The following is a 144,179-nucleotide window of genomic DNA, read 5'->3' on the forward strand; positions in this document are numbered from 1 at the left end:
TCTTCAGAACACACAAATTATCTGAAAATGCTTTTGAAGCAATAGACACAAAAACAGCTATAAATCCAAAACCTAATATGATAGACTCAAACTTTAAACTATATATTGTGTAGATTTACAGGTCCTACTTGCCCAGCAAAAAGGGTTCGAATAGCTCTTGCGCTTTTTTCGAAACTCACAAACAACTGTTCATGGGCTGAAAAGGCTTTTGGAGCAAAAAAAACGTAAAAACTGCTATAACTCAAAAATGCAATAAGATAGGTTCAAACTTTAAAAGACATGTTGTGCAGATGTACAAGCCCCTCTTGCTCAGAAAGTATGGCTTAGATATCTCTTGTAGTTTCTTCAGAACACACAAATTATCTGAAAATGCTTTTGAAGCAATAGACACAAAAACAGCTATAAATCCAAAACCTAATATGATAGACTCAAACTTTAAACTATATATTGTGTAGATTTACAAGTCCTACTTGCCCAGCAAAAAGGGTTCGAATAGCTCTTGCGCTTTTTTCGAAACTCACAAACAACTGTCCCTGGGCTGAAAAGGCTTTTGGAGCAATAAAAACTTAAAAACTGCTATAACTCAAAAATGCAATAAGATAGGTTCAAACTTTAAAAGACATGTTGTGCAGATGTACAAGCCCCTCTTGCACAGAAAGTATGGCTTAGATATCTCTTGTAGTTTCTTCAGAACACAAAAATTATCTGAAAATGCTTTTGAAGCAATAGACACAAAAACAGCTATAAATCCAAAACCTAATATGATAGACTCAAACTTTAAACTATATATTGTGTAGATTTACAGGTCCTACTTGCCCAGCAAAAGGGGTTCGAATTTCTCTTGCACTTTTTCGAAACTCACAAACAACTGTTCATGGGCTGAAAAGGCTTTTGGAGCAATAAAAACTTAAAAACTGCTATAACTCAAAAATGCAATAAGATAGGTTCAAACTTTAAAAGACATGTTGTGCAGATGTACAAGCCCCTCTTGCACAGAAAGTATGGCTTAGATATCTCTTGTAGTTTCTTCAGAACACACAAATTATCTGAAAATGCTTTTGAAGCAATAGACACAAAAACAGCTATAAATCCAAAACCTAATATGATAGACTCAAACTTTAAACTATATATTGTGTAGATTTACAGGTCCTACTTGCCCAGCAAAAGGGGTTCGAATCGCTCTTGCACTTTTTTCGAAACTCACAAACAACTGTTCATGGGCTGAAAAGGCTTTTGGAGCAATAAAAACTTAAAAACTGCTATAACTCAAAAATGCAATAAGATAGGTTCAAACTTTAAAAGACATGTTGTGCAGATGTACAAGCCCCTCTTGCACAGAAAATATGGCTTAGATATCTCTTGTAGTTTCTTCAGAACACACAAATTATCTGAAAATGCTTTTGAAGCAATAGACACAAAAACAGCTATAAATCCAAAACCTAATATGATAGACACAAACTTTAAACTATATATTGTGTAGATTTACAGGTCCTACTTGCCCAGCAAAAGGGGTTCGAATCGCTCTTGCACTTTTTTCGAAACTCACAAACAACTGTTCATGGGCTGAAAAGGCTTTTGGAGCAATAAAAACTTAAAAACTTCTATAACTCAAAAATGCAATAAGATAGGTTCAAACTTTAAAAGACATGTTGTGCAGATGTACAAGCCCCTCTTGCACAGAAAATATGGCTCTTGTAGTTTCTTCAGAACACACAAATTATCTGAAAATGCTTTTGAAGCAATAGACACAAAAACAGCTATAAATCCAAAACCTAATATGATAGACTGAAACTTTAAACTATATATTGTGTAGATTTACAGGTCCTACTTGCCCAGCAAAAAGGGTTCGAATAGCTCTTGCGCTTTTTTAGAAACTCACAAACAACTGTTCATGGGCTGAAAAGGCTTTTGGAGCAATAAAAACTTAAAAACTGCTATAACTCAAAAATGCAATAAGATAGGTTCAAACTTTAAAAGACATGTTGTGCAGATGTACAAGCCCCTCTTGCACAGAAAGTATGGCTTAGATATCTCTTGTAGTTTCTTCAGAACACACAAATTATCTGAAAATGCTTTTGAAGCAATAGACACAAAAACAGCTATAAATCCAAAACCTAATATGATAGACGCAAACTTTAAACTATATATTGTATAGATTTACAGGTCCTACTTGCCCAGCAAAAAGGGTTCGAATAGCTCTTGCACTTTTTAAAAACTCACAAACAACTGTTCATGGGCTGAAAAGGCTTTTGGAGCAATAAAACAGTAAAAACTGCTATAACTCAAAAATGCAATAAGATAGGTTCAAACTTTAAAAGACATGTTGTGCAGATGTACAAGCCCCTTTTGCACAGAAAGTATGGGTTAGATATCTCTTGCAGTTTCTTCAGAAAATACAAATTATGTGAAAATGCTTTTGAAGCAATAGACACAAAAACAGCTATAAATCCAAAACCTAATATGATAGACTCAAACTTTAAACTATATATTGTGTAGATTTACAGGTCCTACTTTCCCAGCAAAAAGTGTTTGAATAGCTCATGCACCTTTTTCAAAACTCACAAACAACTAACTGTTCATGGGCTGAAAAGGCTTTTGGAGCAATAAAACAGTAAAAACTGCTATAACTCTAAAATGCAATAAGATAGGTTCAAACTTTAAAATACATGTTGTGCAGATTTACAAGCCCCTCTTGCACAGAAAGTATGGCTTAGATATCTCTTGTAGTTTCTTCAGAACACAAAAATTATCTGAAAATGCTTTTGAAGCAATAGACACAAAAACAGCTATAAATCCAAAACCTAATATGATAGACTCAAACTTTAAACTCTATATTGTGTAGATTTACAGGTCCTACTTGCCCAGCAAAAAGGGTTCGAATCGCTCTTGCGCTTTTTTCGAAACTCACAAACAACTGTTCATGGGCTGAAAAGGCTTTTGGAGCAATAAAAATGTAAAAACTGCTATAACTCAAAAATGCAATAAGATAGGTTCAAACTTTAAAAGACATGTTGTGCAGATGTACAAGCCCCTCTTGCACAGAAAGTATGGCTTAGATATCTCTTGTAGTTTCTTCAGAACACACAAATTATCTGAAAATGCTTTTGAAGCAATAGACACAAAAACAGCTATAAATCCAAAACCTAATATGATAGACTCAAACTTTAAACTATATATTGTGTAGATTTACAGGTCCTACTTGCCCAGCAAAAGGGGTTCGAATCGCTCTTGCACTTTTTTCAAAACTCACAAACAACTGTTCATAGGCTGAAAAGGCTTTTGGAGCAATAAAACAGTAAAAACTGCTATAACTCAAAAATGCAATAAGATAGGTTCAAACTTTAAAAGACATGTTGTGCAGAAGTAAAAGCCCCTCTTGCACAGAAAGTATGGCTTAGATATCTCTTGCAGTTTCTTCAGAAAACACAAATTATGTGAAAATGCTTTTGAAGCAATAGACACAAAAACAGCTATAAATCCAAAACCTAATATGATAGACGCAAACTTAAACTATATATTGTATAGATTTACAGGTCCTACTTGCCCAGCAAAAAGGGTTCGAATAGCTCTTGCACTTTTTTAAAAACTCACAAACAACTGTTCATGGGCTGAAAAGGCTTTTGGAGCAATAAAACAGTAAAAACTGCTATAACTCAAAAATGCAATAAGATAGGTTCAAACTTTAAAAGACATGTTGTGCAGATGTACAAGCCCCTTTTGCACAGAAAGTATGGGTTAGATATCTCTTGCAGTTTCTTCAGAAAACACAAATTATGTGAAAATGCTTTTGAAGCAATAGACACAAAAACAGCTATAAATCCAAAACCTAATATGATAGACTCAAACTTTAAACTATATATTGTGTAGATTTACAGGTCCTACTTGCCCAGCAAAAAGGGTTCGAATAGCTCTTGCACCTTTTTCAAAACACACAAACAACTAACTGTTCATGGGCTGAAAAGGCTTTTGGAGCAATAAAAACAGTAAAAACTGCTATAACTCAAAAATGAAAAAAGATAAGTTCAAACTTTAAAAGACATCTTGTGCAGATGTACAAGCTCCTCTTTCACAGAAAGTATGGCTTAGATATCTCTTGTAGTTTCTTCAGAACACACAAATTATCTGAAAATGCTTTTGAAGCAATAGACACAAAAACAGCTATAAATCCAAAACCTAATATGATAGACTCAAACTTTAAACTATATATTGTGTAGATTTACAGGTCCTACTTTCCCAGCAAAAAGGGTTTGAATAGCTCATGCACCTTTTTCAAAACTCACAAACAACTAACTGTTCATGGGCTGAAAAGGCTTTTGGAGCAATAAAACAGTAAAAACTGCTATAACTCTAAAATGCAATAAGATAGGTTCAAACTTTAAAATACATGTTGTGCAGATTTACAAGCCCCTCTTGCACAGAAAGTATGGCTTAGATATCTCTTGTAGTTTCTTCAGAACACACAAATTATCTGAAAATGCTTTTGAAGCAATAGACACAAAAACAGCTATAAATCCAAAACCTAATATGATAGAGTCAAACTTTAAACTATATATTGTGTAGATTTACAGGTCCTACTTGCCCAGCAAAAAGGGTTTGAATAGCTCTTGCACCTTTTTCAAAACTCACAAACAACTGTTCATGGGCTGAAAAGGCTTTTGGAGCAATAAAACAGTAAAAACTGCTATACCTTAAAAATGCAATAAGATAGGTTCAAACTTTAAAAGACATGTTATGCAGATGTACAAGCCCCTCTTGCACAGACAGTATGGGTTAGATATATCTTGCAGTTTCTTCAGAACACACAAATTATGTGAAAATGCTTTTGAAGCAATAGACACAAAAACAGCTATAAATCCAAAAGCTAATATGATAGACTCAAACTTTAAACTATATATTGTGTAGATTTACAGGTCCTACTTGCCCAGCAAAAAGGGTTCGAATAGCTCTTGCACTTTTTTCGAAACTCACAAACAACTGTTCATTGGCTGAAAAGGCTTTTGGAGCAATAAAAACGTAAAAACTGCTATAACTCAAAAATGCAATAAGATAGGTTCAAACTTTAAAAGACATGTTGTGCAGATGTACAAGCCCCTCTTGCACAGAAAGTATGGCTTAGATATCTCTTGTAGTTTCTTCAGAACACACAAATTATCTGAAAATGCTTTTGAAGCAATAGACACAAAAACAGCTATAAATCCAAAACCTAATATGATAGACTCAAACTTTAAACTATATATTGTGTAGATTTACAGGTCCTTCTTGCCCAGCAAAAAGGGTTCGAATCGCTCTTGCACTTTTTTCGAAACTCACAAACAACTGTTCATGGGCTGAAAAGGCTTTTGGAGCAATAAAAACGTAAAAACTGCTATAACTCAAAAATGCAATAAGATAGGTTCAAACTTTAAAAGATATATTCTGAAGATGTACAAGCCCCTCTTGCTCAGAAAGTATGGGTTGGATAACTCTTGTATTTTCTTCAGAACTCAAAAACTGTATGAAAATGCTTTAAAAGCAATACAAACTAAAACAGCTATAACTCCAAAACCTAAGATGATAGACTCAAACTTAAACTATATATTGTGTAGATTAACAGGTCCTACTTGCCCAGCAAAAAGGGTTTGAATAGCTCTTGCACTTTTTTCGAAACTCACAAACAACTGTTCATGGGCTGAAAAGGCTTTTGGAGCAATAAAACAGTAAAAACTGCTATAACTCAAAAATGCAATAAGATAGGTTCAAACTTTAAAAGACATGTTGTGCATATGTACAAGCCCCTTTTGCACAGAAAGTATGGCTTAGATATCTCTTGCAGTTTCTTCAGAAAACACAAATTATGTGAAAATGCTTTTAAAGCAACAGACACAAAAACAGCTATAAATCCAAAACCTAATATGATAGACTCAAACTTTAAACTATATATTTTGTAGATTTACAGGTCCTACTTGCCCAGCAAAAAGGGTTTGAATAGCTCTTGCACTTTTTCCAAAACTCACAAACAACTGTTCATGGGCTGAAAAGGCTTTTGGAGCAATAAAACAGTAAAAACTGCTATAACTCAAAAATGCAATAAGATAGGTTCAAACTTTAAAAGACATGTTGTGCAGATGTACAAGCCCCTTTTGCACAGAAAGTATGGGTTAGATATCTCTTGCAGTTTCTTCAGAAAACACAAATTATGTGAAAATGCTTTTGAAGCAATAGACACAAAAACAGCTATAAATCCAAAACCTAATATGATAGACTCAAACTTTAAACTATATATTGTGTAGATTTACAGGTCCTACTTGCCCAGCAAAAAGGGTTCGAATAGCTCTTGCACCTTTTTCAAAACACACAAACAACTAACTGTTCATGGGCTGAAAAGGCTTTTGGAGCAATAAAAACTTAAAAACTGCTATAACTCAAAAATGCAATAAGATAGGTTCAAACTTTAAAAGACATGTTGTGCAGATGTACAAGCCCCTCTTGCACAGAAAGTATGGCTTAGATATATATTGTAGTTTCTTCAGAACACACAAATTATCTGAAAATGCTTTTGAAGCAATAGACACAAAAACAGCTATAAATCCAAAACCTAATATGATAGAGTCAAACTTTAAACTATATATTGTGTAGATTTACAGGTCCTACTTGCCCAGCAAAAAGGGTTCGAATAGCTCTTGCACCTTTTTCAAAACACACAAACAACTGTTCATGGGCTGAAAAGGCTTTTGGAGCAATAAAACAGTAAAAACTGCTATAACTCAAAAATGCAATAAGATAGGTTCAAACTTTAAAAGACATGTTGTGCAGATGTACAAGCCCCTCTTGCACAGAAAGTATGGCTTAGATATATCTTGTAGTTTCTTCAGAACACACAAATTATCTGAAAATGCTTTTGAAGCAATAGACACAAAAACAGCTATAAATCCAAAACCTAATATGATAGAGTCAAACTTTAAACTATATATTGTGTAGATTTACAGGTCCTACTTGCCCAGCAAAAAGGGTTTGAATAGCTCTTGCACCTTTTTCAAAACTCACAAACAACTGTTGATGGGCTGAAAAGGCTTTTGGAGTAATAAAACAGTAAAAACTGCTATAACTCAAAAATGAAAAAAGATAAGTTCAAACTTTAAAAGACATCTTGTGCAGATGTACAAGCTCCTCTTTCACAGAAAGTATGGCTTAGATATCTCTTGTAGTTTCTTCAGAACACACAAATTATCTGAAAATGCTTTTGAAGCAATAGACACAAAAACAGCTATAAATCCAAAACCTAATATGATAGACTCAAACTTTAAACTATATATTGTGTAGATTTACAGGTCCTACTTTCCCAGCAAAAAGGGTTTGAATAGCTCATGCACCTTTTTCAAAACTCACAAACAACTAACTGTTCATGGGCTGAAAAGGCATTTGGAGCAATAAAACAGTAAAAACTGCTATAACTCTAAAATGCAATAAGATAGGTTCAAACTTTAAAATACATGTTGTGCAGATTTACAAGCCCCTCTTGCACAGAAAGTATGGCTTAGATATCTCTTGTAGTTTCTTCAGAACACACAAATTATCTGAAAATGCTTTTGAAGCAATAGACACAAAAACAGCTATAAATCCAAAACCTAATATGATAGACTCAAACTTTAAACTATATATTGTGTAGATTTACAGGTCCTACTTGCCCAGCAAAAGGGGTTCGAATCGCTCATGCACCTTTTTCAAAACTCACAAACAACTAACTGTTCATGGGCTCAAAAGGCTTTTGGAGCAATAAAACAGTAAAAACTGCTATAACTCTAAAATGCAATAAGATAGGTTCAAACTTTAAAATACATGTTGTGCAGATTTACAAGCCCCTCTTGCACAGAAAGTATGGCTTAGATATCTCTTGTAGTTTCTTCAGAACACAAAAATTATCTGAAAATGCTTTTGAAGCAATAGACACAAAAACAGCTATAAATCCAAAACCTAATATGGTAAACTCAAACTTTAAACTATATATTGTGTAGATTTACAGGTCCTACTTGCCCAGCAAAAAGGGTTCGAATAGCTCTTGCGCTTTTTTCGAAACTCACAAACAACTGTTCATGGGCTGAAAAGGCTTTTGGAGCAATAAAAACTTAAAAACTGCTATAACTCAAAAATGCAATAAGATAGGTTCAAACTTTAAAAGACATGTTGTGCAGATGTACAAGCCCCTCTTGCACAGAAAGTATGGCTTAGATATCTCTTGTAGTTTCTTCAGAACACACAAATTATCTGAAAATGCTTTTGAAGCAATAGACACAAAAACAGCTATAAATCCAAAACCTAATATGATAGACTCACACTTTAAACTATATATTATGTAGATTTAAAGGTCCTACTTGCCCAGCAAAAGGGGTTCGAATCGCTCTTGCACTTTTTTCGAAACTCACAAACAACTGTTCATGGGCTGAAAAGGCTTTTGGAGCAATAAAAACTTAAAAACTGCTATAACTCAAAAATGCAATAAGATAGGTTCAAACTTTAAAAGACATGTTGTGCAGATGTACAAGCCCCTCTTGCACAGAAAATATGGCTTAGATATCTCTTGTAGTTTCTTCAGAACACACAAATTATCTGAAAATGCTTTTGAAGCAATAGACACAAAGACAGCTATAAATCCAAAACCTAATATGATAGACTCAAACTTTAAACTATATATTGTGTAGATTTACAGGTCCTACTTGCCCAGCAAAAAGGGTTCGAATAGCTCTTGCGCTTTTTTCGAAACTCACAAACAACTGTTCATGGGCTGAAAAGGCTTTTGGAGCAATAAAAATGTAAAAACTGCTATAACTCAAAAATGCAATAAGATAGGTTCAAACTTTAAAAGACATGTTGTGCAGATGTACAAGCCCCTCTTGCACAGAAAGTATGGCTTAGATATCTCTTGTAGTTTCTTCAGAACACAAAAATTATCTGAAAATGCTTTTGAAGCAATAGACACAAAAACAGCTATAAATCCAAAACCTAATATGATAGACTCAAACTTTAAACTATATATTGTGTAGATTTACAGGTCCTACTTGCCCAGCAAAAGGGGTTCGAATCGCTCTTGCACTTTTTTCGAAACTCACAAACAACTGTTCATGGGCTGAAAAGGCTTTTGGAGCAATAAAAACTTAAAAACTGCTATAACTCAAAAATGCAATAAGATAGGTTCAAACTTTAAAAGACATGTTGTGCAGATGACAAGCCCCTCTTGCACAGAAAATATGGCTTAGATATCTCTTGTAGTTTCTTCAGAACACACAAATTATCTGAAAATGCTTTTGAAGCAATAGACACAAAAACAGCTATAAATCCAAAACCTAATATGATAGACTCAAACTTTAAACTATATATTGTGTAGATTTACAGGTCCTACTTGCCCAGCAAAAGGGGTTCGAATCGCTCTTGCACTTTTTTCGAAACTCACAAACAACTGTTCATAGGCTGAAAAGGCTTTTGGAGCAATAAAACAGTAAAAACTGCTATAACTCAAAAATGCAATAAGATAGGTTCAAACTTTAAAAGACATGTTGTGCAGATGTACAAGCCCCTCTTGCACAGAAAGTATGGCTTAGATATCTCTTGTAGTTTCTTCAGAACACACAAATTATCTGAAAATGCTTTTGAAGCAATAGACACAAAAACAGCTATAAATCCAAAACCTAATATGATAGACTCAAACTTTAAACTATATATTGTGTAGATTTACAGGTCCTTCTTGCCCAGCAAAAAGGGTTCGAATCGCTCTTGCACTTTTTTCGAAACTCACAAACAACTGTTCATGGGCTGAAAAGGCTTTTGGAGCAATAAAAACGTAAAAACTGCTATAACTCAAAAATGCAATAAGATAGGTTCAAACTTTAAAATACATGTTGTGCATATGTACAAGCCCCTCTTGCACAGAAAGTATGGCTTAGATATCTCTTGTAGTTTCTTCAGAACACACACATTATCTGAAAATGCTTTTGAAGCAATAGACAAAAATACAGCTATAAATCCAAAACCTAATATGATAGACTCAAACTTTAAACTATATATTGTGTAGATTTACAGGTCCTACTTGCCCAGCAAAAAGGGTTCGAATAGCTCTTGCACTTTTTTCGAAACTCACAAACAACTGTTCATGGGCTGAAAAGGCTTTTGGAGCAATAAAACAGTAAAAACTGCTATAACTCAAAAATGCAATAAGATAGGTTCAAACTTTAAAAGACATGTTGTGCAGAAGTACAAGCCCCTCTTGCACAGAAAGTATGGCTTAGATATCTCTTGCAGTTTCTTCAGAAAACACAAATTATGTGAAAATGCTTTTGAAGCAATAGACACAAAAACAGCTATAAATCCAAAACCTAATATGATAGACGCAAACTTTAAACTACATATTGTATAAATTTACAGGTCCTACTTGCCCAGCAAAAAGGGTTCGAATAGCTCTTGCACTTTTTTAAAAACTCACAAACAACTGTTCATGGGCTGAAAAGGCTTTTGGAGCAATAAAACAGTAAAAACTGCTATAACTCAAAAATGCAATAAGATAGGTTCAAACTTTAAAAGACATGTTGTGCAGATGTACAAGCCCCTCTTGCACAGAAAGTATGGCTTAGATATCTCTTGTAGTTTCTTCAGAACACACAAATTATCTGAAAATGCTTTTGAAGCAATAGACACAAAAACAGCTATAAATCCAAAACCTAATATGATAGACTCAAACTTTAAACTATATATTGTGTAGATTTACAGGTCCTTCTTGCCCAGCAAAAAGGGTTCGAATCGCTCTTGCACTTTTTTCGAAACTCACAAACAACTGTTCATGGGCTGAAAAGGCTTTTGGAGCAATAAAAACGTAAAAACTGCTATAACTCAAAAATGCAATAAGATAGGTTCAAACTTTAAAATACATGTTGTGCATATGTACAAGCCCCTCTTGCACAGAAAGTATGGCTTAGATATCTCTTGTAGTTTCTTCAGAACACACACATTATCTGAAAATGCTTTTGAAGCAATAGACAAAAATACAGCTATAAATCCAAAACCTAATATGATAGACTCAAACTTTAAACTATATATTGTGTAGATTTACAGGTCCTACTTGCCCAGCAAAAAGGGTTCGAATAGCTCTTGCACTTTTTTCGAAACTCACAAACAACTGTTCATGGGCTGAAAAGGCTTTTGGAGCAATAAAACAGTAAAAACTGCTATAACTCAAAAATGCAATAAGATAGGTTCAAACTTTAAAAGACATGTTGTGCAGAAGTACAAGCCCCTCTTGCACAGAAAGTATGGCTTAGATATCTCTTGCAGTTTCTTCAGAAAACACAAATTATGTGAAAATGCTTTTGAAGCAATAGACACAAAAACAGCTATAAATCCAAAACCTAATATGATAGACGCAAACTTTAAACTATATATTGTATAGATTTACAGGTCCTACTTGCCCAGCAAAAAGGGTTCGAATAGCTCTTGCACTTTTTTAAAAACTCACAAACAACTGTTCGTGGGCTGAAAAGGCTTTTGGAGCAATAAAACAGTAAAAACTGCTATAACTCAAAAATGCAATAAGATAGGTTCAAACTTTAAAAGACATGTTGTGCAGATGTACAAGCCCCTTTTGCACAGAAAGTATGGGTTAGATATCTCTTGCAGTTTCTTCATAAAACACAAATTATGTGAAAATGCGTTTGAAGCAATAGACACAAAAACAGCTATAAATCCAAAACCTAATATGATAGACTCAAACTTTAAACTATATATTGTGTAGATTTACAGGTCCTACTTGCCCAGCAAAAGGGGTTCGAATCGCTCTTGCACTTTTTTCGAAACTCACAAACAACTGTTCATGGGCTGAAAAGGCTTTTGGAGCAATAAAAACGTAAAAACTGCTATAACTCAAAAATGCAATAAGATAGGTTCAAACTTTAAAATACATGTTGTGCATATGTACAAGCCCCTCTTGCACAGAAAGTATGGCTTAGATATCTCTTGTAGTTTCTTCAGAACACACACATTATCTGAAAATGCTTTTGAAGCAATAGACAAAAATACAGCTATAAATCCAAAACCTAATATGATAGACTCAAACTTTAAACTATATATTGTGTAGATTTACAGGTCCTACTTGCCCAGCAAAAAGGGTTCGAATAGCTCTTGCACTTTTTTCGAAACTCACAAACAACTGTTCATGGGCTGAAAAGGCTTTTGGAGCAATAAAACAGTAAAAACTGCTATAACTCAAAAATGCAATAAGATAGGTTCAAACTTTAAAAGACATGTTGTGCAGAAGTACAAGCCCCTCTTGCACAGAAAGTATGGCTTAGATATCTCTTGCAGTTTCTTCAGAAAACACAAATTATGTGAAAATGCTTTTGAAGCAATAGACACAAAAACAGCTATAAATCCAAAACCTAATATGATAGACGCAAACTTTAAACTATATATTGTATAGATTTACAGGTCCTACTTGCCCAGCAAAAAGGGTTCGAATAGCTCTTGCACTTTTTTAAAAACTCACAAACAACTGTTCGTGGGCTGAAAAGGCTTTTGGAGCAATAAAACAGTAAAAACTGCTATAACTCAAAAATGCAATAAGATAGGTTCAAACTTTAAAAGACATGTTGTGCAGATGTACAAGCCCCTTTTGCACAGAAAGTATGGGTTAGATATCTCTTGCAGTTTCTTCATAAAACACAAATTATGTGAAAATGCGTTTGAAGCAATAGACACAAAAACAGCTATAAATCCAAAACCTAATATGATAGACTCAAACTTTAAACTATATATTGTGTAGATTTACAGGTCCTACTTGCCCAGCAAAAAGGGTTCGAATAGCTCTTGCACCTTTTTCAAAACACACAAACAACTAACTGTTCATGGGCTGAAAAGGCTTTTGGAGCAATAAAACAGTAAAAACTGCTATAACTCAAAAATGCAATAAGATAGGTTCAAACTTTAAAAGACATGTTGTGCAGATGTACAAGCCCCTCTTGCACAGAAAGTATGGCTTAGATATATCTTGTAGTTTCTTCAGAACACACAAATTATCTGAAAATGCTTTTGAAGCAATAGACACAAAAACAGCTATAAATCCAAAACCTAATATGATAGAGTCAAACTTTAAACTATATATTGTGTAGATTTACAGGTCCTACTTGCCCAGCAAAAAGGGTTTGAATAGCTCTTGCACTTTTTTCAAAACTCACAAACAACTGTTCATGGACTGAAAAGGCTTTTGGAGCAGTAAAACAGTAAAAACTGCTATAACTCAAAAATGCAATAAGATAGGTTCAAACTTTAAAAGACATGTTGTGCAGATGTACAAGCTCCTCGTACACAGAAAGTATGGCTTAGATATCTCTTGTAGTTTCTTCAGAACACACAAATTATCTGAAAATGCTTTTGAAGCAATAGACACAAAAACAGCTATAAATCCAAAAGCTAATATGATAGACTCAAACTTTAAACTATATATTGTGTAGATTTACAGGTCCTACTTGCCCAGCAAAAAGGGTTCGAATAGCTCTTGCACTTTTTTCGAAACTCACAAACAACTGTTCATTGGCTGAAAAGGCTTTTGGAGCAATAAAAACGTAAAAACTGCTATAACTCAAAAATGCAATTAGATAGGTTCAAACTTTAAAAGACATGTTGTGCAGATGTACAAGCCCCTCTTGCACAGAAAGTATGGCTTAGATATCTCTTGTAGTTTCTTCAGAACACACAAATTATCTGAAAATGCTTTTGAAGCAATAGACACAAAAACAGCTATAAATCCAAAACCTAATATGATAGACTCAAACTTTAAACTATATATTGTGTAGATTTACAGGTCCTACTTGCCCAGCAAAAAGGGTTCGAATAGCTCTTACACTTTTTTCGAAACTCACAAACAACTGTTCATGGGCTGAAAAGGCTTTTGGAGCAATAAAAACTTAAAAACTGCTATAACTCAAAAATGCAATAAGATATGTTCAAACTTTAAAAGACATGTTGTGCAGATATACAAGCCCCTCTTGCACAGAAAGTAGGGCTTAGATATCTCTTGTAGTTTCTTCAGAACACACAAATTATCTGAAAATGCTTTTGAAGCAATAGACACAAAAACAGCTATAAATCCAAAACCTAATATGATAGACTCAAATTTTAAACTATATATTGTGTAGATTTACAGGTCCTACTTGCCCAGCAAAAAGGGTTCGAATAGCTCTTGCACTTTTTTCGAAACTCACAAACAACTGTTCATGGGCTGAAAAGGCTTTTGGAGCAATAAAACAGTAAAAACTGCTATAACTCAAAAATGCAATAAGATAGGTTCAAACTTTAAAAGACATGTTGTGCAGATGTGCAAGACCCTCTTACTCAGAAAGTATGGCTTAGATATGTATGGGTTAGATAACTTGTATTTTCTTCAGAACTCACAAACGGTATGAAAATGCTTTTGAAGCAATACAAACTAAAACAGCTATAACTCCAAAACCTAAGAGTATAGACTCAAACTTAAACTATATATTGTGTAGATTTACAGGTCCTACTTGTCCAGCAAATAGGGTTTGAATAGCTCTTGTACTTTTTTCAGAACTCACAAACAACTGTTCATTGGCTGAAAAGGCTTTTGGAGCAATAAAAACAGTAAAAACTGCTATAACTCAAAAATGCAATATGATAAGTTCAAACTTTCAAATATATATTGTGCTGATGTACAAACTCTTCTTGCTCAGACAGTATGGGTTAGAAATCTCTTGTATTTTCTTCAGAACTCACAAATTGTCTGAAAATGCTTTTGAAGCAATAAGAACAAAAACAGCTATAACTCCAAAACTTAAAAAGATGGACTCTAACTTTAAACTATATATTGTGTAGATTTACAGGTCCTACTTGCCCAGCAAATTGGGTTTGAATAGCTCTTGTACTTTTTCAGAACTCACAAACAACTGTTCATGGGCTGAAAAAGCTTTTGGAGCAATAAAAAAAGTAAAAACTGCTATAACTCAAAAATGCAATAAGATAGGTTCAAACTTTAAAAGACATGTTGTGCAGATGTACAAGCCCCTCTTGCACAGAAAGTATGGGTTAGATATCTCTTGCAGTTTCTTCAGAACACACAAATTATCTGAAAATACTTTTGCAGCAATAGACACATAAACAGCTATAAATCCAAAACCTAAGATCATAGACTCAAACTTAAACTATATATTGTGTAGATTTACAGGTCCTACTTGTCCAGCAAATAGGGTTTGAATAGCTCTTGGACTTTTTTCAGAACTCACAAACAACTGTTCATGGGCTGAAAAGGTTTTTGGAGCAATAAAAACAGTAAAACTGCTATAACTCAAAAATGCAATATGATAAGTTCAAACTTTAAAAGATATGTTGTGCAGATGTACAAGCCCTTCTTGCTCAGAAAGTATGGGTTAGAAATCTCTTGCATTTTCTTCAGAACTCACAAATTGTCTGAAATGCTTTTGAAGCAATAAAAATAAAAACAGCTATAACTCCAAAACCTGAGATGTTAGACTCAAACTTTAAACTATATATTGTGTAGATTTACAGGTCCTACTTGCCCAGCAAATAGGGTTTGAATAGCTCTTGCACTTTTTTCAGAACTCACAAACAACTGTTCATGGTCTGAAAAGGCTTTTGGAGCAATAAAAACAGTAAAAACTGCTATAACTCAAAAATGCAATATGATAAGTTAAAACTTTATAAGATATGTTGTGCAAACATACAAGCTCTTCTTGCTTAGAAAGTATGGGTTAGAAATCTCTTGTATTTTCTTTAGAACTCACAAATTGTCTGAAAATGCTTTTGAAGCAATGATAACAAAAACAGCTATAACTCCAAAACGTAAGATGATAGACTCAAACTTTAAACTATATAATGTGTAGATTTACAGGTCCTACTTGCCCAGCAAATAGGGTTTGTACTTTTTTCAGAACTCACAAACAACTGTTCATGGGCTGAAAAGGCTTTTATAGGCTTTTATACAAAAACTAAACCTCCCTTTTCCCAACAATGGGTGGAGGGGAAAAAATGATAAAGATAAAAATAAATAAATGAATACATAAATACATAAATACATAAATACATAAATACCATTGCATGTGATCACAACACTAATTGCACATGAATAAGATAAGATAAGATAAGATAACGACAGTAATTGCACATGGATTGCACATGAATTTCAGGGTAGGAACCCTATTTAACTTAGGTATGACCACAGCCAACACCATTAGCATTTCGTCCATCAAGCGTTACATCAGTGAACTACAGGCCGGAATACCAGGCATTAGGACCCAACTCGACCGACAGAAAGAGGACCTGGTAACCTTGGGTGAAACCGTCCGGGGTACAGTGTTGGTTGTAAACAGCCATAGCGCGGCGTTAAACAAAACTATGCAGGCATTAAGCAGACTACAACTTGTCCTTAAGTTGGATATCTCACACACGCTACTAGTTTCTATGCTCATGAACAACGTCCTCCGTGATGTTAGTTCCTCGGTCGATAGCCTAGCAATGGGCCGCATTCCCCCTTGTGCCACTGTTCTTAGTACAGAGTGTGCTTGCTTCAGCTACACACGACCAGGTGACGCCCCTGCAGGCCCACCTTGCCTAGACGCTCGGGAGTGCAATCCCCCATTTTTATTAACGCCCAAGAGCGTGAAGTAGCCTTCCTGATTAACCTACCGATTGTGTCCACGGACAACGTCTACAGACTTAAGGATGTAGTCAACATAGGATCGTGGCAGGGTGATGTGCATGTCAAAGTACAAACCCCAGATGTCATTGCATATCATGATAGCAATCCGGACCTGTACCTGACACCAAACTTAGGAATGTTCTCCCTCATGAAGGACATCCACTACCTCTGCCCAAGCAAATCGTTCATCCGTGACAGTACCGGCGGCGTTTGCGGTTTAAAACCCATGACAGCAGGTAGCAAGTGCCCATCCATTGTGACGGCGCGAGACCAGGTCACAGAGACCCGGGCTGAAATAGTTGGGGGTCGCTGGCTCGTGAACACTCCCCTCCGAGAGGCGACCCTCCACTATGACAAGCACGACACAGCATCACGAGACCGTTTGGGTGGACGTCCCGGCTGATGCCATCCTCCATGTCGGGGACGTCGCCCTCTTTCACCTTAACCCGGACCAATACGAGTCTACCGTTGAAGTTCCTGAGTTCTTCACTAAGAAAGCTTTGGAACTTCAAACAGTGACCATCGCGCATATGGCTTACGAGGGCGCTCAAATTGTAGATATTGCACCCGTCGATCAGCTCCTTAAGGAGCTAGCTAGCCGTCCCAAGACACCTATCCAACCTGTAACCTTCTCCTGGTTAGGCCTCGACACCCTACTCGCCGTAGTCATAGGTCTCGGATACGCTGCAGCAGTGGCATCCACTCTGTTCTTGTACAAGAGAATCCAGAGACTTAGAAACCGTTGGAGACCCCAGACAACTGGAAAACCTTGGTGGGGTAGGAAAAGGGCCCAAAACAAGAAAGACCTGACCTGTGGTAACGCCAGATATCAGGCAGGAGAAGGAAAGGGCGGGTCCCAAACCCCTCGCCAGGCTGTCGTCTTGCAGATCCCCGACGACATCTAACACAGGCACCACCTACTGGAGCTTGGTAAATTCTAGCCAAATTCCCGACTTACAGCTGGTCTTAAACCCGCAAAGTCCCTACCCCTAGCCTCGTATGTTAATCTCCCCTGCATGCAAACCTTAGAGTAGAATATCCTGTCACCTGTCTCAAACGGAGCTGTCCAACCTAGAAGTTGCCCATTCGCTAGGGTGAAACATATATCAGGAACTTTGTTAACCACTTGCGTCTTTTATTGTCACCATATGTTTCCACTGTGATCTAATTTTGTGCCTTAATACTACGTTAAGCTACCTTGGTGCCTTATAACCTCGTCTCTACACCCAAATTCTTGCACTAGTAAATCAGAGCTCTTGCGCGGTTTACCACTCCCTCTCAGGATGATGTGCTGAGAACTAGTAGCCTAGGGATAGTATAAAGCCCACTAGCACCTGCCCCTCAGCCCAAATAGGACAAAAGTGACCAGTCCAGGTTCAGAGGGTTACCCAAATCATGCCACTCTGTGCCACTCGCTGACTCGGTAAGGACATTCCCTTGACATTTGCCCGATGCTTCTTCATCGGAGAACTAACGGCCAATCGGGGGGTTGTAGGGGAATGAAGATTGACATTCCTCAGATTTCAAGATAACAGGAAAACTTCTCTGAACAATGGGGTCTTTTCTCACCACAGGAGGACCTTTGGTCCTTTGAAATAAGACCCTCTCCCCTCACGAACATTTGTTACAGGAAAACTGCCATCAGTGAAAGTTATGGAGAATGTAATGAATGTTTGTCTGTTTTTGCACCACACACTGCTGTTTAAACTTATGTTATGCATTTTCCTTTTGTTTAAGGTTTTATGTTTTTCGGCGGTAAGTCGAGTATGAAAGAAGATGTAAAATGTATCTACCTCAAGTAATAACGTGCACCAGCTGCTAAAAGTGTTTTTAACGTGTTAGGTTAAAACAAGGTTTTATTTTGCCAGAACTACGTTAAACAGGAAGTAGTCGCAGTAGCTCCCGCCCCTTCCTCTTTCAGCCGCTCCGGGGCGCGTTGGACAAAAGGACATGCCCGAGGGAAATACGGTCTCTATTGTTCTCCTCTCTTCTTCTCTGAATCACGTCCCTGAGAACGTGAGCCTTTTGACCTCGCTTTTCTTCTCAACAAAGGTCCAACACGTGGGTTAAACAAAGCTTTGGCCAAGCTTCGTTTGCCCTCTGAACTCTGGATACACCTGGAATCAGCCTAAGCGCTAACCGGACCGAGATTCTTTTCTTCTTTTCTACCTCGTTTATTTTATTTTCGAAGCAACCTAAGTCGCTTTTGTAGATCAGCGCCTACGTTCTCATCTGAGTAAAGTTGCTGCGTGAGGAGCTAAACGCCGCTAACGCTGAGGAAACGTTCCAACGTTTGAAAGAGACTGAGCCATCCCAAGCCACTGGAAGCTACCGCCTTCGACGCGGACTACCGCCTCCACCCGACAAGGACCCTGCTGCCGGTACACGCCTGAGACGCGCCTGAGACGGATCGCCGGTCCCGCCACCTCTTTTCCACAGATCCAGTCCGGAGGACAAGAACCAGGCCTGGACCATCTCCTACGCGAACCGTTAGCGAATTTGCAGTGTTGGCGCGGTTTTGGTAAACCTGGGCTTGTCTCCCTACTCCCTCAGCTCATTTTTCCCCTTTCTGATATAGATTAGCATAGACACGTTTGATTATTCAAGGCAAAAACCCTGGTTTAACCTATTACTTGCAAGAATCTGCTGTTAAAATCTGATATGAGTCATCACCTGCAGGAATCTGCTGTAGCAGATTTGGCATCTGTCTTACCCTTAAAGGTCCAAAAGGACCAAGGAACAGGCCCCAGAATATATTCTGTATCAAAGCCCTACTTTCTGGTCTTAGTCTTGGAACCAGCTTGGAACCAGCTTGGAACCAGCTTGGAACCAGCTTGGAACCAGCTTGGAACCAGCTTGGACCCAAAAGGTCCAAAAGTACCAAGTAACAGGCCCCAGAATCTATTCTGTATTAAAGCCCTCCTTTCTGAGCTAAGTCTTGGCACCAGCCAAGCCCCAAAAGGGCCAAAAGGACCGGGCCAGAGCCTCAGCAGTTCAGCCTAATTAAAAGCCATCCGTTCTGGGTTGGCAACAGCCTGGCCCTAAAAGGGTCAAAAGGACCAACCCGAGTCCCAAGAGTCAAGCTTTTTATAGCCTGTATAAAAGGCTTCTTTTATGGGCAAAGAATTGGCCCAAACCTGAGCCCAAAAGGGCCAAAAGGACCGGGCCAAAAGGGCCGGGCCAAAAGGACCGGGCCAGAGCCAGGTTCAGCCTAAATCAAAGCCCTCCATTCTGGGTTAGGTTGGCAACAACCTGGCCCCAAAAGGGTAAAAAAAAAACAAGCCAGAGTCCCTAGAGTTGAACCAGTTCTAGCCTCGATCAAACCCCTCCTTTCTGGGCAAAGACTTGGCACCTGCCCTTCCCCAAAATTGCCAAAAAAAAACAGGCCAAAGCTCCCAGAGGCTATCCTGAATCAAATCCCTCCTTTCTGGGCTAAGTCCTGGAACCATTATTCCGCCAAAAAGGGCCAAAGCAACAAGGCCAGAGCCTTTTTGTCTAGCCTGTATCAAACCGCTCCTTTCTGGGCTAAGAATTGGCCCCAGCTTGGCCCCAAAAGGGCTGAAAGGACCGGGAGAGTTCCCCCACATTCAAGCCTAAATCAAAGCCTTCCATTCTGGGCTATGTTGGCAGCAGCCTGAACCTAAAAGGGTCAAAAGGACCAAGCCAGAACCCGAAGAGTCGAGCCAGTTCCAGACTGTATCAAAGCCCTCTTTTCTGGGCTAAGACTTTGCACCTGCCTTTCCCAAAAAAGGGCCAAAAAGACCAGGCCAGAGCATTTTTGGTCCAGCCTGTATCAAAGCGCTCCTTTCTGGAATAAGATTTGGCATCTGTCTTTCCCCAATAGGACCTGAATCAAGCCCTCTTTTCTGTTCTAGGTCTTGGAACGAGTCTTGATCCAAAAGGCCCAACAAACAGGCCCCAGAATCTAGTCCGTATCAAAGCCCTTCTTTCTGGGCTAAATCTTGGAACCAGCCTGGACCCAAAAGGGCCAAAAGGACCAAGGAACAGGCCCAAGCATCTAGCCGTTATCAAAGCCCTCCTTTCTGGGTAAAGCTGGCAACTGCCTGGCCCCAAAAGGGCCAAAAAGACCAGGCAGGAGCTCCAAGAGTCTACCCTGAATCAATTCCCTCCTTTCAGGGCTAAGTGCTGGAACCAGCATTCTGCCAAAAAGGGCCAAAAGGACCAGGCCAGTTCCCATGCAGTCCAGCCTAAATCAAAGCCCTCCGTTCTGGGCTAGGTTGGCAACAGCCTGAACCTAAAAGTGTCAAAAGGACAGGGCCGGGGCTCCCCAAGACTAATCTGAATCAAGCCCTCCTTTCCGGGCTAAGACTTGGCATCAGTCTTTCCCCTAAAGGGCAAAAAGGACAAGGCCAGAGTTCCCTGAGACTAGCCTGACTGAATCAAGCCCTCTTTTCTGGTCTAAGTTTTTGCACCAGCCCGGTCCCAAAAGGGCCAAAAAGAAAAGACCAGATCTTTCAGAGTTAACCCTGTCTCAAATCCCTGTAAGTCCTGGAACCAGCATTCCGCCAAAAAGGGCCAAAAGGACAAAGGAACAGGCCCCCAAGACTAGCCTCTATTAGAGCCCCCTTTCTGGGCTAAGTCTTAACATAAGCCTGGCCCCAAAAGGGCCAAAAGGACCAAGCCAGATCTCCCCGAGACTAGCCTGAATCAAGCCCTCTTTTCTGGTCTAAGTCACCAGCCTTGCCCCAAAAGGGGAAAAGGACTGCGCCAGAGCCCCCGCAGTCCAGCTTAAATCAAAGTCCTCCGTTCTGGGCTAGGTGGGTAACAGCCTGGCCCCAAAAGGGCCAAAAGGACCAGACCAGAGCCCATAAAGGAGGGCTTTGATACAGGCTAAACCAAAAAGGTTTAGCCTGTATCAAAGCCCTCCTTCCTGGGGTAAGACTTGATGTCTGTCTACCCCCAAAAGGGCCAATAGGACAGAGCTAGCCTAAATCAAAGCCCTTTGTTCTAGGCTAGGTTGAAAACGGCCTGGCCCCAGTAGGCCAGTTTCCCCGCAGTCCAGCCTAAATCAAAGCCCTCCTTTCTGCGCTAAGTCCTGGAACCAGCATTCTGCCAAAAAGGGCCAAAAGGACAAAGGAACAGGCATCCGAGTCTAGTCTTTATTAAAGCCCCCCTTTCTGGACTTGTCTTGTCACCAACCTGGCCACAAAAGATCCAAACGGACCCTGCCAGAAACTTTTTGGTCCAGCCTGTATCAAATCCCTCCCTTCTGGGCTAAGACTTGGCACCTGCCTTTCCCCAAGAGGGCCAGAAAGACCAAGCCAGAGCTCCCAGAGTCTACCCTGAATAAAACCCGTCCTTTCCAGAGACCAGCATTGTGGCAAAAAGGGCCAAAAGGATTAAAGAACAAGCCCCCGAGTTTAGCCTGTATTAAAGCCACCATTTCTGGGCCTGACACCAACCTGGCCCCAAAATGGCCAAAGGGACCAGGACAGAGTTCCTTGAGACTAGCCGCCTGAATCAAGCCCTCTTTTCTGCTCTAAGTCTTGGCACCAGCCTGGCCCCAAAAAGGCCAATATGACTAGGCCAGAGCCTTTTTGGTCTAGCCTATGTCAAAGCCCTCCTCTCTGGGTTAAGATTTGGCATCTGTCTTTCCCCAAAAGGACCAAACGGGCCAGGCCAGAGCTCCCTGACACTAGCCTGAATAAAGCCCTCTTTTCTGGTTTAAGTCTTGGAACCAGCCTGGACCCAAAATGGCCAAAAGCACAAAGGAACAGGCCCCAGAATCTAGCCTGTATCAAAGGCCTCCTTTCTGGGCAAATAGTTGGCACTTGCCTTTCCCCAAAAGGGCCAAAAAGACCAGACCAGAGCTCCCAAAGTCTACCCTGAATCAAATCCTTCCTTTCTGGGCTAAGTCCTGGAACAAGCAGCCCGCCAAAAAGGGCCTAAAGGACCAAGAAATAGGCCCCAGAATCTAGTCTAGTATAAAAGGCCTCCTTTCTGGGAAAAGAATTGGCCACAGCCCGACCCAAAAAGGGCCAAAAGGACCGGGCCAGAGCCCCCGCAGTCCAGCCTAAATCAAAGGCCTCCTTTCTGCGCTAAGTCCTGGAACCAGCATCCCGCCAAAAAGGGCCATAAGGACGAAGGAACAGGCCCCTGAGTCTAGCCTGTATTAAATCCCCCCTTTCTGGGCTAAGTTTTCACATCAACCTGGCCCCAAAAGGGCCAAAAGGACCGGGCCAGAGGCTTTTCTGTCTAGTCCGTATCAAATCCTTCCTTTCTGGGCTAAGACTTGGCATCTGTCTTTCCCCAAACGGGCCAAAAGGACCGGGCCAGCCTAAATCAAAGCCCTCCGTTCTAGGCTAGGTTGGCAACGGCATGGCCCCAAAAGGGCCAAAAGGACAAAGGAACAGGCCCCAGAATATAGCCTGTATCAAAGCTCTCCTTTCTGGGCTAAGCCTTGGCACCAGCCTGGCCCCAAAAGGGCCAAAAGGACCAAGGAACAGGCCCTCAAGTCTTGCCTGAATCAAGCCCTCTTTTCTGGTCTAAGTCTGGGAACCAGCCTGGCCCCAAAAGGGCCAAAAGGACCAGGCCAGAGACTTTTTTGTCTAGCCTGTATCAAAGCCCTCCTTTCAGGGCTAAGACTTGGCATCTGTCTTTTCCCAAAAGGGCCAAAAGGACCAGGCCAGAGCCCCCGCAGTCCAGCCTTAATCAAAGCCCTTCGCCCACCCTCCCTCTGGCACTTTTACCTGTGTGTGTGTGTGTGTGTGTGTGTGTGTGTTTGTGTGTGTGTGTGGTCTAAAATACCCCACATAGGCGCGGGGGAGTCTACGATACCCCCAGCCGAGCGTCAGATTGAGAGAGACTGCGCGCGCGGGGGGGTCTACGATACCCCCAGTCGAGCGTCAGATAGAGAGAGACTGCGCGCGGGGGGGGTCTATGATACCCCCATCCGAGCGTCAGATAGAGAGAGACTGCGTGCCAGGGGTCTACGATACCCCCAGCCGAGCATAAGATAGAGAGAGACTGCGAGCGCGGGGGGTCTAAGATACCCCCCCAATGCATCAGAGAGAGGGTCGAGGGTGGGTTGGGGCAGAGTGTCAGATATATATATATATATATATATATATATATACATACAGGGGCCCACGGTGGCGCGCGCGCCGCGTGTCGAGGGACTGGCTATCCCTGTTCCTCGCGTACTTCCACCCAGAGCTAGAAGACAAAGCGATTGAGATGACCAATTTGGAAGGGGCCAGGAGACAGCAGTAGCAGCAGCGGCGGAAGCTGTGGCAGCGGCGGACGCGGACGAGCTGGAAGCCCCTCGATCGGACCAAATTGCGCGCCCACGTGGAACCGCTGATCCGGGCCGGGGTCTACAGGTCAAGAGGCGAGGCATACGAGAGCCTCTGGAACCCAAAGACCAGACGCTCAATATTCTGCGCCACCATGCCCCTAAAGACGTTTCGCGCCTACTCCAGCGCTCTCCGCTTCGACGATCGCGAGACCAGAGAGGCGAGGCGCTCCTCGTCTTCCGGAGGAGGAGGAGACAAGTTGGCGCCCATCAGGACTTGTGGTGCGAGCGACTTGCCGCTCATGTACGACCCCGGACCCGAGGTCACCGTGGACGAGAGGCTGGTTTCGTTTAGAGGTTAACAAAAAAAATAAAAAAATTGAAAATATTCAATTAAATAATATTTGTTCTTCTTCTTCATCATTCTAATTTATTTTTTATTTTTCTTCTTCTTCATCATCATTCTCATTTAATCATCCCTTGCCAAAAAACGAGAAACAAGGAGTGAAAACAATGCAATTAATCTGGATGTGCAGGGATACTTTTCCCTCTCTTAATGCAAAGTGTAGCAGCAGTGAACTTGAGGGAGAATGATATGGGTTTGAGGGCTCTTCTTGTGGGCTTTTTTTTCCTAGTAAATGTTTTTCATAGACATAAGGATTTCCTTGTTTACTTACATAAATACAAACAGTGGTTACTTCTGGGATTGTTCTTTTTGCTTGCTCTTACAAGGTGAAGGTTAACCAACCTTTTGGTTAACAGCCGAACGCACTAGCCGATTGCGCCACAGTGTCCATGAAACACTTGCCACTCAAAAGCCTCAACACCCACTATAGAAGAGTACCGGCAAATTGCGTTTCATGCACTTTCTTGCAGTGTCACCTGAACAGGAACTTGAACTGATGCTCTTCTGAATGATATTTGTTACACTCCTAAGCATGTATAACCATTGTAAACAACCATTAAAACCACATTAAACAGGATAGAACTTAGCTGACTAGCATGTGGTCTTGCACCCTTACAGTGTCGTTAACTTTGTTCTCCTTTAAGGTTTATCAAAGGTAATTGCAATAAGAACTGAAGAAAAACTCTGGATTCAGAGTGCTAACCGCTATACCATATACATATTGAACCACACCTTTCTACAGGATGTCCTGTTTTCAAAATAGATATGACATTTGATCAATGGGATATATCAAAGAGAGCAGCAATGAAGTAGGCAAAGTTCTGCTTCATGGTTTCATTGCGTGGTGGTCATCACATCTGCGCCACACGCAGAAGGTCTTGGGTACAACATTCAGCGAAACCAAACATGTGCTTCATGCTAACAATGGTCCTACGTTAGCTTGTTGTTTATGTTTTATAGATCCTTTCAAGGCCATTTATATCTTGCAAAATATTCAATAGACCCAGCAGTCCCTCTCCTTGAACCGACACCTTAACGTGGTGGAGGGGTTTGAGTGCCCGAATGATCCCGGGAGCTATGTTGTCGGGGGCTTCATGCCCCTGGTAGGGTCTCCCAAGGCAAACAGGTCCTAGGTGACGGGTCAGACAAAGATTGGTTCAGAAGCCTCTTATGATGACTACAAGAACAAGGCAGTTTACGTCGCCCGGATCGGCGTCACCGGGGCCCCATCCTGAAGCCAGGCCTGGGATGGGTGCTCCATGGCGAGTGCCTGGTGGCCAGGTCTTACCCCACGGGGCCCGGCCGGGCACAGCCCGAAAGAGCGACGTGGGGCCGCCCTCCCGTGGGCCCACCACCCGCAGGAGGATCCATAAGGGGCCGGTGCAGAGAGATCTGGGCGGCAGTTGACGGCAGGGGCCTCGGCGACCAGATCTCCAGACACAGAGACTAACTCTGGGACATGGAATGTCACCTCGCTGGGGGGGAAAGAGCCTGAGCTTGTGCGGGAGGTTGAGCGATACCGACTAGATATAGTCGGCCTCACCTCCACGCACAGTTTGGGCTCTGGAACCCATCTCCTCGAGAGGGGCTGGGTGGAGCCACTTCTCTGGTGTTGCCCGCGAGGAGAGGCGGCGGGCTGGTGTGGGCTTGCTTATAGCCCCTCAGCTCAGCCGCCACGTGTTGGAGTTTACCCCAGTGAACGAGAGGGTCGCGTCCCTCCGCCTTCGGGTGGGGGACAGGTCTCTCACTGTTGTGGAGGCCTACGGGCCGAACAGCAGTGCAGAGTACCCGGCCTTCTTGGAGTCCTTGGGAGGGGTACTGGACAGTGCACCGACCGGGGACTCCGTTGTTCTACTGGGGGACTTCAACGCCCACGTGGGGGTTCAAGCACAAGGGTGTCCATCAGTGCACATGGCACCAGGACACCCTAGGCCGGAGGTCAATGATCGACTTTGTTGTCGTGTCATCTGACCTCCGGCCGCGTGTCTTGGACACTCGGGTGAAGAGAGGGGCAGAGTTGTCAACCGATCACCACCTGGTGGTGAGTTAGATCCGCTGGCGGAGGAGGAAGCCGGACAGACTTGGCAGACCCAAGCGCATTGTGAGGGTCTGTTGGGAACGTCTAGTGGAGCCCTCTGTCAGTAGGGTATTCAACTCGCACCTCCGGGAGAGCTTCTCCCATGTCCCGGGGGAGGTTGGGGACATTGAGTCCGAGTGGACCATGTTCTCCGCCTCCATAGTTGATGCGGCTGCTCGGAGTTGTGGTCGCAAGGTCTCCGGTGCCTGTCGTGGCGGCAACCCCCGAACCCGGTGGTGGACACCGGAAGTAAGGGATGCCGTCAGACTGAAGAAGGAGGCCTATCAGGCCACTCTGGCTTGTAGGTCTCCGGAGGTCATCGACGGGTATCGGCAGGCCAAGCGAGCCGCGGCTCGTGCTGTCGCAGAGGCAAAAACCCGGGCCTGGGAGGAGTTTGGGGAGGCCATGGAGGAGGACTATCGGTCGGCACCAAAGAAATTCTGGCAAACCGTCCGGCGCCTCAGGAGGGGGAAGCAGTGCCTCACCATCACCGTTTATGGTGCGGGTGGAGGCCTGCTGACCTCGACTGGGGATGTCGTCGGACGGTGGAAGGAATACTTTGAGGATCGCCTTAATCCCTCAGTCACGTCTTCCGAAGAGGAAGTAGAGACCGGGGACTCGGAGGCTGGCTCATCCATCACCCAAACTGAAGTCACTGAGGTTGTTCGCAAACTCCTGAGTGGCAGGGCTCCGGGGGTGGATGAGATCCGCCCTGAGTACCTAAAGTATCTGGATGTTGTAGGGTGTGTTCCAACTTCAGAGGGATCACACTCCTCAGCCTCCCGGGTAAGGTCTATTCCAAGGTACTGGAGAGGAGAATCCGACCGATAGTCGAACCTCGGATTCAGGAGGAGCAGAGTGGTTTTCGTCCCGGTTGTGGAACACTGGACCAGCTCTATGCCCTTCATCAGGAGCTGTGTTCGCATTGCCGGCAGTAAGTCAGACCTATTCCCAGTGCATGTTGGACTCCGCCAGGGCTGCCCTTTGTCACCGGTTCTGTTCATAATTTTTATGGACAGAATTTCTAGGCGCAGTCAGGGGTCGGAGGGTGTCCGGTTTGGGGACCACAGGATTCCATCTCTGCTGTTTGCAGACGATGTTGTCCTGATGGCTCCATCAAGCCCGGACCTGCAACATGCACTGGGACGGTTTGCAGCCGAGTGTGAAGCAGCTGGGATGAGAATCAGCACCTCCAAATCCGGGGCCATGGTTCTCGACCGGAAAAAGGTGGCTTTGCCCTCTCCAGGTGGGTGGGGTGTCCTTGCCCCAAGTGGAGGAGTTCAAGTATCTCGGGGTCTTGTTCACGAGTGAGGGAAGGATGGAGCGTGAGATCGACAGGCGGATCGGTGCAGCGGCTGCAGTGATGCAGTCGCTCCATCGGACCGTTGTGGTAAAGAGGGAGCTGAGCCGAAAGGCAAAGCTCTCTATTTACCGGTCGGTCTACGTTCCTACCCTCACCTATGGTCATGAGCTTTGGGTAGTGACCGAAAGAACAAGATCGCGGATACAAGCGGTCGAAATGAGTTTCCTCCGCCGTGTGGCTGGGCGCTCCCTTAGAGATAAGGTGAGGAGCTCAGCCACACGGGGGGAGCTCGGAGTAGAGCCGCTGCTCCTCCACGTCGAGAGGAGCCAGCTGAGGTGGCTCGGGCATCTGTTCCGGACGCCTCCTGGGTGCCTCCCTCGGGAGGTGTTTCAGGCCCCGGGGAAGACCCAGGACACGCTGGAGAGACTATGTCTCTAGGCTGGCCTGGGAACGCCTCGGGATCCCCCCGGAGGAGTTAGAGGAAGTGTCTGGGGAGGAGGAAGTCTGGGAGTCCCTGCTCAGACTGCTGCCCCCGCGACCCGGCCCCGGATAAAGCGGCAGAAGATGGATGGATGGATGGATGGATGGAGACCCAGCAGTCCTATTCATTTGTTTTTGTTATACTTTTGAGCAAATGGTTAACCTTTCATAGACATGCCGAAATCCGGGAATGAATCAGGGACCTTTCGATCGTCAGTCTAACGCTCTCCCAACTGAGCTATTTCGGCTTCTTTTTCTTTGCCAGGAAATTAGGCAAAGAAGCGATACGTGTGGAATACTGTAAAGAGAAGATGAACTAGTTCTGTGTTTCCTTTTTTCTTTTCTTTTGATTAAACATAAAACAACACGATCTCTCCAAGACAAACGCTAAAACGCTGAAAGACTATGCGGTTTTAGTGGTTTTAACAGACAATCATCAGATTGCAAAAATGTGTCCACCAGATGACTTCACATGTACATATTGTGATATCATGTTTAACATGTATTTTTAACTGTTTCATAACTTGTTTTGTGTACAATTTTACCTTTTGTGTAACTCTTGTGGCCTAAATCCAGATCTTGTCTCCTTATCAGCTCTGACCCCAGCGTGCATGCTGATTGGCTGAAGCAACGGTGCCAAAACCCCCGCGGGGAAAGACAAAAGGAAAGAGCAGGGAGTTACAGACCAGTACCATTCGAGCTCCAGAGCGAGTTCCATCCGAGTTTCTTTCGAAGATCGACCCTCCATCCAGGGTCCCACCAGCAAGGTCCATGAGGCCTTGGGAGCAGGCCTCGGGCCTAGTTAGCGTGAGCGATGCTACGCTACGGGACAAAGACTTTTCCAAGAGAAGCTAATGTTCCCTCCCGGAACTAAGAAACCTGTGCCCGTTTTTAAAAACGTGATTGATGCTGCATCACGCAGAATCAAGCAAGGACCTTTTGCAACTTTTTCAAGTCCACAGCTTTTTAGACCAGCCACATCGGTGGAGCAGCACAACGGCCTTTTCATTCAGGAACGCCTCAGAGCCAAGGAGAACGCCTCAGAGCCAAGGAGAACGCAGATCGCAGAACCGATCCAGTCCTTCTTTGGCCAGACAACGTCAGAGCCGAGCTCCAGAGCAGGCCCTTGGACCACACGCAGTCCCTTGGACCCCACGCAGGCCCTTGGACCCGAAGCAGGCCCTTGGACCCCACGCAGGCCCGTCTCCTCAGGATCACAGCTTCTGGTTCCGTTCGTATGAATGCACTTCACAGGCTGGCTGAATTTCGTCTTAGAATTAACTCTAACACACACCTAGATAGATCTAGAACCATCATGTCTAGTGTTTTCCATCTGTTATCGACTCATTTGCATATTCCTGATTCATATTTATCTGTTTAATTTTTTGGTCATTAAATCGGTTAAGTGTTCCTTCATTTCCAGAAAAGGGGTCAATGCCACGGTTACGTTCTCAAACCTTTAGATCAACGAGCAAATTAATTTCTAATTAATTAATTAATCTAGATATCTGATTATAGAGTTGTTAAATTGCCGATTATCCGGCTGGTGCCCCATTCTTCTCTTAAAAATACGATTCAAACTTACCCACACTTAGGCAGTGTGTCATGTTTGAATTCTTGAACAATTCTTTAATCAATATCAAACCTGAACCCTTCACAAGTGGGTGGACATTCATAACCTTACAGTTTTTGTACTAGTATGTTACCCTACACAAACATCACTTTATTTCCCAATTATTTCTCTAGTTTTCCTTGGTCTGTGTTAAACTTAACCTTTTGTCTCTAATAACATTTTGTAGGGAGAAATAATGAGTAATTTATTTCCAGTAGCATGAGCCGTGAAATCACAGTGGATAGCTCCAAATGCACATTTTTGTGTAGCTAAACGTTAGCTTGTGTTAGCTTGTGTTAACTGTGTGATCGTTGATTTTCACTTCATATTGAATGATGTGTGGAATTGTGAGGAATGACATAAAACACTTTGTCTCCTCCTCCTCCTTTGTCTCATTGTGTCACTTTCTTCTGCTTGTGTTTAGTTGTCGTCATATGTTCTTCTGAGGCTCGAACACGAGGATTGTGTGCGCGCACACCGCTCACCGTGAAGTCAAAAAATTTATTTTTAAGTATTTTAGAAACTGTCAAAGTGTGAAATTATTTCTATTTTATTTTTAGACAAAAATAATTTGTAATAGCATTTTCGGTCATTTTAGAGGCCGAACTGAAATGGTCCGACCAAAAGGCTGCATTCTGCGAAGTGGCCACTACTCAATTTGGCTCGCGGGCAGAGTACCCTATCCAGATAATATAATACATCCATGGGAACAATCCAGACAAAGCCATAATAACAGGCTTTATTGAAATCTAAACTGGATGTCAAACCTGTTCACCTGTGATAAACCTGTTCAGAGATAATGCTGACGCAGTGAGTATTTTTTATGATTAACAGATAAAATAATGGAACAGCAGCTATCTCTCTGTTTGTGGAACAAAAAACAGACTATTTAAATGAAATGTGAATTCAAAGCACTGGTTAAAGATTACCTACAATGTCAGATGATTTTGTCCCATATTACTTGTGTAAGTGTGTCTTTATGTATTTGTTCATTTATTTGATTGTTTAATTAAATAATTTATTGCCATTTCATTTTGTGTTTATTTAATCTGTATTTTGTACTTGATGGGGTCCTCACAAAAAAAAGAGTTTCTCTTTTTGAGTTTCCCCTGTTTAAATAAATTATAAATAAATGTTTGTCACATCTGTCCAACCAGGAAGTCAAATTATAACCTCCAAAATCACAAAATCACAAAACATGAAAAACTATTGTGGGCTCAACATTTCCAGTAAAACTTCAAATAATTAAATATCCATCCATCCATTTTCTATCGCTTGTTCCCTTTTGGGGTCGCGGGTGACTGGAGCCTATCCCAGTGACTTCGGGCCTTAGGCGGGGTACACCCTGGACAGTGGCCAACTTGTCGCAGGGCAAATAATTAAATAAAAATATTTAATTGTATAAAATCCAGTGTAACATGCATTTAAAGCAGGTCTGATGTCACTCACGTGGTTCTGAGGCTTTTACTTTGACAAAACTAACTGGATTTGTCATATTTTCGATTTTCTAAGGTTAATCCCAGTTTCTCCAGTGGAATATTATGCTTTTGCTCTATTCAGGAATTTTGATTGTATTTGTTTACAGACTTTTAAATGGCCTTTATATTATAGTCTAATCATTTATAATACACTATTAAGGAGGTAGAATATTTGACAAAATATATGTCGTGTGACCTCTGCTTCACACGACAAAGTCTCAGACCTCTGGGTGCAGAGTATAGAAACAGTTCACGGTAACTCCACATCTGGAGAACAGAGCTTAGAAACAGAAGACATCTGTAGGGTAACATACTAAGTAAGTAAGTAAGTAAGTAAGTAAGTCAATTTTATTTATAGAGCACCTTTCACAGACAGAGGTCACAAAGTGCTTCACAAAACACAGAATAAAACAATAAAAACACAAAAAACTTACAGTGAACAATACATATACAACAATATACAGTAAAAATCAGTCCGTAAAACAAGTGCATTTAAAAGGCTTGACTAAATAAAAAGGTTTTAAGCTGACCCTTAAAAGCAGTAACTGAGTCCAGTGACCGTAGGGAGAACGGAAGATCGTTCCAGAGTTTGGGGGCAACAGCCTGGAAGGATCTGTCTCCTCTAGTCCGAAAACGGGTGCGAGGAACCAGCAACAGTTTCTGATCCAAGGACCTTAGTGAGCGAGAGGGAGTGTACGGTTTAATCAGATCGCTGATGTACAGAGGGACCTGACCATTTAAAGCTCTAAAAGTTAAAACAAGAATTTTAAACTGTATCCGGTACGAGACCGGCAGCCAGTGAAGTGCTTTTAGAATGGGTGAAATGTGGGCCCTTCTATTTGTGCGGGTCAAGATCCTCGCTGCAGAGTTCTGGACCAGCTGCAAACGAGAGAGTTCCTTCTTGTTAAGACAGGAAAACAAACTGTTACAATAGTCTAAACGTGAAGACACAAAGGCATGAATTATAACTTCCAGGTCATTTTGAGACACCATTTTCCTGAACTTAGAGATTTTCCTCAACTGAAAGAAACAGTTCCTTGTCAACAGCTTAGAGTGGTGCTCTAAAGACATGTCTTTGTCAAAGACAACACCCAAGTTTCTAGTACAAGTACTGCAAGGTTATGAATGTCCACCCACTTGTGAAGGAGGGGGGGGCATTCAAGGTTGATATTGATTAAAGAATTGTTCAAAAATTCAAACATGACACACTGCATAAGTGTGGGTAAGTCTGAATCATATTTTTAAGAGAAGAATGGGGCACCAGACGGATAATCAGCCATTTTAATAACTCTATAATGAGATATCTGAATTAATTAATTAATTAGAAATGAATTTGCTCGTTGATCTAAAGGTTTGAGAACGTAACCGTGACATTGACCCCTTTTCTGGAAATGAAGGAACACTTAACCAAATGTGGGTTATGAAGATTTAATGACAAAAGAATTAAACAGATGAATTAGGAATATGCAAATGAGTCGATAACAGATGGAAAACACTAGAAATGATGGTTCTAGATCTATCTAGGTGTGTGCAAGAGTTAACGCTAAGATGAAATTCAGCCTGTGAAGTGCATTCATACGAACGGAACCAGAAGCTGTGATCCTGAGATGGGCCTGCGTGGGGTCCAAGGGCCTGCGTGGGGTGCAAGGGCCTGTGTGGGGTCCAAGGGCCTGCATGGGGTCCAAGGGCCTGCGTGGGGTCCAAGGGCCTGCGGCTCAGTCCACACGCTGGCCAGAGCAGGGCTGCTCTGGAGCTCGGCTCTGACGTTGTCTGGCCAAAGAAGGACTGGGTCAGGTTCTGCGATCTGCGTTCTCCTTGGCTCTGAGGCGTTCCAAACGAAAAGGCCGTCGTCCTGCTCCACCGATGTGGCTGGTCTAAAAGGCTGTGGACTTGAAAAAGTTGCAAAAGGTCCTTGCTTGATTTTGCGTGATGCAGCATCAATCACGTTTTTAATAACGGGCACAGGTTTCTTAGTTCCGGGAGGGAACATTAGCTTCTCTTGGAAAAGTCTTTGTCCCGTAGCGTAGTGTTGTGGAAAAATAGGTCATGACATTAATATCTGTGTTGTTGTCCTGTGTACAGATGATATAAGAATATGAGTTACTGATAAATGTGGTCCGGCGCCTCTTAATCAGCCAGGTTAAGGCCAATTAATGCGTCAGGACCTGATTCTGTGTGGAAAACATCTCCGATTAAACTCTGAAGAGATAGCTGGAACCGTCACAGCCGTCTCGTTTGGAGCCAATTCTGATTGTGATTTTGTACATACGTGTCAAATGTTTGTTACCGCCTATAAAAGGCTTACTCTGTAATTGTAATGGCAGCTAGGGACAGAACGAAATTGTCTTAGGGACAGTGAGGGCGTTTATTTACTGTGCACGAGTAAATAAAGATCCACCTTTTGAGAGACACAGACTCTGTCTGCTTCATCCTTTTATTGGTCATTGTTTGCAGATATTTCCCCTAACAGTAGCATCGCTCACGCTAAGTAGGCCCGAGGCCTGCTCCCAAGGCCTCCTGGACCTTGCTGGTGGGACCCTGGATGGAGGTCGAGCTTCGAAAGAAACTCTGATGGAACTCTCTCTGGAGCTCGGATGGAACTTGGATGGAACGTGGATGGATCTGGGGCTGTAACTCCCTGCTCTTTCCTTTTTGTCTTTCCCCGCGGGGGTTTTGGCGCCGTGGCTTCAGCCAATCAGCATGCACGCTGGGGTCAGAGCTGATAAGGAAACGAGATCTGGCGTTAGGTCACAAGAGTTACACAAAAGGTAAAATTGTCCACAAAACAAGTTATGAAACAGTTAAAACGACATGTAAAACACAATAACACAATATGTACATGTAAACACACATTTTTGCAATCTGATGATGGTCTGTTAAAACCACTAAAACCGCATAGTCTGTTTAGCGTTTTAGCTTTCTTGGAGGGAGGATTCTCTCTGAAATCCAAAAGGAGTAATTTGAAGAAAAGTTATTTTCAAAGTTCAGAGCGTCTCTGTTGTCGCTATTACGTCCTCTTTCTTGAAGGTCGTAAAACTCCACACGGGCTGATAACACCTTAGCCCGCATTCCTGTCACCATGGCAACAGGGGGAGGACATCTGCATATCCTACAACCCCCCCTTTTGTGGCAATCTCCGCCCATGATACGAGGTTGGCACAACTTGGCGCCAATGAAAATGTCCATGGTCCGTTGTCACAGAGGTGGCTTGGTTCTACGCTAACTGTGTGGCAAGTTAGGCTAGGATGTGCCTCACTAAAGCTAAGGTGTACATAGACTGATGTTGGTTGAAGTCTTTAACTGCTAAAATACATGTACAAAATCAAAGTTTTGCTTGCAATGTATTTGGAGAAATTTAAGCAAAACTACCTGTCTTTGGAAGTGGTAGCTAATGCTAAGCTATTAGCTGAAAGCTGATAAAGGCTGTGTTCTTAGCTGGGAGCTAAGTTAACTGCTAATAGCAGAGAAGTTGTGGCTATTTACCGAGGCAGTCTTATCAAAACAAAAATGAGGTTGAAAACTAAGCCTATGAAAGCTAAGGTTTACATCAATACAGGAATATTTTGCAAAAATGTATAAGAAAAAGACTTTTGTGCAAAATCTGAGAATTGTTTGTTTGCTGACTGTATTGGACTCTGTTGTTCAGAGTTTGGTTGCAGTCATATTGAAAACATTAACCTCAGTAAAAGAAAGGTGCATAGACATTAGTTAGAGGGTTGAAAAGAGGTTAGTAGAAGTTAGAACAGCTCCCCCCGTGGTTCAAGAAGGGATTGTTGTTTAAGCAGCTCAGCGTTGCTTGTGTTGACGCTGAAAGGTTTGTGGGTTTAGATTCACAAGGACGGGCATTACCCTATTTTGTGTCTATTTACAAAACAGAAACTGTACGTTTCATGTTTATGTACAAGAGCGCAACTTGAGCTCTAATAAAGTCCGTTGTTCTGAACTTTCATTGGTCTGTTTCAGGTTTTGGGGCAGTTATGAACTAACCATTGTACCTGGCAAAATACTATGCAGTGCTGGTATTGTTAAAGCAAGTATTTTGTTTTTCTGCGTTTGCAGGATTGGCTACAGGTGCACCTGTTTCTCGTGTCTTTTATCACATGCTCTTAAGCATGTAGACAGCAGGGTTCCTCCTAATGCCAATGTCTTTGTCTTGTTTCGTGCCTTTGGGACTTGACAGAGGACTTACTGACTGGTTAGCTACCCCCCTGTGGTTTTGACATATCACGAGGCCAGGCGAAGTGAATGCGTCTTGGAGCACAAAGAGCAGACACTGTAGGGCCTGTGGGCGGGACCAAAGGCCGAACATGTGCATGAAGGAAATATCACAAGCAGTGTTTGTATCAGTGATGACAAGGAAGGAAGAGCAGGGCTGATGCGGGTGTGACATTGGCCGACAGAGAAGATAAGGAGTGGGTGGAGGAGGGGCCAGAGGTGGTCATAGAGGCTGCAGCAGAAGAAGGGATGGGATGGGTGGGTCTGGGTTGAGCAGAACCATGAGTTGTGAGCTTCGGTTCTGAATCAGCCAGAAAAGAGAGTGTCATAAGTGATAACTGCTGTGCTAAGATGATTCATTTTGAGATTAGTCTTGTTTATCAGGTCAGTCTTGTCTAAGTCTGTCTGTGGGCGTTTCTGCTCCAGTGGAGTAGTGTCCTGGCACAAGACGTTGATTTGGGCTCTTAAAGACATGTTTTGTGTCAATTTGAGGCCTGTTTTTCTATCTTTCTGATCCCTGTGGTTTGGGAAAGATCTGTGTGCCGTTGAGGCGTTCTTATAAGTCTGACTCTTGCTCTTTCCGTTCACAAAAGGCAAAGGTTTTTGCACTTGTGCTGAAAGTGTCAGTTGTTTAAAATTGATTAGGGGTTCAAACCGATTAAGTAGATCTTGACCTACAAGGAGAGGAATTGAGTTGAGTGAAGACAAAAAGAAGGGATGGACTACAGTCATAGGTCCGATTGTTAAGCAGATTCGAGCCATTTTCGTGAGGACAATGTTAGTGTCCGCGTACGGCTGGATTTCAGGGGAGCATGAACTGCAGTTCAGTTTTCTTCCGTTCACGTTAATTGCTCTCTGCAATTTGTTGAAACGCACGTGTGACATCACACTGATGTCAGCAGCTGTGTCAAGTATTGCTTCTTGTTGGAGTTCGTTGTCAAGAATAGTGGGCAGACAAAGTTTTTGATCTGGGCCCTTTTTAATAAGATTGCATGAAAATTGTCTGAAAGGATGTTTGGTTTGGCCGTCAAGTGCATAATAGTTTTGAAGTTCGTTTTCTAAACTCACTATTTGTGATGCACTGTTTTGACTAAAAGCATGTTTTGTTTTGATGCTGGGTCCAGTTTCTGCTATGTTAAGCTCAAATTGGCTAATTGGGCTTAGCGTGGGCTCTGGGATGCCCGGGCAAAGTTCACCATCCTTTCTCAGCTGTTCAGGCTGCTGTAAGGAGGTTTCCACTTTGGTCTGATGGTTTAAAGTGGCTATCGTGACTAGCTCAGTTTTACCATCACTGTAAGACAGGTCTTCACCTTTAGAATCTTTGCTTCGTTGCTCGTGTTCTTCTGGTGAGATTGTTTCAAAGTTTTTGTTATACTTTGATTTTCTGTTCTTATCATGGATGGTGAATTTCCCTTTTGGAAATTATGTTTAGTTTTGCAACTCTTTGCATATGAGGGTCTCGTTCACGCTCATTGATATGAACTGTCTCAAGGTTGTACAGTGTGCTCACACACTTTCTATGCTCTTGTTGGCTAGGGACCTGATTTGGATCATTTCTTCGCTTCTTTGTTGGGCGAGAAGTTGTTTTTGAGCTGCAGGTGTTACAGTCTAGAGTCTTAAACTGTTTCTGGCAGTTTGACTCGAGAGTAGAGTCCTCAGTCTGCTCTCTGCGGTTTAGCACTGATTGTTTGTGTTTAATAAACGCTCGGTTAGCTAATTCACGCAGCTGGCGACTTGTCTGTGTACAATGACACAGGACATGCAGCAATACCAAGGTGATAGTTGGTGGTGGGATGAAGATTTTCAATGAAGAGCGATTTGAAGTCCAAACTCATTTTTGGACCCAAAATACGTGTCACGCAGCCTGCAATAGAAAGCCAGTGGAGACTCCTGTCGAGATTGCTTTACTGTGAAAGCTGCAAGGAGGACTGTGTTCTGCCCGTCTGAAAACTTTGGTCAGAAGACTAGCGTCTTGACATGAGAAGACTGTCTGTCAATGAATTTACCAACATTCCGACTGGAAGTTAATTTTATCAAAGCAATTTTGTCTTTTACTGTGGCATGTGGGAATATGTCCCAGAAAAATTGAACTTCCTTCAGATAGGAATCAATTTCAGGAAGCGACCTGTCAAATTTGGGTTCAAAGCGTGAAATTCTCTGCGCAATGCGATCTTTGCAATCTGCAATCTTTGAATGAGACGCTGTAAATAGTGTAATTTCTGCCACCATTTTCTGGAGTTGACGTTGCTGATTTAAAACGTCTCAGCTCTAAATTGGTTTGATCAAACTCCTTTGGAGCTGTCTTGTTTAGCTCAGCGCGTGTCGCGGCTAAATCCTATTGTTGTTTGGAGATGATTTATCCTGCTTTGTCAAGATCTGAATATGCAGAATTCAGTTCTTGTTTGACCTTTTCATGTTTTGATTTCATGAGCTTCAGGTCATCTGAAAGAATGTTCTTTTCCTCTTTGAGAGATGCAACTTGTGTGGCAAGTTCATCCTTTTGTTGCTCTGCATAAATCAAAGCTTCTTCTTTCTCCTGAAGTTGCTGATTCAATTTTTGTAGTTGTAAGTTCCTTACAACTGCCATTTGTCCTAACAGCTGTGTTAGGTTATGGTCTTGTTGACTTTCTCTTACAGCCCCATTTACCAAAGACGATGCTTGGTATTTTAATTCAGTGCGATCAGGTGTTTGCAATTTGCCCAAAAAGAGTTAAAATCTCTAAAAATCGGTCAAGGACGTCTCCCTGACCAACAATAGAGGGCGCTAGGACTTCCATCTTTGTATGGAGACTCTAGTCTGTTGCTTTGTTAAAACTCATTTAGCAAGAACATTTGAAATCCGCTTAATTAGGACTACGGTTGAAATTTAGCAGTTTATAACTGTCCAGCAGTCATGCAGCTAAAGGGTCCCAGGAAGTGGATGAAGTTTCACAAGTTGCCTAATTGTCAATAAGTTGGAATTAACTATTTAGGTTTTGTTTGTGAATTATCAAATTGGTTAGAATTGCTCGGATGGGAATTTATCACAACTGAGGCTTGAATAAGCTTGTAACGTGGAGTAGTAGACAAGCTAAAATAAATCGAATCAGATGAACTGATAAGATTAGAAAGGGTTAGAGAAAAGTCAGAGATAGCAAGAAACACTGAGGAGAGGTGTAAGTTTGTTTTCAATAAACATTAACCACTCACAGAACATCTGGTTTTCCTGCTGTCTCCCCTTTTTCCTTGGTGGGAGGAGCAGCAGTGTTCACATCCGGAAGCGGCGCCGGTAGGCAGGCTTAGGGAAGTGACGTCATTGAGACGTCCCACTCTCCGAATTTGAATCTTAGACCCCCTCTGGGTCTCTGGTTCTGCTGGATACATCTAGCTCAGAGCACAGACAAAGGGTCATAAAAATTCAGCAAGGGTCTGTGACGTGTCACAGAGGAGAGGGATTTTGCAGTTAGTTAATGATGATTGTCTGTTAAAACCACTAAAACCGCATAGTCTGTTTAGCGTTTTAGCTTTCTTGGAGGGAGGATTCTCTCTGAAATCCAAAGGAGTAATTTGATGAAAAGTTATTTTCAAAGTTCAGAGCGTCTCTGTTGTTGCTATTACGTCCTCTTTCTTGAAGGTCGTAAAACTCCACATGGGCAGCTGATAACACCTTAGCCCGCATTCCTGTCACCATGGCAACAGGGGGAGGACATCTGCATATCCTACACATCTCTGTATGTTCTGTTCAAATGGGCTTTCCTTCTGATTCCAGCTCCTACAACATGGAGCCACCTGGACCTAGCCCCAGGTCTAAACCCAGACCTTAACCCAGATCTAGACCTGCTCCCAGCTCTTTGTCTCTGAAAAGTGACCACTCCAAAGGCTTTGCTCCTGAAGACCAGAAGTGAGACTGTCATTTAAACTGTACTTTTTTAACATTGATTAACCAAACTGAGTCATGAGACTTGTGATATTTTAATTGTGCAAATATGTGTCTGACCGTGGATAAAGCAGGTACATGTCTACCCGGAGACATTTTGAGTTATTCACAGATTCTGAAAGTGTGAATTCAAAGCTTTCCAATGATGTCTCACTCATGTAGATCTGATAATATTTGAGTAAGTTGTGGTCATTTGAATGTATACAACTCTCAAAACCTTTCACTGAGAAAACGGCCTCAAAAGTTTCTCACCTGAGAGAGCCCAGAGTCACAGGGGGGCTCATTTGCATCTCATTGAGATAAGCCCTCCCCCCTGTCACACTGACACGACCTCCCCCTACAGCTGTCACTGAAGACTCAAGAGGAGTGTTGTTATTGATGTGAACTGGACTTGAATCAGAATTAGAAGTTACTGTATTAAAATGGAAATACTTGGATTACAAAAGGCCCTGAATAGAATCAAAGAATCAGAATAGGGTTCATTGCATTTGTCGATAAACATAATTCACAGGTGATTCAGTGCACCAACAATGATGCACTGAATGATTCAACACAAACAACAAAAGATAAGATAAGATAAAATAGCCTTTAATGTTACAACGCAGTAGATACAGGGGGAAAGGACAGATAACTTATAGGAAGTTTAAAAAACACTCTTCATAGTAGAACTCTTATAAACAGATGCCAGGGCCAGGTATCCACCTGGGTCCATGGCTTTGAATATATGAGATACATATATAAAAGTCCTCTCATTTTGCACAAGGGCAGATGATGCACTTGCTTCTGGACCACTTCAGATTTTCTTTCATCTGGGACATTTGCACTTCGTATCAGCTGCTCGTTGTTGCTCTGACACTGCCAACAGAGATCTGTGCGTGGCCTGCAGCTTCTGATGTGTGGGAGAAGCTGTTTCCACAGTGATCTGAATCTTGATTTACAAACTGCAGGCTCACCTAAAAAACAGATGTTGCTTATGGTTAATTATACTTTAATCATTAAAACATGAAAATCACCAAAATAATGTTTTACACTTACCAAGCTCCTTAGCTGACTTCACGTAGAGACGCCAAACTGAGGCCTTAGTCACATGGGTTGGGAGCAACTTCACATGCCAGTCCCTATGGCCAGGATGTCGACCAGGTAGCATTATGGAATGGACTTCTGCATAGTTTTGGATAAACTCTACAACGGTGTGGATGACTTCATGGCTGATGAACCTGCGTGAATGTGGCAGTGGCTGTGCACGCTTCTTCCTCAATCGTGGTGTTGCTCCATTTTCGTCATAGTGTTTGATTATGTCAGTCAGGTTGTCTCCGCCAATTCTGGAAAGGGGAAAAAAGGGATTAGGAAATATAGGAATAACACGCTTCACAGAGAACAGTTCACATTGTTCACATTTAAGACGCAAAACGCGGATACGAGGCAACTTTAGCCCTCTGCTAGCGGGGCTAAAGGGGACTAGCTCTCTTGAGATAAACACGGCTCGTAAAAGCAAACACTTGTAGAACAGCAAACATAAAAACGCTCTCTCGAGCGTGTCTGTGATGGGAACTAAACCAGCTTATTCTCATAGAGATATTTCCCTTGTATTTAAGACGCAAAACAACTTTAGCCCTCTGCTAGCAAACACTAGCAGGCACTTTCAACATAACATGGATCGAATGTTACACAAACAGTACTTACGCCATGAGGAATAGAAAAGTATTTCTGCAGACTTCCATTCCTCCTATGAAATAGCTGGTCCGAGCAGATTTTCGCTTTGTCTTCGGCTTTTTGGTCGACGTGGTTAACTCCGAAGTGACGACAGAACGTCTGTTTGCTTCCATATGTCCGATAATCCTCATATCTTGCCACTCTCTTTCTGCTGCTAGAGAATCGCTCCGCAGCTTGTACATGACTTCTGGGGTTAGTTTATTGCTACACGATTCTCTTGAGAGCTGAGAATTTTCTTTTCTTCTTGCGTAACATTTGCAGTCAAAGTTACGGATCTTTTCCATCTCTTCTTCCTCGCCTGTAAATGTTACCGTGCCTATAGCGTTCCTTATTTCACGCTCCAGCTCTTCGGTGTGTCCGGCCGCTTCTTCCTCGTCTTCGTCCTCGTCTAAGGTCAGCTGTAGACTAGGGATATTTTCCAGCTGGATGAAATCGCACTCTTCATCTGTGACCTCATCTTCAGATTCAGAACTTAGATAGTCATCTGGATAAGCGGACTTTTCGCAGAAATAATCCAAAAGCGTGGAACTGTAACAGCTGCGGTTAAGCTCCAAAGCAATAGCAGAAGGATCCATTTTTCAACTGATTTTACACAGCGTGTGTTGCGTGTCCCTGTGTTGCTGCTTATCAAGTAGCCATGCGGCTGGCGGCTCAGCCCATTGGCTGACTGCAATAGCGCAGCTGTTCATATGGAAATGCGGTCACACCCACTCTGCACGTACAGAGAGCGCCCGAAAACACCAAATTTTAAACGGCTTTATTTATGATTTTAAAGCTGCAAATACTGTTATCTGATACATCGAATGGCTGGTCCATATCTTCAACTTTCACATAATGCAAAAAAACAAAAATCACAAATTTGGGGAAAAAAAGAGAAAATGCTGTTTATCTCAGTTTCCCCGAGGCCGACATGTTCCGGAAATTTGCCCGTTCTGCCACATATTACAGAAGTACTAAGTGGATTAGGAGGAAGTTGGTTGGTTTTGGGTGGCACTCACAGGAGGAATAATGACCTTTGTCACATTTAGCTTGGATAAACTACAAGGATATAGTTTTTGACTGTTTTTTGGTCGATCTATGCTTGTCTTTGGACTGCTGTGGAAGATCTACACTTTGACCTAAACTGGGACTAACCAAGTTGAAACACACACATACACACAATCTGAACAGTCTAGACATATGTTAGTTTGTGTTGTACAATAATATGATGAGCCAAAACGACAGACTGATGAGGATCGTTTCGCTCTCTAGCCACAGCCTCTGCTCCACTGGACTATGGGATCCAGAATGAGAGAAAAGAGAAGCATATATGAGGGGGAAAAAGTAGATAATGGGCTTTTTTAAAGGCCAGACACATCTACAGGTACCACTCTCACCTGGACATAGACTATTTACTGCCCTTCCTTCAGGCAAACCATTCAGTCCATGTAAGACAAGGACCGAAAGACAGAAAACCGGTTTCATCCACAAGCTATTTGACAATGACTCCCATTCTCTGATATACACCATTTGCTGCGAGACTTGAGCTTCCAAACTGTATTTGATTATTTTTAATCTGAAAATGACAAAGAAAAGAAGAGCCACTCTCATTTGTGATTCAGTGGAACAGGAGGCCTTGTGCTGTTATTAAACTACTGTAGAATGTATGTGTTTGACTATTTTTACCTTTGGAACTTTGGTTTGTTTATTATGTCATGGACCCCACAAGATCACTAATATGTTTTTCTCCTCAGACATTCCAGAGCTCTAGTATAAGGAGTGTAAGTAGTTTTGGCCTGTAATCATCCTGACCATCAGAGCTTGTCCCTGGGGCTGTGAAACGCCATATCTGGAGCCATTTGGAGGAGACATCTCTCATAAGTTCTGTTCAAATGGTCTCTTCTTCCAGTACCAACAACATGGACCCACCTTGATCTGGCCCTGGGTCTAAACCCATACCTAAACCCAGACCTGAACCTGCTCCCAGCTCTCTGTCTCTGAAAAGTGACCACTCCAATGACCATCCTTCAGCCTTTAAAGAAGCTTCTCCTAAAGACCGGCTTAATCGAGAGCTCTGGACATTTTCTCAAGACAGCACCAACTGCTGCTCATCCTTCATCAGTGCAAACAGTGATCCTGTGTTTTAATGAAGCTTCTCTCAGTGTGAGACAGAGTTCAGTTGGGAAAGGATCACAGGGTCTTTTGCAGATTGAGTCTTAGAGAATCAGCTGTTCTGATCCAGGACTGCCCTGAACACATCAGTGTCAAACAACTGGACCACTGTATATTATGGATTTGGATTTATTATTCACATTGTTTTCCAGCGGCCGTTTGTTTGTTGTTGGTTCCTTTTAAGAAAAAGTAGTGTTACATACCGAAAAGAGTAGAATGCAGAATGCTGTAATGCTGTAAAATAAAGATTTTTATTGGATTTCTACTGGTAAAGGCTGTGCTTTTCAAAATAAAACTCCCTCATCCTCAGTAGCTTATAAACAAAATATTTCATTCAAAATGCAATTACATGCAACGATTGTTCAATACATATCACAACAATCAAACTATTTTATTGCTAGAAGATTGTTAACGTTTTAAAATACACACATTAAACAATTATCTGATTTCAAACTTTGTACACAAGATGAATTTACCGTACATGATGTGAATGTTGTTCTGCATGTTAGTTTAACCATTGTATGACTCATCTTTTTAACCCGTGTAACTATGTGGGGTAGTTAATGTTCAAACAATGTGGCAGAATTGCGCTGGGGTCCGATGTTTCGTAGCCGGCTATGATGCGCTCAGGTGTGTAAGAATGACTATATGTGTGTGAGCTAATCCAACCTTCTTGTATTCAGGCTTCGGGGTTGAGCCACCGGTCCGTCGCTGCCTTGCCTTTTTCTGCTGTTAGGTTCGAGAATAACAAGACAAGATATGGTCGTTTAAATAAAAATAATTTATTACCTAAGATTACAAAACTAACAGATTAAAACACGCATGTCCTGTCCCTCACAAGTTCCCACCAGACGTCTGGCCAAGCGCGCTGAGGGCTTCTCACACACAGGACAAAGAATATGAATATTTATAAAAAGATGGATCTTCTGGGACCACCTATTGGAGACATCGCAGACATGCTCCTTCCTAATATGGTCGTGAGGTACGACCCTTGACCCAGACAGAGAAGTTGGTTGGGGGGAGAAGCAGAGACGGACACAAGCAGACAGAGCAAGAATGTGCAGTGTGTGTGTGTGCGAGTGTGTCCAATATAGATAACCATGAAAGGTTTATTAATGCATTACAATATTAAATGTTTATTAATTACAACACCGCCTTGCCTTTTCTCGGTTGCCCCTGCTTGTCTCTTCTGTGTACTCCCTGCCCTGTGCCGCGGGCCGGTTTCAGGTGTGGACATGTGATTTGTTCAAGCGGATGTGCATCGATACTGAGCAATATTGAATCTAACTAACTCAAAGGACTCGTACATTTTATATATGTAACAAAGAAAGCATTTAATATATAATAAATTATGGTAACTTAACTGAATGGCCTCCTCTTTTTAATTAATGTGAATGAACCTGTGCGCCTTTTAATGTGTTTAATATGGTCCTGGGCCCATTAATGTCCAGGTGGCATTGTTGGTCTTGTATAAAATGTGTATCTGATAAGCGTCTTTAGCAGGCGCCTCACCGCTAGTATGCCACACAAAGGCCACAGTCAGAAGCTGAAAAGAGCCCTAGAAATAGGAATTCGTTCCCACAATCTGGGCACTACTTTTTTAAACGTTTTTCTGGGGCCCAAATATATGAAGAATCTTCGACAAAAAGTTCTCTGCGAACAACCTTGCAGTATTTGAGAAAATCGTTCCGAAAGTTGACGGTTTCCTCTAAATTTGGACATACAGTGAACCCTCGTTTATCGCGGGGGTTACCCGCGATAGGCGAAATCCGTGAAGTAGAAACCTTTATTTTCCATAAAACATTGAAGCTCACGCGCGCCGCTCTCACCGGCGTATCCCGCAGCTCACGCGCGCCGCTCTCACCGGCCTCGCAAACTTCAATTTGGCAAGCTGTTTTACGTACGTGTACATATTAATCCATAACATTATTGACACACAGGTAGAGAAGATGCGGAGAGACTGTTTATCAGAATGCAGAACACAATGCATGATGATCCGTGAAGCAGCGAGAAAAGTGAACTGCGTTATAGTGAGGGTTCACTGTATTGAGGTGTATACCACTTTTTGGCAGCCCGTCATCTTGTAACCATTAGGCATGGGACAATGATTTTTTTCCCAAGTCATCTGCAATCTTAATTGACTTAGAAATACAGACATAGTAAAAACACTCCCCACTTCACATTCCCAAAGTTTCAGTTATTAATCTTAATCTTGACTTTTTGGTCAAAATTCTGAAATTCTAGGTCTGGTGGCACAACTCTATTGACGATCTGCTAGTGCTCAATTACTTATAATTAGACTTATAACTTTTCTTTTAAATGAATGTATACAACTCATCAGTCAATCTGTATCTTCATATCCATGTTTTATTCATTTTTCACAATTAAATTTACAAGAGCCTAATACAATATTTCTAAATTTAAAACCATTCAGTGTTGAACTTAGACAAACAAACATTCCTTCAAATCACAGATCAAAGTCAAAGTCCTCTGCATCATTGTCTTCCATCATGATGACTTCTTCCTTTGAGGTGTCAGTGTTTTCACAGTTCTCACCATTGGAACATGACAACTGAGCCTTGTGGCAAGAGCACCATTCACCAGTGCAGCCACTGGATTTACAAGAACAGTGAAGACATTCAAGAACAGATTTAGGGGCAGAGTCCTTCGTCATCCAAACTATTTCTAGCTCACCATCTTTTACCTTCAAACCATTTCCATTGGGGCTAGGAGTGCCAATAATTGGCTGCAGAGCTCTCTTATGCAGTGCAGCCTGATAGTTTGCACGCTTAGCATGCTCCATTGAGTTGGTGGTAAAGCCTGCTCGGACGATGAATTGAGGCAAAACCTGTTGTATCGGGCTTCGTTTACATCACTAACACTTTCCACATAGAGTGCACATAGAGTGCACAGACAAACTTCTCCAGTGTCACAAATGTATTGGTATCTATCATGAAGTCTTCACCAACATTTGAGAAGGTAAGAAATCCTCTTGGCTGGTCACCAATTTGACTGCTCTCTCTTTTCCTTTTCCGAAGAAAGCACTGGTTGAATCACACGCAGTAAATGAGTGCAATCTGATTAGAGCAGAAGTTAGTTGAGGTTCTATTGCATTTCCAAACTCCTGGAGGTCAATCATGCGGCATGTGTTTTTAGTACCTGTGAGAAAGTAGAGATTTGCTGAAGGCATCTTCTCCATGAGACCTAGGGCTATGATGGCTACATCTGTGTCTGGGCTATTAATTATGATTTTATCATACAGTTTATCATAGGCATTTTGAGCATGCAGCAGCAGTCTTGTATCTGCCTCTTCATGGTCACATGTGAGATGATCCATTTTGTCTACAGAGACAACACCTCCACTCAGTTTTGTCAAGTGGCACATATCCTGGTGAGTCACAAAGATCTCAATGTTGCTCCCAGCCACCTCAATGTGGGCATCCTTCCATGTCACACCTGACGACAAGTACTTTTTCCACATGTTGGGTGTTTTTTGGTTGGCACTATATATCTGCAGCAACTGGAAGCCACCACCAGCACGTCGTGACCGTTCAGCATTTTTGATGCTGATCTGAGGATATCTATCAGTAACAAAATCAACCCTCAAGCAGTTATGCTTTCTAGCAAGGCTTATTACTTGCCCAAGTATGTGATCAGCAAGCTCTCCAAAGGTTTCTGGTAACTGTTTCATGCCCTGGATCATAGCCACAGCATCTATCAGAAGGGCACCTCTATCACCATCAGCAGACTCCAGGTATAAACGGTCCTTGTCAACCTTAGATTCAAGAGTAGCCAAGAGAACGGCCTTTCGGGTTTTCGCTAGTGATCCATCTGTACTTGCCAATGGATATGAGATGCTACCAAGAGAGTATGTCAACATCTCCTTTAGATTTATGGCACGACTCTGACTGATGACCAACAGTCTGGCGAACAGTTGACGGTCATTTTTCAAGACTACTTTCTTTCCATCTTTCCTGAATGTATTGAGCTTTAGAGATTTTATAGGTGAGAAATAGTCTGTGTTTGATGATAGTATTATGTCCTGAACAAACGCCTCAAGAGCACTCTCCTTTTTCACCAGCTGTAAGGATGTCGTTTTTGACAGTCTCGTTGGCTACTACACCCAAGCTTATACAGACAAGGTCTTCATTGTTTTGGAATGGATTGACCATGCTCTCCACTGTCTTGAGGATTGACTCCACGGCTTCTCTGTCCTTGTTCATCCGGGTCTTGTCCAACTCCTTATGACCTTGTTCCTTGGGAAGAATGCCAGCCATCATCTCGCATTGTCTAGTTATAGCTGCCCTTTCAGGATGGGAGAGTATTAATCGCTGAACAGCACCACGATTCAGAGTTATCCCAGTTATTCCACCCTTGGTCTTAGAATCTCGATGCATGTTTGTTCAATGGCTTGGTCACAGGCAATAGATGAGAAGGTGTTGCTTTCCCTCCGTTGTACAATCCAGATTCCCTTTGCTGTTATATCTCTGTGATGATTGGGGTGTGTTTTTGGGAGATTGAACATCTCGATCCAATATGCTGGGAGGTATCTAGCATAATTTTGACGATTATTAGCAAAGTACCAGGCCATCATGTGCCTTATAGCAGCTAGGTGCAGATCCCAATCTGACTCTCTTGTAAAAGACGGTGAGCTAGAAATAGTTTGGATGACGAAGGATTCTGCCCCTAAATCTGTTCTTGAATGTCTTCACTGTTCTTGTAAATCCAGTGGCTGCACTGGTGGCCGGTGCTCTTGCCACAAGGCTCAGTTGTCATGTTCCAATTGTGAGAACTGTGAAAACACTGACAACTCAAAGGAAGAAGTCATCATGATGGAAGACTTTGACTTTGATCTGTGATTTGAAGGAATGTTTGTTTGTCTAAGTTCAACACTGAATGGTTTTAAATTTAGAAATATTGTATTAGGCTCTTGTAAATTTAATTGTGAAAAATGAATAAAACATGGATATGAAGATACAGATTGACTGATGAGTTGTATACATTCATTTAAAAGAAAAGTTATAAGTCTAAATATAAGTAAATGAGCACTAGCAGATCGTCGATAGAGTTGTGCCACCAGACCTAGAATTTCAGAATTTTGACCAAAAAGTCAAGATTAATAACTGAAACTTTGGGAATGTGAAGTGGGGAGTGGTACTGAATTAAGATTATTGTCCAAGCCTCAATGAATATGGAATGACGGGTTTCTAAAGTGTTTTTACTATGTCTGTATTTCTAAGTCAATTAAGATAATCGACTGGGACTTCAGGAATGTGTAGAAAGTAGTAATGCAGATGACTTTAGAATCATTGTCGCATTCCTAATGGTTACAAGATGACGGGCTACCAAAAAGTGGTATACACCTCAATATGTCCAAATTTAGAGGAAACTGGCAACTTTCGGAACAATTTTCTCAAATACTGCAAGTTTGTTCGCAGAGAACTTTTTTTCGAAGATTCTTCATATATTTGGGTCCTAGAAAAACGTTTTAAAAAGTAGTGCCCAGATTGTGGGAACGGAACTGAAAGATACAGCCTAACAAGCTGCCATATAATAAAGTGTGGCAGTGGCAGATAAAAGCACTACACACCAGAAATAAAAGCATGCTCTTCAAAATAAATCCATGATCCCCTGCCTTATTACACTACGCCGACACGGGAAGAAGATGCAAACCAGAAAGGCCCACACCATCCGAGAATCGATCCCAGGACATTCTTGCTGTGAAGCGGGAGTGTTAACCCTGCCAACTATTGGTCAGTTATTGTTCATATCTTGCTTTATGTAGTGGCACGCACATCCCCTGGCTGGCCAATCACGTTGACGCAAAGCTAATTTAGGGAAGTCTCCTCACTTGCGTCTCTCTCTTGGCTTTCACCTCAGACGTTGGCACACAAGTGGGAACTTCGAAGCAGAGCCGCCAGTTCAAAAACGTGTTAAAACGGTTTCAAACACTGCAAGTTGCTGCCCAAAAGGCCTAACGCCCAGCAACATAATGCTCCGCTATTTGCGCCTAGGTGAGTACTGCGGGTCCTCTCCTGTCCATTCATACTTTGCCATGAGAGTTAAACATGCGTTGTCGTAGATCACTGGCATCCTCGACTCTGCATGCACATCTGCATTACTCCTGGCGCGTATAATCGTTCGGTTAATTATCCTGGTAAGCAATCTAATCATATTTCATTCATAAGTCAATCATAAACGGATTGTGTGGTGTGTTCGCTATTTGTTTACTGCTAGATGCCGTACTTATTAACAGTGCGTATGCTCCACCTTACGGCACGCACTTAGGAAGTAATTCTGCTCTGGTAATGCAGTCACGTTGTAATGCTAATAACACAATGTGTGATTAAACTAAACACCAGCTAAACACCAGCTGGATTTCGCAGACCCGACCCGCTTGTTTTTGAAGGCAATCTAGCCGAAAACTGGCGTGTTTTTGGAACGGAAATATGACATTTTCATCAAGGCGGCACACTCAGACAAAGCTGCGAAGACAAAGGCATACTACATTCTCCTAAATTTTGCAGGAGCAGAAGCCATTGAACGGGAGCGTTCATTTGTCTACGCCGCAGAAGTTAGAGCACCAGGTGATGATGGAGCAGTCCTCGCCCCGGCCGAGTCCAGAGAAGACCTGGAGTGTCTCAAAAGGAAATTTAAGGAAATGTGCAACCTGCAACAAAACAATGGAAAGGCACTAGTTTCACACACAAAATCAAAAACAAGGTGAGACAATCGAGTCCTTCATCAGTGATTTGAAGATAAAAGCCAAAAGTTGTCACTTTAGAGAGCTAACAGATGAACTTGTTTGTGATAAAATCGTGTGTGGCATCAACAATGACAGTATCAGAAAAGGCCTGTTACGTGATAGTGATTTAACACTTGCAAAAGCCATTTCCATCTGCCGCTTTTATGAAGTGACTGAGGAGAGCAGGAAAGCCTTGGATAAACAGGTTGTCACCTCTGTGGATGCACTACAATAAAGCTCCACTCGGGGGAACCAAAGAGCAAGGTTTAAACATGGAAACAAACAAGACACAAAGTTTACCTCAAACTGTAACAATTGTGGAGGTAGTCACCCAGCACGAAGAGACAAATACAAAAGGCTACAACAGGAAACATGTGCACAACTTGGATCTAGAACAGCCAGAATACACTGTCACTGATGACACTTTCTACGTGGATGGTGTGTCTGTGGACACTGTGAATACACAAATGGACAATCGTGATGAAGGTTTTGTGACTCTAAAGGTCAATAACAAATCCATCAAAATGAAAATGAACACAGGTGCTAAATGCAACGTAATGGCACCCTCTCCAAATGCTTTCTGGACGCAAAATTATAAAATGTGGCACAAACACCAACCTTGTCGCGTATGGAGGCAGCAAAATAGAAACTGCCGGTTTTGTCACACTGCCATGTCATTTTGATGGACAGCTACACACACAGTGGCGGCTCGCCCATAGGAGGCGCCGCCCCACCTGACCTGACTGCCAGTTTTTATTCTTTAAATAATCTCTCATTTTGAAAAAATAACCTGTGTTAAATTAGATGCTATTGATGATTTTGCTTTATGGGTTTAGAAATTATATTTACATTCACTTTCAAGTTCCACGTTTAAAACGTGAACGTTTATCATTTTTGGTGTAGTAGCCAATACGCTGTCTTGCCGGGGCTCCTGTTCGATCAGCCCCATTGTGCTGTATTTAAGCCAATGGCTCCCCTGCTGCTAGGCAAAAAAGAATACACATCCGCCAATCATCGTCGAGGAATTTTATGGGTTTGGGGCGCTGAAGATTAGTGCCCCAAAGTACCAAGATGCACCACTGCAGCTGCTTGTTAACAGGTGTTTTCATTCCAGCAGCGAAGTGTGTAAAATGGCGACGTCGGATGAATTTGCCCCAAATTCAGTCAAATCCTTACATCTGCATCCCTTTGGAAGAATAACTTTTGAGGAAAAGCTCATTGTAAAACAACTCGGACATCCACACCATGAGAGTGAACAACATGAAAGATAGTGGCGTCTCAGATGACTTACGAACTTGTCAATTCAAGTATCGGCTCAATTCTGCACGGTCTGTTAAGTTCAGAAACATACCGTTGAGCGTAAAGTGGGACAGATATGCAACTAGGTTGAGAAGTATGCCCTAAAATGCACCAGAATGCAGCAAATCACATCTACGAAATTCAAAATTTAAATTCACCAGCCGCCACTGTACACACACTACCTTTCTTCCTAGTAGAGCGTGATGTACTACCACTGCTTGGATTTCGCTCATGTATGCGCCTCGGACTACTAGTCACACTGAGTCCTCATGTTCAGCACAGAGACTAAAATGGACTTTGTCAAAACTATCAAAGAACAATACAAGGATGTGCTCAGCAACGAACTACGGGAACTTCCAATAACGTACTCTATGACCCTGGATCCAGATGTTCAACCAGTCATCCGCCCAGCTCATCGCATTCCACTGGCAATGCAGACGAGGGTAAAAGCGGAGCTTGACAACATGACGAACAAAGGGGTCATTACTCCTGTCTCGGAGCCCACAGACTGGGTCTCGTCAAACCCTAACCCTGCAGCACACAAAAAAGACAAAGAGGAGAAAAGGCTGTGCATTAATCCTAAAGTCTTGAACACTGCTCTAAAGAGACCCCACTACCCGATGCGAAGTGTGGAAGAGGTTGCCACTCAAATGTCAGGTGCAACTCTATTTTCAGTGCTGGATGCTAAAAACTCTAGATCAAAAGTCATCCATGCTTACAACATTCAGTACACCTTTTGGAAGCTACAGGTTTCTCCGCATGCCATTTGGCATAAACTCAGCAAGTGAAGTCTTTCAACGCTCAATGGAACAGCTATTTGCCGGCTACCCATGTGCTATTATAGTCGACGATATAATCGTGGGAGGCCGGGATGCTGCTGAACATGACTCTAACCTAAAGAAAGTGCGTGACTGCGCATGCGAGGTCAAACTCAAACTAAACCCACAAAAGTGCAAGTTTCGCCTTGACCAAGTATGCTATGTGGGACACATGTTCACAAAATAGGGTTTAAAGGCTAATCCAACAAAGACTGAAGCGATCTCAAATATGCCTATCCCAGAAGATTCTCTTGCCGTGCAACGTTTCCTCGGCATGGTAAATTGTCTCGGGAAGTTCATCCCAAACCTCAGCAGTATTGCTGCACCACTGCACCACCAGTGACAACTCACTCATAAGGACACTGAATGGTGTTGGTTCTTTTTCTAACGTCATTCGGTGTTTCACTATGGGAATCGCCTTGGGCGTGACCAACCACGGAAGCTCCAATGGCACCACGTCTGTTCCAGGCGAAATATTGGAGTCATACCTCCAATATTTTCTCATTCTCGCTTTCTTCCCCGTGAAGATCACAACTTGAAACTCCTTCAGCGTTTGAGCCTTACTGCCAGCTTCTGTTTAACCGTTCATAGACGAGCCGTCAAGGATATCGTTGACGAGCGCAGTTGCCGGTTTTCTGGTTCTCACGCTGGGTAAGTTCTCACGAACTTACTTTACTGATTTAGGACAACCACCGCGTCATGGCGAGTTGTTCTTTTTGCAGTAGTCTTTGCTTTAAGCAGGGTTTATCGACTTTAGTGCCGATCTTCCCTGCGAGTAGCATAAGTTACTCAAACTAGCGTTTGTGTTTTAGCATTAATTTGCTAATCAGTATTATATCGGTGTTATCGCGTCAAGGCGGCCCTTGACGCTATAACGCGGAGGACGCGGACGGCGATGACGCCGGTTCCGACTTCCTCGAGGCTGTGGATATGGACGATGCGGAAGAAGATTCCACATTTCCATCGGCCCAGTCCAGATCCCCCAGTGCGTCCGGGGCTACATCCCCTGTGGCAAACGCGCTGCCGCCAGGCTCAACATAACCTGGCCAGCAGCAGCGGACACGGACGGGGGGGAGAGGGACATTTATGACGGCAAACGGCTCCCACCTGCTCAACCACCTCCCAAGCAGCTCCTTCTCTCAAGCGTTCTATTCTTGCGTGCATGAAGGAGATGAGGCGGTTCTGGGCTCAGGAGCAAACTCCCAGTTCAGGGCTACTCTAAACTGGAGGTACATGGGATGAAAGAGCTGGGACTGGCTGAACCCCCAGCGGTGGAACCCTCTGTGGCATATCACCTCCACCCCAACCGCCGTGCAGCAACAACGGTCAGGTAATCCCAAACCATGGGGCAAGCACTCCTATGCTGCAGCAGCGGCAAAAAAATCGCTCCTCACACCCCGGAGAGGGGAAGAAGAAGCGCACGACCTAACAGTCCTGCCTTTTTACTCTCCTCCGCCACTAAAAAAGAGGAAAGTGGAGTTAAGCCCTGGACCCAGTTCAGAGGCCCTGGTCAGTTTGACAGGCGTTCTCTCTCATTCTCTCTCCCCTCGCATGGTGCAGGGGATGAGCCATGGGTCACAGAGTCACAAAGCACTTTGTTCGGAAATAAAGTTTACACACTCGCACCCAGGCCACGGGCTTAGGGCGAGTTTTCACAAAATAGAAAAAAATCAATTAAATTTGAATCCTCTTGCCACAAGAGGGAGCTCATGCTCCATCTTTGGCAAAGGCGCCGACTCCTCTCAGGGGAGCGACGTCACCGGGATTCTCTCCGTTACCTGCGGGCCCGCTCGCTGTCCAGGCAGAGCAGTGGCGCGCATGCGCAGTAGATCCGTGGATCCTCTTAGTAGTTCTACACGGATACAGGCTGCAGTTTGCAATAAAACCACCTTCCTTCAACGGAGTGTTGATCTCTGTGCCCAAAAGAGATACAGCTCACGTCCTAGAGGACGAGATTACATCTCTGCTGAACAAACAAGCTATACGCATTGTTCCAGAGAGCGATCATCAGCGGGGTTTTTATTCCCGTTATTTCCTGGTCCTGAAAAAGAGCGCAGCGGCACTGCGCCCTATTCTGGACTTGCGTGTTTTAAACAAACACTTGAGGAAACACAAATTCAGAATGTTGACACACAAAGTACTCTGTCACTCAATACGCAAAGAGGATTGGTTTACCACAATCGATCTTTCGGATGCATATTTTCACATTTCCGTGCATCCAGCACACAGGAAATTCCTCCGTTTTGCATACGGGTATCCGAGTACCAAGTGATGCCCTTCGGGCTGTCCCTCGCACCAAGAGTTTTCAGCAAATATGCGGAGGCGGCGTTGGCACCGCTGCGTGCCAGGGGGATCAGAATATTGTCCTACATAGACGATTACCTGGTGTGTTCCGACTCACGGGAACGCGCAGTGAGAGACTCTTTGACAGTTCTCAAACATCTCACTGCTCTGGGCTTCAAAATAAACCGTACAAAAAGCCGGTTAGAACCCAGACAACACACAGAGTATCTGGGAGTGTGCATAAACTCCATCACACATCAAGTTACTCTGACAACAGAGAGGTTACGCTCTCTCACGCAATGCCTTGCTCTATTTTTTCAGGGGGCGAGTGTGACGTTCAGAACATGCCTTTGCCTAGCTGGTCTAACGGCGTCAGTAATCTCTGTAGTTCATCTGGGTTTACCGATGATGAGAGATTTTCAACGCTGGATTGTAGCATTGATAGTCTTAGTCGTGTTAAGTGACCATCTAGGGATGAGCCCCGGGCGCAGAGCAGCAGTTTAAGACGCTCCTCTGTCGCTGAACTCTCGCCCGTTCTGTTACATGTGAAGTGTTCAGATTCAAGACAGATAGAGACTGTGTGTGTCCCTCGTGTTCCTCGTACAAATAATGCCAAAAAATCACGTCTCAGAAAAAATATTTCAGGCGTCAAACCAAATAACTTAAGGAAAATAACAATCACAAATGACACAAATATAGAAATGAATAAACACGTAAAATGTGGATTGCTAAACATTAGAGCAATTTCCTCCAAATCGCTCTTAGTTAATGAATTAATTAGTGACTATAACATAGATTTTCTAGCTCTAACTGAAACGTGGCTTCAACAAGATGACTACGTCAGACTAAATGAGTCCACCACACCCACCCATGTTAACTTTCAGACTGCCAGGAGCACAGGCCGAGGTGGTGGTGTGGCAGTGATCTCACACTCAAGCCTACTTATGAGCCCTAAAATTAACAATGCATTTCACTCATTTGAAAGCCTTATGCTGTCGATCACATGTCCAAATATGAAAAACCAAAAAGGAGTTTTGTTCATAGTTATCTACCGACCTCCTGGTCCTACTCAGAGTTTTTAACAGAGTTTTCTGACTTTATATCAAACTTAGTGTTAGCCTGGGATAAAATAGTTATAGCTGGAGACTTTAATATCCACGTGAACATGAGTGATGACGCTCTCAGTAATGCCTTCAGCGCCTTGTTAGACAGCATTGATTTCACTCAGAATGTAAATAAACTCACACTCACAAGAACACTCTGGATCTTGTCCTAACGTATGGAACAGAGATTAGTGACCTCATTGTCCTCCCTCAAAACCCTATATTGTCAGATCATTTCCTAATTACCTTTCAGTTTATTCTTAAAGATCATCCAGTCCCACAAAATAAAGTTATAATGAAAAGGACAATATCTGAAAAATCTATCTCAAAATTCAAAGAAATAATAGAGCCAATATTCAGTGACATGTCATGTGATCCTGCTGAGAACAGCTTTAGTCCCAGTTTAAGTGATCAATTTGTCGACTTGACCATGAATTCTCTGAAGTCTGCTCTTGACGTTGTCGCGCCGTTAAAACAGAAGGTCATTAGGCCAAAGCGCGCCTCCCCATGGTACAACCAAGAACTGCGTTCACATAAACAAAGAGTTAGAAAGTTAGAGGGATTATTTCGTCGCTCTCACACCGAAGAATCCCTAAAAGCATGGAAAAGTTGCCTGCTGTCCTATAAGCAGGCTCTGCGTAAGGCCCAAACCAGATATTATTCAAATCTAATAGAAGTCAACAAAAGTAACACTAAATTCCTTTTCAGCACTGTAGCTAGGCTAACAAACTGTCACAGTGCAGTAGAGCCCTTAATCCCAGCTACACTCAGCTCTGATGATTTCCTCCTATTTTTTAACAATAAAATAAAAACAATCAGAGATAAATTAGATGAAATTACCCCCGTTATTAGCCCTGAACTAGCCCAAGCTGTAAATCTAACATCCCATATAAATCCACCTGTAAACTTAGAAAGGTTCACAGCTGTTGATCAAGAAGAGATAACTTCAGCCATTATGTCCTCTAAAAGCTCAACTTGTGTCCTAGACCCGATTCCAAGCAGACTCCTCAAAGACATTCTCCCCCTAATTATAGACCCTATTCTTAATATAATAAATACTTCACTCGAAAGTGGCTATGTTCCACAGTCCTTCAAACATGCAGTCATTAAACCTCTTCTGAAAAAGCCTAATCTAGATCCCGACCTATTGGTAAACTACAGACCTATTTCAAATCTTCCCTTTGTCTCTAAAATCCTGGAAAAAGTTGTAGTAAAACAGCTTTGTCGCCACCTGCAGGACAATAACTTATTTGAAGTTTTCCAGTCAGGGTTCAGAGCCCACCACAGCACTGAAACTGCACTAGTTAAAGTCACAAATGATTTGTTATTAGCCGCTGACGATGGACTGGTCTCAATCCTGGTTCTGTTGGACCTCAGCGCAGCGTTTGACACCATTGACCACAACATTCTACTGCAGAGGTTAGAATGTGATGTAGGTGTCAGAGGAACAGCCCTCAGCTGGTTTAAATCCTATCTATCTGATAGGTTCCAATTTGTTAATGTAAACCAGAGCTCCTCACCATGCTCTAAAGTAATTTACGGTGTGCCACAGGGTTCGGTACTCGGTCCAATTCTGTTTACTCTTTATATGCTACCATTAGGCAACATTATCAGAAAGCATGGCATTAACTTCCACTGCTATGCAGACGACACTCAGCTGTATTTATCAATGAAACGTGATCAGAGCGATCAAGTAGACAGACTTAGTACTTGTGTGAAGGAGATAAAAACCTGGATGACACTTAACTATCTGCTTCTTAACCCTGAAAAAACCGAGGTCATTGTGCTTGGCCCTAAGCGTCTACGAGACGCTCTATCTGAGCAGATAGTCAAATCAAACTCAAAATTCAGGCTACTGCTCATCCTCATTTTCTTGTCCTGAACCTTCGGACTGACATTGTCCAGTGGGACAATGTCAGTGTAGGCTCCAGTTCTACTGTAAGAAGCCTTGGAGTCTTATTTGACCAGGAGCTCTCATTTAAAGCTCATATAAATCAAGCTTGTAAAACAGCCTATTTCCATTTGCGCAACATAGCCAAAATCAGAAGAATCCTGCCTAAAAGTGATGCCGAAAAACTTATCCATGCATTTGTAACGACTAGATTAGACTACTGTAACTCCCTGCTTGCAGCGTGTCCTAAAAGCTCCATAAAAAGCTTTCAACTGGTTCAAAATGCAGCAGCAAGATTACTAACAGGAACAAAAAGAAGAGAGCACATTACGCCAGTGCTGAAGTCTCTTCACTGGCTCCCTGTCGAGTTTAGAATCAAATTCAAAATTCTACTCTTGACCTACAAAGCCATAAATGACATGGCCCCATCCTACCTCAAAGATGCTAAAATAAGATAAGATATTCCTTTATTGTCCCACATGGGGAAATTTCATTGGTGCAACGCAGGTAGATACAAAGGTAGATACAGAAGAACAGATCACTTATAGGAAGTATGAAAAACACTTTCAGTAGAAGATCTCCTATAAATAAATAAAAACTCCCATAGACAAATAAATAAATAAATACCATTGCATGTGATCCCGACAGTAATTGCACATGAATATGTGTCACGACAACACATAGATTGCACATGAATTTCACAGTAATTGCACATGAATTCCAACAGCAATTGCACATATGACAGAATTGCACATCAGTATTAGGTTAGGTCAGTATTGCGAGTGTTCAGTACTAACAGTTTTTGTTATAAAGTCTGACAGCAGCAGGAAGGAAAGACCTACGGAACCTTTCCTTCACCCATCGAGGGTGGATCAGTCTCTCACTGAAGCTGCTCTCCAGAGCGGAGAGAGTGTCCTGCAGGGGGTGACACTCATGGTCCAGCATAGATGTGAATCTAGCCAGGACCCTTCTGTCCCCCACCTCCTGCACCGAGTCCAGAGCACAGCCCAGGACGGAGCTGGACTTCTTGATGACTCTGTCCAGCCTCTTCCTCTCCCTCTCTGTGATGCTGCTGCTCCAGCAGGCCACACCATACAGGAGGGCCGATGCCACCACAGAGTCGTGGAAGGTCTCCAGGAGTGGCCCTGTCACTCCAAAAGACCTGAGTCTCCTCAGGAGGTAGAGCCGACTCTGGCTCTTCCTGTACAGTGCGTCTGTGTTATGAGTCCAGTCCAGTTTGTGGTTCAGATGAACACCCAGGTACTTGTATGAGTCCACTCTCTCAATGTCCCGTCCCTGGATGTTCACTGGTGAGGGGGCAGTGGGGTGGCGTCTGCGGAAATCCACCACCATCTCCTTGGTCTTCCCCGCGTTGATGAGGAGGTGGTTCCGCTGACACCAGTCCACAAAGTCCTGCGCCAGTCCTCTGTACTCCGCGTCATCGTCGTCCGTGATGAGTCCGATGATGGCAGAGTCATCAGAGAACTTCTGCAGGACACAGCTGTCCGTGTCATGTCTGAAGTCTGCAGTGTAAAGGGTGAAGAGAAAGGGCGCGAGGACAGTGCCCTGGGGCGCCCCCACACTGCAGGTCCGAGTGTCAGACACACAGTTCCGGGCTCTCACAAACTGGGGTCGGTCTGTGAGCTAGTCCAGGATCCACTCTGCCAGGTCATACTCCACACCAGCCGTCTCCAGCTTGTCCCTCAGGAGCAGCGGCTGGATGGTGTTGAAGGCGCTGGAAAGATCGAAGAACAGAATCCTCACAGAGCTGCCAGGCTTTTCCAGGTGAGAGAGAGAGCGGTGCAGCAGGGAGATGACGGCGTCCTCCACTCCGATGCCAGACCGATATGCAAACTGCAGCGGGTCCATGGCTGAGCTCACGGTGGAGCGGAGGTGGTCCAGGACTAGCCGCTCCAGTGTCTTCATCAGGTGGGACGTGAGAGCCACTGGCCTGAAGCTGTTGAGGTCTTAGGCACAGGTACCAGACAGGAGGTCTTCCAGACCTGTGGTACCACCCTCAGCTTCAGGCTCATGTTGAAGACATGCTCCATAACTCCACACAGTTCATCTGCGCAGGACTTAAGGAGCCTGGGGCTGATGCCATCAGGTCCTGCTGCCTTCCTCACTTTAATCCTCTTCAGCTCACTCCTCACCTGTGCTGCTGTGACAGTCAGTGGTTGGCAGGGGGACCGTGTGCTGGGGGGATGGGTGAGTCCAGGCGAAGTGGGGAGCTGATGGTCCGGGGCGGAGAAATGAAGAGGAACAGATGCAGGGCATTGTCCAGCTGTGGAAGAGGGAGCATGCAGCTGTGCAGGGGGAGGGGCGGGTGACTGATCAAACCTCAAGAAGTGAGCATTTAAATCATTCACCCACTGTAGATCCCCCTCTGTCTTGGCAGGGGGGATTTTGAAGCCCGAGATAGTTTTCAGGCTCCTCCACACTCCCTGAATGTTCTTTTGCTGCAGCTGCTCCTCCATCCTCCTCTTGTAGCCGGCCTCAGCCTGCCTGATCTTCCTCCTCAGCTCCTTCTGCACAGTCCTCAGCTCCTCCTTGTTCCCTGACCTGAAGGCTCTTCTTCTCCTTCAGCAGAGCCTTCAGTTCACGGTTAATCCATGGCTTGTTGTTTGGAAAACACCGCACCGTCCGGGAGGGAACAATGTTCTCAAAACAGAAGTTGATGTAGTCCGTGATGCACTCTGTGATGGTGTTGATGTCCTCCCCATGTGGGTCATAAAGCTCAGTCCAGACAGTGGTGCTGAAGCAGTCCCTCAGAGCCTCCTCGCTCTCAGCAGACCACATCCTCACCTCACGGGACACCACAGGCTGCCTGCGCACGATGGGTTCATACACAGGCCTCAGATGTACAAGGTTGTGGTCCGAGCTGCCCAGGGGAGGGAGGGGGTAAGAAGAATAAGCCTCCTTGGTGTTGGCAAAAAACAAGTCCAATGTTCTATTCTCTCTGGTGGGGCAGGTAACATACTGGGTGTATGTTGGAAGAACAGAAGAGGGAGAAAACCATATTATCATCCAAACAGAGCTCTTCGCTCTCAGAATGCCGGCCTTCTGGTGGTGCCAAGAGTCTCTAAAAGTACTGTAGGAGGTAGAGCGTTTAGCTACCAAGCGCCTGTGTTATGGAATCAGCTCCCGACCCATGTTAAATATGCTGACACAGTCTCTTCATTTAAGTCCAGGCTTAAAACGTTCCTCTTCGAAATCGCTTATGGTCAGACTAGTTAGGAACAGAAACATAAACCCACAGCTTTAGCTACGCTGCCCTAGGAGTAACTGTGCTGGGGGAAGTATGACAGCTTGAGCACTATCCTCTTCTTCTTCTGACTACTTATGCTATCAAACAATATTTATTTTTTGATTCCACTTGCAAACTGTTCACCGCCTTCTTTTTCTTTCTCTCACTCCTGAGGACCTGTGGACCCAGATGCCCCTCCCCTGGTGAAGTGGTCCCTGCCCTGTGTGGACGGTCCCTCATCTGCCTGAGGAGTGGGTCCAGCTCGCCTCCGACGGTCCCTCATCTGCCTGAAGAGTGGGTCTAGCTCGTCTCCGACGGTCCCTCATCTGCCTGAAGAGTGGGTCCAGTTCGCCTCCGACGGTCCCTCATCTGCCTGAAGAGTGGGTCCAGCTCGACTCAGACGGTCCCTCATCTGCCTGAAGAGTGGGTCCAGTTCGCCTCAGTCGGTCCCTCATCTGCCTGAAGAGTGGGTCCAGTTCGCCTCAGTCGGTCCCTCATCTGCCTGAAGAGTGGGTCCAGCTCCAGTCTCCCTCGTGTCCGTCTGTCCGTCTGTGAGAGTCGGATCTCTCCTTCACTGGAACTCCTCCAGGTTTCTACGCTTTTTTCCCAAAGAGTTTTTTTTGTAGTTTTTCCTGGCCGAGAAGGAGAGTCTAAGGACAGAGGACCCTGGGACATCGTCCCTCGCCACCACAGACATTGTCTGACTCCCTCGCCACCACAGACATAGTTGATTCATTTCTCCCTGTGGCCCTCAGAGGCAACTGTTGTTGTGATTTTGGGCCTTACAAAAATAAATTGATTTGATTTGATTTGATTTAGCATTGCACCTGTGCCCCAAACGACACCTTCACCGCAGGGTGAAAGTGTGTCTCGGCGCTCCACCAGTGGCGCAATACCCGCGCTCTTGCAGCGAGAGTCCCGTTGGGCGCGGTGTCAAGGAGACTGACACTGATAACGGACGCCTCATTGTCGGGGTGGGGGGCCACCATTTTCGGCATGACGGTGAACGGCACATGGGGTCCACAGTTAGCCCTATTGCACATCAACGTGCTGGAACTTTGGGCAGTGTTTCTGGCCCTGAAACACTTTGTGCAGTTCATCCAGGGCCAACATGTTCTTGTGAAAACGGACAATATGAGAGTTGTTGCATACATCAATCGTCAGGGGGGCACACGCTCACTGAAACTACACAAATTGGCTCAGAGGCTAATTTTGTGGTGCAGTACCAGACTTCTGTCCCTTCGGGCAACTCATGTTCCAGGGGTCCTCAACAGAGGAGTCGATCTGTTGTCTCGGGGAACCTTCTGTATGGAGAGTGGGTTCTCCACCCACAGGTGGTGGAGCAGCTGTGGCAGAGATACGGTCAAGCGACCATAGATCTCTTTGCCTCGCAGGAAAACGCAAAGTGTCCGCTGTTCTTCTCCTTGGCGGATGTGAACGCACCCCTCGGGGTGGACGCTCTGGCTCATCCATGGCCAGACGTCCTGCTCTATGCGTTCCCACCAATAAGTCTAATCTCACCCACCCTAGCGCGGGTGAGGGAGCAGGGACTAACACTCCTCTTGATCGCCCCACGCTGGTTGTCCAAGCTGTGGCTGGCAGAGATAATACACTTATACAATATACTTGGCCTCTTCCCCTGAGGAGGGACTTATTATCTCAGGTGGGCGGAGAGATTTACCACCCCCACCCGGACCGAGTGACACTTTGGGCCTGGCCCGTGAGAGGTGGAACTTGAATGCTGCCGGTCTCCCTGCACATGTTATTGATACTATTCAATGTGCTAGGGCTACTTCCACTCGCTCTTTATACAATTGTAAGTGGCGTGTGTTTGAGGAGTGGTGTGAGACCAAACAGATCATTTCTTTTCAATGTTCTGTGGCTGACGTTTTGTGCTTCCTGCAACAATTAGTGGACAAGCGTAAAGCTTTCTCTACTATCAAGGTTTATTTGGCCGCTATATCGGCCTGTCATGTGGGTTTTGGAGACAAAACAGTGGGGCAGCACCCCCTGATCTGTCGTTTTATGAAGGGCGCACGTCGTAAACTTCCAGTGGTCAAACCCATGATTCCCCTGTGGGATTCGTCGATTGTGCTGGATGCTCTTTGCCATCACCCTTTTGAGCCTTTGGAGGCTGTAACCTTGAAATATTGTTTCTTTGAAAACAGTTTTGCTCCTTGCTTTGGCATCTGCAAAGCGTGTGAGTGAATTACAGGCCTTATCTGTGAACCCGACATGTATGCAGTTTGCTCCCGGGTTGTCTAAGGTGCATTTGTGCCCCAATCCAGCCTTTATGCCAAAGGTGGATTCGGCCTATAACTGCGCCGCTTTAGAGCTTACGGCTTTTCATCCTCCTCCTTTCACCTCTTCGGAGGATCAACAGCCTCACTATGTTGACAAAACAGCCAGCCTTAGGAAAGCTGACCAGTTGTTTGTGTCCTGGGCTTCTTCTCATATGGGTAAGCCAGTATCCAGTCAGAGACTTTCTCACTGGATTGTTGAAGCCATAAATCTGTCTTATGCCTGCAGGGGCAAGGCACCCCCGCAGGGATTAAGGGCACACTCCACCAGGGGTGTAGCTACTTCCTGGGCCCTTTTTAGGGGCATCTCTGTACAGGACATATGTGCTGCGGCCAGTTGGGCTTCACCGCATACCTTTGTACGGTTCTATAGACTGGATGTCTCTGGCTCGTCGTTGGCTCACGTGGTTCTTGAACCAAAAGCATCTGGCCCTGTTTGAGGCCACGGTTTGGCACGACTGTGACCTTCTGCTTCAGGAGATTGATTTGCAATCCGGGAGTGGGCCATATCTCCCATAGTGAAACACTGAACGGCGTTAGAAAAAGAACTCAAGGTTACTTGACGTAACCCCGGTTCTTTGATAACAGAGTGAGGTGTTAACCCGGTTCACCTTCATTGCCCTCCTTGCAACGCGGTGAACAAATCGCTTTAGAATGAGGAAATATTGGAGGTATGACTGTATGATGAGAGTGGGCGGAGCACGGTATACAGTCATCCTGTCTGTTAGAAACAGACGTGGTGCCATTGGAGCTTCCGTGGTTGGTCACGCCCAAGGCGATTCCCATAGTGAAACACCTGACTCTGTTATCAAAGAACCGGGGTTACGTCAAGTAACCTTGAGTTTCCACAACATCAACAAGCTTTTGACAACCTCAAGTCATGTCTATCTAGTGCACCAGTCCTGTCATACTATGATGTCAAAAAGCCAGTGACATTAACCTGCGATGCATCACTTAGGGACTGGGTGCAGCCTGTTTGCAAAATGAAAAACCTGTTGCATATGTGTGGCATGCGAGGGCTAATGCTAGGACAATTGTACTCGTAAACTATAATTAAAAACCAACAACACCACCTGAGAGAAGGCTCAGTACCTAAAATGGATAGGCTAAAATAAGGCGCACAGGTAAGCAAAATCGATACAGAGGCATAGATTTACTATATAATGTATTTATAATTGCGATGGATCAGATGTGTTTCTCAACCTGCAAAACAAACATGTTCTGCATTTCCTCTTAACACCAGACTACTGGCACCTGCGCCAATGAGCTCAGCACAAGTCTCTACACAACTCCAAGAGAAAAGACTCATTAAAAAAAATACTATGATGCAACCAGTCGCCCACTGATGCCACTCACAGAAGGACAAGTCATCAGGCTGCGGTCTACAAAAGGACACGACCACCTTGGCACGGTGAAGGAGGTGTGTAAAGAGCCACGTTCATACATCATTGAATCAAATGGAGGTCTCTACCGCAGAAATCGCCGCCACATCCTCCTTGTTGCCGAGCCACCACCACATCAATACGTCGACCCCACTGACTCTTGCCCACAATCGCCGGATGCGGTTAAGCCGGACACTCTTCCGCCCTCACTGCAGACCCAGCAGGCGTCACGCCCTTCTCAACCGGCTACTCGACAGTCCAACAATGAGCACTTGAGAGCTCGCTCTCCCACCAAAGTGTCGCAAAGCATTACTTCTTATGTGACACGCTCAGGTCGACTTTGTAAGCCAACTCCAAAATGCAAGGACTAAATGTTTACTATGTATACTTTCATGCCTGACAATGTATGCCTAGAATTAATATTTTTGTACTAATTCAAAATTAATATATGGCACTTGAATGTATTTTTTTTGTTTTGTCTTGAAGCCCAATGACATGATAAATTTACTTTCTAACTAGTACAACAATGTATTTTACAAATGTCACTTCTTTATAAAGTTATGACAAGCTGTTTATATTTTCACCAAGCTGTTTGATACTGTTTGTTATGTCAGACTAAGTTTAATTTTTCTACATAAGGCACTAAACACAGGCAATTGACAATTACAGGTTTTGACAAGAAACATTAGTTTCTCACTAGAGCATCCTCTTGAGACTATCTCAATGTGGTCATCTCACTATTTCATGCCACCCCCTTGTCCGTCCAGAGTTGCGTTCCTTTGCACTGATAGAGCGTGGAAAGTGATCTCAAACGTAAATTATGGAGGCCCCAGTGCTTTCAGAGTCCAAAAACTCCTTGGATGGGCTACACAGAGGTCGATATTTAGATCAATCTACTCAGATTCAAATTTGATGCCTAAATCACAGAGTCTTTCGGATATCTCGTACCCCGGACTTTATACAAGCCCACTGGTCCTATGGTTCACAAGTCCCAATTTTGAACTAAGGGTCTACGCCTAAATAAAACTGATGTTAATTCTACAGCGTTAATTCTCCGGAGCTCCAGCGCAGACAGCCTATAAGCGAACTAAGCAGCCGCGTAGGGCCCCGAGGCGTTAATAGGGCCCCCAATCTGGCAACCCGTTTTATGCGAAGTGCAAGCGCAGCGTGCGCCACTGGTGTAGTAGCGCTGCTGGCGCGGCAGCGCACACAGCGGTAACATAAAACGCACAAACCGCATTTATTTGTAATGACAATCTGGCAACCGAGACACCAAACCTGCGCTGATTGGGCAACTTCATTGTGCGCGAGCAGAACGAGAGCAAAACATAAACACAACGGAACGTGGTCCTCATGTCCAGAGGAATATATCACCTGGTGCCGAAAAACGAAAGAAGAAACTTCTTGACGATGTAAAGAAACTGCAAACTCAACAACACTCACCAGGTATTGAACTTATCTTACAAAGAGACGGTTAATGCTGCTGTTTGAAACAACACGAGTCTGTCACGTTAGTTTGCTCAGGCTGGAGGCGAGGAGAGCTCTGCCCCGCGCATAATATGTCTGAATGAAAGATAATAAGCTTAACATTTACACCAGCCCGGCAGTGTTAGCTGCAGGTGAGGCCGGTGAGGGGCGTCTGTGCCCCGGGTCACTAAGAGGCGGAGATCCGGTCCGGACGAGCGCCGTCTCGTCCAGAACCTCTGACGTGAGACTTTGGAGTGAACAGTGTGCGGCCCCTGTCCCGGGCCCCTCTCCCGGGCCCCTGTGCAGCCTCAGTCAGAGATAAGCGGTTTGAGTTTGCGTCCCTCTCTCTCACATCACCATGTGTGAGATCAATCGTGACTCGTGATGTATGTTTAACTTTGACTTCTTAAAGTGCAATGAGTGGAACGTAAAGGTGCAGGAGTCCAGTGTGTGGTGTTCTGATCAGAACAAACATTTATATTGTAATTAACTTTTAATAGAGCAATAAAACATTTCAATTTATTTAAAAAGCATCATTAGACTATTTGTTATAAATTATAATAAATTGATAGTGAAAAATAACCAGACATATTATAATTACGTCTGTTATAGAATAATACTATATATTTTTATACAAAAGTGGCAAAGTTGCAGAAACGCAGTCACTTTACTATAGCTAGGTTTCACGTTCTGTTCATTCTCTGGGAATAACATGTTTGCACTGTTTTATCAGTGTTAATTGTTAATCAAGCAATGCTTATGCCATTTTTTTAATTTAATATAACTTGTTTTGTCACTTTGGCAAGAAGGAACAGTTGGGAGCTGTAAAAGATAAATTAGTAAGGATAACTATTACTTTTACATTTTCAGTTAAAATGAATCAATTTGACCATGATTATTTTTCATAGCCAATATTGTATTGAGTAATTAAGTACACTAATGTATTAATAACTGGCTTTAGTCATTTTCTCCTGGCACAGTTTCATCACATCATCATTTTATAGCATTACAACCTCAACATTTTACTCTTACTTTAGCCGGCTGGACCACATTAAAATGCACCAGAAGACCCAAAAAAGGTCTGAAAATCTCTGGGGGAAAGCCCCCAGACCCCCCCTGTTCATTAATTTAAACTAATGTGCTAATGTGGCTGTCGACCCTTAACGCCCACAAATACGCCCAAAAACATATCTGGGATGTGTGTTATTTGTACAGGGAGTAGAGGTGATGTCAGCGGAATACCAAGTTGCATTGTGGGATTTAAGTTAGCAATATTTGAGCTTGTGAGGTGCTGAGAATAAACTAACTGGCAAACAGATGCCCTGGAGTTTGGGTGCGCTTTGTTTGCGTTGAAGAAAGTTCCCATATGTGAATTGTTTACTGACAATGGCAATAAAACTGATTCTGATGACGTGGTGAGGGGCCCCCAAAAATGTTTTCGCTTAGGGCCCCCTGAAGGCTTGGGCCGGCCCTGGTGGTGAGTCTGCATGCCCGGTTTGGTCACCTGCACCGGGCTGAACAGCTGTCAGCTCCCTGCGCCGCGCGAGTGAGTGACAACCGATAGAACTTGAGATCAACAAAGGTTCTGCCTAAATAAAACAGATGTTAATTCTACAGCGTGCGCAGAACATGATAGACTTATATATCCGGAGCTCCAGCGCAGACAGCGGTGCGTGAGGCTGCATGCCCTGGGTTCAGCGCACCTGCACGGGGCTGACAGCTGTTCAGCGAGTGAGTGACAGCTGATAGAACTTCAACCCTTCAAATAAAATTGATGTTAATTCTACAGTGTGCGCAGAACACAATAGACTTAAATATATATATATGTCCATCTCGCTCTTCTTTCCGGGTTTCTCGGTATCCGGTAGAACTTCTCTCCGTTTATCTTCCCGGTTGCTGCACTGAAGTGCCACATATACCTTCACCATTTTGATTATAGTAAAGCGTGCGATATCATTAATGAGGTTTTGGGCCTCTTCGAATCGTGTTTCATCTTACATCGAAGCAGACAGACTGCGGTATAGAATGTGCTTGTATAGGTAGACACGCACTGGACAACATGACGTCACGTGAATGACCTCTATTGGACTGGCCTTTCACCTGTGCAGCAATTGCTAGTTTTTTAAGTATTTTTCTATCAACGGCCAGGTTTTATGTGTGAATGAGAGTGCATGGTTTATGGTCTGCTTTTAGAATATTGGTAATTAAAATGTGTTTAAACTCATATCTGTCAAAAATAAAGATTGTCATTTTCATACTTCCTGTCTCTGACCAGTCAGCCCTTTTACTTTGGTGCCCAGTTAGAGTGGCTACATTTTAGTGGGGTTTCCTGGACCCTTAATCAGGTGGCGATGCATAGAATTTGGGATTGTGGGTAAATTATTGGGGTGTTAGTGGGGAAATTAGTAGCCCAAGCTATAACCCTACCTCTTGGTTGCGACATTTATAAAGACAAACGCAAAACAAAAAACACCAGGATCATGAAGAGCTTTTAATATGTATTTAAGTTCAGAATGTAGCTGCTGACAGCAGCTGTTAGAGAAAGTCGACGTTAGAAATGTGAATGGAAGACACACCCGAAGGAGCAGAATCGCAGTCACTTCCTATTTGGGCTAGCAGAGTCTAATGATTTTACAGTCTATGGTTATATTATAGTCAGCGTTGAAGAAAGTCAAGAAAAGCACTGGAGAAATTCTGATACAGGCCAGAAGTCACAGTTAAAGGAGACCACTTTAATAAGCTTTGAGTAATTCTGTATTTGCAATATACCCGAGGATTAATCGCCAACTTCTCTGCATTTACTTGCAATTACAAAGATTCAACAATTTCCTGAAGCCATTTTTTAAACTGAAATCTGCTGCTTGTCTGGTGAAACGCCACTTCTTTGCAGTTTCTTCCATCAGTAGACTAGACATTTTGAATGTTGCCATTTACAATGAACAAAATGTGAAATTAGCATGTAACATCCATCCCTTCTTCCGCTTATCCAGGGCAGGGTCGCGGGGGCAGCAGTCTAAGCAGGGACTCCCAAACTTCCCTCTACCCAGACACTTCCTCGAACTCCTCCGGGGGGACCCGAGGAGTTCCCAGGCCAGACGAGGCACATAGTCCCTCCGGCATGTCCCTCTGGCCTCTTCCCGGTGGGACATGTCCAAAACACCTCCCCAGGTAGATGCCCAGGTGCAGGCTGAATGTAATAGTTCAATTCTAAATATCACAAAAAAGCATAAGGTTTTCTTTAGAGCTTAATGTTCAAGACCGAATGAAGAAAATAGTCACATCTAACACTAATGGTTTGGACACTGGTTCTTTGGTCCTTTCATTCACTGACATTGCTGGGTTTATACCGAATTTTGCCAATGTCCAATTTTTCCATATTAAGATCTAAATATTACAGAAATATTTTTTCTGTTAAGTAAATTCTAAATGTTAAAAGTATACAGAAACATAAAAAATAAACAGATACTGAAGATTTTAATATTTCGTGAAATACGAGGCATTTTGAAACATTTCATATTATTTGAGAGACATGACTATACCGGTCTACCATAATAAAGTAAATGCAAAATTTACTTTTAGTAGTTGCGTATCACTTGTACAAATAAAAGCACATATTTTCAAAAATATGTGCTTTTAATTTGTACTGTAAGTGTAAGTGATACATCCAACTACTACAACAAATTGACATCCAACTACTACAACAAATTGCTGTAGGAGCTTACATAATTACCATTATTGCTCATTATAACTGCTGAAATGCTAATTCTACTAGCATTTGGTTCAATGTGTGATGACAGCCCATATAGACCTCTTTGTTATCTTTGTGCACAGACAGTTCAAAGATTTGTCTTCAGATTTATCTGCGGTCCGTGGTGCCGGACTTCCTCTTGCCAGCTAACAGATGTTTGGGTTTCAGGTCGAAAACATGACGGTCAGCCTCGCCCTTCTTGCCGTCGCGGTTCATGCCCCTCTGAGAGTTCTTCATCATGGTCTTGGCTTTCTTCATCATCTTAGACGGAAAGGGAAAAAGTCATTAGTTGTCTAGTACAGGAAATACTGTTTTGTAGAGAGTAACTGAAAGCTATAAAACTGAAGTTATTTTGAAAATAACTGGTGCCATAAAGACAGATGGCACATTTTGTAAATGCTGGTTATAATGCATTGTCAGCAAAAATATAATCAAAACAGCAGGCAGTGATAAGGGCTCTCCAATAACTTGAGACCACAGCAAGGCGCTTCAGTGGGAGAGCGGCATTAAATTCCTTCTATTATAACTCTGCCGGGGACGCTGGTGGGCAATATTTGAAGATAAAATATAATGAATTAACAAACAAATATGTCCACTTAATCAAAAATACACACATTTCTTATCTGGTCATTCTAAATTCGACGATGTTTGCAAATTTCGGTGTGTTTTTTTCAAAATTGCTGCTTTGTTAGGAGCCCGTTATGACTTTTGATCAAACATGTGTTGATGATGTGTTAGTTTGGTGACCGTCAGATAAAAAATCTAGGGCAAAATATTACTTTTTTGTTCACTATCACATACAGAGCGTGTACCAAATTTCACAATTCTATGACAAAAAAATATATAATTTTCCTCCCATTATAACATTGCAGCAAAGATAAATGTATAATTTACATATCAATAGGTCCAGCTTATCCAAATTTACAAATGTGACATTGGGCCTATTTAAAGCGGACTTTTAAAAAACAAAATTCAAAATTGGTTCACTTCCCATAGACTTTTTTATGAGGCAAATGTGGGTGGAGATAGCGCGTGGTCTACATTGGAGTACAATACATTTTTGGTCCCATTTTTCAAATTATATTTTTTTTTTATTGAGAAAAATAGCAAAAACCCCAGACCAATCAAAACTTGTGTGTAAATAAAGATACAATAAACAACAATGGCAGGGAACATGAATAAATTAAAACAGTACAGACAGGGCACCACCAGCTACAAAAACTAAGTGTATTATTTGACATTACTGTTTTAAGAATAATGCATCCAGATGAAAATAAAGTGGTTAAAGCATACCATGTCCAAAATTTGAGTCCCATTTAGTCCAGCGTATGTCAAATTTGTCCATTTCCAAGTTCAGTCCATATGTCCATTATGATGTTGGTCAAGTCCTTTATTGTTGGTGCAGTTAGTCATCCGTTTTCTGTGATAGCCTTTTTCCCGGCCGCCTAAAGTATCCTCCAGAGATATCCTTTCTCATAGTCTATGACAGGGGTTCTGATACCCAAATACATGGTTCTAAAGTCAAATGGGATGGTAGTGTAAAAATTGTCTGCATTGCCTTATTCATTTCTATCTAATAGTTCTGTGCAATAGGACAGTCCCAAAATGCATAATGATGTGCCTTCTGGCAACCACACTTTCTCCCTTTGAGTAATGAGCCCTTTGACATGGTGTTAAAGAAACGGGTCACATTCTTCCAACAGTACTTCTTCCAGACATGAGATCTTGTGGTTCTCGATTGTGAAATACATACACTTTCCCACTCCTCGTCCGTCAGATAAAAATTACCCCTTTTTCCCCCCCCATTTAATTTTGATATATTTGGTAGATAGGTTGTTAATGCATTTATATACTTTAGATATTATTCCTCACGAGAGTTCTGATTTGTATGCCTTGATGAAGAGTTCAGTCAATGGATTATAATTATTGTTGCTTTGTTTTATTTCTTGATTGTAATAACTTCTGTAAATATCTATAAAAGTCCTGTTTCTCCAGGCCAAAGGAGTTTTTCAGTATATCAAAGCTTTTCATCTGATTACATATTTTTTTTAAGGATTTTCAATTTCGAGGGCGGTCGCGCGGGAGGGCGGTCGCGCGGTCGCGCGGGAGGGCGGTCGCGCGGGAGGGCGGTCGCGCGGGAGGGCGGTCGCGCGGGAGGGCGGTCGCGCGGGAGGGCGGTCGCGCGGGAGGGGGTGCTTATTTACTGCGTGTTTAGTTTCCATACATTTTAATTGGTTCTGTAAATCGTTTTGTTTTTCTTGCTTTAGTTTCTTTTTAACTGAGGCAAAAGCAATTACTTTGACCCTCAAAACTGCGTTAGCTGCGTCCCAAATAATTGGTGGGGAAACTTTGCCATTATCGTTGTCGTCTACAGAAGTCTCAACGTCGTTAGAATTTTTATTTTTTTTAAACTGAGTAGACTAGTATGGAGTACAACTCCAGTGTGTTTTTCTGCTTCTGTTCCAACTCTATAGTGATGTAGATAGGGGCATGATCACTTACATCTATTGAACCAATGTCCACCGCTGTGATTTTTTTTTTCTTTGTTAAAAAAGTTTATTCTAGTATATTTCTTATGTGGGTTGGAGAAGTGTGTATATTGGCACACGTAAGGATTAATCTATCTCCAGATATCAAATAACCCCATGTTATTTATTAGTTTATGAAATCTATTATTTAGTCATTTAGCAGCACTTTGTGAGTTTGAAACATCCAACGTCGGCTGAGCATGCATGTTCCAGTCTCAGCCGCAGATAAGGGTTTCAATTAAGGTCCATTACTTTGGTATAGAAAATGAGATCGCTTCCTGGTGGTGCATGAACATTTATCAATGTAAACAGCTCCATTTATTGTTCCTTTAACCAACACAAATCAACCTTTATGTTCAACTGTCTGTTCAAAGGCTATTTTGCTTGATATAATTATAGCCACGCCCCGTTTATGTTTGCCCCTATATGAGGAGTAGTAAAAGCTCATTATAACCTGCTCTAGTTAATTTCTGTTCTTGGTCATTTAGATGGGTTTCTTGTAGATAAATATAATAGCTTCTGTACAAAATATTAACACTGATTTTCCCAGGTGTTCAAATAGTTATTTTACTTGACTTGTGTTGAAGATTTTGTGGGTTACCTTAGGGTCCCTGAGACCAGACTTGTCCCGGGGAGGCCTGGACGCACTCTGACTTCGGGTCCTAGATGTGGGTGGAGCAGACGATTCACGTTTGCGTTTCTTTACCAGACTGCGGGACCGCCGGGCCTGCTGTGCATAGTGGCTCTGAAAACAATAAGAACGGCATGAGTGAGTTTTTCTTATGGCCATGTTGAACTCATGTCTGTGTAACACGTACGTCATCCTTGTTGTCCATGTCCAGACCAAGGGAGCCCATTTCCTTCTCCAGTTGCTTCTTCTCCACCTAAAAACACACCACACAGGTTGGACTGGGTCAAAGTACAGTAATTTAGACCTCAGACTGAGAAGAAAATAGCATTAAATGAAATATAAAAAGCGGTATCAAGTCAAAAGATAAGAGAGCGTGAAGCGTGACGGAGAGGCGCTGTCCCTGCGCGGTCCCGGCGAGAGTGCGCGCGCCTGTTTCCCTGTCTGCTGCGTGCCTTTATATCGCAAATACACATTTTAAACCTGTTTACCACATTTTCTCCAGCGTGTTTTGCCGTGACTAAGGGTGGACACTTAAAAGCGTCAGTTCTACCGATGCAAAATACGCTAAATCTACTGTTACACTCACCTGCTCGCTGCGTCTCCCCTCTCCTCTCCCTGGTGCGTTTTAGGAAAACTCAGAAGAAAAAATCTTTTGAAATTTAAATTATATTTATATTTCGTCTGCCTGTTCAATATATTTCATTTAAAAATCCATAAACCAAGTAATAAAATAACTGCGGCCTAAGCAGCCATGATTGCTTTGATACGAACAGACCATACGTGTCCCTAATTGGCTAATCCAACTGTCAATCACACCCATCTTGTGGAGAAGAAACCGTCCAGACTGATACCATTTAAAAAAAATAGAGAAACTTCATCCTCAACTTTCCAGGCAAGTTTCTCACCTTGGTAGCAGTGCGGGGCATACGGGACCCGTGCTTGTCCTTCTCCTTGGACTCCAGGACCAGTAGCTGTCTCTTGTCTTTGATCTGCTTGGCGAGGACGCGGATCTCCTGCATGTCCTCGTCCTCACTGTCCTCGTCAGAGTCATACTCTCCGGCTCGCTCCCGCAGCTCCTCCTCCCGCTCAAGGTCTTCCAGTTTCTGAACAGAACAGCAGCAATTACAACTTACTGTCAAATTTTGTTACACTTTTTACATTTTATTTGAATATTGTAAACCAGGGGTGTGGCTTGAGGGCTAAATGTGGCCCTCAGATCAATTTGTCTATCATAACCTAAAAAACAAATATATCAATGTTAGACAGATCCAAAATGAATGTTACAAGCGTTATTATAAGATGTTGTGGGGCATCAAAATCACGTTCAATTTATGATTTTACGATTCACTTCATTGTAATGTAGTCTGTGGCCCTCTGCTCCGAATACGTTTCGGAGTGACCCTTTCTGAACTAAGTCAAATAATGTACTAAAACTAACCAAGTTCTATTTTTTGTTGCCTGAAATAACAAAATCCGAGAAAACTAAAGCCTCCGAAAAACCTACTGAAAGTACAAGGCAAAATTTCTAGATGAAAAAGGTGCCGCAAAAAACTGACGCAAGAGAGTGAACATGTGAGAAACGCACACAAGCTGTAATTGAAGCCGTACCTTCATGATGTCTGGGTCGATATAGTCTGCGATGTTGTGTCCCTCCCACACCTCCGGGATCTTGTCCTGCTTCTCCTCCTCGTTCATCAGGTCCCAGTACTCTGCACACGCATAAAAGGGATGTTAAGAGAAACGCGGAACCAAGCCAGTGTGATTGGTTATTATTTTACATCTCAATAAAACTTATAAAGTCATCACATGAGAATCAAGCAAGGCTGGGATCACCACTGTTTGCGCATTCGTGTTTAAGTGTTGGGTGGGTCGTATAGTTTTATATCAAGCCTATAAATTATGAAAACAAAATCACCTACTTTACTACAGCGGGAACTTCACTACTAATACAAGACTAATAAGCCTACTAATACAAAAGGACTAATAAGCCTACTAATACAATAAGACTTTGAATAGAGCCCAAACTTTTACTTTTATCTTATATTTATTTAAACTTTTTACTAGAGTGTGATATATATATATAGTGAGGAAATTAAGTATTTGAAAAACCTGTGATTATGCAAGTTCCCCCACATGGAGGGGTCTGAAATTTTCATCGTAGGTGCAGTTCCACTGTGAAAGACTAATAAAAATAAAAAAACATTGTATGATTTTCAAATTTTTTGTATGTTATTACGGCACATAAGTATTTGAACACCTGCCAATCAGCAAGAATTCTGGCTCTCAAAGACCTGTTTCCATCTCTGCTCCACTTCACCTAAATTAGTAGCACCTGTTTGAGCTTATTAGCTGCATAAAGACACCTGTCCAGCCCATAAATCCGTCAGACTCCAACTGGGCAAGCATCAGCACTGGTCGGGGAACTTAAGTTTCAACTTCTTGCTGTAATCAGAGAAGCTGTCTGACAAAGGGGGTCCTAGCAGGGCAACTCGGGCCTCAATACACCCCCACCTAGGGATGCTTACCGTTCCGCAGGACCGGATCCGGACTTGTAAAAACGTTTCGGTTCAGGTCCAAAAAAAACGAAACCCCGGTGATTCGGTTCTGGACTCAATCTACCACTCACATTCTAAATGCTTTACGTTCTAGAATCTAAACCATCGTAAAACTTCCATAGATCGCGAAATTTGCGCTGGAAAAGACGTAAACACTGACATCGCTGTCAATGGCGCCCGGAGCATCAGCGACGCACGAGTCTTCAGGGCAGAAGTTGAAGCCGGCGCAATGAGTTTAAAGACGCGAGACTGAACACTGAGGCGGCTGTAAGATCATGACTTTATTTGAAGCGTTTGAAGCCGCCGCGTGCGTCGCCGCTTGTGCCGCTCCGTGAGTTAGTTTAACGCTCGTTAAAAAGCGGGTTGTGCTTTGGTTTGGGTGTAAATATTGTAACTTCTCGCTCAGGTCAGTAATGCTGGTTTAGTGCTCACAAGTTGTCACTTTATGTATTGAACAGAGTTGGTTACTGTTGGCCGTAACCATGGCGATGGAACAGGAACATCAAAACCTACCTCGTCTCCGCTCTTAGCTCCGCCCCAGAGACCGCACGCGCACCACAACTTGTTACTAATATGCATGAATCTATTATATTATCAGTATGTAATGACCTGGACTCCACACAACAATGCATTGACAACAGTGTGAAAGGAACATTTAACCAGATAATGCTTAACATTAGGGTCGCTACAATATGAATGAAATAACTTATGTTGTGATGTATTTGGCATTTATTTCAGTGGGTTAATGTACAATATACATATTTATACATCTAAGTAAATACTAAGTCAAAGTAATATTGTTTAATTGCTGGATTCATTAATTGGAGCTTATATTTTGTAATAGTATTTGTATTCTACAGTTGTAACTTCTGTTAATAAACAGTGAATAGGTCCGGACTCATTAGGTCCGGACCTGAACCTAAACCTCTGGATTTGAATCCGGACTTGAACCTGAACATGGGTTTAGGTATGCATCCCTACCCCCACCCCTAAGTGATTTTATTGCAAATCTACGTAATTCATGTGAAGGACCTATTTCAAGAACAAAATTGTGAATTCAGCTGAAAAGTTTTTAGCATTGTAAATTACACCGTAAAAATGGGCCACAGTCCCTCAAGCCCTGCAGTTTGAGTGATCATTGCAATATTGCGGTTACCTGCTGCCCTGTGTTTCTTCAATTTTTGACATTTTCTCATTATGGCAATACAAACCAACTCAAAATCCTCAGAGGGTAAATCTTACTTTGAAGATCCAGGATGTAGTCGTCGCCCATTTCCACCTCCAGGTCCCTCTCCTAAAAAAACAGAAATGTGCCTTTATATGAAAAGATACAGAGATCATCAATACTTTATTAAAACAGAGCAGAGACGTGGGCTAAACTAATGCAGTCAACATAAAAATATGTTGCACATATAAAACTGCACACCAACTCGGGTCATGAGGTTCTACGTGTGCATACCGTTTTGCGTTTGGGCTGGTCCACCTCCATGGCCTTCTTTTTCTGGAGGACCCCCTCTGGGATGAACGGTGGCCTTTCCTGAAACATAATACCGTGGGTTTAAGTTGCACCTCATGCTTCTTAAAGTACTTACAATTTACAATTGCTACACTTGGAGGGTGTAAGTAGGTGCAACACAATACAATGTGTGAGTAGATTCTTGGCTCGAGCCTGACCAGACTATTTGTGTTGGCACATGCATCACATCCGTAGCTTCAACACGCCGAGTACAGGGTCTGCTGTGTGTTCTTATCTCAAGACAAAATGTGAACTCCCAAGTTAATAAAGTGGCCGAATATGCGATGAGAGAGGGTGTGTGTCTGATACACTAAGCGATGAGCAGAGGAGAGAACGAGAGCTGCGTTTGCGCTTCCTGAAAAAGAGTTGAAGAAAGGGAGAGGGATGCTCTGTCAGGTCAGCCGCAGGGGAGCATTTCTGGTAACGGGAATATAGGCTATACAAGGTAGAACACACAACGTCATGTCAGGTGCACTTATTCTGCGATTTGGGCCTGATCTAAACACTGTTGGCAAAGGTATCTTGGGTTAGGGTTAAGTACAACTTATGTCATGACTGTGTAGAAAAGTCACCCTTCAAAGACTTCCGTTTATGGTGAGCTAAACAGACACTTGCTCCGCCGCTGCAGAAACTACCTTTAAAATCATCGTTTGACCCACATAATACCAGAAAAGACTAAAGAAATGAGGAAAACACAACGCTATGGGACCAGGACAAACAAATCCATTTATAAAACAGCCTGCTTCACAAGCTAACAAGGCTAACACGGCTAGCGGGTCCGACACGGCGAGCTCTTCCCCTACAGACGGACTGGGTTCCGCCGGCCTAGATAAAATTACTGTACAACAGTTGGATCTCATGCGATTTGAAGTCCAAATCACGAAGGAACAATCTCAGACTTGTGGGGATACCGTAAGGAGAGGAGGGTGACACGGCGCCACTAAAAGTTTCCTGTAGAAGGTCTTTCCAGACCTCTGGAGAAAGAGCACATCGCCTGGGCAAAACAAGACCAACACTGATGAACCACGAGGCATGATAATGAGCCCCCAGATATTCCATACGAGGTTCATCAACAACGAGCAAAGTTTCACCACATCTGGAAGGAACTCCGGTTTAGAAAACTGAGACATGGGTTTTCTTTCCAATCGACTCCTGATGACTGATGTCAGAGGTGTGGAGACCAAAAGTCTCTTAGAAGCAACAGAAATGTATTACCATGTGACCACAACCTGAAATGACGTACTCCACGCTGGTGGCTCTCCTGGTGTTCTGACCAAGTGCTTTCTACCTTCAAACGTCACCGGAAGAGTTGCTGGGCTCTTCCTGAGCTCAACATAGATGTGATGGATCTTTTGTCATCTTTGACAAACCTCGTATGTAATATCTGGGGCAAAGAAGACTTGCTTGATTTTGTACTGGGGTCCTTTAAATTTTGCAGCCTACATGCATACATGTTCCTTCTCACAATCGTTAAAAAACCTCATTATCAGGTTTCGTGGTTTATCAGTTGCTGGTCTTTGTTTGCCCAGGCAATGTGCTCTTTTGTGATGGGTGAGGCTCTCAACTCCAGAGCCTACAAGGAGCTCTGGGAGGATCTTTTCCCAAACTATTTTCAGTGTATTCTCCTTCCACTGCTTCTGGGAGCCCCACAAGACTGGGGTTGGGCCGACGTGATCTGGACTCTTAATCCAGGATTTTATTTCGTTTTCATATTATTGTTCTCTTCTGCAGCGCCTCCATCTTGGCCCTCATTGTCTGCAGATCATCCGCTGTTCAGCTTCATCCAATGCATGATCCACTTCCTCTGCCTGTGGCGATCACTTCTGCTCCAACCATATCACAGTGCATTTTGTGTTTTATTTCACACATCATTGTCATCACCGTTCCTCCTTTCGATGGTAGGAAGCCGTAACATTCTTTATCTGGGCCGGCGGGATCCCGTCTCCCCACGGGGTAAGAACTGTGGTCCGTTGCGTCAGACCCGTTAGCCGTGTTAGACTATTTAGCTTGTGAGGCGGGCTGTTTTCTAGGTTTGCAGCTTTGTTTGTCCTGGTCCCGTAGCATTACCCATCTCGTGTTTTCCTCATCTCTTTTTAGTCTTTTCTGGTATTAAATGGGTATAGGGCTAAGGTGATTTTAAAGGTAGTTTCTGCAGCAGCGGTCCGGATGTGTCTTAGCACACCAACATACTAGAGGTCCAACTTATTTCTATTTCTCTGAAAGTAAAGTATCACAATATTACAAGACAAAAGTACTAAAACATGCTTTTTAGCCTATCAGGCCTAGTCTAGAATAGATCAAGGCCAACGTCAGACTTAAACCACACAGAACTAGTCTAAATCAGGTCTAAAAAAGCACTAGGAAACCAGGAATATCATAAAAATGTCATTACATTTGGTTCAAATTATGTTAAAAAGCACAGTAGCCTACAGTAGGGTGCCGCAAACAGACAACAACTTTGCCATTTAGTGCATAAGATCAAACGCAGCTTGGTCACTAAACCACATGCAAAGTATCATTCATGTTTTTGGAGCTATCTGACAAGCAGCAGCCGCCAGGCCCCACACGATAATTTTTTTCAACCCGCTTCACATCTATTAAAAATAGCCCATACTGAGCATTGAAATATATGCAACGCAATGAAATGGACAATGGGGAAAAAGTTCCTGAAAGCACTAAACTGGTGGTGACAACGGAATCATCAATTAAAGGAATAGAGGATTTATGGCGCGCAATCCGAGTCTCATTTCCTCGGCGTGGACAGGCTAGTAGTTCTCCCACATGTCAATCATCCCTTACGTCCTATTGCACACCTGCAGCCTCGTTCCGGCTCGTTCCCAGCATAGCAGCACGCTTCCCTGGCTGCGCATGCGTGGTTGATCTGCCGGTGTGTGTTAAGAGAGTTCCTTCAGTGTACTGAACAAAAATTTGTATTTGAAGGTGAGCTGCTATTTTATTCAATTCAAATTTTGCACTATTATTTCTTATTCAAGCTACCTCAAAGAAAAGTGCACTGTTAAAGTGTTAAATAAATAAATAAAAACTGGGACAACCTGTTTATGTTGCATTTGTGCATTTTTTAAAATGTGTTCTGAAAGTATCGGATCGGGACTCGGTATCGGCAGATAATCAAAATCAGATGACTCGGAATCAGATCGAGGCCAAAAAAACCTGATCGGGACATCCCTACTTTTAATGGTCAGGTGTACTGGAGCCTGACCTTGTTGTCCCTCTTGCTGGGCATGGCCAGGTGCAGGCGGTTCAGCACATCATGGACTTTCTTCCCCTTCATCTTTGTGTCAACGCGATGAGCCAGTAGCCGGTCACATGCCTGGAAATGGGTCAGCAGAAAAACACAAATTATTTATCATTCGAGCTGATTTTCCGTAACAATCTCCCAATTCAAAATGAAGCTGTCCCTAAACCCTTTGGAGTATAAACTGACCCAGATTCTGCCCAGAATGATTGATGTGACTGAAAATAAAATGGTATTTAACAGGGGTTGGCAAACCTAGGCAAATGGTCACATTTATATAGTGCTTTTCCACCCATTCACACGCAGTCACATTCACACGCAGACACTGTGATGGGTTCAGTGTCTTGGACAAAACGGGAGTATTCACCCAAGGCAGCTGCGATCGCACCGCCAACCTGTGGGCCAGTGGATCTGACTGAACTACAAAGGATGTTCATGTCACGGTTTGCGTGCACCCTGGCCGTGTGTGTGAAAATACGCCATCCTAACGACAATGCCGAATCTGCAGAGAGTCGGCATAACATGTGACACCTGGACATCACGGTCAACGCAGTCGTACCTGACAGTGACCTGACAAGCCACACCGCTAATAATATGGGCGTGTCTACAGAGCCGCGGCGCGCGGCCGAAACTGCCATGTTATTTTGTGCCGGCCGCGCACCGCGGCTCCTGACCCAAAGACCCAGCAGTCGTGACGGACAATGCTGCAAATTATGGTTGGTGCAGTGGATATAATGCAGCTGATGCACGTTGAACACACTTAACTGAGCCTCACAAGCAGGTCTAAAAACGACTTTATGTTTCAAAATTGCACTTGAGACAGTTTTGTTTACAGCTGAAGTTTAAACTGTCCAATTTATAAGTCTGCACTTAAAACCTGTTTATGGTGAAAAGAAAAAATAAAGTACATTTGTATTTTGTAACACAATTGAGCCATTTTCATTATTTAAGAGCAGATTGAATTGAATCGAATCGTGATTAATCGATTCAGGACGTTATGAATCGAAATCGAATCTATTTAGGAAATTGGCCATGATACCCAGCCCTAGGCCCTAGTCTTCGATTGCTGCTTTTTCTGCCCTATTGTACCATCTTTATTTTTGCCCACTAATTATGAATCGCGCGCAGACTTTTGTGCCGCGAATGTCTTCAACAGATCTAAAGCCGCAGAGAAATAGTTGCCTGACCAGCCAGTCCCAACACGTTTTGACAGACTACTTTACAAACCGTGAGAGTCTGGGATCCAACCCAGTCGCTCCAGGGGTTGCACCACAGATTTTACAGCAACGGAAACCACGGCTGTGCCGGCCAACACGGGGCTAACAGCAATACAAGCCTCGAAATAACGGGCCGGACACGGTCAATGACCGGCGCAAAAATCAGTTTTGACCGACTCCAAAATCATTGCTCCGGACACAATGACCGACGAAAATTTTCCCCCGTAATATATATTTAATAGGCAAAAACAGCGCGGTGAACATGCCCAAAGCGATTCTTATGCACAAACTCGGGCCCGCTATACTACAGACCACGATTATTGCTGTAGTTATACAGCGGCGGAAGGCAGCGGAGCGCATGTGCGCGGGCATTTCCATCGCTTAAGTTTCGTTTTGACAGACATGCCACTTCGCAGTCTTCTCGCTTCTTATTGGCTGAGCGGTGTCCGTGATCTAATGTCGATGAAAGCGTGCATCTGATTGGCCGCTGCGTTTGGTCTTGTTCGGTTGTACTCGGAAATGCCCGGTCTAATTTTGCGCCACAAGTGATATCGAGGTTGGCGGGCGTCAATCTCTACTCAGTCCACAATTCAGTCTTTTTAAAGTTGTTTGCAACAAAAGCTGTCATTTTGCACATTAGGGTCAATGTGGAAGTATCCAAAGGCCCCGCCCCCTTTGGAGTTGTTAGCATCGGGGCAATGTATGTTGGTAGTTTATTTTGTAGGCTGTGATTTTATATATTCCACAAGATCTCCTTGTGTCAACTGCTGTAAACAGTATTTATTTTGTATCTAAGAAACATTATTATATTGAATTAAACAGTATTAAAGATCATGATCTCTGGTTTACAGGAATTCAGTATTTGTGCTCTTCATATCAAATAACAGATAAAAGTACTTTAAATTGTTTTACATGCTAATAACCAGGTTTAAAACAACACATTTATCTTGTTCTTATGACGCCGCAATGCCGCGCGCGCTTGCGGGCCCCTGAAATTGCTTGGGGGGCCGCTAACTTTTTTTTTAGATAGGGGGCCCCCCTGGCCCCTAACTTTGAAAATCCATTTCTCAGCCTGTAAATGATAAGACATGTTAATAAAAGTTTGTTTTTCATTAATTATGTTATTCTGTTTTCCTTTCCTTGTGACCGATTCAGAATTAGCCATGACAGGTACCAAATGATCGGTACCTGTCATGTTGACAGGGACGTAAAAATAATTATTTCAAGGCTTGCAATAGCTTGTGACCCTCCTTGAGAACCCTCTGTAGAGTGGTCGGCCAAATCAGTGGAAGAGGACCTTCTATACGCATAGAAGGTCCCGAGGCCACGCGTGTGCCCGTGCCCTAAAGAGACTGGCGTCCTTGCGAGGGAGAACCGTAGCTGGCAGTGGGTTAACTCTTCTGAGGCAAACAAGTTCACTTGCGCCTGCCCAAAAAGGCCCCAAATCGTGTGCATCATCTCAGGGTGGAGGGACCACTCTCCCGGAAGGGGTTGCTGCCGTGAAAGAAAGTCTGCAAAGGAATTGCGGTCTCCCGGCAGAAACAGCTCTTTGTGTGGACAGACGAGGCGCAGCCCATCTCAACAGATTGCAAGACACCTCGAGGAGCCGAGCCGATCTGACATCTCCCAGATGGTTGATGTGATAAACCGTGGAGGTGTTGTCCGACCGAACCAGAATGTTTCCCTCTCAGGTGTGGCAGAAAATGCTTGAGAGCCGCCTTCACCAACAATCCACAGCAAACGTCAACACAGTTAGCAGAGTTGTATCGGAAATACCTTAATCTCCCAGCGAAATGTAAACTGTCACAGTCCTTGGAGGGCGAACTCTGCAGCTCCAACCAATAAGGTAGTAGGACCTCAAGCGACTGAAAAGTCAAGCTCTTTGCTATGCAATACGAATCGCACGCGAGAAGATAAAGAGAACGGATCGATGGCTGACGGGGGAATACATTACTTCCGGGGAGCTAGGGTTGTGTTCAATATGTCAATAAATCGTCACGGACTACGGAGCCAGTAACCGTATCGATATGTTTGTTTTTGTATTACTACTCGAACTGCGCATGTGCAAAGGGAAGCGCACTGGCGGTCAGTCGGGGATGAAATAGAACTTCAGGCATTTGCTGCAAAGGGCCTCCTGATGGATATTGCAGTGCAGAACAATGGCCTCTTCCACACCCTCCTCTTCCTGTTTTCTTTGAACGCCACCAGTCCATTTCGCCTCCAGTCCATTTCGCCTCCCTGTCATTGATGGTACTCAGTCTGTTGTTATTCCAGCAAAACTCTTCTATAGAAGAATCCAAAATGGAATTGCACAGCTTGAGTAATATCTCCTGACCGGTGGTCTGGCCATGCATTGAAATCGTTGTGAGCAACTCTTCCATCACATCAAAATTGTCATCCACACCATGGACATGTATAGCGAGCTGCACAGCATCAGTGACATCTGTGTTCTCATCAAGAGCGACTGAGTATGAATATAAATGTTTAGATTTTTCACGTAAATGTTGGTCGTAAATGTTACCCGACATGTCAGAAATGCCACTGTGTTGGCTGAAAGGCTGATGTTGCAAAACTGACCCTTCTTTTCCGGACAGACTATACGTGCAGCCTGTAACATGCACAGTTTGATGAACTCGCAGTCTTTGAATGGTTTTCCTTCTTTGGCAATCATGTCACTCACCATGTAGCTACCTTCAACTGCCGCATCACTCTTTGTTGAAAAAATCTTGTTGCCTCAGTAGACATGTTTTAAGTTTGGCGACCCACTCATCTCCATGGTATTTTGCATACTCCTAAACATGTCTAGTTGAGTAATGACGTCTGATGTTATACTCCTTGTGTAACGTGCACGTCGGGATGCCTGTGCTCAACAAAAAAATATTCCGTCTTCCACTTCCCCTGAAATGGAAACTTTTCACGGCAGGTTTTGAAAAAGACATAACTGGGGCTGGGTGACAAAAAAACACTTGCACTGGGTGATTTATTTTCTCTCCACTCCCGGACAGCCCCGAAACACATTACAAGTGACAAACGTTGCTAATTTCGTGTTGTTGTCACGAGTGTGAGCCATGGTAGCCCACAAGTGTTCAAAAATATAAAATGCCCTTGGCAATGACTCACGGGGGCATCTGAGAAAAAACGTGCGGGCCGCACTAACACCAAAACTTTGATTTCAGTAAGGGGGCCACAAAATATAGTTCCGGGGGCCAATTGCCACCAATCTGAGACCCTTGACCTACAGGGATTCTAGAATTGTTGTGATGTCATATGAAACCAATATTTTGATACAATGAACAATGCTGGATTCAAAAGGAGTTTTATAATAAAGTAAAAAATGTGTTACCTCAGTTTTGACGTGCATGACACCCTCCTCAGTCAGGGTGCTGCTTTCGATTACAGGAATCCCATCTGACACCAAGTCGGTAAAGATTTTCTGTTCAAAAAATAAATAATTAGACATATTTGATTATTTATGAAAAGCTCTACATGACAAAACTTTGTCTCTTTAAAAGCTAAATGGCTGACCTGGTTTTCCTCCGTCAGCTCACTGATCTTTTTCACGTCACATTTGTTGGCCACGACAATGAAAGGCTTAAAAAAGACAAAAATAATTAAAAAATGGATACACCCTACAGTGTTTCAAAGGTTTCATCTGGACACAATTTTAGAAATCTAGAAGTTGGTTTAAGCAGAAGAATTTATACTCTCCTGAGCTCCGATTGGTCCTCCCCAAGAGTGAACTGAAATCCCTGGAATCCCTGTCAGACAGTTTCACTCTCACAGCTTAAAGGCGTAACGGACGATTTTTTTGGCCCAAATCGGAGTCATTTCCTCGTGGCGTGATCGATTAGTCCTGCCACGTATCAATCATAGAACGCACCTACTGCTCACCTGCAGCCTCGTTGGCTCGTCCCCAGGAGAAAAGCACGTTTCCCTGTCTCTAAGCGCATTGATCTATCATAATGTAGTTCCCTCAGTGTACGGGACAAAATGAAGACCGAGAAAGACAGTTCGCGCTGGCTCAGAAGAGACGGAAATCTACTGGAGACGAGAGAAGCGTTCCATTGCGCTAATAAACAAACGCATGTGTTTTTTGTGCATCTGCACAGGGGAGTGCGCATACGCACTTCCGCTTGAGTTCTCAAATCGACAATTTCTGGCATATTCGTCCCCGTTTACTACTCGATTTGAGTTTTTCTCGTCCTTCGGCAAGGGCATAATAATGCATAATATCTGCACTTTAACCTAACTGGGCTTGACTCTCTTCAAACTAAACCTTCCATATTGATTTCAGTCGCTATGATTAGGGTTATCAAAAGTATAGAAAAACATACTACGGTGATCCCTCGCTATAACGCGGTTCACTTTTCACAGTCTCGCTGCTTCGCGGATTTTCATCATGCATTGTGTTCTGCATTCTGATTAGCTAAACAGTCTCTCCGCGTCTTCTCTACCCGTGTGTCAATAACGTTATGGATTAATATGTACACGTACGTAAAACCGCTTGCCAAATTAAAGTTTGCGAGGCCGGTGAGAGCGCGCGTGTGAGCTGCGGGACACGCCGGTGAGAGCGGCGCGCGTGAGCTGCGAAAGAGGCCGGTGAGAGCGGCGCCGCGCGTGAGAGGCCGGTGAGAGCGGCGCGCGTGAGCGTCAATGTTTTATGGAGTATTTCATTGTATAATAACTGAAAAAAAATAAAGGTTTCTACTTTGCGGATTTCGCCTATCGCGGGTTCGTTTTGGAACGTAACCTCCGCGATAAACGAGGGTTCACTGTATTCTACAACTAGTATTGAAACAATTTACATTTTAAAAATCTGTATTGAAATAAATTTGTATCATGACGACACCAGTAGTGATGTTAGTAGTTTGACATCTCTACTACTATGGAATACTGATGGACAAATGGATACAGTCTTCTAGCACACAATTCCATTCGACATATTGATTGGACTATTTTCTTTTTGATGGATAAGGTGTTTACCATAACTAACCGTAGTGTGTCAAAGTAAAGACATGGTGATAAAACCTTGTTGGCGAAGAGCGGACGGATGTTGTCAAAGAGCTCCAGCTGCTGGCTGATTGTGTGTCCGCACTGCTCGGAGAGGTCCATGACATACAGCACAGCGGCTCGCAGATGGGCCAGGGCCGTGATGGCTTGCATCTCAATGGTGTTCCTATCCTCCAGAGGGTGGTCCAGGATCCCTGGGGTGTCCACCACCTGGGCAAAATAGACTTCTGCTCACACATGAGCCATATTACAGGGAACATAGCAGAGTTGAGGGCTGGGATCATGGTTTGTTTGAGATAGTGTGGATGTTTTTATTCTTAATAGGGCTGGGTAAAAAAATCAAATTTGGATCGATGTAACATTTTGCAATATCGATTCATACGGCATGAGATCGATTTTTCCCCATGAAGTCTTGTGCGTGGAGCAGCAGTGGCGCGTTTACGTCCGCTTGTCAAGCGTGCAAGACGCAGGTAAAACTCGGCTCAGCGAGCCATCCCAACTCAAGTCTGACGTCTGGAACCATTTCGGATTTAAAACAAAGAGCCGGATAAAACCCAAGTGGTTTGCAAAATCTGCGAAGCGGAGGCCAGTTATTGTGGAAATACTACAAACCTCGGAAACCACTTGACCAGGTATCACACTACGCTAACATTAGCTTCCGACAACAAGCCGTCCGGGGCAAAACAAAATGAAACTGAGGGAATCACTAACATTACCAGCCGATTCTCCGCGGGTCATAAAGATAACAGTTTTACAGACAGATAGCCGTCGCAACTTTTGCCTGCAAAGATTTACGCACCTGTACTCCTGACGAGCCACACCGCTAATAATATAGCCGTGGCTGCAGAGCCGCGGCACGGTCAAATGGCCCAGCAGTTTCAGGAACCGCGCGGCACTGCCATATAGCCTCATGGCTAACCCATGTCGAACACACTGAACTGAGCATCACAAGCAGAGTTAGTCTAAAAACTACTTTGTTTCAAAATTGTACTTTAGAGACTTGACAGTTTTGTTTACAGCTGAAGTTTAAACTGTCCAATTTACAAGTTTGCACTTAAAACCAGTTTATGGTGAAAAGAAAAAATAAAGTATATTTGTATTTTGTAACATAGTTGAGCCATTTTTATTATTTAAGAGCAGATTGAATTGAGTCGAATCGTGATTAATCGATTCAGGACGTTATGAATTGAAATGGAATCGATTTAGGAAATTGGCCATTATACCCAGCCCTAATTCTTAAAATAATTATTAGTTAAATTATTAAAAATAATGACTAAAAACAATCAACTATTAAAAATTCATTACTAGATAATGTGCAATGGCTGAAGCCACTGCGAGTGTCAGCATTCTTGTGTAAAAGTATTACATGTGTGTAGTAAAGATTGAGCATTCCATGGAATGCTCGAGTCTATTGTTCTTCCCCTGGTTTCGTATTCCAATTATTCATGTTTATACTCGGGCATTTTGACCCCCTGAACATGGATGAAAGTCACACATGGGGACATAGACGCGATCGGCTCGGCCCGAACTTGAATAAAATGGGAGCTTGCCATGTGGATCCACACGGCCTGGCGCCGCGCCCCCAGGGGAAGAATAAGACTTGAACATTCCATGGAATGAACATTCCATTCCATGGCTCGAGCTTAACAAGAATAAAGTCTTTACTACACACATGTAGTACTTTTACGCAAGAATGCAGACACTCGCAATGGCTTCAGCTGAAAAGATTTTATTCTATAGAATAAAGTCAAAGAATAAAGAATATTCTTTAATAAAGTCTCTTTAGCTTGTTTAAGCTGAAGTTGTGTAATGTAGTCAAGTTGTGTAAAGAAGTGCAATGTGCAAAAGGTACTGCATTTGTGTGAAAGTACTGCATGTGTGTAACACATGTGTGTCAGAGTACTACATGTGTTGTTGAAAATTCAGTATTTGTTGAAAAATATTCAGCCTTCCCGCCCGTCCATGTTTTCTGCTGCGTTTTGTGGCATACCAATGACGCTCAGTAATTCACAGTTGACGATTGCGTAGTTTACGATTCAAATAGTTGTTTGTCCTGACATATCAGGCTGCAAATTAGACGGGGGCTCGGGGCCCGCAAGCAGTTGAATCTCGCGGTTTGAAATAGGAGGGGGCTCAGCCGTGCCCATCCTCGAAAAAACATCAAGATTTAACTAATAATTTGGCCATATTCGGGGCATTTTCATCGTTTAAGTTTCGTTTTGACAGACATGCCCACTTCGCACGTCTTCTCGCTTCTCATTGGCCGAGCGGTCTCCGTGACGTAATATCAATGAAAGCGGGCATCTGATTGGCCGCTGCGTTCGTGTTGAAGATCTCCTTGTGTCAAATGCTGTAAACAGTATTTATTTTGTATCTAAGAATTATTATATTGAAAAACAGATTTAAAGATCATGATCTCTAGTTTATATGATTCAGTATTTGTGCTCTTCATATCAAATAACAGATAAAAGTACTTTAAATTGTTTTACATGCTAATAACCAGGTTTAAAACACATTTATCTTCTCCTTATGACGCCGCGATGCCGCGCGCGCTTGTGGGCCCCTGAAATTGCTTGGGGGTCCCTAACTTTGAAAATCTATTTCCTGAAAATTGCAAGATTGTGCTGAATGCAGACCTGAGCAGGGAAAAAGGGAGAGAGCCTCGGTGACCCGGCTGCACCCCCAACTCCCTGTAGAGACGCGAATGCTAATTCTTAGCATTAGCAATTTACTTTGCAAATACTGAAAAAAGTACAGTATGTACAAATGTCAAAAGCAATAGCACCCCTAAGACAGTGAAAGCGATCATGAAGAGGTATAACTTGTTGAAATCTGTGAAAGTGTTAAGGAGTTGAAACTCGTCAAAAATCCTTAAATGGAAAAATGGGAATACAAGAACAGAGTGTCTGCTTTATGATATAAGCAGACACTCAATTAACATGATTAAACATGACATAATATATCACATATTTGTGAAAATGTTATATTGTAGATGTTATATACATCATTATAAAAATTATTAAAATTATTTAGGCCCGAGTGCCACAAGCTGGAGAGATGCAAACTACTTCTGTAAGGCCGTACTGCAAAAGTGCGCACTAGTACAAAATCACCTGCCCGCCAAAAAACACCTACTAACGCACTCGTCAACTCGTGCACATCCTGGGCATACCAATTTGTAGAGGGGCAAAACCCGTGTTAAAGTGCGCATTAAACAAAGTGGTGGTCATCTCCATGTAAAGCGTGCCTTTTTGCCAAGTCACTCCCTAACACATTCCCACTCATGCATGCTCTGTGTATATAAACATGTAATGTAAAAATCTAACATTATTGTAGAGGGTCAATAACACACAGTGGACGGAGCCCACTCGAAAATAATAATAGGAAAACGCAACAATAAAAATCTGATTGTAGAATCACAAAATTTGGCATAGGAGGTCAGTGGGTTAGGGCATATCATCTTGTGCGTGTTTGGGGGAGAGAAAGTGCAGAGACAGCAATATTACCTGCCAGCGCAGATATCTGTAGTCCATGTGGCCCACAAACAGAGATTTTGTGGTGAAGGCATAGGGTTGCACGTCCACATCTGCCCTGGTCACCTGCAAAACAAGCATTCTCACTTCTGAACAAAAGAAAATATATATTGTCATTTTAATCATGTTTTAGGATTCATGTTTTAAAGCCAATGTAGATACAATTATATTAGATTAGCTTTTATTGTCCCGTTTGGCTAGATATGAGGCTAGTTGCCATCCCTTTGGAATTTATCTGCATCATAAATAAGGTGAATTAACACTTTGGATAGCATCCTTTTTTTCCTTTTTTTCAAAGACAAATCTCCAGGGAGTAATGGTTACCTTATGTCCAAAAGAATAGAACAAATACTAAAAATTGCCTGCTACGCAGATCAATTATATTTGACCAAACCAAAATTTTCCATACCGAATGTAATGTATTACCGAATATTTGTCCAATGTCTGGTACAAATAAGAGCGTTGCTGTACTGGTGTGACCCAGAATATGAAGATCAATAGAAAAAGATTGAGAGTTATGTTGTGCCGGAGGTCCCTGTACAGGATTGGCTCGGTCTGACTGATGGGGAAGAGAGGAATGAAATGATTCCGACCCCAACTATCTGCTCAGGACCCTGTCCAGGCCCATTCTGATGCCTCAGAGGGTTCTGTTAGCACACTCAATCACCAGCACACTCACTCAACCTCTCCATAGATAAAATATTCTTAATATAGGGCAATCCTCTAGATGCACACTCTTTGGACAGCCATGTGTTCAGATAAACTTGTTTATCTCATGAATGTCTAGATTTTTATCTAGCACCTTGAATAACTTTAATAAGTCTCTATTCAAAACTTCTGTTCCCGTAGTGTGCCCACTGCACCAACGTTGAGCTGAGTTGCACAATCAGCTGCGAATTGGAAGGAGTGAAGTTATCTCAGTGATGCTGGGAAAATGTGTTTCATTCTTCCATGCCTCAAACCGCTGATAGCACAGTCTCCCGTCAGTAGCGTCTGACGGGAGTGACCGGGCATGACCGTGGCCACTGAGACAGATTCTCTCTCTGCTGGCTTTTTAGCCACGCCATTTTCCCCTTTCAGTCTTTGATAATTTGAGTATTCTTAACACGTTACCTCCAACTCTGATGCTTGGATAGCGTGAAATCACGTGCAGAAGCACTATTGTTTACATTTTTGGTTGATGGTGTAAACTGGCATCACCTTTTTGGTGGAAATTATTTTGAAGCGCACCAAATTATTACTAAATCAAAACTTAGGCATAAAACGTGGTATCTAATGTATTTGCCAGGGTGCGTTCACAGTTCACCACATAAAAATTGGGACTAAACCCGAAACTAAACCTGGACTAGAGCAGGATAAAACAAGAACTAGAGCAGGATAAAACAAGAACTAGAACAGGACAGTTAACACACTCAATATTTGGTAAGTCATTGTTTTGTTTTAATCTGAAAAATAAAATAGTTTGTTAAATTCATGCAAGCAGTTATTAACTCCAACTGGAAATACATCAAGGCACACATGGCACCAGTTCAAGGCGCTCTGGAGTTCTCTAGCACACTGGTTGAAAATTAAGGGATTAGATGAGCAGTTTCCCTCCAGGGTTTGAGTGCCTCTATCAGAACAAACTCAAATAGGATTTTTCGCCCTTTCTGACCACTTTTTAGTAGACTGGAGCCGACTGACAGGTTTGTTTTGAGCACCTTGTTGATGAAGCTGGACTTGCCCACATTGGGGTATCCACATAGAAGCAGGGTCCTGGTGTTGGGGTCGATGGACGGCAGACGGGACAGATGCTGACGCACTGGAAAACAAACAATTACTAGGAGGATTGTGGATCACATTTCCACTTCAACCAGCTATTTGATTAGTGTGTGTGTGATACTTTATCTGGTGATTGTTTACAAAACAAAATGTACACAACTGCTTGCAATGCAATAATCAGTTTTTATGACAATGCAAAGGTTTTAAAATAAACCAGATGTATTGTTGATACCAGGTCACGAATAGGCAGGCGGGTGTGTGTCTCAGAGATTATGGACAGCAATACACGTTAAGATGTGAAATACTTTTATCAATAATTTTATTTAATCAGACTAAAATTCAGAGAAACGAGTCTAGTAAGGAACTAAATGTAGACGCGACTAAACATGACACGAAGGATGGAGCGTGAGATTGACAGTTGGATCGGCATCGGACTGTTGTGGTAAAGAAGGACCCGAGTCGAAAGGCAAAGCTCTCGATTTACCGGTCAATCTACGTTCCTGCCCTCACCTATGGTCATGAGCTTTGGGTAATCACCGAAAGGACAAGATCGCGGATCCAAGCGGTCGTAAAGAGTTTCCTCCGCCGGGTGGTTGGGCTCACTTTGGCTTCTATTTCAGCATCACAAATGGGATCGCCGTTTACATGTGTAGAACTCAAATGATGAGTTGCTGTTTAAGTGGCAAACAAGATGTAAAGAAAAGCCATCATTAAACTGCCCTCAGAGGGTACAATATGCGGGGAGGGTGTGGTCTTATATAAAGCACACACTGACTGGGGAGGCAGACGAACTGCTAATTTAAACTGTAAACTTATATAAATTTAAATGGCGAACTCAAACTTTTCTCTTTCTCTCCCTTGCTCCACTCATCGGTGGTTTAGGTTCCGCCCCTTAAAGGGCCAGCATGACAGTCTCTCATGGAGCCTTTTTAACAAATAGGATACAAGTTGTTTATTTATCATTGCGCAAGTTATTATTAGACAATATATTGATAATCGCAGTATCGCCTTATTGTGAGCGGTGTATCGTATCATATTGTGAGGTACCCAGTGATTCCCAGCCCTAATAAAGGGTGTAGCTTTCCCCGAATGAATGCAGGATATTTCATACCCTGCTCGAGGTATTCAAGGCTGGATTTCTGCCTCTTCAGGATGGTGCACATTCGGCCCAGAGCGGCTCTCTTCAACTGTTTACATCTGTACAGGGAGTCTCCATACTTCATCAGACGCAAGTAGTCTTTGGCCACACTGTCACACACAAGAACATACATTCAATACTATAAAAAAGTAGAGGGGAAAAAAAGAGATTTTCATTTTAGGTTCATTTCTGAAATACATTACAATTAAAGGTTGTATGGTGGAATTTCATTAGTTTTTAGTAGTCAATATCTGTTAAAAATAGCCTAATTGAAGTGCAACAGACTTGCGCGATATATCGAAAACATATCGTCAAGTGAGATTGTAGCGCGCAATACGTGTATCACCAGTTGTACAATAATCTTTTTTTGGGGGGTTATATACAGGTTTATTTAAGTTTTTGCCATTTTTTATTTCAACATAGAACAAAAAACCCAACAGAAAGGAGGGAAATAATACACAAAAAACAAGTGTATTATTGGTTTGACTGCGCTGGCCCCCACTTAAACCCTACCCACTATTTGAAGTCAGTGCTGAATTTACTCAGACGTAGCCTTTAGATACATTTCCACTCTTTAATTTAGCAGATCCATTGGCATCAAATGTCAGGTAAAAACCTAAAAAAAGACAATACACCAGTGCAAATAATTTACAGTGTTACAACTAGCATAAAAGACAACTAGAACCACTATAAATCAATCAACTTAGCAGTATCAAAAATAGAATGAATACATTTTACGCAACACATTAAAATAATCTAACACCAGTCCATTCTTAACAACTGTAGAATACAAATACAAAATACTCAAATTAATTAATGCAGCAATTAATCTATATAACTTAGTATTTTCTTAGATGTATAAATATTTAAATTGAACAATACCCACTGAAATAAATGCCAAATACATCACACCACAATATAGCACTTAAAGGCGCAATGGACGATTTTTCGGCGATTTGAGAACGGGGGGGTGCGCATGCGCACTCCCCCGTGCGGACTGATACAACACAGACGTGCGTTTGTTTATTAGCGCAACGGATCGTATCGCATCTCTCGTCTCCCGTAGATTTCAGTCTACTTCTGGGTCAGCTCGAAGTAGTCTTTCTCCGTCTTCATTTTGCCCCGTACACTGAGGGAACTATATTATGATAGATCAATGCGCTTAGACACGCGGAAATGTGGGACGAGCCGCACGCGGCTGCAGGTGAGCGGTAGGTGCGTTTTATGATTGATACGTGGCAGGACTAATCGGCAGTCCACGCCACGAGGAAATAAGACTCAAATTTATGCCAAAAAAATCGTCCATTCAACCAGTGGGACTGGTAATTTGGCCATATTCGGGGCATTTTCACCGCTTAAGTTTTGTTTTGACAGACACGCTTCTCATTGGCCTAGCAGTCTCTGTGATGTAATTTTCTGCGATGAAAGCGGGCATCTGATTGGCCGCTGCGTTCGTGTTGCGTTCACGTGTCCTCGGAAATGCCCGGTCTAATTTTCGGGGCAATGTATATACGTTAGTAGTTTATTTTGCAGGACGGGATTTCATATATTCCACAAGATCTCCTTGTGTCAAATGCTGTAAACAGTATTTATTTTGTATATAAGAAACATTATTATATTGAATTAAACAGTATTGAAAGATCATGATCTCTGGTTTATTTGATTCAGTATTTGTGCTCTTCATATCAAATAACAGATAAAAGTACTTTAAATTGTTTTACATGCTAATAACCAGGTTTAAAACAACACATTTATCTTGTTATGACGCCGCGATGCCGTGCGCGCTTGTGGGCCCCTAACTTTGAAAATCTATTTCTCAGCCTGCACAATCAGCCTCCAACTACTACCATGGGCAAGACCAAAGAGCTGTCAAAGAGACAACATTGTTAGAAAATGGAAGATGCTAACTCTGCAGATATGCTCCCTGACTCTGCACCCTGGACCAATAATCTAAACTCGGTTGGCAATTTGTGACAAGAATATTCTCAATATTCCAAAGGCTTCCGCGGTGAGAGTAGCAGAGCAGGAGCCATACTTGTCGATGAGGTTTTTAGCGATGTTGATCTGTCCCAGAGCCAATTTGTAGTGGTCCTTGTCATAGAGCACGTTCATCAGGTCTGCATAGAATGGGTGGATGTCCTGCAACACACAAAAGTCATATCAGCCGCCATCTTGGCACTAGAACGGGATCAGGACTGGGAAGCTGGGAATAAACCACCGTGGATAATAAAACATTAATACAAAACACGATTCCAATGCAGAGTTGCTTAAGTTGGCTTTATAGCCAGATTGTGCTAAAGGCACTCATTTGACTTTGAATCTCCACAAAATATCTCTTATAGGGCAAATGTTATGCATTATTTGTATTATTAGCCTTTAAAATAACAAAATAGTTTATAACAAACCCTACATGTGTTTTGGTGCCATCTACTGGCCGCAGGAGGACACAGTTTAATAAAAATAAAAAACATTTCGGCGTATTTCACACTGGCTGGCTTACTTTAGGTTTTGGATCGCAGTTGTATTGATCGTGATTAGACTGGAGAAAGTTTAGAGATTAGTATCGTAGTACTGGCCCAGAGACTTTTAAAGGTCCCATATCATGATATTTTATTGTTTCGTAGTCTACCCCTAAGGGCATATTTGATAATAAGTTAACAAATTTAATTAAAACATGTGAATATGTGGCGCGCGGAGCGCACGGAACGTCTTGTGGCGCTTCAGTTTCCCATGGAGCTTGTTCCGCTGGGACCTGCTGCAACTAAAGCACAACAGAAAGAGCGATCAGGAAGAGTTTTGTTGCGTAAAAGCACGGTGTTACGGGCTGCAATTCTAACTGCAACTAGCTCTACGCGCCCCAGTGTAACACACCGCCACCGCGGACCCCCCGTCCCAAACTCGCGGTCCCCCGCGCTCCCCCACACAACTACTCTGCTTCCCAGTCACACTCGTACATTTAAAACACGCCGCCCTCTTCTCTGTTGCGCCTCGAAACAGCCAATAGATCCATAGAAACAGCACGAGGACCGCGACCATGTTATAATAATAATGATGATGTGAAACAGAAAGTCTGCGATGACACGTAGGCCAAAGTGACCGGCACACGGAGCAGACGCAGCAAAATGACAAAATGCAGAGCCACCGCTCAAAACACCAGGGATCCTTGGTCCCAAATAAAGTTAAGTTTGAGAGAGTTAAGTTGACAAGTTAAACCAGAAAAAAAATATTGTTTCCGGTAACCCGACAGACCTGAATTTCAAAACCCGACCTTAAACATTTTATTGCATAGTAGAAAAAGCTTCAGTTGTAATCATCTGGACTCAGTTTGAAGAAATAGACGTTTCGACTCTCATCCAAGAGTCATTGTCAATAAAAGAATTTAGATCGAGAACTCCGATATTAATACTGTTCTGTGGTAAGACCCGCCCATTGGGAGGAGCCTTCCTGAAGTAGAAAGAGTTGTTTGTTTCAACAGAAACTCCCCCCTTTGTATCTACCGAGCTAGCCTATTGAGAATTTTAATGGGCTATTAGAATCCTCTTTGTCTTTGTGAGACCCTGGCTCAACCACCCTGAGTACCTGATTAGCATCTAAATGTCCTGGTCCTGGTCCTCTACCTTTCCAGGGGTTCAGAATCCCATTATAAATAACTGGAAGATTAAATCTTAGCCCTCCATTTCTGTTTAAAGAAGGTCTTTCTTTAACAGAAATAGCTTCCTTGACTCCTCTTTCAAACCATCTTTTCTCCCTGCTTAAAACCTTCACCTCACCGTCTTCAAACGAGTGATTAGAGGCTTCAAGATGGAGATGCACGGCACTCTGTGGTCCTGAACTTGTATTTCTTCTGTGCTGATAGAGCCTCTTGTGTAGAGGCTGTTTTGTCTCACCTATGTACCGTTCTTTACAGCTTTCTTCACTGCATTGGATCAAATAAACTACATTGCTCTGTTTTTGAGTCTGCAACTTGTCCTTAGGGTGAACCAGTTTTTGTCTTAAAGTGTTTCCTGGTTTAAAATAAACAGGGACTTCGTGTTGTCTAAAAATTCTCTGCAGTTTTTCCGACAGGCCAGACACATAAGGGATAGAAACACCCTTCCTTCTCTGTTCAGTTTCCCTTTTGTCCTGCTTCTTGGTTCTCTTCACTCTGTTAAGAGCCCAAGCGGGGTAACCACAGGCTGAGAGGGCATTTCGGACATGTTTTTCCTCTTTCTTCTTGCCCTCTGAGCTGGTGGGCACACCTTGAGCTCTGAGTTGTAAGGTTCTGATCACACCCAGCTTGTGCTGTAGTGGGTGGTTGGAACCAAAGAGCAGATACTGGTCCGTGTGTGTAGGTTTCCTATATACTTCTATTTGGAGTTTCCCGTCCTCTCCTCTGATCGTAGAACAATCAAGAAAGGCCAAGCGATTCTCCTTAGCGTCTTCTCTTGTAAACCTAATATGTGGGTCCACAGCATTGATGTGATCAGAGAAGGTTTCCAGCTCTTGTTTCTTGATTGTTACAAAAGTATCATCGACATAGCGGAGCCACAGTTTTGGGGCTATGCCTGAGAATGAGGACAGTGCCTTCTTCTCAAAGTGCTCCATGTACAGGTTGGCCACTATGGGAGAGACGGGCGAGCCCATGGCACAGCCATGAATCTGTCTGTAAAATTGTCCCCGGAATTGAAAGTAAGTGGTGTTCAGACAGATGTCCAACAGTTTACATATGTGTTCAGGTGTCAGTTTGGTCCTTTGGACACCTGAACACATATGTAAACTGTTGGACATCTGTCTGAACACCACTTACTTTCAATTCCGGGGACAATTTTACAGACAGATTCATGGCTGTGCCATGGGCTCGCCTGTCTCTCCCATAGTGGCCAACCTGTACATGGAGCACTTTGAGAAGAAGGCACTGTCCTCATTCTCAGGCATAGCCCCAAAACTGTGGCTCCGCTATGTCGATGATACTTTTGTAACAATCAAGAAACAAGAGCTGGAAACCTTCTCTGATCACATCAATGCTGTGGACCCACATATTAGGTTTACAAGAGAAGACGCTAAGGAGAATCGCTTGGCCTTTCTTGATTGTTCTACGATCAGAGGAGAGGACGGGAAACTCCAAATAGAAGTATATAGGAAACCTACACACACGGACCAGTATCTGCTCTTTGGTTCCAACCACCCACTACAGCACAAGCTGGGTGTGATCAGAACCTTACAACTCAGAGCTCAAGGTGTGCCCACCAGCTCAGAGGGCAAGAAGAAAGAGGAAAAACATGTCCGAAATGCCCTCTCAGCCTGTGGTTACCCCGCTTGGGCTCTTAACAGAGTGAAGAGAACCAAGAAGCAGGACAAAAGGGAAACTGAACAGAGAAGGAAGGGTGTTTCTATCCCTTATGTGTCTGGCCTGTCGGAAAAACTGCAGAGAATTTTTAGACAACACGAAGTCCCTGTTTATTTTAAACCAGGAAACACTTTAAGACAAAAACTGGTTCACCCTAAGGACAAGTTGCAGACTCAAAAACAGAGCAATGTAGTTTATTCGATCCAATGCAGTGAAGAAAGCTGTAAAGAACGGTACATAGGTGAGACAAAACAGCCTCTACACAAGAGGCTCTATCAGCACAGAAGAAATACAAGTTCAGGACCACAGAGTGCCGTGCATCTCCATCTTGAAGCCTCTAATCACTCGTTTGAAGACGGTGAGGTGAAGGTTTTAAGCAGGGAGAAAAGATGGTTTGAAAGAGGAGTCAAGGAAGCTATTTTTGTTAAAGAAAGACCTTCTTTAAACAGAAATGGAGGGCTAAGATTTAATCTTCCAGTTATTTATAATGGGATTCTGAACCCCTGGAAAGGTAGAGGACCAGGACCAGGACATTTAGATGCTAATCAGGTACTCAGGGTGGTTGAGCCAGGGTCTCACAAAGACAAAGAGGATTCTAATAGCCCATTAAAATTCTCAATAGGCTAGCTCGGTAGATACAAAGGGGGGAGTTTCTGTTGAAACAAACAACTCTTTCTACTTCAGGAAGGCTCCTCCCAATGGGCGGGTCTTACCACAGAACAGTATTAATATCGGAGTTCTCGATCTAAATTCTTTTATTGACAATGACTCTTGGATGAGAGTCGAAACGTCTATTTTTTCAAACTGAGTCCAGATGACTACAACTGAAGCTTTTTCTACTATGGAACACGCCTGGACGAATGAGGGATTACACCGACATTTTATTGCATATCAAATTGTGAGAGAATCCAAAAGTTGCGGGGAAAAAAATCTTCTGTGGGAATCGTGAGATATGAAAATCTCTGCAGTTTTGGTAGGTTTTGTTTTACCTATCGTTTTACCTACCATCCATGTTTGCGCAGCTCATATTTGGGCAGCGTGCAGACCGGCTGGGTCGGCACTAGATCTACAATACTTACTCACGGAAGTCAGAATCAGTTAGGAGTGTATGATCTAGTGCCGACCTACTGGCTGCCGTGGCAGTGAAGATATTTTGCGTGACGATCGAAAAGTGCTCCCATCACGTAGTGACAATAAGAAAAATAGTGCAACGCCGACCCTGCAAAGCCTGTCACGGGTTTGTTTGCCACTTTCAAAGTTCCAACTACTGCTGGAAATGCCTATTAGCAAGTGATCCATTTGGTCAACGAGACTGGGCACTTACAAGCAATGGTGCTTTGGAAAACTTTTTGGGACGAGTGGATCTACAGCTCATCGCACACACGCACAGGGCAATAGCGGTCCGCGCAGCCCAGTTCCTGTGGTTGGACTAGTATAGATGTAGATGACCATTTTATTCAATATCTGCATACCAATAAGGCCACTTCAATGCAAAGCGCTCACTTCTGAGAAAAGAAAACTGTCTGCAAAACCTTTGCAAGGATTAAAAAAAAAAAGACCTATACAATAATTAGTCCTTTATATGTTTATTCTTTATATACAAACAGAACAGTTTGGACTGAAATTAAATGTTGCCGTTTGAGACTTGAACTGCGTTCCCACTTGCCCAGTTTAGTCCGGATTAAACTGTTCCCACACAGGAGCGAGACTGGGGACGATTCTGCAATTACACCCCGCCGCCTAACGGACACTCATGATACAAGTCTAGCTGGCCCCTTTCAGAGAGAGGGGGGCATTGTGGGTAGCCTGGAAGTGTGTTTTTGTTTTGATTTGAGTTTTCGGGGCGCATGTTTGTCTGCCGCCGCCGGTCCATATGCTCTCTGCATCCTGGTTTATGTAACGAAATAACATCGTGTTGCAAACAAGTCATATGCCTGCTCAGCCTATGTACTACGGTCAGGAGATTACTGGGCAGCGGAAGAATGTAACAATTGCCGGTCTTGCTCCCGGCTGTTCCCACTCGCTCCAGAGCGAAACTGGGGCCACTCTCGCTTCTCGGCAAGTGGCTCTAATCCAGAAATTTCACTAGTGGGAACAAGTTGGAGCAAACTGATCCGGAACGGCCCCGGACTAAAACGCAAGTGGGAATGCAACTATACTTTTTAAGCAGAAACTCAACGTTTATATAAAAAATGAAAAGAAAAGAATCAATAGATTACTCGATTACAGCCATAATATACACAACAAAAATATAATCGGACCGCCCCCAATTTAATTACCGTAATACATATTTGTACATCTTTAATTATATAAATAAGTGTGCATTTAATATTTCACATTTTGACAGATTCAGGGCTCAGATTAAGGATTTTCTCTTGTATAGCAGTGCTGCTAAACAATCCGTGAATTTTTTTAAATTTGTATAGCAAACACGAAAGTGACTATCAATATTTCCCATTGATGTAACAAGATTATTTATTTCAAATGTATTTGTAAACATTAAAAAAAAAAAAATGTTAAAAGAAAAACTTAATTAAAGGCGCAATTGACGATTTTTCGGCGATTTGAGAACGCAGGCGGAAGTGCGCATGCGCACTCCCCCGTGTGGACTGATACAGCACACACGTGCGTTTGTTTATTAGCGCGACGGATCGCATCGCATCTCTCGTCTCCCGTAGATTTCCGTCTTCTTCTGAATCAACTCGAACTGTCTTTCTCCGTCTTCATTTTGTCCCGTACACTGAGGGAACTATATTATGATAAATCAATGCGCTTAGACACGCGGAAACGTGGGGACGAGCCACAGGCGGCTGCAGGTGAGCGGTAGGTGCGTTTTATGATTGATACGTGGCAGGACTAATCGCAAGTCCACGCCACGAGGAAATAAGCCTCCGATTTGGGCCAAAAAAAAATCGTCCATTCACCCTTTAACTTTTAAAAAATTGTTTCAACATAAAACAGAAAACTTGCAAATAAAATTAGTTGAACAACATATTAATTAACACCAAGTCAGATGGTTTTTCTTCCATATCATCATCGCTCAGATGACTATTTGCAGGAGTCTCATTTACACATTGTCTTTACACTCACAAAAAATATGTATTAAGCTTCTGATGCTAAAATAAAGGTTGCCGTGGTGTCCATCATGGTGTATTTATTGTGTTATTCAAATTGTACCGCTCTATTTGATGTTCCATTCCAGCTATAAAATGTTTCCATTTTTCGTTTTGCTATTTGATGACGTCCCTAGGCGCTCGTCTCGGCTCCAGCTGCACTTTCGGAGCAGTGTAATTCGCTGCGCCCAAAATACACATCTGATTTTTAAAAACGAGGTTGTAGTCACTTGGCAGTGTAAATATGAGTATTTTGGCATGTGAATGATCTGCAAAGACTTTTGCGTTTAGGAGCCCGAAGTCCGAATATGACACTAACTTTACCGCACATGGCTCCTCCCGCTTTCAAACTCGCGATCTGAGACAGCAGCGGGACTCGTCATGTCAACACAGCGCCCTGCATTGTGTCATGTCGTTATTGACGATCGATTGACGAGTGATCAGTACTTTTAGGCGCTTTGGATATACAATTGAAAACAATTTTTTGTATTGCAAAAGCTATACAAACACACTTTTTTCTGACTATTGCGTCGCATTTTGCAATGCGATACCGCTTATTCTGAACCCTGAGATTCCTCCATACATTCGGGCACACACTCCCCCACCACAATAAGGTTTGTGTCTGCTCCTGAGTCCTAGCTGCTGTGTGGTGTGTCACTGACTCACGTCAAGCTTGGGAAAGTCCGTGAGGATCTGGCTGAGGCGGTCGTGGTAGTTCTGCTGAGTGAACTTGACCTTCCTCATGTAGAAGTGGCGGATGCGGTGAATCTGGTAGTGTTTGTGCACCACAGTGGGGGTCTTCCTCTGGGTCTTTGATAAGGTGATGTCAATGAAGTCCTGAAACAACAAGCACAAACAGTTTAAGACACTTAAAAAAGATAATGTAGAGTGAGAACAAGGGATATTCCCAAAGTTTTTCATCCCTTTATTTCCCTCCAAATGACAATATCACGGCAGTCAATAACACGGCTGCACGATTAATTGCATCCAAAAGTAAATTTCAGTTTGAAAAAACTCAATTAACAAAACACTACATTTATTAGGAACCATAATTTCATATCCACAAACCGCATAAAATTTGCACAACATGTAGTTTCAACATGGCTCACACCAGACTGATACGAGTCTCACTCTGAATTGAGTTCTACACATTAATCAATCTGGAAAGTCTCTTGCCCTACGTGCCATGTTATTGGCCCATTAAACAATGGTGCGGATTGCAAACAAATCAGTTGGATCTAACAAGATGGATTTGCATTCTTGCAGGGAAGGCTAGTAGTTTAAACTGTACAAACGGGAATTCCGTGAAGATGACTGATTAGTTCGGCCGTGTTTTAACTTGTGTTCTTTATTACGAGTTCACCTAGGGAGACCCAATATTTCTACGTGGGAGCAGACATATAAACAGTATGAACACATACTTCAAGAACTTGTCTGAGAAAAACACCACAGAGAACCAGACTGGCAATGCTACATCTAAGCTAGCAAGCTAGCTTTGTATCGGGGCCAGTCCCTGCGAGCTCAGGTGAGGGCTCCAGCTCAAGTGCTGCATCTGCACCAACCACTGCATGCCAAGGCTCCGGCTCAAACTCTGCTGCTGCTCTGGCCACATCATGCGCTCGCTCCAGCTATGGATCAGATTCATCTGAAGGAGACCCGGAGCGAGATAGACCCGGTGATTACGGGACATTACTGGCAAAATTATGAAAACAGCGACGGCAAAGATGATGATGTAGAGGAAAACACCATTGGAGAAGTTTCTCCACCCATTCTCTGGGATGAAGCAAAGGCAGTTTTGAGGGGCAGGGTAATTGCTTTTGCCTCGGCAAAAAAAAAAGAAATGTGAGTATACAAAAAACTGAACCCGCGCTCTCCTTTAGAAATACCTATCCATTTAAATGACAAACAGAATCCCTTAAATATTTAGATGTGGTCCTCCATAAGGAACTATCAACAATGTTAGAGAAAATGTATACCGTATTTTCCGGACTATAAGTCGCACCAACCAAAAAATGCACAATAGAGAAGAAAAAAATATAAATTGCACTGGAGTATGAAATGGGGTTGCAAGAGTGAAAATAACAAATAATAATCACATATAAGTCATTCCGGAGTATAAGTACTGAATATAAGTATAAGTCGCACCCTGGCCAAAACCATGAAAAAAGTTGAGACATAGTCCGGAAAATACAGCAGGCTACGAAATAGACAAGGGCCCGTAAGCAGTCAAATCTCTGGCGGGCCCGCTGTTTGAAATAGGAGGGGGCCCGCCGTGCACCTGTATCGAAATTCCTCGAAAAAAATAATAATCAAGATTTAACTAGTAATTTGGCCATATTCAGGGCATTTTCATCGCTCAAGTTTTGTTTTGACAGACATGCCCACTTCGCATTCTTCTTGCTTCTCATTGGCCGAGCGGTGTCCGTGATCTAATTTCGATGAAAGCGGGCATCTGATTGGCCGCTGCGTTCGTGTCGCGTTCATGTGTCCTCAGAAATGCCTGGTCTAATTTTGCGGCAAAAGTGAAGACTGAATAGCGGACTAAGTAAAGTTGTTTACAACAAAAACTGTCGATGTGGAAGTATCTTGAAGGGGGAAAACCCCCTCCACCCAAAAGACAATAAGTTACAGAAGAACAGAAGATAAAAAAATAAAAATGATTATAAGACTGAGAGGGACAGACAATATATGGAGTCGTGGGACACACCTTTCCCCTGGCATCAGTACGACAAGGAGGCTGGATTGTTGTACTGCACGATGTGTTTGGCTTTTCCTCAAAAGGGATACTACAAGCCACAGGTATTTATTTGACAAGCTTTGGTATTTAACAGAACTCTTACAAGCTACTATTTTAACAATATTGATACTTGATTTGTTCCCTGACAAGAAGATTATGATTCAGAATATTTATTATAACACATATAAGATCTCCTTGCTGTGTCTGATTTTGTTTATTCCTGCTGCAGAACATATAAGATCTCCTTGTGTCAAATGCTGTATACAGTATTTATTTTGTATCCATGAAACATTATATTAAATTAAACAGTATTGAAAGAGCATGATCTATGGTATTTGTGCTCTTCCTTCATATCAAATAAAAGATCAAAGTACTTTAAATTGTTTTACATGCTAATAATGAGGTTTAAAACAACAAATTTATCTTGTTCTTATGATGCCGCGCGCTTGTGGGCCCCCCTGGCGCCTAACTTTGAAAATCTATTTCTCAGCCTGTACGGTACTCCTCGTTTCTCCACTATAAAGAAAGATCTTCAAAAAATTACTCTTATCCCATACTTAAGTCTAAGTCAAAAGAACTTAAAACTATAAAATCTTTTTCCAGGCTCTCAAGATTTCCATCCTCAATCAGCTGTTTGATGGAATAAAACAATCACAATACCAGCATTTGTATAGCAACGCGATAAACCTCCAATCCAATTTAAAAATGTACAATTATCAAAAGAAACAGGAGGTTGGGTTTGTCTGAAATTATTTCAGCTCAAATCAGAGTGTTGCTCTACTGGTGTGATGCAGAATATGAAGTTCAATGGAAAAAATATTGGAGGTTAATGTTGTGCCAGGGGTTCCCGTACCTTGCTGGCAGATGGCAAACAGTTGAGCCATTTAGAGGAAGTTAAGAATCCCTAGGTAAAATCTGTACTTACAACATGGAGGCTAATCAAAATATAAAAACTAGGCAAAATCTTGAACTAGTTGGCTTATGATCAAGGCTTTGTACCAAATAGTATTGACCTCAGAGACAAGGAATGAATTGCAAAATGTTTTTCACCAGATTGTAAAAGATAAACACATAAAAAGCTTTGATATGTTGAAAGAATCCTTTAACTTTGAAAAATAGAACTTTTATGACTTGAATTTTTATCAAGCCTTATAAATCAGAAATTTCAGGGGGAATGTCAAAATTATGTAAATGCATTACTATTCTGGACAAATACTCTACTAAATATATTAAAAAACAAATGGGAAACAGAAGGTAATCTTGTCTTGACAGATGAAGAGTGTGGAAATCTCAGTAGAGGACCACAAAATCACATGTCTGGAGGGAATTCTGCTGGAAAATGTTGCGTTGGTGTTATGTTTTTTCATAACACCATGTCAAAGTGCTCATGAATCAAAAGGAGTAACTGTATTGGAGAAACTGTGGCAGCCAGGAGGAAAACTATCATGTATTTTTCAGGCTGTCCTGTAGCACTGCAGACTGTTATTGACATCCCTCTGAACTTTAGAACTATGTACTTGGGCCTCAGGGCTCCTGCCATGGACATAATGGATGGATACCTTTGAAACATACTTTTGGCAGTAGGAAAAAAGACTTCACGCAGAGGTGGCTGACACTAACGAATCGTAAACCTAATCTTTACTGTTACAAAGTCACATTGGTTTTTGGTTAATCCCAATTTCTCAATGTTCCACTTCATTTTAGCTCCCTGTTCTCTAGAAAGTTTCCGTTTACAAGTCTTTAAAGAAAATACACCCATTGGAATACGGACTCCCAGTGTACTGCGAGTTACCGTAAATATAAATAGACCGATAGATATACGGGGTCGCATTATAGTCTTCAGAACGAGGAACATATGGTTTCCAAACCATTACATGACCAGATTGGACGCATAATGTGCTGCTGTCCCTTTGTCAGATTCTTCAAAACTTTATAATAGTACGAGCACTCTCTACCAAGCTTCTACGCCTCACTATCCCCGACCTCCATGATGCGCACACGTGTTTGTCTCTGTCCCCGTTTGTGCCTTCATACGCCTTATTTCTTACTAACACTGCCGTCCATACACCGCCCGGGCTTTAGCGGTCAGAATATGACACAAAATACTGACCTTGGCCGTGGGGACCACCATAATCTTCTTAAAGTTGTACAATGCCATGTTTGGACTGACGAGAGGTTCAGCGTGGCACACAGAAAGGACTCGAGCACTTCCGGGTACTATTTCCTCTTCTTCTTCTTTTGTATTTCCGGCAGACTGTGCGCCACACAGCGCATTGCTGCCTTTACTGGTGATAGTCCATTACGACACTTTACGAATCTACTGTGCAGGCCACTAGGCGTGAGTTTTTTAAGAAGTTGTTTCACGGACTTTCCTTGTTATTTTATGAGAGGGGAGGACGGAATCAAAATAAAAAAAATATTTTCAATTTATCAAATCACATCCCTACCATTCAGAGGTCGGAGTTGAATTTAAAAATGCAATTTTATTCTAAGTAAATGTCTCGGATTCTTAGAATAGGCCCTACTACCACCTCTCGACATTATCTACATAATTGTAGTTATCAATGCAAGAAATTGAAAATAATAAACAATATTCTGAAGTAATGATTATTCTTTATTTGAGAACTTTTCATTAAACAGGTTTATTTCAACAAAAACTGGTCATATTAGACAGAGACGCCATGAAAAAAATGCCATCTGCATTACAGATATTGTGTATTTTTCACTATTGGCTATTTTTTCACCAGGTATAAATTATTTATACATTTATTCTTGAGGCTTTATTCTTTAGACTTTATTCTTTCTGCCACAACTTGGGCATTTTTGACCCCCTGAACATCAATGAAAAGTCCCACATAGACGCGATCGGCTCGGCCCGAAATCGAATAAAATAGAGCTTGCGAGAATGCCCGTTGCAACAGCGCCACCTAGAGCAAAAAAGAAAAAACATGAAACTCTTAATCTTTGGCCTAGGCACATGAAACTTGGAACAGTGAAAGAGCTTCCTTTGACGAGTAAAACTCACTTGGCAGCATCGCTGTATGATAAACAGGAAGTCAGCCATGTTGAATCAAAGTGGCGCCGCCACTTTTTTTCTTCTAAATCGTACTTGTCCTAGGTTTTTTGTCCGATCGAGCTCAAAACAACACTTTCTGCATCTGAAGGCATTGAAATGTAATAATCAGACTTTTTTTTTTATTATGTTCCTTAGGGTCTCCACGTAACACGCCCTCAAAAAAGGCTTAAAGGTTGAATGGACGATTTTTTTGTCTTATTTCCTCGTGGCGTGGACTGCCGATTAGTCCTGCCACGTATCAATCATAAAATGCACCTACCACTCACCTGCCACATTTCCGCGTGTCTAAGCGCATTGATCTATCATAATTCCCTCAGTGTATGAGGCAAAATGAAGACGGAGAAAGACTGTTCGAGCTGACTCAGAAGTAGACTGAAATCTACGGGAGACGAGCAATGCGATGCAATCTGTCGCGCTAATAAACAAACGCACGTGTGTGTTGTATCGGTCCGCACGGGGGAGTGCGCATGCGCACTTCCGCCTGCGTTCTCAAATCGCCGAAAAATCCATTGCGCCTTCAATTTCCTGTTTTTTTGAGGACAAGTCACGCCTAATGGAATTGATCTACAGAGCTCATATTTCACTCACTAATGCGTTTTTATGGTCTGATTGGAAATAATTAATACCCATGTATCCTACCCATTGTGTGAAAAACTCAACATTGTCTGATTTGTTTGAAACTCATGGGTTATATTCTCAAGACGCCATGAAAAAAGCGCATTACAGATATTGTGTACTATTGGCCAGCAATAGCCTTCACTTCCTCTTTTATTTTGATGGGACATTTCCTCTCGTGCCGCGGTCTTAGCATTGGCATTAGAGTTAGCATTTGAATCAGATATGAGGTTTCTTACCCTTGCCATACAAATCTAGAGATTGTTTTATTAAACTCATCAAACAGCTGGTTGGGGAAATTGGAAGAGTCTAGAACAGATTCAATCCTTTGACTTTGACTTAAGTAGTGTATAAGGTTCCATTATTCAAGATTTAATTTTCATAGTAGAAAAAAAAGGGGTATAATTTTTCTCCAGAATTGTTAATAGGTCTCTATGAAGTACCGCACTTAAATATCTAAGAGATTCCATGTTCCATTATAATTGATTTGTCAATTCGAAATTTGTTTCTCCTCGTTGGTGCAGTCTCAGCCCTGGTTTAGCCCTGGTTTGATGCAGTCCTCAGCCCTGGTTTAGCCCTGGTTTGGTGCAGTCCTCAGCCCTGGTTTAGCCCTGGTTTGGTGCAGTCCTCAGTCCTGGATTAGGCCTGGTTTGGTGCAGTCCTCAATCCTGGATTAGGCCTGGTTTGGTGCAGTCCTCAGCCCTTGTTAGTGTGGGAACTAGATACATTGTGTGATTCTGTAATAAAGAAATATACATATAGCTGAAGCCTCCTTGATGTACTGTACTGGACATGTCTCATTCAACTGCAATTTGTATCAGATCTGCTTTTCTTTTGTGAAGCATCCCTCTTCTGTGATTATTCTTTAAAGGCGCAATGGACGATTTTTTGGCAATTTGAGAACGCTGGCGGAAGTGCACATGCGCACTCCCCTGTGCGGACTGATACAACACACACGTGCGTTTGTTTATTAGCGCAACGGAGCGCATCGCATCTCTCGTCTCCCATAGATTTCTGTCCACTTCTGCGTCAGCTCGAACTATCTTTCTCCGTCTTCATTTTGCCCCGTACACTGAGGGAACTATATGATAGATCCATGCGCTTAGGCACGCGGAAACGAGGGGACGAACTGCACGCGGCTGCAGGTGAGCAATAGGTGCGTTTTATGATTGATACGTGGCAGGACAAATGATTTATCCACGCCACGAGGAAATATGATAAAAAATTTGCTGGAAAAATTGTCCATTCCACCTTTAATGTTGAAAATTAATTTTCACAAGTTGCAGTGGATGCACCAAAGGTTAAGCTGAGCATCAGTGCAGTTAATACAGTGGATGTAGCAGATAAAGCAGAGCTACATTGTTTAAAGGCGTAATGGACAATTTTTTGGCGCCAAATCTCTGTATCATTTTCTCGTGGCGTGGACTGCTGATTAGTCCTGCCACGTATCAATCATAGAACGCACCTACTGCTCACCTACAGCCTCGTCGGCTCGTCCCTAGGAGAGCAGCATGTTTCGTTGTGTCTAAGCGCATGGATCTATCATGATATAGTTCCCTCAGTGTATGGGACAAAATTAAGACGGAGAAAGACAGTTTGAGCTGGCTCAGAAGAGACAGAAATCTACGAGAGATGCGATCCGTCGCGCTAATAAACAAACGCATGTGTAGCCGCGAGGCTTTCCTCTGCTTCTGCACGGGGGAGTGCACATGCGCATTTCCGCTTGAGTTCTCAAATCGGCAAAAAATCCTCCATTATTCCTTTAAGAATGTCCAGTGTGTTCCATTTTTTGTCACATTATGTAATTTCCCTTTGAAGAAAGCAACGTGAAACTGTTGCATTTGCGTCAGGTCCAGCAGGGCTTTTACTTTTTCCCTATTAGGCCATAAGCAGGTTTCTCTAGCATGCAAGTTCGTTCCCGCTGACGAGGGTGTACAATCTAACTATTGAAATGAATTCTCCATCGTTATATCATCCAATATCTAAAAGTTCTCCATTTAATTCCTCCACGTTTTCGTGGTATAAGAGTTTTAAAACAAATCTGTACCGCATTTCACACGGCACGGCGACCAATCAGCGAGTAGTTCTCACCATCGCGGAGGCGTGACCATAACAAACATGGCGGCGCCCGCACAGCACGGTTCAGCCGAACGCAAAAGAAAACGCCACATTTCTCCTCAATATGACTGCATAATATATTGAGATAGTGTTAAAAGCGAAGATGTAAAACCACTGACTGGAGTACGGCGGAGGACACGTGTTGAAAACGTCAAACGATGGTTAGAAACAGACGGAAATGAGCGCGACATTGTCCATATGTAAACATCACGAACAATTTGTTGTCGACTCGCTTGAGCAAAGATGAAGATTTCACGGACCAATTAATAGATGCCTAATGTGCTACTGAGGATTTGTATGACCTGCAAAAAGGATAAACGTTATGTCAGAGCTGGAGCAAAGACATTGATTGACAAGTTAGCTTTGGCTGAGAGAGACTAACACTGCTGGTAAGATGGATTTTTTTCTGATGACCTTTGATAATTTCATTTTAATTTTTACTTTTCAACATATTAATCATATTGTCATTAACTAGCAGTAGTTGTAAACTTGTAGGGTTGTCTTCTTCTCCCCATCCACCGCTATTAAAATGTATTTGCAACTCAAGCAAGAGGGAGATAAAAATTAGAAAAACAATCAGCCAATATTCAAACATTAATGACAATCAATCCTTGTTATTCATTCATTTTATTTATGTATATAGGGGAAACCCAATGAGAAAAGTTATTTTTCATGGCCCTGTTAAAACAAAACACAACACTACACAAAATAAACAAGAAACATAGGATACTAAAACACAAATAAAACAATCAATAAAATTAATCAATATATACATGAAAACACATTTGAACATACAAGCTGAGATACAATTATATAAAACAAGTGCATTGGCACATTAGGGTTATACCATATGTTATTGCCATATAATGCAAACATAATTTTGATTGGCTATCAAATTTAAGACTGATATTCATTATATTACATTATAATTATAACATTACCATGTTTTAACCATTTAACTTTAATAAGAGTCTGGGATCCCTTAATCTTGTGTGTGTCTGATTAGTATAATTTTGTTCAACCCGCCATATGCAAATATTTTCTCTGAGCCAATTCATTCGATGTTTTTTCATCTTAATTTCCCAGAATATAATCCATCACAATTTACTAGGCCTCTCTAGTTGTGAATCTGCACATCCATAAAAAAGCATCGCTGATGATATTACTTTTTTATATTTCAGATCAGACAAACTGAAGTTGCGGTTACAGAGAGACTACCCACAGTTGAACTTAGTGAATCCATCATAAAAATGTGCACCAAAGTGACTTGCTCTTGGCCACAAACTGGTGATGATTTAGACTTGCCTGCTGCTAGAAGTGAAGTGCCGATGGAACTGTACAATCTGTTAGCTTGGTGTGTTGGAGCTACAGATGAACCAACCTTGACAAAAATGGTTGGTGTCCCTGAAGAGACTGACCTTAAGCTGCTTTCCATATGTCAGGACATTGTGTATTTGTCATGTAAGGGTTATTATCAGACTCCAAAATCCCTTGCCCTTGGTCTCACATTACGGCACTTAACCGGTTCATACCAAGTGGTCAATCTCATGAGTAAACTGGGGACACTGTGGATCTTGGGAATCGGTTGTGCGACATGAAACAAGCTTAGCCCAACTTCAGCTGACAGCTGTTGACTTACCAACAGGCTTCATCAAGGATAAAGCTACTATACTTGTGTGGGACAACATGCTGAAGAAACATCATCTGGTCAGGGCACTACCCATCATACAAATGGTATATTGGTCCAGAGTGACAACTCAGCTGAGCCATCTAAAGAAAGGGCGGAGCTCTTTGGAGCCACAGAAAGCTCAGTTTGAGCTGTACCATTGGCAGAAAAGACAAGGACCTCAAACTTTAGGTGAGAGTATTTTGGATGATGAGAGTAAACGCAAGGAGAAACTACATCCCTCACAATCCATTGAGTGTATATTATATAATGCACACCCTTTCATGAAAGATATATATTCAAAAATTGATTGTGTGGATTATGTCGAGTCTGTAAAATCCACCACTTTTATGTTTGTAGTTTTCTAATTGTATCATACTAGTCTATTCTGCAATAAAATATATCAACAAATGTATGCTCTTTTTATTTCTATAAGTCTACATTAGGACATGTTAAACGGCTTCATATAGCCTACTCCAGTAGATATTCTAATCAAACTGGAAATTATCTTGTTGAAATAAATTCTACTGTCACTGGCATGGAGAGGGTTAAACTATATTTTCGACGATTCCTTAAGGCTTAGATAATGAACAAGGCAAACTGATCGTCTCCTAAGTTTCTATTAATTGGAAATCTGAAATCGCAACAACATTTTATGGTGCTTTCAATTATGGTCGCTTTTTCAAAATGTGTACTTTTGCATTTAGATTTACTTGTTAACTAGGCCTAAAGGAGATCTGCAACTTTTCTACCCTAAAGAAAGTTGAAATGTCTGTAGGAATCTGAAATTTCACTTACATTCGTCAAAGAATAGTAAAATGACAAGGGTACAAAAATGGGTGTAGACCCATATTTGTCACTTTTTTGGGCAAAAGACCGACTTCGACTCTGATTTTCTCCCATAAGTTGCAGGATTCAGATGGAGAACTTTTCCCCCCGGTTGAAGTACATAATAAAGATTGGAAAACGACTGTTGAAAAGTAGACCCCAGGTTGGGGGAACGGAACCCACTTTCTAGCCACATTCTGGCCCTTTGCTTATGGCCTATATTCATAAAATGCTCACTGCCTGGGTGTATAGTGCAGCGCTCTTCATCTTAAAGCATCTAATCAGTCTATTGAAGAGGATGAGGTGAAGATTCTAAGCAGGGAAAAAGATGGTTTGAAAGAGGAGTTAAAAAGACATTGTTGGTCAAAAAAGAGTACTTTAAATAGGAATGTGGGGTTAAGATTCAACCTTCCTGTTGTTTATAATGGAATTTTGAATCCCTGGAGAGGTCGACGCCCAGGGAATTCGGATTCTAATCAGGTACTCAGGGAAGAGAAAGAGAGTGAGCCAGGGATAAAAGAGAGACTAATAGCCCATTAAAGGACTGATAGTAAACAAGAGGCTAGCTTGATAGAAAACCAACTTTTTTCATCAGGAGGGCCCGCCCGGTGGGCAGGGCATACCACAGAATAGGATAAATATCTGAGTTTCCGGTCTAAATTTGCAGATTGAGAATGACTCTTGGATGAGAATCGAAACGTATTGTTTTTTTAAAACTGAGTCCAGATTACTACAACTGAACCTTTTTCTACAATGGAACACTCCTGGACGAATGAGGGATTACACCGACATCCACTTTTACTGTAAACCATGCACCCCCTATTTTTTTTTACTATTTCTTTTGAAATAATTGCAGACTTTTCCAAGTCTTTTCCCCTTTCCACAGTATGTGGACCCAGATGCTACTCTCCTGGTGAAGCGGTCTCTACCCCGTATGGATGGTCCTTCATCTGCCTGGATGAACCAAGAGCTGGTTCTCCTCCTGAAGAACTAGTTCTCCTCCTGAGTGGCTCTAGCTCCACTGTCTCCCTCGTGTCCGTCTGTCCGTCTGATGGAGTCAGATCCCCCCTTTCACTGTGGAACTCCAGGTTTCTACTTTTTCCCAAAGAGGTTTTTTGTAGTTTTTCCTGGTCGAGAAGGAGGGTCTAAGGACAGAGGACTCTGGAACATTGTCCCTCGACACCACGGACATTGTTTTTTGCTGTCGCCCTCAGAGGCGACTTTTTGGGCATCACAAAAATAAATTGAATTGAACTGAAGTGCGTGCGGCTGGGGAAGAATGTCTGACACGCGGACTATAAGCACAGGAGCTACTTTCTCCCCTGCTCTTCTCCCTGTACACAAACTGCTGCACCTCCAGCCACGACTCCATAAAACTAATTAAGTTTGCGGACTACACCACCTTCATCGCCATGACGACACCACCCTTATCAGGCTCATCTTGGACTCCCCCATCTCCACTGCGGACTCCCTCTGCTTTCTCGGCACCACCATCTCCCAGGACCTCAAGTGGGAGCTCACCATCAGCTCCCTCATCAAGAAGGCCCAGCAGAGGATGTACTTCCTGCAGCAGCTGAGGAAAGCCAATCTGACAGCGGCGATGATGATGCAGTTCTACACGGCCATCATTGAGTCCATCCTCACCTCTTCCATCACCATGTGGTACACTGGAGCCACAGCCAGGGACAAACAGAGACTAGAGCGCATTGTGCGCCGTGCTAAGAAGGTGATCGGCCGCGGACTTCCATCTCTGCAGGACCTGTACGTTTGCAGGGCTCTGGCACAGGCAGGTTGGATCACAGCCGACCCTTCTCACCCTGGACACAGACTATTTGACTCCCCTCAGGGAGGAGGCCACTCCCATCAGGCAGGAGGCTACGGTCACAAGAACGGTTTCTTTCCCTCCGCCGTTGAACTCATGAACACGGCCTGAGCACCTTGCACTCACTGCACTGTCACTTCTTATTGCACTACATATTTTATTTATGTACATATCATGCCTATTTCTAACCTTATTTTAACTTTACTTACTTATTTTTTATATATCTGGTAGCTATTCATTGTTCATTGGTTTGTATTCATTGTTCAATGTTTTGTTGTTTGTGTTGCATCAAATCACCAGGACCAAGTTTCTATGTTTGTGAATTTTGTCAAATGGCAATAAACCTTCTTCTGATTCTGATTCTATTCTGCTTGAGATCAACATGGCCACACCTCTCTTATGTTTGCCCTTGTATGAGGAATAGTAAGTGTGTTATAACCAAATTTAGTAATTTGTTGATGTTCTAAGTAATTTAAATGGGTTTATTATAGTTATATAATATACATTTATTTTCCTCACATTTAATTGGACCCAATATGCCAGTAATTAATTAAAAGATGCTTTTCGTCATTTTTCAGATGCCATTGTATTTACCATGTTGAAATCATTTTTTTGTTACACAGCTCTCACAACACACAAATAAAGGAACCACAACAGAACAAAAAATGCCCCAAAAAAATTAATTCCAAAAAATCCAAATAGCTTACAGACTGATCCAAAAAGAGATCAGAGGGTGGGGGGAAACCATTTTCTAAGTAAAAAAAAATAAAGGCCCTCTGGTACGGTTGATATAACTTTCACTCAAACTGGAGCACACTGGCCCACTTTGGGCAAACACTCACATGTCTCCAGTACATTCCAGGTCCCTTTCATTGCAATAAAGGAAAATAATTCCATTCATGTTGATCCTCAGCGTTGCAGGATAGAGCAGAGCGTATTCCATGTTCTTCTCTCACAGGAAGGTATTCACCAAATATAAAGCTCTGCGTTTCTTGACAACTTGTGCTGAGTAGTCATTGAAGAAAGAGACCTGAGACTTGGTTGATCCGGGTTCGCCCACGGTGAGACGTCTGGATGCTGCCATGACACGTTTGTCCCTGAAGTTGTGGAACTTCAGTCTTGGACGCAGGTGTGTTTTTTCTTCTTGTTTTTCTTAGACATGCTCTCAAAATAAGTGTCCAGTTTCTCTATATGTCGGCTCCCACGTAACAATATCGGGTCTCCCTTGGTGAACTCACTATAAATACAGATTATTTCCACGGGTACGATAACAGCCAGACAGACACATACAAACTAAGCGGCCATCATCCCAGATGTCCAAGTCATAGTTTTCTAATCCTTTCTTCTTCTAGATGCTACGTGAACTGTAGGAAGAAATGTGGGCACACCAACATAATTTGCCCCCAAAAGCAGCTCAAGTAGAGACAGATCTACAAAATCATCCATAGTGGTTGGACAACTATTTAATAAACTCATTACTGTTTGAACCATCTTCCACTCAAATGGTCTATGCAACATTTTACACTTACAACATGTTTACAAAAATAAGTAGCAAGCGCAGCATTTAGTCATTTATTAGTTAAAATTACAGTACACAATGACTACAGTTTGGGAGCCATTGCTGAAAGCATGAACATGACACAAGGCATGTTAAGACTGGACTCAATGTAATTGAACCATTTATTTGTTATATGATACATAAAGATCATAGTCAATAATTAAAGTACACATTTTACCTTGAACACACTATTGAAAATGCCCAAAAGTTAAGTAATTTTATATGCTTCCCTTTTCGATGATGATTGAAAGTAGTCTAGTCAGTCTCATCAGAACTAGTCAGTTTTGTATGAAATACCATAACCATTGGTGTCCATGCCTTAAATTGTTCTAGTTAAGTGATGTTGTAGCTGCTAAATTATATGTGTAAATAAAGCTTTATAAAATTGGCACATAAAACCTTTTCTCTAAAACAATACCCCCTTCCGCTTATGTGTTTTTTTTTAACATGTTTTTATGGTAAAGGAGAATACACTGTCCAAAGACAGCAGACCTGTTTCCTACAGTCACTACGTTTACATGCACCAAGAACTCCGAGTGCATTAAACAACCAAAATCAGTTTACCATTGCCCCTAAAACCTGTTTGACAACTCTTGTCCCAGTCTAAAAGCAGCCAAAAGACCCGATAAGGTGCAAATGGAAGCTGAGAGACATTTATTTCAACTCAATTTCAACTGATTTTGTACCTCAACTGCACGTGTTGTCAGAAGCATTTATAAGTATTTATAATAAGTTTTCAATTAATATCTAGATCAGTGGTTCTTAACCTTTTTAGAGGTACTGAAGGGTTCGGTGAATACGCTTATGAAACTGGTGGGGACCAGTTTCATAAACGTATTCACCGAACCCTTCTTAATTGGAAAGATGAAATAGGATTTTTTAAAATTCACAACATAGGTATATATTTTACTGGTGCACAAAATGAACTGTGCATCAACATCACTGTGTTCAAAGAACAACATTTTCACACAAAAACATAATCATGAATATTTACTGCAAATCAGTGTGACTTCTACAGTTGCCTTTCAGAGACCAGTTCAGAAATGCACCTTCACCTTGGCAAGTACCACTCTCATGTCATTTTTGCAACAAAGTCTGTTCCTTTTCTTAATTTTTATGTCCAGCAAGGATTGCTCGCAAATATATTATAGTATAGTAGTTATAGAAAAGGACAAGGGAAATGGCCCCAGAGGCGGACCTTTTGGCCCTTTTGGGGCCAGACTGGTGCCAAGATTTAGCCCTAAACGGAGGGCTTTGAATCAGGGTAAACTCTGGGGCCTGCTCCCTATTCCTTTTGGCCCTTCTGGGGCCAGACTGGTGCCAAAACTTAGCCCAGAAAGGAGGGCTTTGATACAGGCTCGACTCAAGGGCCTTTTCCGTGGTCCTTTTGGCCCTTTTGGGGCCAGGCCGGTGCAAAGACTTAGGCAAAAAGAAGAGATTTCATACAGGATAGACTCTTGGGCAATTTTTCTGGTCCTTTTGGCCATTTTGAGGCCAGACTGGTGCCAAGACTTAGCCCAGAAATGAGGGTTTTCATACAGGCTAGACTCTGGGGGCTCTGGCCTGGTCCTTTTTGCCCTCTTGGGGCCATGCCCAGTCTTAGCTCAGAAAGGAGGGCTTTGATACAGGCTAGTCTGTTGGGACTCTGGCCTGGTCCCTTTGGCCCTTTTTGGTGCAAGCTGGTACCAAGACTGAGAGCCAAGTTTAGTTTAAGTATAAGTTCGTATGGAAATCTACACAGTGTTGATATTTTGTTATAAATGTGTAATTTTATGTTTCACGGATAAATAATTTGGTTGTTTAAAAAAAATAAATTAATTTGATTAAATTTGTTTTATTCGTAGAATTTATTTGTAGTCTTTTGCCTGCTCCGTAAATGTGTTACTGTCACTTTAAGAGAGACAGCGCTAAGGAACACACAAGGAAGAAGCGCAGGAGACAAAGCGCAAAATACAGAGCCAAATGGTTTTCTTACCGTAGTATTCTATTTTTTGAGAATAGCTGTATTTGATTACTCCTGTAAGAAGTGTCACAAAACTGTGGATTAAACTTTGTTAACTATTTTTTTACATTGGAGTCCCGTGGGAGTTATTTCTCATCAATTAAAGTACACGAGTAATACCATCCGCAAAAACAAGACCTCAGCCACACACAAATAGTTTTTGTCTTTGATTCAGTCTAAAATATTAAGAAAGAAATCACAGGACGTACATGACGACGTCACAAGTCGACTACTGAGCGCACTAAATTCCCTGCAGCACAGAAGGGACAAGCGTGGCGTGTCACGAATCATATGAGTCGGATGTGTGTCTTGACCTCCGCCGAACCCCTGGGGTTCGATCGAACCCAAGTTAAGAACCACTGATCTAGATTGAAAATTGCAAACATGAAAACATTTTGCAGACAAAAAGCATACGTTTTTAATCACCATTTTAAGACAGCGGTAGAAAATGGATGGATGGATGGATTTTAAGACATTTTTCTTAGATATTAGATCATTTCTTAAAAACACAGAAGAGGCTCTGCATGTAATTGAGTGTGGGTTTAATCCTAAACCCAAAACTAATACAACTGTTTGTATTAAACAAGACAAAATCTTGTAAAACTGTTTACAAGATTGCTTTGATGATGTGTCTGAAATGTCACAGAAAAGTGATGGTGAGGATGGCACAGCCAGACACAGCTCCAGTTTGGCCTGGTGATGGTGACAGCCCTGAGATGTGCTAGTAAAGGCAGGAGTATGCACACCACCCCAGAGCTGGTGGGAGCCTCCCAGAAATGTGATTCTTCTTGGACTCATCGGCAAAAGGCCTTGCGTCTAGCATCAATACGACAACAAACGGACTTCTCCTCATGTTAACGAATTGATGCTTTAATCCGATACAATTAGACATCTTTGTGTGCATGTAAACACCTTACTCCGATAGAAATCGGCGTTGAAAAGCTCTGATTGAGACACCCAGATTATGCGGTTGTGTTCGGTTTCCTCGTAGCATGTTTAAACCTTAGTCGCACTGAAACTAGACAAGGCTTGTGCACATGCTCCACGGCCCACGCTGACGGAAGCCGGTCACGACACGATACTCTGCACAACTGGCCAGCTTATAGAGAACAATGGCGGTTCTCAACTTGAGTGGAATTGGTGCACGCACAGTCACTTCCTGAGGGCTCAGAACACCTTCCATCAGTCCACAAAGTTTATCGAATGACCTGCGCGTCATTTGGAAATTATTTTTCCATTTAGTGTCGTAAAACTCCTTCATCACGACCCTCTCCCACCATGGGGGAATGTTGGGGCGTATTAGTCCGCTGAAACAACGCATATCGCCACCTAGTGTTAGAAGGACGACACGTTCTTGTCAGGAATTCGACTTTCTCGTCTGCATGTATTCTTGGACAAAGACAGAGTTTCATCAAGACGTCAAAACCGAATGTTATAAAAAAAACTTTTTTTCATAATCATGTAAACACACTGAGTGATTTAAATCAATTGTGCTTCCCAGGTTCACATGCAATTAGACTTTTTTTTTTTTTTTTTAATCAGACTAGGCCAGTTATCAGTTTTTTTTCCTGTGCATGTAAATGTAGTGACTGGATTGGTAGTCAACAAGCACAAAGAGTTACCAACAGAGCCTGACAGGAGGAACATTTATTTTGACCTTATTTATCATATTTCAACAGGCATTTTTTGCATTTTCAAGCAGTAAAGAACAAAGGTATGCGGTCCATGAGCAGGAGGGACTTGTTGCCTGTAATGTACCAGACTGTCAAACTGCAACTGCCTACAACTGTTTATATTGACAAACAGGTTTTATAAAAAGATGATGTTCAAGCACCAGTACATTTTTGGCACTTCTCCCTCTACCACAGCACCCTGAGAGCCAGTTTTACAATGTAACAGCAGCTCATCACTTCCCTTCGAGTTCAAACATTGCATGTTGATAAAGCGACATGAGATTTAACATACAGCCATGAGGCAAAAATAGAATTTGTTAGTCTTAGTAGTAGTAGTAGTAGTAATAGTAGTAGTAGTAGTCGCAGTCGCAGTAGTAGTAGCAGTAGTAGTAGTAGTAGTAGTAGTAGTAGTAGTAGTAGTAGTAGTAGTAGTATTCCACACGGGTCTTATTTACTGATGAGCTTGAACAGGCTCTGGCGCAGATCGTTCAGGTCAAAGATTTTGATGTCCAGGATCTCGATGGCCCTCTGCACCTCACCGTCCATGCGGTCGCGCTCATCCAGGGAGTTACTGAGACTCTGCTCAGAGTTCTGAACACGCCGCTCCAGCTCTGCATTGCGCATCTCCATCTCCTACAGGATAGAGGTAAGAGATAAAACAAACTATCTTCCTGTCTTTGACCTATATAGGGGTGGACAATATGTTAAAAGAATTATGTCACAATAAACCCACGCAAAGCAAAAGACGCAATTGTGTATGTGAGTGTGTGTTTGTGTGTGTATGTGTGTGCATATGTATGTGTGAGTGCATGTATGTGTGAGTGCATGCATGGGTGGGCACATGTGTGCATGGGTGCGTGTGTGTGCGCATATATGTGCATGAGGATGAGAATTGTTTCAATGTAAGTTGATGATCGATGATACAGTGTTGAGCTTGTTCTTTCTCTCAAATTTGGATGATGTATTATATGTCATTTGTAATAGGCTGGACCTGGAATAGTCCCTTCACTTGAGAGGGAGTTCATAACAAATTCCACCTGTCACTCACTCAACATATTTCCCTCTCTCTCTTCCTATTGGATAGCCTCTGTCATGCTCTGCGTTTGAGCATAAAAAGGCAATAAAGAGGCAATATAATCAAAATAAAGTAATTCAATCAAACCTTGCTACTGCCCAGGAAAACGCATCAAGTTACTTATGCGTTACCGATTGTCATTTTAAAATAGATGGACAAATCTGGGCAAAACATTCATTTTCTGACGGATCGACGGCAGTGCATGCAGCTGGGGACTGTCTCAGACACTCAGACTTATAGTCTGAGCACAGGAACTCCACAGGGCTGTGTACTTTCTCTGTGCTCTGCTCCCTGTACACAAACTGCTGCACCTCCAGCCACGACTCCGTAAAATGTATCAAGTTTGCGGACGACACCGCCCTCATTGGGCTCATCTCAGAAGGGGATGAGTCTGTCTACAGGAGGGAGGTGGACCGGCAGGTGTCATGGTGCAGCAGTAACAACCTGGAGTTCAACGCCCAGAAGACGGTGGAGTAGATCATGGACTTCAGGAAAGTCAAAGCCCCCCTATCATAGATTCCCCCACCTCCACTGTGAACTCCCTCCGCTTTCTCTGCACCATCATCACCCAGGACCTGAAGTGGAAGCTCGCCATCAGCTCCCTCATCAAGAAGGCCCAGCAGAAGTTGTACTTCCTGCGGCAGCTGAGGAAAGCCAAGCTGACAGCGAAGATGATGGTCCAGTTCTACACGGCCATCATTGAGTCCATCCTCACCTCCTCCATCACCGTGTTGAGCCACAGCCAGGGACAAACAGAGATTGCAGCGCATTGTGTACATATTAAGCCTATTTTTTATTTTCATTTGTAGTGTTATTTTTTTTATCTGATAGCTTATTGTTATTCTTTAAATTGTTCCTATTTTACTTTTTATTTATTGTTTTATGTTGCACCAAATGACCAAGACAAGTTCCTATGTCTGTGACTTTTGTTTCGCTGACAATGGCAATAAATCCTTTCTGATTCTGATTCTGATTTTGATAGTTTCATTCATTTGACTTTGAAGCCTTACATATAGAATAAGAGTACATTTTACACGGTTTTGTCAAATTTTAAACAAATTCTTAGAAGTCTTGTATTTTATATAATATATATATATATATATATATATATATATATATATATATATATATATATATATATATATATATATATATATATATATATATATATATATATATATATATATATATATATGTGCACGGTGGCAAAGGCGGTTAGCGCTCTTGCCTCCCAAGAAGGAGATCGTGGGTTCGATTCCCGGACTAGACCAACATCACATGATCTCTCTGGGTGGAGTCTGCATGTTCTCCCCGTGTTACCGTGGGTTCTCTCCGGGTTCTCCGGCTTCCTCCCACCGTCCAAAGACACACATGCATGTGTTAGGTAAAAATTGGTGACTCTAAATTGGCCCTAGTGAATGAATGTGAACGTGAACTGTCTGTAATGTCTGTGTCTCTGTGTTGGCCCTGCGACAAGTTGGCCACTGTCCCGGGTGTACCCCGCCTAAGGCCCGAAGTCACTGGGTTAGGCTCCAGTCACCCGCGACCCCGAAAGGGAACAAGCGGTAGAAAATGGATGGATGGATGGATATATAATATATATATATATATATACACTCAACGGCCACTTTTATAGGTACACCTGTCCAACTGCTCATTAATGCAAATTTCTAATCAGCCAATCACATGACAACAACTCAATGCATTTAGGCATGTAGACTTGGTCAAGACGATCTGCTGCAGTTCAAACCGAGCATCAGAACGGGGAAGAAAGGTGCTTTAAGTGACTTTGAACGTGGCATGGTTGTTGGTGCCACACGGGCTGGTCTGAGTATTTCAGAAACTGCTGATCTATTGGGATTTTCACACACAGCCATCTCTAGGGTTTACAGAGAATGGGCCGAAAAAGAGAAAATATCCAGTGAGCGGCAGTTCTGTGGGCGCAAATGCCTTGTTGATGTCAGAGGTCAGAGGAGAATGGCCAGACTGGTTTGAGCTAATAGATAGATACAACAGTAACTCAAATAACCACTCGTTACAACCGAGGTCTGCAGAAGAGCATCTCTGAACACACAACACGTCCAACTTTGAGGAGGATGAGCTACAGCAGCAGAAGACCACACCGGGTGCCACTCCTGTCAGCTAAGAACAGGAAACTTAGGCTACAATTCGCACAAGCTCACGAAAATTGGACAATAGAAGATTGGAAAAAGGTTGCCTGGTCTGATGAGTCGATTTCTGCTGCGACAATTGGATGGTAGGGTCAGAATTTGGCGTAAACTACATGAAAGCATGGATCCATCCTGCTTTATATCAGCGGTTCAAGCTGCTGGTAGTGGTGCAAATCCGAGAAATCTGCAGCAACTGCTGATGCTATCATGCCAATATGGAACAACCTCTATGAGAAATGTTTCCAGTACCTGGTTGAATCAATGCCACGAAGGATTAAGGCAGTTTTCATGGCAAAAGGGGGTCCAACCCGGTACCCGGCAAGGTGTACCTAATGAAGTGGCCGGTGAGTGTATATTTCAGGTTCTGGCGCAGATGTGAAGAACTACTACGCCGTTCTGCACAACAATTGCCTTTAAAATGTTTGTTTCACTCACAAAACCCCAAAAGACGAGGACCAAGACACTATGAGAGATGAGTAAACATGGAAAAAAAACAAGGAAGGTAAAGCTTCAGTAGCTAAACAATCAAAGCTGATGACTGTAACCTCAGCGGGAAACAGACCCTCTCAGGGTCAAGCTATTGATGCCAATGTTAAAGTGGCTACTGCTTATTTTAATTAATATGGTCAAAACAATTGGTTGTCATAGTGTTGTTAATGTAACCAAATTGAAGATGGTATTTACATTAAAAATATATATATATATATTTTGAACATGTCAATATTTGGTACAGAAGCCTTTGATTACAATAACAGAGGTCAAACAAATGTTTCCTGTAGTTCTTGCACACACTGCAGCAGGGATTTTGTTCCACTCCTCCAAACATATCTTCTCTACAAGTACATAGATCTAAAGTTCAGACATGGCAAAATCAAAAACAGTCTGCATAGCTATCGACTTATCAAGGAGGCTATGCGTGGTGAGATTTAGACTCCCTTATGCATTTTTAAGCACTGTGTACATAAGGAGAATTGGCCAATTTTTTACCCCCCCTCCTCTCTCCTAGATGCGTACATACTAAATGGAAGGCCCCGTAGACTTCTTTGAGTTTGAGTTGAACCACTGACGGATAGATACTTTTGAAGAGATTTGTTTTTCAAAATATTTATGTCCTTTGCTGTCGATGCAACTGACGCTCCGAGTGCAAACTGTGCATCGAAAACTATGTTTCTCTGCGATGATACAAGGACTGTGTCCACTCTGTTTTAAATGATGACTTATACCTGGCCACACCACTAAACTTGGTCTTTTTCAGCGGAACAGGTTCACAGCTTCTCCAGTCGTTGCTACTATCGCTGTCCCGCTGAAATGCCGCTTGTGATTGTTGTGACCTGCTAGTTTCATGTCAGCAGGTAGATCTACGGTGGTCTGTTGGAAGCGTTCACATTTCATGACGATAGTGACAGTGCTGGACGCAATCGGGAAGGGCATTTTTTTTTTAAATGTACCGAATTTAAATATATTTTTTAGCCTGAGAAAAGGCCATCAGCGCGTAAGCTTGAGAGAGTCAGGTCATAGATGCACAAGAGTTGACAGGTATGAGTCTGCAGTGCATTGTGAACTTCAGTCCAATAATTTTGAGCAGCAGGACAGTCTCAAAAACATGTGATAGTGGTTAGCCTCCTGGCTGCCCCAGTTAGCAGTTCTTTGTGAATGAGCACTTTGGGTATTTTTTTTAATTTAAACACATAAAACATAAAAACAGTGAAAAAGAGACACGACCAGAGAGAGAGCAGGCACAAACTAAAAACAGAAGACATCCAACCAATAATTAAAAAAATAAAAACGTCCCATTTAGTCCAAAAGTCTGTTAAATGTATATATCATGTTACAGATGTTCTGTACTTTCCGCTCTAAAAGGCGCACTTAAAAGCCTTTGATTTCCTCAAAAACCATCAGTGTGCTTTATAATCCAGTGCGCTTAATATATATGGATTTATTAGGCCCGAGCGCCACAAGCTGGCGAGAGGCCTATTAATCTCGTAAGGCCGTGCGAAGCACGGCTGCGAAAGTGCGCACGTAGTGCGCACGAAATCGAGCGCGAAGCGCTCGCCCACTTCCAAACACTCACTAACGCACTCCTCCACTCATGCACGCCCCGTGCATACTAATTAGTTGTAGGAAAATGGAACATTACCGTTGTAAACGGGCGAAGCCCGTGCAAAAGTTCGCACTAAACGAGCACTTTACATTGGGATGACGACCGCGAAGCGGTCGTCATCCCCATATAAAGCACTCATTTGCGCTAAGTAGCTCACGAATACGTTCCCCATCTCTTGCATGTTCCGTGCATATAAGCATGTAATGCAAAAATTGAACATTATTACTGTATAGAGGGCCAAAAACACAAAGTGGGCGGAGCCCACTCAAAATTATCGAAAGTACCCGTCAGTGACCAGGGACCCACACCATGAGGTAGGAAAGCGCGAGCGCTTTCCGAAAATGTATAGTTTATGATATTTGAAAAATGGGAAACATTGTTTTCGCATCGGAATATTATTAGGCCCGAGCCCCAGCAGGGCGGAGGGCCTATTGCTCCCGCAACGCTGCCGAAGGCAGCGTTGCAACTGTCTGACCAAACATGCGGGCGCAGCCCGCATGTTTGGTGCCCCGTCGCCCCTGGCAAGTACAGTGAACTAGCCCATGCCGAAGGCATGGATCATGCATACTTACTCCTGCTATGACAGAAATAGGGTTACGCCCATTCACAAATTGTTGACAACAGCAGCGCGAAGCGCTGCATTCCTCCAAAAACCCTCCTGGCATCGTCCTGTACGCGAGAATCCATGCCGCAGGCATGGGCCATGCTTGTATCTGCTCAAATCAATGGAAGTCTATGGGGAGTGGGCGGGGCATCCCGACGGAATGGGGAGTGACGAGCGCGTAAGCGCTCGTAATGATGATTCCACCCCATGGCGGCATGGGGAAGGCTTAGAGCTTTCAAACGATGTATAATTTGTTGTTATAGTGGAAACGGCTATATTGTTTTTGCTAAAAATATTATTATTTTTATTTTTCTTGTTCTTCTGCTTTTTGAGCTCTAATTTGACCCCCTGAACATGCTCAAAAACTCACCAAACTTTGCCCAAAATTCAGAATCGGCGAAAAATTTGATTTTTTCTGGGCCATTTTTTTTTTCGTTAAAAAATAGCGCGACAGCGCCACCGACAAAAGTCAAAATACATTGCGCCTATGGGAGACGCCCCGAGGTCAACTTTGTCGTAAAGCTACGAAATTCGGGACACGCATTCCTCTCGTGAGGACAAAAAAAAAATATTATTGTGGCCACGCCCCCAGACTTACCCTATGGCCGCCATCTTCCTTTGAAAATGAAAACAAGCTGAGTTAGCCATTTTGTTTACGTCAAACTTTGACGAACTCCTCCTAGGGCGTTTTGCCCACCGACTTCAAAATCGGCGTACGTCCTCTGGACAAGTGGGACATCTAAAGTTATCCAATTTTTTGAGATACCTTTTACGGTCTGTGTGCGGCGCAGCCGCAAAGTTGGACAACTTATTTTGGAATATTGCAGATCTAAAAATTGTTCCCATTTGATCAAAACCAGTCCGATTAGGACCAAATTTGAATCAGTTGTTAAACTTTCTAGTTTGGACCAGTTTAGGCTGACAAAATTGAAATGGGCGCGATAGCGCCCCCTACAGAGTGACCTTTAAATTAACATTGAAGGTCAAAAATTAGTTTTACCAAAATTGTCTAAACTTTACCCAAAATTCTACTTTGCCGTCCCAATCACAAAAGCCAATCACAAAAATGCCTAATTTTTTACGGCGTAGTCGTAGCGATGACAGAAACCTCCCATGTTATCCCTATGGGAAAACCACAAAATCTCTCAAATTACCACATTTTTATGTTTTACACTTTAACGAAGTCCTCCTAGTGCGTTTTGCCCACCAACCTCAAAATTGGTGTACGTCCTCTAGACAAGTGGGGCATCTAAAGTTATCCAAATTTTAAGGATAACTTTTACGGTCTCTGTGCGACGGAGCCGCAAACGTTTCCCAGAATTCTGACTATTTGGCCTTCAGAGTGGTCTATAAACAATAGAGTTTTTCCAAATGACATGATATTTTGAACAAAATTCTAATTTGCCATCCTGATCATAAAAGTATGAGAGCCAAAGTCATATTTTGTACGGCGTAACCGTAGCGTTGACAGAAACATCCCATGTTATCCTTATGGGAAAATCGTAGAATCGCTCAAATCACCACATTTTTACGCTTCACACTTTAATGAACTCCTCCTAGGGCGATTGTCCGATCAAGTTCATATTTGGAGAATATCATCTACACAAGCGGGGCATCAAAACTTATCCATATTTTGATTCTAAGTGCTACGGTCTCTGTGTGGCGGACCCGCAAATATATGTCAGAAATGGGAAAACAGCGAAATCTCTAAAATGACCACATTTTTACGCTTCACACTTTAACGAACTCCTCCTAGGGCGATTGCCCGATCAAGCTCATATTTGGGGAAAATCATCTACACAAACGGGGCATCAAAAGTTAGTCATATTTTGATTTTAAGTGGTACGGTCTCTGTGCCGTGGAGCTGCAAATATACTGTCACAAATGGGAAAAACGCCAAATCCTTGAAATGTTCACATTTACGCTTCACACTTTAACAAACTCCTCCGTGGGCAATAGCTCGATCAAGCTTTACTTTGGGAAATATCATTTACACAAGCGCGGCATCAAAAGTTATCCATATTTTTATTCCAAGTGCTAAGGTCTCTGTGCGGCGGCGCAGCAAATTTGACTGACACTTGTGTTGATTTGCACTGGATTGGCCATGTCCAATGTGTCCCCGTCTGTCAAGTTCTTTTTTAATTCAACACACAATAAGGGCGCCATCTTTATCAAGTCGAAAGCGCAGAGTCGGAAGGCCGGCGGCCCGCGAGGGCCGTTGGATGCCGCTTGCGGCTTTAATTCTTTCTTTCTTTCTTTCTTTCTTTCTTTCTTCTTCTCGGGACCAACCCCCCTATTTTTCACCCAGTGAACATTGACGAAAAGTCACAAAAATTTGCACACCTCTAAAAATCGTGCCTCTCTACATTCTGGCTATTTCCCTTTTCTAAAATAAAAAAAATTGGCGCGTCAGCGCCACCAAATGTACCAAAAATGCATTGAGAGATGGGAAATGACCCAAAAAAAATCTGATCGTAGAATCATGAAATTTGGCGCAGAGGTAGATGGTGACAAGAGAAGTAAAAAATATTATTACGGCAATGCCGTCCGCCCAACCAAATGTCGGCCATATTGCTTCAAAAATGGCTAAACATGACTTCGGAGTTTTTCCAAACGTCGTACTTTTACGAACTCCTCCCAGGGCGTTGGCCCTAAAAAGCTGAAATTTGGTGAAAATGCTACTGAGGAGTGGGACATCAAAAGTTATCCAAATTACATTGATACCTCTCACGGTCTCTGAGCGGCGAAGCCGCAAACTGTAGCTAGAATTTCAGAAATCTCCCATATTTAAAATTTCTGCCGTTTGCGCAGATAAAGTCCGAATTGCGTCAAATTAGAATCAGTTGTTAAACTCTTTGCCCTAAACCTACTTGAAGTGAAATAAATTCATTTGGCGCCACAGCGCCCCCTACAGATTTTATATGGAGGTTAAATGTTTAGTTTTGCGAAATTATATGAAATTTGACACACAACTCAATTTTAGCATCCCCATCAAAAAAGTCAATGACTCATGTCATAATTGTTATGGCGTTGCCGTAACGATGACCGAAACCTTTCATGTTTACACTTTAGACTTTCACAAACTCCTCCCAGGGCGTCAGCCCTATTAACCTGAAATTTGGTGAGACTCATCTTCAAGACCATCAAAAGTTATCCACATTTTCATTCAAAGAGTCACGGTGTCTGTGCGGCAAAGCCGCACATTTTGCCAAGAATTCAAAATAAAATAGCTTTTTGATGGTAAAACAAAGGGGAGAAGATGTGACAGCGTCACAGATTCAGCAGTAGGCGTAATAAAAGGACAATTGGGGCGCGTTAGCGCCCCCTCCTCTTGCGGCGTGGCGGCGGTGTGGCGGCGGCGTGGCGAGGGCCGATCATTGCCGCTTGCGGCTATATTTCTGGTTGTTCTTACCTCGAAGCAATTTTGTGTGGTACAGTTGTATAAAGAAGACTCGGAACACGAGAGACTCAGAAGCACGTCTACGGTACTCATTAACCGGAAGTCCCAACATGTATGCAAAGCATTTTGGGGACAATAGTCTACCGCTACACACTGTGCTCGCGGCACTCTGTCAAAATGTAAACTACATTATACGTCAGGAATCATGCGGACACATAAATAAAGCACCCCAAATTAAGGACCCCAAGATGGCTTCTACCAACAGACCATGGATCTATTATATTATTGCAAGAGACACGCTTACAACGCAGACTTTAAACTCTGGGCTCAAGTATCAGTCCCAACTGTGGTCGTCCTGTACTCGTCCAAGAATCCAGTTTCCATCTCGACATCCACGGTCCCGGGGGGAGTGTCGGTCGTCTTCCTCAGAGTAGGGGGGACCCACCCTATCCTCGGGACGACTGGATGAGGTTGCGTCGATGGGAGTCTCTGATGAGGGTGTGGTACAAGATGTTCCTCTCAGGGAACTAGGACCTTTCCTCAGGGCCACCAGGTACTGGAATCCCCTCCCACGCAGGCGAGACTGCAGTACCGACAGTGTAAGAGGGACCTCCCTCGCTGAGGCGGTAGAGGTAGCGCGGCAGGGACCACGGCGCTCTCTCGAGCCGGTTTAACCTTGGAGACATGAAACGTGGGGTAATCCCGCCTTGATATCGCCTTACCAGCACCGGATTGATGATCTCCTGGATCTCGAACAGACCGATGAAGCGAGGAGACAGAAACCTTGGCTGAGTCCATCTCCACGGTCCCTCTCCCTCGGCCTTGACGAACAGGGAGTTTTCCAGGAGACGTTGGAGGACCTTCTGGACGTGATGCACATGCTCCCCTTTGGAACGCGAGAAGATCAGAATATCATCAAGCCATCCAAAAACGAACCTGTTGAGCATGTCCCTGAGCACGTCGTTGACTAGGGCCTGGAAGACAGCAGGGGCATTGGTGAGGCTGAAAGGCATCACCAGGTGCTCGTAGTAACCGGTGGGGGTGGTGAAAGCAGCCTTCCACTCGTCCCCTTCGCAGGTTTCCGGACCAGGTGATAGGCATTGCGCAGTTCAAGCTTGGTGAAAATGGTGGCACCCTCTAGGAGCTCGAAAGCTGAGGAGATGAGAGGCAGGGGGTACCGGTTCTGGATGGCGAGGTAATTTAAGCCACGATAATCAATGCAAGGGCAGATGTCTTGTCTTTCTTCTCCACAAAGAAAAAAACGGCTTCAGCCGGAGACGATGAGGGGCGGACGATGCCTGCCGCTAGGCCATCGTTGATATATGATTCCATCACCTCCCTCTTAGTCATGTGGCAGATGTGGGGGAAGGGAGGTTGCCTTGGCCTTCCTTAAGACCTCCCTGAAGTCCAGATACTCAGTCGGGACCCCCAGCACATCGGTTGAAGAACTGGTCCCGGAAGAAGGTTGTGGTGCGGTGACTTGCTTGAGGCCAACCTGGTGACAAGATGGACTCCACCCAGTAGTCCAATCAAGGTGTGGATTGTGACGTTGGAGCCAAGGAAACCCCAAGAGGAGGTGACGTGGAGAGTGCAGGATGTGAAATTATCGGGTTTCATGATGGTTCCCGGAAACTATAATTCGTATGGGTGTTGTCAAGTGAGTCAAAGTTCCCAGAAGTCGGCCATCCAGAGCATTGGTGGAGACGGGAGCTGGCAGGGGAATCCGACACCCAGCTGCAGAGATAGGTTATAATCCATAATGTTGGCATCAGAGCCAGAGTCAATGAGGGGGGTGAGGGTCTGGGACCCTCCAGGCAGTAGCAGGCAGACCTGGCAAAGGGATTGTTGGCTGGGGAAGGAGCTAGATGTATGACACCAGGAACGAAATTAGTTTGTCCTTACTGTAGTCGGTGAGCCCCCACAGAAATGCGTCGCACTGGGTAGCCTGGTTCGAGCACTGAACAAGACCCTTGGTTTGGACCCAGAAATCCTCCAGAAGTGTCCAGACCTTGGGAAGCTTCTCCAAATACTTTGCGGAGCTCGGCGGCAAAGGTGAGCAGACTATGCGGTTATGTAATTGCACTGAAACTAGACAAGGCTTGTGCTCATGCTCCACGACCCACGCTGACGTATGACCCCAGAACTAAACCATACAAGGAAGCCGGTCGCTTACAAGGAAGAACACAACAGCAGGGTTAGCCTGCACTTTATCTGCACAATAACTAACGCGAACATTAGGGCATAATTAAGACAACATTTTTGTTAACTATTATTATTCTAACTTCTGGAAGCAACCTTAGTTGTTTTTGTAGATCAGCATAAATATTTGTACATCTAAGAAAAATATAAGCCACGAGAATAAATTTGAATGCGACGAGTCGCTAGTGTAAGCTAATAGCGAGATCTGCTGGAGGAAGAAAGACTCGAGCTATCCACCAGGACCAGGTTGGCTTTGGACTGAATCTTCGCCAAGTGATCTGCCCCAGTGCCTCAGAACACTTGCTCTGGTGGTGGTCGGAATCTTTGCTGGTACACAGCTGAGACTGCTCTAAAGCTCCTGCTGCTCCTTTCCACGGATCTGTCACTCAGGAAACATCCAACACAGCCCTGCCTTCCCCCTTTGACTCATGTGTTTGAAAACCCAATTTTATGCTGTTGCTTGTTAATCTTACCTGTTGGGAAACTGTGCATTCAACCCTGCTGATTGAATTACTTGATAAATAAACCACACAAAATTATTCTGGTTTCTGGATTTTATGGCTATAGTATGAGTCACTAAACCTCCCTCTTCAGATTAAACGAGCAGCGATTTTGAAACGTGTATTTAGCACCTATTGTTACTCTGGTTCCCAGCCTTAAGATATACTGCCAAATAACTCTCCTATATCATCAAATTAAACATTTCCATTTGAGAATCTACACCTATAAAAGTCCTGTTTGTCCAAGCCATAGAATCCTTTCAACACCTCAAAGCTCTTCAGATGATTCCCCTTTCAATCTGGTAAAAGATCTTTATACCTTTTGTTCCTAAATCTTTAGTCTGATCTGTTAGGTGTTAAATTTTGATCGTAGGCCAACCAATTTAAGATTTTAACATCACATTTAGTTTGTATGTTTTGACTAGCTCATTCCATGTTGTATGAATACAATTCACCCAGGGGTTCTCCACCTCCCCCAAATTTGGGGAAGTCTGTCATCTGCCAGTAAGGCCTGCACAGTGAAACCCCGGCACAACATTAATCTAAATATTTTTCCATTGAGCTTCATATTCTGGATCACACCAGTACAACAACGCTCTGATTTGAGCTGAAATAAAGTAATTTGTCAGACAAGGTAAACCTCAAAACTCCTTTTCTTCTGAAAATGGTATAGTTTTAAATCAGATTCAAGGTTACCTGCCTTGTCAAACCAATCTTGAGATTGTTTTATTCCACTCAACAAAACAGCTTGTTGGGGATGCAAATTCGGAGAGTCTTGAATAGATAAAGAAATCTCTTTTTGGCTTGGAGGTGACCTGCAGACAAGATGGCTAGATGAGTTGCTCTTGCCGAATAAACCCCATTTGTTTCGGAGAATCCACTGTTTTGTAGTTTGGTGGCTTGGTAAAGTTACTTGAAACTGTGTGTTAGCGCCTCATCAAAATGGCAATCTAATTGGAAGTAAAGTGAACCACCAAGAACCAGAAAATGTGGACGAGAAGTTGAACCCGAAGACAGCCTTGGCCTCAATGCTCAATCCCGCACTGGAATCCGAGCGGCTTTTCACTAAAATGCAATTTCTTGATAGTAAACTAGAGCTTCTTAAAGCGGACATTGCAAAAAACACTAGTAACATTAAGAAACTGAAAGCAGATCAAATGGGCATCAGTGACCATGTTTACAGAGCTTGAAGACAAAGAGCGAAGAGACACTATACGTACCTCCAATCTCCCTGAAAATATTGACAGTGAATATTGATTGATATTATTGAAGGTAGGCGCTACCTCCTGTCCTTGCTCCCGAAGTGGTTCCCCACTATCTCCGATAAAAATATAGAGATGATGAGGACTCATCGCCTTGGATCAGAGAGGGGGTATCTCTATGTCTAATCTTATCTTTTGGTCCTATTGGTGGGAGTGGCTGGAGTGGGAAAGAGAGCTGTGGCTAAAGAGTACACAGGTGTCTCCAAATAAATATATAATGCATACTATTACTGTCAAAGTGTTAAGTGTTGAGTGTGCCCTGTCTTGCTCAGATACTATGACTAAGTTGTCTATTGCAAGTTGGAATATTAGCGGCCTCAATAGGCAAACCAAATAATCAGTGTGTTTAGATTGGTTAAAAAGAAATAATATTGAGCTGGCATTTGTACAAAAAACTTCAAATCGGCAGAAACATTTAGACTGGCAAACCAGTACAATACAGAAGTATTACACCGCATCAGCGGCAAGTTATAACTCAAGAAGTTATGGAGTTTTGATACTCCTTGAAAGGGATTTATTTGTATCAATAACTGGAAGTTTTGAGAGTGAGGACGGACGAATAACTTAAGACCAATTAAGACCAATTTTAGTGGGAAAATGTTATTATTATACAGTGAATATTTTATTCAAAAAAGATTCACTGCTCCCAATCAGCCCCATTTAAACCCTCATGCAGTTGGCTCGGCCGCTTCAGTCTATGCTGCAATCGTAAGTTCACTGTGGCTCATGAGGTCCTTCTTTGATCCTTCGGCTCGGAAGAGCGTACGTCCACTGCAACGGCCGACACGCCGCCTGCGCATGGGTCTGCGGCATGGTGCCGGGGCTGGCCGGGTGTCCTAAGCAGAATGCTTGGTGCCACCATGCTCCCAACCAACTTTGAACTTAAACATAAAAAATAAAAAAAAGTAATTTTTTAAAAATTAACTTCATCTTATAAATATTTTATAATTCACAATGCAAAGTGAGATTTGGGGGCCTCCACCAAGAAGTTTTCAACAAAACTCAATTATTTTTCTGTATTCTCGTCTATTTTAGATGCAATATTAATTCATACAATATTAGCAACTCTTTACTGAGGGACCCAATAGTCCCAAAATATCCTTGCTCCGCTCTTGCGTCTCCCAAAGCCTTCTCCTGCTTTTCAGAAGAACAGATCAAGGCTCTAGAAAGTACTACAGGCTGCAATTATTCACACTTTATGTTGCATTTAAGAAATCAGGATTTATACATTTGTAAGAAACTGAACCACTTTTCACTTCTCTTTCTATGGAGAGAGCGATGTGACATTTGAGTTCTAGTTCGTATTGTAATACAGACTATGCCTACAGTAGGGTCACCGTTAAATTGCAAAAGGATCAGTGCAAGCTGCTGCACAAGCCTGCCTGGTCAAGCTGGTGGCGCCCTTTGGAGTGCTTGATGCCCTACGCACTGTGCGTACCGTGCGTAATGGTACGGTCCGGTCCTTCCTCTTTCTCTCTTGAAACCGCCCACTCCAGGCCCCCTCTATGTAGGCCATACACACCAATGCACGCTAACATTTCCCCACATTTCGGCGCTAAGTTCCCGCAAGGCTCGTGTCAGGCTTGTGTCCCTCATCCTCCTCTGGTTTTGGGGGTTATTAACAAGGCCATGGTCCTCTTACACCTATGCCCTAGCTGTACGTTTGTCCTGAACCGCCTTCATCCTGGCAACCCAATACTCTCTGCACCCCTAGTAAGTCATTGCTGCTCTCAGCAAATACTGGTGGTTGTTCTAGCTACCAGTATTCAGTAGCTAGAACCACCAAGTATCAAGTTTATGTTAGAGCTGCAGAATATATCGCATTTGAATACAAATTGCTATTTGAATTTACACAATTTCTATTTAAATATTCAGTCTTTTTTATGAAACTTAAGCCCTGTAGTTTTGACGTTCACAAACATGTTCTGTTTGTGAGACTGGGAAAGGACATGCAGCAAATTGTCAGAGCCATGATGGCTGTTTGCATTGCAGGTATGTGCGTTATGGACTTGACGAGTGACACATAAACATGTTCTTGAATAAATGTTATTGCTGCTAATATTTTAGTTTTTCCTCAAACACAATTGCTCCATGTTTAAAAGATGCATCCACCATCCACCATTCAAGTTCACAAACTTAATGGTTCAAAAAGAAATGAGAAAAAATAAGAAAAAGCCTAAACTACAGACCTATTTCAAATCTTCCTTTTGTCTCTAAAATCCTTGAAAAAGTTGTAGTTAAACAGCTTTGTCGCCACCTACAGGACAATAATTTATTTGAAGTTTTCCAGTCAGGATTCAGAGCCCACCACAGCACTGAAACTGCATTAGTTAAAGTCACAAATGATTTGTTATTAGCTGCTGATGATGGACTGGTCTCAACCCTCAGCTGGTTTAAATATCATTTATCTGATAGTTACCAATTTGTTAATGGAAACCAGAGCTCCTCATCTTGCTCTAAAGTAACTTACCATGCCACAGTGATCAGTACTCGGTCCAATTCTGTTTACTCTTTATATGCTGCCGTTAAGCAAGATTATCAGAAAGCATGGCATTAACTTCCGCTGCTATGCAGATGAAACCCAGCTGTATTTATCCATGAAACCCGATCAGAGCGATCAAGTAGACAGACTTAGTGCTTGTGCGAAGGAGATAAAAACCTGGATGACACTTAACTATCTGCTTCTTAACCCTGAAAAAACCGAGGTCATTGTGCTTGGCCCTAAGCATCTACGAGACGCTCAATCTGAGCAGATAGTCACACTGGACAATGTCAGTGTAGCCTCCAGTTCTACTGTAAGAAACCTCGGAGTCTTATTTGACCAGGAGCTCTCATTTAAAGCTCATATAAATCAAGCCTGTAAAACAGCCTATTTCCATTTGCGCAACATAGCCAAAATCAGAAGAATCCTGCCTAAAAGTGATGCTGAAAAACTTATCCATGCATTTGTAACGACTAGATTAGACTACTGTAACTCCCTGCTCGCAGCGTGTCCTAAAAGCTCCATAAAAACTTTCAACTGGTTCAAAATGCAGCAGCAAGATTACTAACAGGAACTAAAAGAAGAGAACACATTACGCCGGTGCTCAAGTCCCTCCACTGGCTCCCTGTCGAGTTTAGAATACAATTTTAAATTCTACTCCTGACCTACAAAGCCATAAATGACATGGCCCCATCCTACCTCAAAGATGCTATAGTACCATATCAACCAAACAGAGCTCTTCGCTCTCACAATGCTGGCCTTCTGGTGGTCCCAAGAGTCTCTAAAAGCACAGTAGGAGGTAGAACGTTTAGCTACCAAGCTCCTGTGTTATGGAATCAGCTCCCGGTCCATGTTAAATATGCTGACACATTCTCTTCATTTAAGACCAGGCTTAAAACGTTCCTCTTTGAAATCGCTAATTGTCAGGCCAGTTAGGAACAGAAATATAAACTCAGTTTCAGCAACACTGCCCTAGGAGAAACTATGCTGGGGGAAGTATAGCAGCTTGAGCACTATCCTCTTCTTCTGACTTATTCTATCAAACAATATTTAATATTTAATTCCACTTGCAAACTGTTCACTGCCTTTTCTTTTTCTCACTCCTGAGGACCTGTGGACCCAGATGCTCCTCTCCTGGTGAAGTGGTCCCTACCCCGTATGGACGGTCCCTCATCTGCCTGAAGAGTGGGTCCAGCTCGTAGATTTTCCTGGCAGAGAAGGGTCTAAGGACAGAGGACTCTGGAACATCGTCCCTCGCCACCGCAGACAATGCTTGATTCACTTTTCACTGTGGCCCTCAGAGGCAACTGTTGTAGTGATTTTGGGCGTTACAAAAATAAATTTAATTGAATTGAATCGAAATAGCAAATAGAATCACCATTATACTAGTTCTCAAAGTTTTGCTGCTCTAGTATATATGCTCAGAATAAAGAAGTCTTATGGTAAATGCAGTGCAGTGATTTACCTGTAGCCTGTGAATGGCTTGGTCTCGGTCATGTTCAATGTCATGGTACTCTGTCTTCTTACTCTGCAAAATGTGGATCTCCTGAAACAGGGCCTGTGTAGTTAGATTTATGACTGTGAGAGGATGTTTCACAAATGTTACACAGACTGGTCCTGACCTTGTCCTTGGCCTTGAGCAGAGCCTCCAGCTCCCCCAGAGACTGGGTCAGCTCATCCTTCAGGAGGTCACTGGGACCATGGCCTCCATGGGCCTCCAGATCAGCCACCTACAACATACAGCTATTATTATGTAAAAATGGCTTTGTTTTGATGTCAAATACTTTTTTTAAACATGAGTCAAATCAACTTTTCAAGGGTGTAACATGATCTAATATGGTATAATATGAATGCATCTGGTCCGGACTTCTAGTTTTGGCTTCGGTATGGACCAGGGGTCGACAACCTCTTTAGCTTACCGCTCTTTAGCGCCCTCCTTGTGGTTCCCTGGAGCTTTTTCCAAAATTTATGAAAATAGAACTAGATCGGGGGATTTGTTGTTTTACTATGGTTTCTGTAGGACAAACATGATGCAAATATTCTTAACGTTTTCCAATGCTGTAACATTTTTTAGAATAAATATTAAATTTCAAAATTTCTGTCAACAAAGATTTGCGTCGCTCGTTTCAGCGTGACGCACGTGGGCGGCGCAGGTGGCTGTTGTAAACAAACCGTAAAGGAAGAAATTATGACAACAGAGGAAGAAGGAACCGAATCATGTGCTTTCATTGCCAAAGCAGAAGGATTGCTTGCATGTTTCATTTGTCATGTCAAGTTGTCAAATAACAAAAAGAGTCATTTGGAAAGACATTTGGAATGACATGAAGGATTCGCCGCAAAGACAATGAAGGAAAGAGACATTAATTCAGCTCAAGAACAAACTCAAGTGCCTGTGATGAGTTGTGTGACGTGATCAATATCGAACAGGCAGCTCTGTTATGAAGGTATGTGAACTTTGACAGGCCGACTTTGAAGAAATGATCAAATATATAATTACAGGCTGTGTTCAATTCCACTGTTGCCCAGATATGGGGGGAAAGAGAAGATGATTGTATTGTTAGTGAGGTTTGAAGAAGACTGCGTTTTTGCTTTTTTCTAATCATCAAAATAAAAATGACACAAAAAATCTCATTTCTTTTGTAATGTATTTCTATATTTTCATCAATGCAACAAAACATAATACATTGACATTGTAATGAAAGTTAAACTTTGAGCACCAAATATGGCCGACTTTGAAGAAATGATCAAATATATAATTACAGGCTGTGTTCAATTCCACTGTTGCCCAGATATGGGGGGAAAGAGAAGATGATTGTATTGTTAGTGAGGTTTGAAGAGGACTGCGTTTTTGCTTTTTTCTAATCATCAAAATAAAAATGACACAAAAAATCTAATTTCTTTTGTTATGTATTTCTATATTTTCATCAATTTAACAAAACACAATACATTGACGTTGTAATGGAAGTTAAACTTAGAGCACCAAATATGGTATAACAGTGTAGTCACGTGGTGCGTCACTCTCTCCAGGGCGTGCTGCAGGGAAAATAAACATTTAATCAGGAATTCTCATGTATATCTCATCATATGTATTTGTAGCATTGTCATTTTGATAGTAGGCTCACATAGCTAATATACACTTACAGCCTTTATTCCCTTCATATATGGCTTATATAAGGCTTTTAATTTTTTGCAGCTCCAGACAGATTTGTGTTTAGTTTTTTTGGTCCGATTTGACTCTTTGAACATCAAAGGTTGCCGACCCCTGGTATAGACCAAAGCCATAGTTCTACAGTAGGTGTAGGGAGATAATGAAGCTAACTGTTGAATAAACTGTAGCAGCCAGGAGAAAAAGCACTATCAGGTGTTTTGGGTCATGTTAAAATATTGGACAAGAAGAGTTCAAAAAAGCGCTGCGACTTTTTTTGACACTCAGTTTTTAGTCTATGCCTCAAAACTCCTGCCATGGACACAGTGAATAAATATACCTTTGGAACGTACTTTTGGCCATCACAAAGAAATTAATGACACAGACCACACTGATAATCAAAGACTGAACTGACATAGTGACAAACATTTGACTAATGGACTTAATTTAAAAATGGACACATTTGAAAGACTGTGGAACAGACAGGACTCCTATTTTCATTCAAATGTGTGATTTTGTTTTGTGATTTTCAGTTTAGAGCCACTTCTTTTCTTTTTCTTTTGCTCTATGGTCATATTCTGTTCTGTGTTTTATCTTTACTTTTCATAAAAAGAAATGCATTTGGTCCTTATCAAATTAAAAACTTAAGTGTATTACATTTAGACCAAGTAAGTAATTTATTGTTTTAAATTTGGTAATGTGCCCATATTTCACAGGGATGAATTACATTAACTTTTTGAATGTTATTGCATCTTACTTGCATCATATTGTAAGTCCTGCATTTCACATAAATCGAATTATTTGCTGGCTTCCATAAAAAAGGGAACACATCCCTCAGAACAAAAAAAGGCTCCGCTTAGATCCACAGTTGAGATGTTGAAAATATACTGTTGTAAAATCCTATCTCGCAGTGTCTCATGCAAGTCCAGACCAGTTCAACTTCCCACTTTCTTGTGTCAACAAGAAATTTTACACTTGAACTCTGCTTGTGCATGAGTGTAGAGCAACAGAAGGAGGAGGAGGCAAATAATGACCATACTCCTTGGTGATTTCTCAGTTTTCTAAGTGGGGCATGGAAAGTAGGATACGGCTGTCCTACAAACCTCTCTCCATCTCGCACAACCCCAGAGACGTGAGCCATTTTCTGCCACCTGGACCTTGCTTGCAGTAGAGTGAATATATGGAAAACTCCAGTCCTCCATAAATGAAATAATGTGATCAATAAGCAGCGTAGAGGAGATCAATAGTGAGCAAGGCTAGGAACTTTCATGTGCATTTACTGTCGTACTCTCACACAATAATGTCACATTCATGAGCATATAACTGATGTAAATAGAGTGTTTATTTTACCATTATTATTAGTATTATTTTGTCTTACGCTAGCTGTTTTTATTTTATTTTATCTTTATTTTTTCCCCTCCATTCCTTATTAAGAAATGAGAGGTTCTGTCTATAGGAGTTTTTGTTTATAAGAGTTTTTGTTTATAATAAGAGTTCTTCTATTAAGAGTGTTTTTTAAACTTCCTATAAGTTATCTGTCCTTTTCCTCTGTATCTACATGCGTAGACATGTGTGGACAATAAAGGAATATCTTATCTTAACTTGCTTTGGTGATTTGGTGCAACATACAACAATGAACAATATATGATAAATCAAATAAATTATAACGTAATTTTATTTGTATTTATTTTTGTCATATTTTCCTTTTTTGCCATTATTATTATAATTTATTACTATTATTAGGCCCAATCCAAAGGACAAGAATCGTCCCAGCGAAGAATTTATCAAAATTGTATCCCGGAAATGGCCGGAAAAATGCAAAAATCAAGTAGTAAACAAAAACAAATATGCGAATATGAGTGTTATAAAAAAATATAACTCAGAGCTCTAATTTTGAGCAAAGACCCCATGAAAAAAATATTGAAAGACGGCTCAGTAGCGATTAACATGGGGCCAATGGGAGCACCTTGTTGTACTTTTGTCATCTCTGCCTACCGTTTTCATCATAACTGTTGCGTATCTCTGGCATGAGATGTCCTATTTTCCAGCACAGATACACATTATGTGCAAAAGGATGAGCTGAAGGCAAGGATATACAATAAATAGCTACACAGAGCCCCCTTGAACATTTAAACGTCCAAACATTTACTTTGACGTAGACAACTTAAATTAGGCACAGACATCCTTCTTACCATTCTGAAAAAAAAAAGTCAATGACAGCATATCCCTATCTGCAACAATATTACCATGGCAACCTGACAATTTTTTCAGACTATAAGTTGCACCAGAGTATAAGTCGAACCAGCCAAAAAATGCATAATACAGAAGAAAAAACATATATAAGTTGCACTGGAGTATGAAATGCAGTTGCAAGTGTGAAAATAACAAATATCACATATAAGTCGCTCCGGAGTATATGTATATAAGTATATATATAAGTCGCACCCCAACTATGAAAACTATGAAAAAAGATGCGACCTATAGGTCCGGAAAATACAGGTATTGTCATTGACTTACATGGGTTTTGGTTTACAAGCATTTGAAAGAACAAGATGGACCTTTATTTAAATTTAAGGTCGTGGCTGGAGAGCCGCGGCGCGGTCAAATTGCCGCGCAGTTTCAGGGGCCGCGGCATTTCCCTTATAGCCCGTTATAGCCTCATGGCTAACCCTAACCCTAACCCTAACCCTAACCCTAACCCTAACCCTAACCCTAACCCTAACCCTAACCTTAACCTTAACCTTAACCTTAACCTTAACCTTAACCCTAACCCTAACCTTAACCCTAACCCTAACCTTAACCCTAACCCTAACCCTAACCCTAACCCTAACCCTAACCTTAACCCTAACCTTATCCCGGCGCGGTCTAAAACGGCGCTAAAACGCGGTCAAATAGCAGCGCAGTTTCAGGAGCCGCGGCGCGCGGCCGGCACAAAAATAACATGGCAGTTTCGGCCGCGCGCCGCGGCACTGCAGACACTCCTTAAATTTAAATATACCATATTTTGTTTTTTAGTCTATGTTCATTAGACCCGAGTGCCACTGATGGAATAAAATGTGAATAAAGCATAGGTTTTATCATTTGCATCAATATATAACTATGAAAGTATAACCACATATAAGTGTTTTTATATTGGTCATTGCAGTAAAAGATTGTCAGAGCGGCTCCTTCTGTTTAGGCAAAAGATATATGCTGTTTAAACCTTGCCATGATAAGAAGCCGATGTTAATGTCTAGACAAGGACTTGTGAAAACTAACATTGTGTGTGTTTATCTTGGGACCTTGTGAATTTTGATCCTTGACTGCTAAACTCTCAACCAATAAACTGAGGAGAGATGCGGAGAAAGCTCAGAGATGTTTTGCGACGGGCTGAATAAGACCTCTCCAACATTCCTATTATTTCCATAAGGCCGTGTGAGTACCCGATGCAGGAAAGCATTGTTAGTTTGTTATGTTTTCCAAAAACGATATTATGATATTTGAAAAATTGAAACATTGTTTTTGCATTTGAATATTATCATTTTTCTTTCTTCTTGTTGGGACAACCCCTTTACTTTTCACTCAGTGAACATTGACAAAAAGACCCAATGTACAAAAAATGCATTGCAAGATAGGCAATAGCCAAAAACAAATCTGATCGTTGAATCATGAAATTTGGCGCTGACGTAAATAATGGCAAGGGAAATAGAAAATATTATTACAGCAACGCCCATCCTCCCAACCAAATGTAGGCCATATTGGATAAAAAATTTGCTAAGCACCACTCATCAGTTTTGCCAAATGTTGCACTTTTACAAACTCTTCCTAGGGTGTTCGCCCAAAAAGCTGAAATTTGGTGAAAATGGTTTTGAGGAGTGGGGCATCAAAAGTTATCTAATTTATGTTGATACCTTGCACGGTCTCTGTGCTGCAAAGCTGCAAAATGTAGCAACATTTTCAGACATTGTCCAAATTGCGTCAACTTTGAATCAGTTTGTTTACACGTACACTTTCTATAAGTTATCTGTTCTTTTACTTCTGTACCAACTTGCGTTGCAACACCAAAATTTCCCCATTGTGTGGACAAATAAAGGCTTATCTTATCTTATCTTACATTAGTTCTACTAACTTACTAATTTATTATTTATAGATTTACCAGTACTTTGTGAGTTTAAGACATTTAATGTTGGCTGAACAATCGCCACAATCAAGGGTTCCCTCAGAGGGGTTTACAATCAGATTTATAACTTTAGTAAATACAAGCTGCAGAACGAAGCGTGGAACAGTTTTGTCCCATAAGCAGCCATCCTTCTGAACTGGGACTTTTTGAGCAAACGTGTATATTTGACTGTTTGTCATGTTATTGTCATTATTGTATTGATGCCAAACCTGAAAATTGCTGCACTATGAATCTACCTACTGGTACAAATAAAGTCATCTGAACGGAATTACTGATTACTGATTTATTAAAGTAAACATACTTCTATTAAAGGTTGAATAGAGGATTTTGGGCGATTAATCAGTGTCTCTTTTCCTCGTGGCGTGGAAATCACGACACTAGAGATGCGATGCAATCCGGTCGCACTAATAAACAAACGCACGTGTAGCAGCAGAGCTGTTGCATAATCATGCACGAGGTGTTTTAAAAAAATAAAAATAAAATAGGACGAACAGTTGCTGATTTCGCAAATCGGCAAACAATCTTCTATTCAACCTATAATAGTTCCTTTGACCAATAAAAAAATTATATCTTTATCTTTGTGTTCAAAACTCTGTTCAAAAGCTATTCTGCTTGAGGTCAATATGGCTACTCCCCTGTTATAACCAAATTTAGTTACTGTTATAACCAAATTTAACTTTTTATTGTCGTTTAAATGAGTTTCTTGTAGTTGTATAATATCACATTTTCTTTTCTCATCTTTTTTACTATATTTGACTGCTTAATTGGACTCAATATGTCATTAAAATTTAAAGATGTTGAAATAATTATTGTATTTTTGGCTCGAGCATGGAATGGAATTCATTCATTCCATGGAATGGAATGCGAAGAGACTTTGTTCTCGCCTGGTTTCTTCTTATTATTCATGGTCATTTTGCCACAACTCAGGCATTTTTGACCCCCTGAACATCGATGAAAAGTCACATATGGGGGACATAGACGCGATTGGCTCGGCCTGAACTCGAATAAAATGGAGGTTGCGAGAACGCCCGTCGCAACAGAGCCACGTAGTTCAAAAAAGAAAAAACATGAAACTCTTAATCTTTGGCCTAGGGACATGAAACTTGGAACAGTGATAGAGCTACCTTTGACGAGTAAAACACACCTGGCATTATCGCTGTATGATAAACAGTAAGTCAGCCATGTTGAATCAAAGTGGCGCTGCCACGTTTGACTTTATTTCTTTCATAATCGTACTTGTCCTAGGTTTTTTGTCCGATCGACCTCAAAACAACACTTTTTCCATCTAGAGACATTGAAATGTAATAAAAATTTAAAAAATAATAATTTGATTTTCTTTTCAGTCTTTATTTTCCGCCTAACACGCCCTCAAAAAAGGCTTAATTTCCTGTTTTTTCAAGGACAAGTCACGCCTAATGGAATTGATCTGCGGAGCTCATATTTCACTCACTAATGTGTTTTTATGGTCTGATTGGAAATAGTTAATACCCATGTAACAAATTTACTCTATAGCGCCCCCTACCCATTGTGTGAAAAACTCAACATTGTCTAATTTGTTTGAAACTCATGACAGAGTGTCCTGCAGGGGGTGACACTCATGGTCCAGCATAGATGTGAATCTAGCCAGGAATTCTGCTCCTGGTCTCCTCTGGAGCAGCACCAGGTACTGCTCCTCGGGAGCAGACCAGGTGCGGGCGGAGGCAAGGCTAGTTAGCTTAGTTGTAGCATGTCTAGTCTGGTTCTCTGGGGTGTTATTGTTGTTCAGTTTCCTGAAAATAAGCGTCCAGGCTCATTATATGTATGTAAGAAATATTGACTTGCCCCAG

At 42.4% G+C, this 144,179-nt stretch overlaps 2 protein-coding genes across 3 annotated transcripts in view; both read right to left on the bottom strand.

Moving 5' to 3' along the window:
- Positions 1–69,655: 69,655 nt before the first annotated feature.
- Positions 69,656–106,128, bottom strand: gtpbp4 (GTP binding protein 4). The gene is made up of 17 exons (XM_072450296.1): positions 106,008–106,128; positions 101,827–101,997; positions 94,757–94,860; positions 92,695–92,831; positions 91,523–91,623; positions 89,796–89,888; positions 86,308–86,499; positions 84,805–84,870; positions 84,623–84,712; positions 80,027–80,137; positions 76,750–76,827; positions 76,533–76,584; positions 74,344–74,444; positions 73,641–73,838; positions 72,923–72,988; positions 72,706–72,849; positions 69,656–69,837 (listed from the first exon to the last, which is right to left on the bottom strand). Exons 1-17 carry the CDS (start codon positions 106,053–106,055, stop codon positions 69,685–69,687), a joined length of 1,905 nt encoding a protein of 634 aa, XP_072306397.1. The 5' UTR covers positions 106,056–106,128; the 3' UTR covers positions 69,656–69,684.
- Positions 106,129–119,625: 13,497 nt separating this feature from the next.
- LOC140363686 (homer protein homolog 1-like) overlaps positions 119,626–144,179 on the bottom strand; it is a 25,394-nt gene continuing 840 nt past the window's right edge. The window contains exons 2-4 of one of the 2 annotated variants that reach the window (XM_072450295.1): positions 136,672–136,779; positions 136,515–136,595; positions 119,626–119,888 (exon numbers count right to left, since the gene is read on the bottom strand). In XM_072450295.1, coding sequence (XP_072306396.1) covers positions 119,703–119,888; positions 136,515–136,595; positions 136,672–136,779 — 375 coding nt within the window. In that variant the 3' untranslated portion in view covers positions 119,626–119,702. Of the gene's footprint in view, positions 119,889–136,514; positions 136,608–136,671; positions 136,780–144,179 lie in introns of both variants that reach the window. The other variant, XM_072450293.1, reaches the window with a different exon arrangement.

The sequence above is a fragment of the Eucyclogobius newberryi genome, unplaced genomic scaffold, assembly GCF_026437365.1.
Source record: "Eucyclogobius newberryi isolate DKJ021-1_F unplaced genomic scaffold, fEucNew1.0.hap1 SCAF_175, whole genome shotgun sequence".
Lineage (NCBI taxonomy): Eukaryota > Metazoa > Chordata > Actinopteri > Gobiiformes > Gobiidae > Eucyclogobius > Eucyclogobius newberryi.

What these genes read in the sequence shown, in the direction of transcription:
- gtpbp4 (XM_072450296.1), bottom strand. Translation starts at nt 106,055, where the DNA reads ATGGCATTGTACAACTTTAAGAAGATTATGGTGGTCCCCACGGCCAAG. An exon ending in CGGACTTTCCCAAGCTTGAC is followed by an intron (nt 94,861 to 101,826) that starts GTGAGTCAGTGA and finishes TGTGTGTTGCAG; the next exon opens with GACATCCACCCATTCTATGC. An exon ending in TCGACCCAGACATCATGAAG is followed by an intron (nt 73,839 to 74,343) that starts GTACGGCTTCAA and finishes TGTTCTGTTCAG; the next exon opens with AAACTGGAAGACCTTGAGCG.